At 31.8% G+C, this 144,179-nt stretch overlaps 5 protein-coding genes and 1 long non-coding RNA gene across 9 annotated transcripts; 5 read left to right on the top strand and 1 right to left on the bottom strand.

Annotated features, from left to right (window-relative positions):
- The first annotated feature begins 11,623 nt into the window (after positions 1-11,623).
- On the top strand, positions 11,624-12,317 carry LOC136982325 (uncharacterized). The gene is made up of 3 exons (XM_067278800.1): positions 11,624-11,717; positions 11,883-12,065; positions 12,139-12,317. The coding sequence occupies exons 1-3, from the start codon at positions 11,660-11,662 to the stop codon at positions 12,315-12,317; spliced, it is 420 nt and encodes a 139-aa protein (XP_067134901.1). The 5' UTR covers positions 11,624-11,659.
- Positions 12,318-16,964: 4,647 nt separating this feature from the next.
- LOC136982317 (uncharacterized) lies at positions 16,965-17,453 on the top strand. The gene is made up of 3 exons (XR_010881879.1): positions 16,965-17,034; positions 17,171-17,260; positions 17,342-17,453. It is a non-coding gene; the product is annotated as an uncharacterized lncRNA (long non-coding RNA).
- Positions 17,454-19,607: 2,154 nt separating this feature from the next.
- Positions 19,608-23,021, top strand: LOC136982310 (deoxyribonuclease-1-like). 2 transcript variants are annotated; one of them, XM_067278788.1, is made up of 9 exons: positions 19,608-19,855; positions 19,929-20,020; positions 20,092-20,181; positions 21,699-21,799; positions 21,875-21,990; positions 22,052-22,206; positions 22,277-22,373; positions 22,448-22,499; positions 22,567-23,021. In XM_067278788.1, the coding sequence occupies exons 1-9, from the start codon at positions 19,691-19,693 to the stop codon at positions 22,971-22,973; spliced, it is 1,275 nt and encodes a 424-aa protein (XP_067134889.1). In that variant the 5' UTR covers positions 19,608-19,690; the 3' UTR covers positions 22,974-23,021. The 2 variants fall into 2 exon arrangements, with proteins under 2 accessions (XP_067134889.1, XP_067134890.1); XM_067278789.1 differs by lacking the exon at positions 22,567-23,021 and having other exon boundaries at positions 22,277-22,377.
- A 12,609-nt stretch (positions 23,022-35,630) lies between these two features.
- LOC136982291 (deoxyribonuclease-1-like) lies at positions 35,631-37,891 on the bottom strand. Of its 2 annotated transcripts, none has more exons than XM_067278768.1 (9): positions 37,567-37,891; positions 37,401-37,492; positions 37,240-37,329; positions 37,064-37,164; positions 36,873-36,988; positions 36,483-36,637; positions 36,316-36,412; positions 36,190-36,241; positions 35,631-36,122 (listed from the first exon to the last, which is right to left on the bottom strand). In XM_067278768.1, the coding sequence occupies exons 1-9, from the start codon at positions 37,729-37,731 to the stop codon at positions 35,716-35,718; spliced, it is 1,275 nt and encodes a 424-aa protein (XP_067134869.1). In that variant the 5' UTR covers positions 37,732-37,891; the 3' UTR covers positions 35,631-35,715. The 2 variants fall into 2 exon arrangements, with proteins under 2 accessions (XP_067134869.1, XP_067134870.1); XM_067278769.1 differs by having other exon boundaries at positions 35,953-36,122; positions 36,312-36,412.
- A 5,706-nt stretch (positions 37,892-43,597) lies between these two features.
- LOC136982303 (F-box/LRR-repeat protein 5-like) lies at positions 43,598-86,820 on the top strand. Its single transcript, XM_067278780.1, has 9 exons — positions 43,598-43,725; positions 61,728-61,865; positions 64,581-64,778; positions 71,939-72,077; positions 72,924-73,112; positions 79,212-79,510; positions 80,372-80,454; positions 80,535-81,047; positions 86,401-86,820. Exons 1-9 carry the CDS (start codon positions 43,639-43,641, stop codon positions 86,630-86,632), a joined length of 1,878 nt encoding a protein of 625 aa, XP_067134881.1. The 5' UTR covers positions 43,598-43,638; the 3' UTR covers positions 86,633-86,820.
- Positions 86,821-90,216: 3,396 nt separating this feature from the next.
- On the top strand, positions 90,217-138,814 carry LOC136982302 (mitogen-activated protein kinase 14-like). Of its 2 annotated transcripts, none has more exons than XM_067278779.1 (12): positions 90,217-90,500; positions 109,358-109,487; positions 110,015-110,073; positions 113,489-113,600; positions 118,068-118,097; positions 118,179-118,226; positions 120,420-120,534; positions 121,309-121,380; positions 121,782-121,861; positions 133,873-133,951; positions 134,134-134,307; positions 137,613-138,814. In XM_067278779.1, the coding sequence occupies exons 1-12, from the start codon at positions 90,394-90,396 to the stop codon at positions 137,660-137,662; spliced, it is 1,056 nt and encodes a 351-aa protein (XP_067134880.1). In that variant the 5' UTR covers positions 90,217-90,393; the 3' UTR covers positions 137,663-138,814. The 2 variants fall into 2 exon arrangements, with proteins under 2 accessions (XP_067134880.1, XP_067134879.1); XM_067278778.1 differs by lacking the exon at positions 121,782-121,861 and adding an exon at positions 123,641-123,720 and having other exon boundaries at positions 90,221-90,500.
- The last annotated feature ends 5,365 nt before the right edge of the window (positions 138,815-144,179 follow it).

Genomic DNA, 144,179 nt, shown 5'->3' with positions numbered 1-144,179 from the left:
CTCACAATCTAGATTGAAATGCTCGGTGCGAACGGGGTATAAGGCTCTAGTTTAGTAGTATTACAGAGTATAATACGTATAATTTAATATATTTTTTTTAAAAAAACAAAACCACTGAGAAATGTTCCGTGTGTTTAACAAGGTTCGGAAAACTGAAAATTTTAACAACGGGTTCGGCCGAATCTGTGCGAACCCGCTGAATATCACCACTGCCTGTACGTATCTTCATGTGAGACTTTCCATTACTCATAACATATTAACTGCGTTAATATAAAGATGAATGTAATTTTATATTTAGTCACATTTTAAGTTAAGTTGTATTTATAATTAGTATTAAATTTTTTCTTTTGTCACTATGGTTTTGTGTTGCGCAAGTCTCTATTATTAAGATTAAGTTAATCAGCCTAATAAATATGGCTATAATAAATTGGAGGGCTTATCACATCAGGGACTGACTGAAGCAAAATAGACTAAATTTTTACAAAAATTAGCCTTTAATTAACCACAATCAAATTTTTAGTATAATGCATTTCGGGCACAAAAACTCCTCATCAGCCTACATACACCTATACAGTATAAACACAAATATCTATCAAGACAATCTTAACATAAATAGCAATTCCAGACTAATAAATCCTGGAATCGGCTGATCAGAAGTTTTTGTGTAAAGGAGTTTCCAAATAATTTACTGTGTCTCCATGTTCTATAGTTGGCCACGTGGTTAAATCGTTGGATGAAAAATCCATTTGTTTCATTTCTTATGGATCCAATTTTATAAAAGAAGTTTTCTCTTTATATTTTATCAAATCATTATCTTTTAAATTGGTTGCAAAGCCAGTAAAATTCCTTTCTTTCACGTTGACGTAATAAAGTGATCAAGCAGGGTAACGTGAAATCAGCAACCAATATGGCGGACAATTGTTTTGTTGGGCGGAGCAATGACGTTATATCACGTGACTGCACCCCCTCCCTCTCTCTATATATATATATATATATAGTTAATTGCATATTTTATTTTAAAAGTGAATGAAATAGAACACAATTAAGGGTTTCACTTTTAATCAAGACATTTTCTGTTAAATGAAATACTTAAATTACTTAAAAAGACTTCGAATAATTAGCTTACGAAATCATTTCAAGTTATTGTATTAAATTTCAGGCATCCTTGTGGCAACGATTCATAATTCCTAAATATATTATAGCGTATTTTCATCACGTGTAATAAAAAACGATGTAGAAATTTGAGATTTTATACCGCAATTTATTAACACTTATACACTTATATAAATAAATAAATCATAACCCTCTTAACTTTCAGTTTTCGTTAACAGAGGGCACTCGTTTAGTCCAAATGTGCACCTACCAACACCATGGCAACCGACGTGGGTGGTTGCTTTCAACTAGATTTTCTGTAATAAATTTCGTGTTAGTTTTCTAAAGATTTTTAAAAGTCGTGAATAGGAATACGGAACGATGAAAAGGGGTCTACTTTACCCGGTGAAGTTGACCCCTTCCAAAGTCAAAACGAATTATAATTATTTTCTCCTGGTTATAATAAAGATACTTTCTTTTGACTTTTATCTAAGATCTCCTCTACTTGCAAATCGCAAACTACACCAGTATAATAAATCCTATTAATAAACAAGATTCAGTAGACAAGGATGCAAACAGAAATTTATAATTTTTGTAGGTAGTAAAGTAAACATAACCACAATTTTGCAATTTCTTTTTCCAAATTTCAAGTTTTAACTTAAATGCTTTAATGCAGTCCCACAGAAACGGAACAAAGAACATTTCGTCCCTAAAGTTTTTTATATTAATTTGATTAAATGGCGCAGAATATCCGTGATGAAGCCCAAATCCCGGAGCAGGATTTTACTGTCAAGTTCATTGTCGAATGTCTTTTCCTTTCTAAAATCATTTGGATTTCTAGCAAACGATTTTAGAACCTTCTAACAGAAGAGCCAACGTACTTCTATAAACATTTATCTCTCAGACGTGAACTGGGCAAACTTTTTAAAAACTTGCCAACTGTAAAAACTTAAATAAAGAAATAAAATTTCTGGTCGAGGCCTGAAAATAAATTTGCAATTTATTAAAGATTTATTCCGTATTTTTAAAATTTTATTTTATTATTTCAATGACATCATTTTCATGCTTGGAGTGACGAGCACTTGTTTGTTACCACTAACATACACCACGTAATTGAGATGTTCCATTTATATTTGCGTGATTTCGTCGATCGAGAAAATTATTATAGAAAATAATCTAGGAATAGCTAAATTAAAAATAAATACAACATGCATTGGAATGTTTCTAATATAAACCAGTAATTATTTACTGTCATTGCGACAATGCTGGACTGCAATTTTTTTTTATCGAATTTATAATTTATTTCGTATAAAATATGTGCTCTCCGCTTCAAATTTGTATTATAATGTCTTGTCCCTTTACATCATACTTTTCCTTTAACAATAGAGTCGTGCCGGTCATCTATTTAACACCTTTCGGGAAGAAATGTTTGAATGGAAATAACATAGCTTCCGCTTTGCATTGGAACTGAATCGGAACCTCCTTCCCCTAAGTTTCCATATCTGGTCTCGATTTCATCTATCATGTTCTTTTCTCGTGGTTGAGGAAAGACACACAGACTGACAATAGGACACAGAAGCCATTAATTATTCATAATTTTCGCTTCAGTCTGCAGTTAGCTCCAGATATAATGTGTAGGTGTTAGTGTTATATTAGACAGCTTACATGTCTAGACAACAATAGAATAACACATGTGAATTGCAAATAACAAACAGTTTTAAAGTTATCTAAAGGATGATTTTTCGTAAATATTTTATATTTTAAAGTTTTTATAATTAATTTAACTAACCATTCAACTCCTAGAAATTAAAAAAAAATAATGTGTTTCATTTCTTAATTTGCACATTCACATTTTAAAAACTTCTGAAAGAAAATTATTTCAGTTTTAAAGTTCGTTTTTTCAGAATTAACATTATATGGTAGTATCTTTCACATTACGTTAATTCTAACGCCTTTAGTGACGATTATTCACTAATAACTATAAATGAATAACAATTAAGTAGAAAATTCTACTTATTAAAAGTAAAATATGCTGATTAACCATTAAAAGCATTAAACATACAGCTAACGGGATAGAATCTGCCTTTGTTATTTGCTATTTAAATTTTTTCCTGTCGAAACTGCCACATCTCTTTTATCAGAGCAAAATTTAAAAGTCATTCGTATTATTTTTAAATTTAATCTCTGTGTTATCTGAAAGTAGTGTTTATTTCTCCTAATATACTCGTAATCTTGTTGAAAACTGTTGTATACATTTTCAATTTTAATTTGCCGCTTTTATTTCTTTTGTTTATTCCTTGTAAATATTAACCATGCAGTCCCATTTCCTATGTTAATTACTGCATATTCTCAATCGTTTCATTTGTATATAATTTTAAATACATAATTAAGATAAATGAGAATTATTTTTTATAAATTAGGTAATTTTGAAAATATTTTACTAATAAAACCTATATGTAACATTTATCATTAATCACTTCGGAAACTGCATTTGTTAATTGCTTTTCTCCACTGTCAAATGTCAGCTGCTATTGCGAAAACGTTAATGCTGACGAATAGCTTATGGTAAATGCGGATTAAAGTGAAAATTACAAATAGATAATTTGAATAAATTATAAAATTAAGCGTATTTACTCAAAAATTATGTTTTGCTTATTAAAGTCGATTTTTACCTCTTTCTTTATAAAGAGTTCAAACCTTTACGCTTTTCCCGTGAGAAATCCTTTTAGATAATCTAAAACCGAAGAGGATAAAACGAATGCCTTCTTTTTTGCCTCAGAATCCTTTTTAGTTCTTCCGTTAACAAAGGGTTTAAAATTTAAAAAATCGAATTTATACAAACTTAGGCTTTGTTTTATTCATTTTAATTTTACTACACAAACACCGAGATTTACGATAAAATATCCTTACAGTTTCTACATTATTACTGTTATTAGTTTTTTCGTTGTTTATATTACACATTAAATATTAAAAGACAATACAAGTAAATGGGGTCATTTTACTTGAGTAAAAATATTCATTTATACGAAAATATTGTATTAATTTTTTTTTTTTTTTTTTTACAAATGGGAAGAAAAGTTAGTTACAATTGAGTATTTTAAAAGAAATCGCTCGGTAAAAGTGGATTTGTGTAAATATTTTTATTCGCAAGTTCGAAATTTAAATAAGGATCGAGTCAGTTTGTCTGAATGTCGATTTTTTACACGCGCCATTTTGTTGTGCAAGTTTGATTTTATTTGTTGTAAGTTATCGATGGATAAATAATGATAGCGGTATAAAGAATCGTTTTCCCGAATAATTGGGCTACAATTTGATAAAAATTGTTCACTTATAAATCTCCTGTGACTGTGTCCTTCTTTAATTAATTTAATGTCCAGAACGGAGGAAAGTTGATGAAAATCAAGACGAGACATGCAAAGAGTCGGGACGTAGGCCCCGATTAATCATATAGGAACGTCCCATACAAATCGAAAGTGACGTTATTTCAATTCAAACATTTCCCCCTGTAAGGAAATACATAGAAGACGGCAAGACTCTATTGCTACAGGGAAAGTATGATACATGACTGCCTATTTGAGGATAAATTTCAAATATTTCAAATCTCGTCGAAATTTAATAAAGAATTTACAATTTTATTTTATAACTTTAAAAATATTTTTAAATAACGTATGTAGAATTTACAACTGAAACACGTGCAAATATCGCGTTGTACATCTATGTGACGTCAGATCACTACTTGTACATGGTTAAAATATATAAATTAGTGTCGTAGAAGATAATCCGTCAGTGCTAATTGAAGTTGCAAATTACGCATTTTCGTTTGCTTTTAGTTGCGAGTACAATCATGATGAAGTTTTTGCTGCCGTTTTTCATTTTAAGTATTTATTTCTTTTTTATTACAGAGTAGTAAAATTTGTAGTTTCTGAATATTTTTCTGACAATGAATTTATTCTGAACTTTTATCGCAACATTAACATTTATTCATTTATTGTAATTTATTTTTAAGGTTTAATTCCAAAACAACCCGGAAATTGTGCTTTGAATAGTATTTTAGGTGATATAGGCTCCGTAGTTGAAGGTGTGCAGCGTGTATATGTGAGAGAATTACTTGATGTAAGTAACTCTTAATTAACATATATAATTAATATTATATACTATTTCAGTATACAGTACAGTTAGTTCTTATAAAAACTTGGTTTATTCTTGCTATTTCTAGAGCTAGGGCATTTATGTACTAAATATCATATAAATCTTTGTAAAAAAGGCAATTTATGGATTCATAGTTGTTGTTTAACTAATTTCAGAATATTCGTTATAAAGTTTTGTTTAGGCCTACATACGTTCCGTCAACTCCACCCCTTCCGGAATAGACAAGGTGCGTAAACAATGTAAACACTACAATTTTCTTCTTCATCATCAGTAGTCCGTGCGACCATCGCCATATTAATTTAAGCCCATATACTTGATGAAAATCGTTTTTTAAAGAGAAAAGTATAAGTATTTGATGAAAATAAAAACATATTTTACCATAATTTATGTATATATAGAATTACTAGCTGACCCGGCCACGCGTTGTTGTGGCTCAAAATGTATCTATTATAAATGTATCACACTTCCCCCGTGGGGAGAATTTCAAAAAATCCCTTCTTAGTGTACATTCTCTTGACGTACCCTATTAAAACGCAATCAAAAACGCATCTAAAATAGTATAATAAAAGCCGAGTTCTTCACAGTAAGTCTTAATCCCGTCATTTTTCCCGCTGGGGAATATCGAAAAATCTCTTTTTAGTGTATATTCTGTTGACGTAACCTATTAAAACGCAATTAAAAACGCAAAAAACCGCATGTAAAATAGTATAATAGAAGCCGAGTTCTTCACGGTAAGCCTTAATCCCGTCCATCTCCCCCCACTGGGGGGATTTCGACATGTATATTATATAAAAACACGTGCGTATTCGAATGCAACGTTGTGTCAAAATTTCAAAGGAATCGGTAGGAACAAACGAACGTTATATTTTATTTATATAGATAGATAGAAAATGATCTGCTTCAGTCCATTCTCACAGAAAAGCAAACTTAGGTCGTCGGAAGTTAGCGCCATCTGTTGGACATAAAAGCCTTAATCCATATATAAATATATTTTTGAAAGGGGGAAATGGTGTAGGGGTATGAAAAATAGATAGTAGCCGATTCTCAGACCTACTGAATATGCATATAAAATTTGGTAAAAATCGGTAAAGCCGTTTCGGAGGAGCACGGTAACTAACATTGTGACACGAGAATTTTATATATATATAAGATAATATTGATTTACTTTATATAAACGTTCTGTTTTCTTACGTTCAATTACAGCTGCAAACTTCATCACTTGGAGCGTGTGACAAAATATTGTTATATCAATCATTACTTTTCTACGGATACAGGTGAGACGTGTGACAATATATAACTTCATCTTTAAGTAACATTCCCTCATTTACAAGTCATTTTAAACATTGTTTTTACATAAAATTATGAAATGGAATGTTTCAATTAACCGTAGAGGAAGGGGAAAGAATCTAAGCGTGAAAAAATGTGTTTTTAACTAAATTATAATAAAATTTATTTATACCTACGAAAAATATTGATAATTTTCTTCTGGTGAAATGTATTTCGATAGAATTAATGACTAATACGGTAAATAATACATTGTTGACAATAATGCCGTTCTTTTATTACCCTTTCTGCACTATTTATTATGTATTAAACATAATTTCCTATATTATAGCATCATAATGTGTATAAAAACTGAAAATTCTCATAATTTGTAAACGGAGATACTCTGGCATAAAAAGCATACTGTACACTCTCTTAACTCTCGGGGTGCCTGGTGAAGAAATTTCCGCCGAGCGCCTGGTGGGGTCCCACAGACCCCAAAATAAAACACTACATTATATGGCTTGTAAAGATAATTTCAATGTTATGTTAATATATATATACAATAGGTTTATTAAGACATATTTAGAATAAAACAATCATTGATTTACGTGAAATATTTATTCACACGACTACATAATAAAAAACATCAACTTTTTTTGTTGTAACAAAAATATTAACTTTGTTTCTCTAGAAATCATGATGTAATCTCATTATAATTTAAGTATTTTGGGTTCATTTTAATGGCACTTAATATAATTATCTGTTAAAGCATAAAAATTAAGCTTCTTCAGTTAAAATTTGAAATTGAGAATTCAGGCATTTTTCCCATAGGAATTTCGCATGTCCCATGCAAATAAATCTGGATCATTTTTTACAGACGCTCAGTAGCTGCTTAAACGTTTATCTACTGACAACGTAAACGTGTTATAAATCAAGCAAACACAAAAAATACGAATTTTACACAAAAAATATTACTTACACTTTTGCAACGCGGAGCGCCTGGTGGGGTCTGTGAGGCCCGGCACTTATTCGACCACGTCTTGTTCGCAGGATATCGCGCGATGAACTAAAAATTTTGTGGGGATCGCAAGCGCATGAAGAGAACTGAAGCTACTAATAACCTTAAGTCGCTAACGCAAATATTAAAATAGTTATGAACTTTTGAAAATGAGTCGGGCCTCTGAGACCCCACCAGGCGACCCCGAGGGTTAATTTCAACTTAATTATTCGCGATTATTTTCTGAAATAAACCTATTTAATTCATAATGTTCTAATTTATTTGACAGAAAGAAATGTTTATGGCCGGATTTTATATATCTAATATTTCTGTCATCATATTATTTCAAATAGCTCTGCTCGGGGGATGTCTGCACATTCACTCCATCTTCGATATAATTGGTTTTTTCTGTATTACACTGAATTTATTGTCTTGTTTTGTTTATTATTAATAACGTAACTTTGTTTCTGTTTACTAAATTAAGTTTTACAGCAAATTACTTAGAAACTGTCAATAATAAAAGCCAAACACAAATTGCTTCATTTTTACGATATTATATTAAAATAGTTATAAGCATTATTAAATAATTATTATTTATGCCTGTGTATCGCATTTTGTGAAAGTCCAGTGTTTAGAAGAACTAATCATTTATTGTACAGTACATGTACAGTACACGGAGAAATATTTTCTCGTCTTTCATGAAATTTGTTAATGTTTATTAATATCTACTGTAACATTAATTTTTAAACATATTTTTCATATTACTTAGTGTTAGCTTCCCGTCACTTAATCGTTGTAAATTTATTCTGTAGACGTGATTGGCGGCAGGTTGTGTGCACTGATCCTTTTTCTTTTTTTATATAACTCGTTTCCATAATTGTGAAGGTAAAGCAGTAATTTTCACTAAACATATTTAGGTACTTCGTATTATTTAAATTCATCAGGCTTCGTGGAAGCATTTTTTGAAACTTTGTTTATCGAGCTAAAATTGAACTTCCGGTCATGCTACATTGCCCGGGAGCATTCAATGCTTATGCCATAAGCACCATTTGGCACCAAATTTCGTTAAGTTTAGTGTGATGTTTTCGTTCTCGTTTTCTTTCGAAGTTCACTCGAATAAACGTTTTCTACGTGCATCAACATACTGTGTATTATTTTTAAGACATGGAATATGAAATGTTTACGCTAAATTTAGAATTAGTTTCACAATATGCTTTTTTATGGAAAGAAAAGTTGAAAAATATTTTATTTTCGGAAAATACCAAGAACTGATTATTGTTTGAATGTAATCCTGGTAAGTGAAGGCGTGTATCATGTTTATTCATTTGTGCATATAATTATCTAGTATTTATTTCGAAACATTTTTCCGTAGTGTTTATAAGCGTGTTATTTATACATTTACTACTCTTACGTAGAACGATGTCAAAGAAGAATAGAAAATTCTACTAGCAAGTTAACCTCCTTTATTAGCAAATATATTCGTAGGTAGATATTTTTACATTTTAACTATAATTAGATGAGATTGAACAGAGGTGATAATAGAACGTATAAGTAGAACATGGCAAGACTAATATAAAAAAAATTAATGTTACCCGAAAAATGGATATTAGAAGAATTTACGCTTTATCAATCTGTTTTGATTATTTGAATGTAGTGGCTATATTGGAAAATGTTTCAGCTATAATTTTAATTGAGGTTTTATGCCATTAACGAGAAAAAGCAGAAATTATTGATTTAGTTTTAAAATTTTTACAAGTTTGAGCATTTTATTCAGTAAAATGATTTTCTATTATTAAAACATATATATTATAAAGAAATGAAGATGTAAAAAACAGAGAAGAAACGTCAAACTTTATATCAAGTTTGAAACGAGGAGGAAATGTTACTACTTGAGAAAAGATGGCCTGTGTATTCCTCAGAAATAGTTTATTAAATACACACTTTATCAATTAACCTATAATTTCATTTTTATATATAATACAATATACTTTCTACAAATACTAGTACACAGGATAAGTGAAAGGTAAATAGTAATAATTTTTGTGAGATGAAATTTATTGTTAATCTGATGGATCTAAGATGACTTTATAGATTCTGAATTGGTGCTGTACATGCAGTAACTAAAGTAATAATACTTATGAGTAATGTACGTACAGTACGTGATGAATGTTTTAAAGTTTGGCACACTCCTTCAATTGGGAATGATAAAATGGATTTTATATCGATAGTGGGTGTTAAAATTAGATTTAGACTAAAATGTATTGTCATTATCGGGTGAATTTGTTATACAATTGCTTCAAATGGGGCATAATACCGTGTGACCATGTTAACAGTGAATCATATAGAAGAAATAATTATGGCTCATAGAGGCGCGAGACGATCATAAGGTCATTTTGGTTTTACAGTTTGAAAATGCACTTTCGATTATCAGAGACTGCATCTTGATAATAACTTCGCTTGTGTTACGATTATCCTTGTGTACTCCTTTGGCATTGAAGAATACCTGTAAACTTGTAAGAATTTCTTTAGAAAAGTGTTTTAACTGTCGACGAAAAAAGGGTACAAGAGGCTGCACCACGATTTTAAGTAATTTCTGGTGTATTGGCAACTCGATAGATGAATTTTCTATATGAATGATTTTTGTGTGCCCGCCTCACGAATATCACAAGAAGGAAATTTTTGTTTACCTATGGGACTATTTCTTTTTCCAAAAAGAATTCGTTTAGAGTCTCCGCTGTTTGCTAACTATGCGTATTATCTTTCGATTACCACTGTTATAGCGACTCTTAGAACGATGCAAGCACGTATCGCTAGCTTCGAAAGTTTAAGTTAAAATCTTAAAATCGCCAATTTCTATATATATACTTTGACTGGCAAGACATTGCAGACGACGCAATATTTTGAATCCTGCCCTTGCTGCTAAGATCTTCCGTATGGCAGGACGATTAATTCGAATGTATTTTTCTGTGCTACCCATTTTTAAATGTGTGCATCTGATTCTTTCAGCGGCGCAGTGTTCTGTTGTGTGGCACCTCCGGACACCCCTGGCTTTTCAGAGTTTGCCAATTCCAATTAGGATACCGGTATGCTTTCAGTAAGATGGCTCCTTGCGGTACCAGTAGTTTGCGACTTTTTTGCCGGTGATGAACATTTGGTTATAATCGTCATTGGAAAAAGGGCGGTCTTCTCCTTTCAACTTGACTAAATTATTTAAGTTGTCTACCGAAGAAATAAATTTATTAAATTAATAAAGTGTGCACAGTCTTACCTTTATTTATGATAGAGATGTTTGTCTCAGTAATCGACGTTAATAACATTGTGGAACAATAACACATATCAGGTATTTCCAGTTCGGAGTCTGTTTGAAAGTGAGATGGACGATTTTATGTCCCAAAATTCACAAAGAATCGGTTTGCAAAAGCTGACGGTATACTTCAAAAGCTGATTCTATCAATACTTATTCTGAGAACATGGCATGCTCTTAACAAACTGTCGAACAGGAAAACACGTTTATTTGTAAAAATATTCGTCACTTAGAAAAATAAAAACATTTACAATCGTAACATACCTAAACACTAAAACAGTTATCTGTGATACGATACAAACTAACCAATGGCTGCAGACTACATGGATGGATACCATAATTTCTAAACCCTCGATAACTCGCTCGTTATGGCCGATAGAACAAAACACTTTTGGTGATTATTTTATCGTATCAAACACTACTTTTGCGCCACAATTTACCAAAATTGGTGGAGATATATTGAATGTGTTTTCGGCGTATTAGTGTTTGCAACAACCTCACGCCATATGGATTAGTCTTCTTTCCAGACGAACGTTTACCCCGATTCACCCTAAACTGATCATTTAATACGTTACTGCCAGAAAATTTAAGAAACACTTCGAGAAGTGCTGGCTTTATATCATCAAACTCCACCGCATCTCTAACAATGCGTATTGGGCCTATAAATTATTCAAATTAGAAGTGTAAATATACTTATCTTATTTATAAAAGTACATCCTTGTTTACTAAGTGTCTCAAGATTAATTAATAATTAACTTTGGACTTTACCAAATCTTTGAATCCAATTATCTTGAAGATCAAAATTATACGTAAACAACATTTTACTTTTATACACGAGTACCACCGACGGCATGCTACCTAATTACGGAATTTTAATATTCTCTCTGTTTTTCTCGGTGCACGGTGCAGGTAAGTTTCGTAATTATTATCTTCTATGCATTAAAGAAATCGAGACGAGACACGTAAACACGGTTAGGTCCGTATTTACGTATCGAAGACGGCGAATTCCGAACAAAACTGGTCATGGCTTTCGTATGTTTACTTGTTATTAATTACCGTACACTTGTTTTCTAGCGGTATTTAGAAGCTGCGGAAGAAATGAGGCATTCTTTAAACGAGGTTGCGAATATTTCTGCCACGACGTTCTCAATTTTACCTGTACACGCGAAATGAGACATCCGGGATGCTTCTGTGATTTCTATTACCTTCGAGACAAAGATACAAATGTTTGCATTACAGAAAAAGAGTGCAGCCCTCGTAAGTACACCTTTAATACACTTTTTAGTGTTTCGTGTAAGATTTCGTCTGTAATTACTTCCATTTTAATTAGGTGTGTGTCCTAAACCAAACACCGAGATCAGTTTCTTTCACGAATTTGTGGTTTGTGTTGGTGACGGAGAAGCCCACTTTGGATACGTAACTGATAATTACGCCAGGTGTTGTTGCAAGCGGGGTTACGCGGAAAACAAAGAGAAAGAGTGCATTCCTATATCCGAATGTACAGGTTAATAAATAATTCAAGCTAATACGCGGTACATTGCACACTGATACCATTTGAAATTATAATCCTGTTTTAATAAAGGCGAAAGTATTGTAAGATTCTTTATAATGTTAATTTAGCTTTCTTTCATATTAAACTGTCAACTTGTAGTAAACTTTTTGTGCTCTATTTATGACGTCGTGACTTGTCTTTTATCACACAGGAATTAATGTAAAATATGCTGAGTGTCACCATTTAAAGCTATGATCTCAGCAAATTGTGTAAAATGCCAACCTGACCGAAACATTAACATATTTTTCCGTACGAAAAATTCTATGATAAATAAAAATATTAAATTCTTATATAATAAAGGTCGTATAAAATATGAATGATCTAGTTTGTGATTTCTATAAAAATAACAGACAATATTGAATTATACCTAGCATAATTAATTCCAAGCAGCGACTACTATAACAGATTAAAAGCATGCCAAGGAAAATTATTGACTTCCACTAATTCGAGGAAGTAAGTTATCTACCTCTTGTGGCAGCGGTCGCCAACCGGTGGTTCGTGGACCACTGATAGACTGCGAGAAAATTTGCTGGTCTGTGGAGAAATTTAAATATATGCTCTCCATCTGAAATTAGTTGACTTATAAATTCCCCCCTGTCGTCCGTCTGCTTGTCTGTCGTTCCTTAATCTCGAGAACGAAGTTAAATAAATAAAAGACGAAGCCAAATACGGAAACTATAGGGACAGGAAGCCCCGATTAGCTATATACGAACAATTGATGCGAAACAGAAATTACTTCCCCGAAAACTGTTGCTACAATACTGGCACCACTCTATTGTGAAAGGAAAAGTATGATGTACAGAAGCAAGCCACTACTAATTTCAGGGGAGAGCACATATTTTAAATTAAATAAATTACAAATTGCAGCCCGGCATTATGACGACGTCCCAGTAAATAATTGCTCGTTTACTATAGAACTGATAGTATTTTGACTATATATGATATGGTTCTCCAATAGATATTCCAACAGACCACACGGCTGTCGTGTATTTTTGATAGGCAGGCTTATGCCTCCTACCGAAACAAGATTTGCCACGTCAATATAATATAACTGTATAATTTATAAAGAACTTTCTCGTGATTTACAATAAACATAATTGCTGCTCTTTCCTTCGACAATTTGTTTTTTCCCTCTTAAAACCTCCGATTTTTGTAGCCGGAGAAATAAAATTAAAATCCAGCAGAGTTGATGGTGCCATCTCTTATGATATTTTATTTTTCAAAGTTTTATGTTTTAAATTATTATAAAATGACAAAAAACATTAATTTTGAGGGTCGCGGCGGGTTTAATAAAAAAAATTGTGCTTGCTAGTAACGAGAAAAATCGTCATTAAGTCAGATTCTACTGGAGATATGACACGTTCCCCTTTATCTCTCCATCCCTTCGACCTTTAACTACCAAAATTTAATAGCATCGATCTCCCTAAAATACAAAAAGCCCTGAAAAATTTCAAAAATTTTTGACAAAAAGCACAGTAGTTATTAAGCTTCAAATTGTGCCTCCACACAGCCGCTGACATCCATACCTACAGAAATTACCCCCCGAATTTTTTTTGCATTTCTCGACGTTTCAAGGTTTCTCCGAGTCATGGGGATGGGGTCTTTTCTTGACTGATCACCATATTATCCCTCTGTAATATATAACAACAGGGAAAGTAACAAGATTCAATTCAATGATTCACAGTTTGCGGAGATTCGACCTTTTGCCTCGAGTTTTCATAGCACCAGTGAAATCAATCAAGCAACCAATCAATTATAATTGATTTCCAATTTAAGGATTTCATTGCCAATATCGAGAAAACTAAAATTCATACTCTTCTCTTATTAATCTTCGAGAAGATTAATATGAAAGTAAACAATGTAAATGCCAATTAATATGAAAGTAAACAAAGAACTCGGCGGCCATCTGGCCGTCGAGTTCTTTGTTTACTTTCATAATTAAATGGCAGAATTATGAATTCTTAATTAAATGAAGTGTTTTTCATTTTGAAACTTTTTTACCTTCTAATTGTTTGTATTTGTTAATGGCACATTCAATCAGTATTGTAGAAACATCAATTATGGAATTAAGCATCATTGCTGATGCTTGGTGGCTTATATAAGTAAAAATTTACAGTACGCTCAGTTGCGGTCGGATGGCCGAGCGGTCAAGGTTCGCACCCTGCCGCCCTGGGGGACCCGGGATCGAATCCGGACGGGTCGAAAAATCCCCAGGAATTTTTCGGGGGGGTGGTGCATCCGGATACGTCGGTCCCCGTCCCTCACCACCCGGCCGCCCCATTGTGGGCCTGGCCGAACCCATAATGGGCTTGCTATAAGAGGCCCTCTTAGTGCCCACAGGGCGGAAAGAGTTACAAAAAAAAAAAAAGTGCGCTCAGTTAAGATAAGATTACGCGGATTTTGAAAATTTATATCAGAAGGTGAAGTCAATTATAGAGAAATTTATGTGTGTTTCATAGTACAATTCTAATATAAACAATGAAAAAGTGAGTTTCTCGGAGTGTTTGATAATCGTAAGATCAGTTATCAATAATGGACAGAAAATTATATTTTCGAGGTTTTAAAAGAAGACTCTGAGGAATTTTCACCCATTTTTCAATGGTCTGTAGTGTTATCGTGTTGCTTTCCGTTTGCGTAGAGTGACCCGACCAGAAGTCTCCAGGCATTCTCTGTATGATTAAAATCAGGTGACATAACGAGCCAATACACGACTGGAAACCATTAGCTAGAAACCATTTTTGGGTAATATTAAAGGTATGGATGGAATACCAATAGTACGGACGCCATCGGACCCATCTAAATTGAACTTATTCTTATCTGACTACTTTACCGGTATATTCATCCACTTTTTCTTTCGGGTCGTGTGATTTCTGGCCCGAATCAGTGTGGTATTCTTGTGATTGTCTTCAGGTTTGGTTCCGACTTGTTATTAATGTATTTGAGATAAGTGGCAGCATGAACTATGTTCCAAATTGTTTCCGAGATAAATTTTTGCCATCTGTTTTCTAGCGATAGATCTTATTCACTCGTCAAGCTTCACTTATAACACTTATTTTACACTTTTCAAACGCCGAAAGTATATTGTCCTTACCCATTTTTCTCTTACCCATTAACAATGCCTTGCTATACAAGCAGACGGAAATTTTAGGTTGCCACAGCAACAATAACAAATATGGGTAGTTAGTATACGTGGTTTCATATATGTTAGCGAAACATATTTAAAAATTAAACGTGTAAAAATATACATACGTATGAATTAAAATTTTCAGGGTTATCTTTATTTTAATCAATTAGAGAAAATGAATAAATCCTATGCCATATTGAAGTAGCGTATACGTTCTTACGTAAGATCATCAATATATTAAACGTAATATAATAATCAATACGTTCTTACGTATCCCAATTACGAAAGCCATTTTACTGTGTTATCACAACGAGACGTTTTCTCTTGCCAATTTGTGTGATGTTTTGAATTAAGTGTATAGGAAATCAATGCGATTTTCGGTGTCATTCGAGTGAATAATTCATTTTAATTGCATTTAAATTAAATTAAATAAAAATGTATCCTTCTGAGCACGCTACCAACTGCTATTGTCTTTCGTGTAGAATAGAGACAAATGTGCAAATACTCAAAATTTTCGGATTGCAGACAAGTGTAAATGGCAAGAAAGCGAAGTTTGTACATAACATTTATGGATATTTCGTGCAGTGTATACTGATAGCGAGCAATATTAACATTCTATTATTCATCATTCTCACAGGAGATGCAAGAAGTCGATATACGGGAAATATTTCTGATATTTTTAAAGACGATTTCGTCTTACACTTTTTGGTGATATTCTCTTTCACGTTGTTCGTTTCGCTGACGTATTTCATATGTCGAACAATACTCAACCGTCAACTCATACAACGAGTTATTAGTAATTACTGCGACCATTTCGAACAGACAAGACTGAAACCGATGTTCATACAATACAAAATGTCTAACTGGATACGTGGCTCTTCGTTACTTTTTATGACGTTTATAATGGTTGTTGTTTCCATTGCTTCCTCGTTTGTCGTGAACAAAAACAACGTCTATTTTATTATATTTCATTTCGTTCTAACTAATTGCGAGCTCTTTTACGGCATTCACGTGTTAGGTTATATAATTCTCATTATATTCGATATCGGAATCACACTGGAGCACGAAGTATCATTGTTTTGCACAGTGTTAGAAGAACAGATTTCCGATAAGAAGAGAATATGGCCTAACTTCCAGTGCGTCTTAGAAAGACACGTTCAATTCTGTGACATTATTTCCGATTTTGACGATATGGTCAGCTCTATCGTTGCCATTTATTATTTGTTCCAATTGGCACTGACGTCTCTTTCCGTTTACAATGGAGTGGTGGGAAATGGAAACATCGTAATTAAGTGTGCCGCTCTCGTAGATTTCGTCTTCAGCATGTTGGTCTTTGTTATTCTTACGTGGACTACTGCAAAACTACCAAAAACTGTAAGATTCTGTCGTATACAGAACATCAGACAAACTTTTATTTCTTATATAATAGTATTTTAGCGCATGTACTATACATGTACAGTATATATGTTATTTTCTTACAGATGCACCGGGTACGTCCCATCTTGGAGCTTCTTTTTTTCTACGAAGAAGGACTCGAAGATAAGCTAAAGGTATGGTTTTTCTAATTGACTAATTAGTGGCTGGATAATGGTGTTGGTCTCTTAAACCATTTTATAGAACCAAATTTCCAATCGTCTTTCCAAATATCCACTTATACAATGCGATTTATAACGATTTTTGTTGCAGATAATATCCTATAGGAAAAGACTAGGAAAAGATCCTATAGGGATTACCGTTGCTGGAATATTCACGATTACTAAGAAAAGCATGCCAAAGGTCAGAAATATTTAAAAATTTTAATTCATTTTCCCTGCAATCATTTAACTTATTTATTTATGTTTTGACATTTTTTTTCAGAGTTTACAGACGATGTATTCCTGTTTTACAAGTCTGACGAATGTTTAAAATCAGATAAATGCTTGCGATAAAGCCTATAAATACGTTCGAATCTGAAAAGAATAAAGGGATCTTATCGTAAAATCTTCTCAAAGCTTCACACGCAGATACTTCTATGATGTAACTAAATAACTTTTCGTTTCATGTTAGAATACTTCTTTAATCTTTCGATTTAAACTAAAGGTTTTTGAATATTCATCCATAAACGCCTCTTACTTGACATAAGGAATTTCTATAATGGAGATAACTATAATACTGCGATTTGAAATGCTCCTTCGAAGAATAGTGTTAAACCAGGGCTGGATTTAACAATCAGAGGCCCGTGGGCACAAATACGGTAAGGGGCCCCGTTTAAGAGTAGGCAAATTTGATGATTTAGAAAATTTACACAAAATACTGTACTTTCAACTACATTTCAACCAGGAAGTTGTAAATTTTATTTAAAAATAAGGTTATTGTAAACATACATATATTTTATTGTGTAAAACTAATTGTTTTAATTCAATTGAAAAATACCTATGTAAAATTTTTTCCCGAAATTTTCCGATGTTTTATAGGTTTTTTTCCCGGGTTTGGTTTTCTCTGCCTGTGGCCCTCATGATTAGGCCACACTAGGCTGTCACGGTAATAAAAAAATAAATTATGTTTAAACATAGTTTTGTGGGGGCCCTGGGCACCGGCCCCAAATGCCCCTATGTAAATCTGGCCCTGTGTAAAGCGAAATAGCTCTGTGGTGAACCCCCTTGAACTTTGACCTATCGATCCGGAAATTTTGCCGGCACCTCACCAACAACGAGAATCACTTCAGTTTAAAATTTAAGCTTTATAGACCTAGTAGTTTTGTTTTCCTAAGATTGTCTGCAGTGTCGAGTGAAGAAAACAGCTTTTTGGCGATTTATGAACTTTTTAATTTTTTTATATTTCGGCAACCCCTGTATAGAAAATTCTGAAATTTTGCGCATTATCTAAGAAAACAACTATCTTTCGAACGAGATATTCCAAATTACTATAGGCGTTTAGGGGGGAGAAATCGACCTCTAAATATCGTCAATCCTAATTCCTGTATGTAGAGTCAGTCGGTGACTTTTTCATTTGGCGACAGGTCTCTGCCGTGATTCTCGATTAAATTCTATGCAATATTCAGTACAACAATTGAATTAAGTTTAAAACTTAATATTTTTCTCTAAAATTTAAATATTAAAGTTTAATATCATGTCACAATTTCCTTCCAAAAAGGAATAGTATATTAGTATAGAATGATTTTTGTCGCGATTTTATGGCTTATTTTCGGAAATTTAGGTGTAAAGAACTTTATATTGGTAGATAATTAGTGTAATTTAAATGCATTATCAATTCAGGCGTGACTAATTGGTGATACAGACAAATATCGCATCACATGTGTAATACGTGTTCTTTTGATGTTAGTTCGCATCATGTGGCTACGGGCTATTACGTGTTATACTGAGGAGAAACGTCATTCATAAAACATTATATCATGTATTAACAAACAATGTTCGACTGTTGCATGCTTTTTAACTCGTGCCAAACTTACTTTTTCCAAATTCTTCATTTATGAATCCTGATATTTCTATTTTTCATATAATATTTCTGCAAATTTCATAAACGAATTGACAGTTTAAATTGCTAATTATTCATATTTATAATTAGAAGGGTCAACCTACTAAGTGTTGGCTCGCTGTACGACGCGGTTCCAAGAAACCTCGTAGAAAAGTCGTAAAGCGTGCTAATTACTATCGATTCGGTTTTATAAGTTGATGTTACAGACTTGAAAATCTATGATTTAACTATATATTAGTATGTGTATATATGCATAATAGCAACAAAAGTACAGAATTTCAAGCTATTGTGATAGAAGACCCCGATATAAGTGACTGCTATGGTTTCTACATGTGTGACCATGTAAACAGTGTATATGTATATATAGGTGTGTACTGGATGTATATATACGATTAAAAGCAAGATTCTTTATCGTAAGTTTTCAATGCATTTTAGAAAAATTCAAATTGTAACATTTATATGTCGAAACGAGAATAAAAAAATCAATAAAATTATTTTTAAAAAAATCGCTTATAAACAATGCAATTTGGGAAAAATTCATAAATTAAACATGTGTTTTTCTTATAAATTAAACTTCTGATTAGATAATTTTAATTTATTATATAAAAATATATATTTCAGATAACATCGTTCCTGGTTAACCTCGTTCAGTCGATCACATTGCGGTTTGAGTTGAGAAATTGCGAGTGATTGATAAATTTAAATCGAAATAGATTTAAATTTATTTAAAAAATGATGATTTGGATCTTATTTTTTGCCTCTCTTTTAGTTTTTTTACATGGACACAATTGCCAACGAGAAACCATTCAACCTCATTTACGTGTCGCATCTTTCAACGTCCAAACTTTCGGATACAAGAAATATAACAAAAAAGATGCAGCAGATATTATTAAAAAGGTACAGTTTTATAACATTTTATGCCTTCTAAATTAATTTTCTTATTAATTTCGTTTTTTAAACGTTTTCGTAGATAATCACACGTTACGATTTCATCTGTTTGCAAGAAATCGTCGTGCAGAAAAAACCCTTTCTAGACAGCTTATTAAAGGACATTAACTACGTGTAAGTGTAAAATTAGTAAATAAATACACGAAAAAGTCTGTAATTACAATTTTCCAAATATTTTCGATTAGTTATTCTTCAAAGAAACCTTACGTCATGAATGTCAGTCCTCCCGTAGGTACCAACTCAACTACGAAAGAACAATATCTCTACCTTTACAGGTGGGTAACAATCAGAAGCGGCGTAGGCGCGGGCGACGTGGGCCACCGCCTACGGCCTCGCGGTCCGAGGGGCCTCGCGCCTCGAAGGTTTATACATTACTTAAAAACCGTGAACGCAAAGAAAAAAATTTACTCGTCATAAAACGATAAATATATTGACATACAAAATTTGTTTTTATTTAGTCTAGCAACATTTGCTGGCGTTACATTGCTATTGCGGAGAATCTCCGCCAGCTAGAGCTGGGGATTTCCCATTCTGTTGTTTACGTTACTTTCACGCTGAATTCGAAAAATCCTTGTCTGATGCCTCGTCAATTTACTGAGAATAGCAGTTATGAACTGCCAAAAGACTTTAAAAATAGAAGGATAACCAAAAAGAAAAGGATGTTCGATTATGAAGGCAGCGATCAACCTATACAGTATCCCAAAAGCGGGTATGAAACAGACTTTTTTAACACCATAATTGATTCTATAGTAAACAATATGGATTCGAGATTTATGTCCTTAAATCAACATTTTGAAAATTTGGTTTTCTCTATGATCTAAGCAAGTTAAAAAATATTCCAAAAGAGCAAATATTAAAAAACTGTCAAAATTTACACTCAGCCTTCCGCGTGGGTGAGAGCAGTGACTTCCAACCTTACGAATTATATGAAGAATTACAATGATCCCAAATTTACCCATCTTCATTAAAGATGTGCAGCTTCTCCAACACGTAACAGTTAATAACTTTAAAAAAAATTTAACCAAATATTTACATTGTCGTTCGAATTTTGTTAACAATACCGTTAAGTACTGCCTACGCTAAAAGGAACTTTCCAAAATTAAAACCAATAAAAATTTATTTAAGAATTTCAATGGGCCAGGAAAGACTTTCAGCTTTGGCAGTTTTATCTATTGAAGCATATATGGCATCTGAATGTATGGCAAGCTGAATTACGATACAATTAATAAAGAGTTCAGTAAGACTAAAAGCAGGAAATTTCGGTTTTTTAATTCTTTTCTTTTTAAATTTTCTTTAATGTTAGTCAAAGAATATAGTTTGCATTTTTATTAATAAAAATTTGACAGTTTCAACTGCTTTTTATTTTATAAAATCCGTCTTCTTGCGCCACCAGAGGGCCTCGCGAAATCACTGTACCTTGCTGGAGTACCTAGATATCAGAGTAGCGACATGCAAGTCTTTCGCCGCCATGTTCTGTCAACTGTTATCACGTGGTCTATGGGATTACATTAAGAAATGACGATTTTTTTTTAGTTTAATAATGCATTTTTACGAATAAAATGCTTTATTAAACTAAAAAAATCGTCATTTCTTAATGTAATCCCATAGACCACGTGATGACAGCTGACAGAACATGGCGGCGATGACTCGTATGTCGCTATTCTGATATCTAGGTACTCTATACCTTGCCCACATAAAATTTAGGTCATGCCCCGCCACTGGTAACAATTGACATTTTCGGTATGCAATCTTCTCGTTCTTTCTTTAAATTTTTTGCCTTTTTTCTCAACAGAAAAGATCGACTCGAGTTTTTAGACGCCAGAGTTTACCCGGATCCAAAAAACCGTTTCATTCGTCCTCCTTACATCGCTCACGTCGATTCGTCCACTACAAGTATGCCATGGCCACAGCTAACAGATGGAATTTACGGCTTTACTAACGAGTATTGTTTTTGTATTGTTTTCTAAGGATCTCTGTCGCGGTTCGTCGCAATCTGCGTTCACACCAGGCCTTCCGATGCGGCCAACGAAATAGACGCTTTGGCCGAAGTGTACGACTACGCAAAGAACCTGTACGACAACGAAGTAAGTGTGACGTTTCTTTTCACAATTGGTTATCTGTCTACAAACTTTGTGTTTCACGCAGAATGCCGTAATTATGGGAGATTTGAACGCCGGCTGTAAGTACGTACGTACCAACGACTGGGCCAATATATCTTTACGGACTCGCCCGGAATTCCAATGGCTGATCAATAGCAGCATCGACACGACTTCACACGCCTCTAGTTGCGCCCATGACAGGTAAATACGTCAACAAAGATTACACAAACACTGGACTTTCTGACTGCTAAAGCATAGATTTCTACCGCAGAATTATAATAACCGGAAGTGAGATGAAACGAGACACTATCCACTCTTCTGTTAGACCCTTCTATTACCAAGCGGAATATAACATAACGGAAAAATTGGTTGGTGAGGATTTTTGCAAAACGTTGAAATCATGTTTACGTAATTAATTAAAAAATATGAATAATTGTGGCAGGTTAAAGAGATTTCGGACCACGTTCCCGTAGAATTCAGCTTAAGAGGAAAAGGTAAATACACGTCCGATCATAAGACCTTTAATCGTAATAGAGTTTATGATCTTTTTCTTTCTTGTAGTTTCTCGGAGCTTCGTGGAGAACATTCACGCGGATATTTGCATTCGTGTGTACGATAGGAGGCCGAGTGACACTGAAATTTCGGTGTTAAAGAACAGAAACATTTCGGGCTTTGATGTTGAATTTTATGACGATGTGGAAAGGTGTCGACAGAGACTAATTGTCACTAAGGAAGCGACTAATTCTCGAGATTTAATATCGTCACTTAAGGATTTAAACGTAAAAATGAATAATATTTTAAGTTCCGAAACCATAGAAACCATTAGTTTCAAGTCGGAACATGGCACATTTTTCGATTGTGACAGCTGCAACATGGTTACACACCCAAAATATAAACTAACTATCGACTGTTATTCGGTTACTTACATTTGTACTGTTTATTTATGTAGACAAACGTTTTTCAATTAATACCGTGTGATAACGTTGAAAATGCGGTGAAACCCAGTTTTTCTGTATCAAACGGGCCGGTTCAGACCCAGATAATGCGAAATTAGTAGATTATTGAAATTAAAGTCTAAAATTTCATACTGAAAATACTTTTTAATGGTGAAAATTTAAATTATCCCTTTTTTTTACTTGAAAACAAGAAGATTAAAATTATACAGTGCATGAGAACAGTATGTAGGCCTAATTTTGTCCTTGCGAATTCCAGATTGCTACATAAGTGCATAATGAGGTCGTAAATAATATTTTAATGATCTCACAAACATTACAAAAAGTAATAAGTTTTGCACAAAATGTGTAAAATTTTAAAACCAAACGCCTGTTCACACCCATCCGGGATCCGGATAAACGGGATTTGAGTGTAATTCAGATCAGAAAATAAAAGTTGACTTATGTGATGGAAGAATGCTTACATACACTGAAAAGTTTAGACCCAAATCATTCAAAATTACATGGATTATTTTCTTCCTTATGTAACGTAGTACCGCATCAACCAGTGGCGTGCCGTCATTGGAAGTGGTGGAAGCGCCGCATCCACCTTCCAATGACCTTTCCTTGTAGTTTCTAAAATATAAATTTTCATATTTTAAAGTACTTTGAATTAATTAAAATTAATATTTTAGTATAACTGCATTGTGTATCTTATTACAAATTTCTATACTACATGTGAAAAAAACGATAAGATTGTTATTGTATATTCGAATATCAGTGACGGAATGGAAGCGCTTACGAGACAGCTTTCAAGGCGAGAATAACTGAATGGTGTAAAGCAGCCAGAGGGCATTGGCGCATGCGCTTTACAGCGCACCAACCTCAGCCGGTGTAGCTGGTGGAAGTTACACACGTGTAACACTTCCAACGATTCTATTCCTTAGCCACTGGGCAGGGAGCTATCTGACTAAGTGAATTGTTTAAGATTTAAAAAATAAAGAGTATTCAATGTTATTTTTATGTACGTTTTTTTGCAAAGTTATATTTGATTATAAGTTTCTTTTAATTATACTGTAATTATATTGACAGATTTTCAGACATAAAATCTTTAGAATTTTTATCACTTTTAGATGTTTTTCATAATATTAAAATTACTAACAATTTTTCCAAGCGTGTTTTAATTCTTTAAATAAAGTAAATGTTATGGGAAATTTTTTGATTTATCTAAATTACCTAGCGAATCGCAATATTTATATTCGTGTCCAAATTATATCGACAAGTAACTCTTAGACATAAAACATATAATGATTAATGTCGATTTGAACAAAGACGTACTAAAAGAATTATATGATTTAATATCATTAATATTTACGATACCATCTACCGGTGGGTCTGCTGAGCGCAGTTTTTCGACCACGAAGCAGATTCATGCATTGGCCAGGAACACTCGGTCGGAGGAAAGATTGTCATAGCTAGCGTTGCTTTCGATAGAAAGAGAGCTTTTAAATACGTTGATGGAGTCGACGACCAACGACTTTTATGATAAAGTAATTAACGACTTTGCGGAAAAATCGCCGAATAAAGTTAGTTTATAAAAAATTAAAAAAAACAAGTTTTTCTATCATTGTTTGTATCGTGTCAATTTGTATTTTGTATGTATTACAGTAGAGCGTCGATAAGTGGAACGTCGGTAAGTGGAATGGCCGGAAAGTGGAACGATTTTCAGTCGGACTGTGTCGAGCTGAATCGAATGTTTTTGATACTAAATTTACTTCTAAAGTATAATTTTCATGTTTTTTTATATTTTTTAATATATTTATTTTGTTTGTACAAAATGCAGAAATAATTTTTAACGATGCGATAGCCTCGATGATTATTATAAAAATTTTCGTTAGGCTTAAAATCGACGAAAATTCAACACGAAGCGATACGCAACGGAGAAAAATTTGAACATCGGACAGGTTAATGTATTTTTTCGTACAAAGTCGGAAACTGGAACAAATCATTAACTGGAAGGATCCCAGTCCCCAATTGGTTCCACTTATCGACGCTCTACTGTATTTGTATTTTAGAACTAAAATACATAAATTGTTTATTTTTGTCACTTCCAGTATTTGTTTAAAACTTTTTGGAAATGTCATGTACTGGACGGATCTGACCCGTCACGAAAGACGCGAATAAATGGTTAATTTAGAGAAAAATTTATTAGTTTAAAAAAACATAGGTAAAAGTCGTTTGTAGTCGGACACCAATTGTTTATATCCAACTGCGAGGCAGAAACCATAAATCGCGGAAGGAAGTCGTCCTATGATCGGTGGAAGATCGAATTCGTCTTCGATTTTCACTTTTCTCCCGCTCCAGGTAAGAGTCTCGTTACGTTTAATAACGAAGGACCAACCACTCGGGAAGCGTGATTGAGGGAGAACGACCAATCAAAATGGACGAAAGAAAGAACGAAGATTGATATAATCTCTGACAATCGAGGACACCTCGCACTCGGTTAACGTTTTGAATAACCAAAATGCCGCGTGTCAACGCGCATAAAAAAAAAAGAAAACAGTTTCTCATCTATTGTGCCAACCCGTAACCTGCGCCACTTCGGACTTAGACCGTGTCCCCGACGCCAACAGAGGAAGTCTCCCCGTGCCCTACAGACTTGTCAACGCCACTGTCCCGGGGCCACCTTCGATCGACCATCGAAGAACCACATCGACGCTCAGGATGTCCGAACAGCTGATTGTCCTAAAGCAAACTATTTTGTACATAGTGTATGTTTATTTTATGTTTCTTTTTTGTCGGTTTTTGTCAGATACGTCTCTTCCGCCACCACGCACGTACGAATAGACCCTAGACCATTACTGACGCGCAATTAACTGATTGCCCCTGGAAGTAGTCTTCTTACAGAAACACAGCTTCCCTATCATCAAATGTCACGGCACGCCACTGGCATCAACTAATTTTAATTTAATCAACAACTTGTGTGTTTTGCTTCTTGTAATTTTAATCTAAAAAAGGAATATACTTGTACCACTTAATAAACTTCAGAACCGAGTGGATAAAACCACCGAACACTGGTGGAACAGTCGTTGGTTACACCTCTCCAAAGGGTTGGCCACGTAAAGTTTTCCGGGTTTTCCTTAAATCAGTAACACCTAAATATAAAAGAACACCCGATAGTCATTGTCCACGTGTTACGTTGCTGTATATAAATACAGCGGAACCTCGCTTAACGAGCATAATTCGTTCCAGAGTCTTACTCGTAATGCGAAACAATTTTTTCCGTAGAAATTAATGTAAAATACGATAATGCGTTTCACGTCAAAAAAATGCTCAAATGTCTTATGTATAACGTTTATTCAAAACAAAATTGTACAATATACACTGTTAAAGAGCGTGAATCGTCATCATCTATTCTTCTAGCGCGGAATGAACCATCCTGGAATGAGAATTCGATTTGCAGAAACAAAAAAAAAAAAAAAAAAAAAAATCACAGCTGATATGTTTGATAAACACTCCAAACGATATGCCAAATTCTTGGATTATGTAAATGTTATAACTAAATATTAGAAATTAATTAATTTGACTAGAGGTAGGCAGTTATGTTTCCATCTCGTATTAAATTTAATAATTATAAATAGTTAATTTTTAATTCAGACATTTCTAAAATATAATTTGGTATCGGTCATTAAATTTAATGACCCAAGAATTCGGCATATCGTTTGGCGTGTTTATTATATAACCGGCTATGGTTGTTGATGTTTATAAGAAATACGTGTGAACACAAGTTTGGAAAAATTTGTGATTACAATCGACACTAAGATACTAGCGGAAGGAGTGCTAAACACAGATTGATGGAGCATGCCGCATGAGCACAATTGGGGACCTCCCCTCTCTTCATCACTCGTTATGCGAAATATCGGTCGTTAAGCGAGGCAAATTTTTACAATTTGTTTTGCTCGTTATGCGAAATATCGGTCGTTAAACGAGGCATTTTTTACAATTTGTTTTACTCGTTATGCGAAATACTCGTTGTGCGTGGTGCTCGTTAAACGAGGTTTCACTATACAGTAAACTTCTAGAGCGTAACTTAAATAAATTTCATTATGAGAAACCTCAAACACTTTCTACGTGTATCCAGTGTGCTTAATATTCGTAGATACCTTCATAACATTTACTCTCGTATTTAAAAATCTTTTAGTTAATACCCTGTTATTATTACTACATTATAAGAATCCTTTTGACCTTTGAACCTACACGTAATGATTAATCCAGTTCTTGTATGCACCCGTTAATTCTACTAATTAATATAAATACTTTACTAATCGATTTTAAGAAGTTTTCAAATATATAAACATACATACCTGCGATATTATTGTTCAATATCTTTCAACCGTATGTGCAGATGACGAAGATTTTTAAAATTTTACAAATAACCCGCATCCTGTTCGTACTGATGATTTGCAAAGTATTAAATGTTAACTGATAACATGGATTATCCAGAAAACACCAGTTACAGAATTGTACATTCAAATTGAGTAGTACGCTGAAGCTGCGGATTAGTGTATCTGGGAATTACACGTAAATACTGTACCGTAATTCCTATAGAATGCTCTCTAGGGTGACACCCCCTTGGCAGATTACAATAAAAAGACAAAATTTTATTAATTTAAAAGAAAAAGCGTAAAAATGCCAGTAATATGCAAGTAAATATCAATCAATTCTTTATTGTTTGAACCTTAGTTCGTTACATAAAGGTTACATAAAGCTGAAATTAGTGCAACATAATAAATTAATATAATAGATTAATACAAGATATTACAAAATAAAATACAAATAGTGATACACAAAACTAATATTAGCACAATTTCACGAATAAATGTAATAGCCTAGTACAAGATAATACAAAGTAAATCACACAATAATAATCAGTTTTTGAAAATAAGCTATATATTTTCAGGATTTAAAATCTTATTAAATACTTTTTCCTGCCAATATGTAAGTAAATATATATATATATATATATATATTATATATATATATTTATTTATTTAGTTTAAAAAAATACAACAACGAGTTGCGTAACTTTTCCGGCAAAAACATTTCAAATTGTGTGTTACGCCATCTGTTATAATAATTTATTTTTATTTTTTAAATTTATAGTATATTATTAATTATTATAAAATGGTAAAATTCTTTGGGGATGGAGACTCATTTTATTTAAAAGATTTCTAAATGCTAATAACGAGTATAACCTTCATTAAGTCCCAACCCATTCGAGACACGACACGTGACCCTTCTATGTCTTCACCCCTCAACTTTTAACCAACAAAATTTACTAGCATCAATCCAATTAATACACAAACTCCCTGCAAAATTTCAGAAATTTTTGACAAAAAGAACAGAAATTATTAAGCTTCAAAGAGGGCGAAAAAAATCGTTCCTGCACACACAAATACACTAACATCCATACATACAGAAAAAGATTCACAGATTTTTTTGCATTTTTCGACGTTTGGAGGAAGTCCAAAAATGTAAAAATCTTGGGAATCATTCTTAACCGATTGCCCTACTTTCCCTCTGTTATACATTATTAATAAATACAGTAAATTCTTCTGCCATTTTTTGAAACCGTGTCGTATTTTTTATATTTGTTCTATAAGCGCGATATAGCGCAATAACGATCAACGAAATTGGAATAAAGTGAATCGTGCCAAGTGATTGTTATTACGCTATATCGCGCTTATAGAACAAAAATACAGTAAACTTTTCCAAATTTGACATAACTAAAGTAGGGATGTTCCGATACCACAAAAGTATCGATACCGGTATCAATCTCATACTGTAACAGCCTGGAAAGTATAAGTCATACTTTTATTCAATGTTAAATTTTATCACTGACATAGGCTATTCTTGTACCACTCGAATCCCTCATATAATTTTAAGAAATTTTATTAGGTACCAAAATCCTTTATTCGAACTGCTAATGCTATCTTAATTTTTAACCATGCCCAGTAGCTTCAATAACTGCGTAACGCCAGGTTGTGCAAATTGCGCGAGGATACAAACGAGTACGAAACCTGTAAGTATGAAGTTTTTCTTCATAAACCCGATTATTAAAGCCAAACAAATTGCCGAGTTATCAGGATATAAGCTCGATGTCGCTATTAAAGCAGCCGCCTCCGCTATTAAAGCAGCCGCCCAAGAATACTAGAAAGTAAAAGAAGTATTACAATCTCGAAAACGAATTAGAAATCTTCCAGATTACGGGTGAAAAAACACATAACATGTCTCTTCTCTTAAATGCATTAAAACATGTCCACTCGCATCAATTGAATCGGAAAGGGCATTCTCGATAGCGGACTTTTTATTACTAAAACAAGAATCAGATTTTTTTTAACTCTTTCCGCCCTGTGGGCACTAAGAGGGCCTCTTTTAGTAGGCCCATTATGGGTTCGGCCAGGCCCACAATGGGGCGACCGGGTGGTGAGGGACGGGGCCCGACATATCCGAACGGACCACCCCCCGAAAAATTCCTGGGGATTTCTCGAGCCGTTCGGATTCGATCCCGGGTCCCCAGAGCGGTAGGCTGCCACCTTAACCGCTCGGCCATCCGGCCTAACAAGAATCAGATTAAGTAATATTGACCATCTTATGATAAAAATTTACAATAATATTTTGTATTATATTTTATTTAAATATTGAAAATCACCTTCTAACTTAGAACTTTAATTTTCAACTTAATTCAAAGGCATTTTTGTTGTTGTTGTATGCAGTTTCCAGCATACTTTAATAATTTTTTTCTATTTGTGAAAATTTCTACGTAATTCAAAGGTAATTTTTAATATGTATCTTACACAGCATTATTAATATGATTTTTGAGGTTGCAGAACGTATTAAATTACATAGATAGATCCAAAAAAAAGGTTACAAGCGGCAGCATTTGAAAAGTAATTAATGTGGAGGGAATATTTTTCCCCAGAGTGGAGACAGATGATACTAATTGTCTTATAGCGGTTGTGTGGGTAGCTAGTGTAAGTTCGCTAACGCGTCAGAGTGATTGCAATGGCAAGACGTTTACAAAAGTGGGTTAATGTTACCTTAGGATCCAAAATGGCGGCCAGGGAAAATTTTCCCTACGTAGAAGACTGCGACGGAGAAAAAATTTTTTCCTCCATTCAAGATGGCCGCGGTTCCGGCCGCCATCTTGAATTTCTCTGCAGACTCCACGGATTTTTTCACCGAAATAAACAATAAAAAACAACAAAAAGAAAAGTTTTTTACTCACTTTTCGATTGTTCGATATTCTGAGTATGATCTGTTTGGGGGTCGACGAAATTTTTCGAATCGTTGACAGTTCTATGTTCGACCACTACTCCTTCTATGTCGTCAATGTGCATATATCCTTTCCATTCGTCCGTTATTATCGTACTGCCGGAATTCACGTATTTATAAACGATCCAATTCACAGTGTTTTCTGATCTGTCGTTCACCTGACATATGAAGCAATTCTTATCTTCATCGCAATGAATGCAAACGGACTCGGTCGGCTGTATACCTAATTTTACAGCAAAATTCGATGCGTTATCGATACGGGGAGGCAAACCTAGCTCCGAAAAGTCGTCTTCCATCAACTTGTAGAAATCACGGGAAGTGCATCTCGACCAAAATTCGTCGTTGCAACTCAAATCGGCAAAACTAGTCATTATCGAACAATTGGCAATAAACTAAACGAGGGGAGGTAAGGATAGGGAAAAAACACGCTTTTTCCTTAATTTCTGATTACTTGGTTCTCTAAGTCAGGATACTTGGCAACGTCGAACGCAGGGTAGAAACTGAACAGGGAAAAATTCCCCACGTCGTCGACGTCGTGACTCTAGGGAAAAATTTTTCCCCGTCGCAGTCTCTGAAGTAGGGAAAATTTTCCCTGGCCGCCATTTTGGATCCTAAGGTAACATTAACCCAAAAGTGGTCTCGCTTGGAGATGCGAGCTGTGATTCATTTCTTATGGGCATCTGATGCAAACGCCCTGGCATGTTGAGTGATGGTGTCATCCTCCTGCCTGACAATGCACGCTCTAAACTGCTTGCAAAACTCAACAATTGCTGCAAAAGTTCAAGTGGGAAGCCTGGAGCCATCCTCCATATGGCTCAGATTTCGTACCCAGTGACTATTTCCTTTTTCCGAAAATGAAGAAACACTTATCTTAAACAAGATTCTCTTCCGTAATGAGAAAACAACTGCCGAGAACTGGCTCAAAGGGCAGGGACGTGATTTCTACCAAGTCAGGTTATACAACTTGGTCCAGCGTTCAGATAAATGCCTAAATAGATTTGGTGATTATGAGGAAAAGTGATTGACAAGTATGCCTCTTAATTCCCTTTTGTATTTCCTGTCTGATATTAATAAATAATTTTTTATTATCTTATAACCTTTTTTGGATCCACCCTCGTACTTTTAAAAAACGAAAAATAGTTATATCACTTGATTTCAAGATATTTTGTATATCTTAAGAATAATTAATTCTATCCCGGGAAACAGTTCACTTTTATACCGGAATCCCAGGACAAACAAAAGACCGGGAAATAAGTAACCCTACTCATATTCTTCGTCCATTTATGTTTTAAAAATTCCGAATACAGTGGAACCTCGCTTAACGATCACCTTGCACAACGAGCATTTCGCATAACTAGCAAAACAAATTGTAAAATTTGCCTCGCTTAACGACCGATATATCGAATAACGAGTGATAAGGAGAGGGAAAGTCCCCAATTGTGCACATGAGGCATGCTTCATCAATTTGTGTTTAGCACTTCTTCCGCTAGCATCTTAATGTCGCCTGCGATGACGTATTTTTCCAAACTTGTGTTCACACGTATTACTTATAAACATCAACAACCATAGCCGGTTATATAATAAACACGCCAAACGATATGCCGAATTCTTGGGTCATTAAATTTAATGACAAATTAAATTTTAAATGACCAAATTACCATGACCAAATTAAATTTTAGAAATGTCTGAATTAAAAATTAACTATTTATAATTATTAAATTTAATACGAGATGAAAACATAACTGCCTACCTCTAGTCAAATTAATTAATTTCTACCACTACCACTACCACTACTTTGCTGCCTTTGTCCCTTTGCAGGGGTAGGCCTCCTGGATCTTGCGTTGCCACTTTCCTCTATCCAAAGCGTCCCCTTTCTCCAGTCCCACTATTTTCATATCCTCCTCCACCACATCACCCCATCGCTTTCGCTGTCTTCCTCTACTTCTCTTCCCCTCTACTCTCAGGTCAAAAGCCCTCCTTGCCATATCATCCTCTCCTCTTCTCAGCACATGTCCGACCCACCTCAATCGAGATTTAGTTATCCTGTCCAAAATACATTCAACCCCAAGTTCTCTCCTGATCTCTTCACTTCTCCTTCTCTCCCTGAGCGAAATACCGGACAACCATCTCAGCATTCGCATCTCGGTCCTCGCCAACATCAACTCCTCTGTCTTTCGGAGGGTCCACGTTTCCGATCCATACAAAAGGACCGGTCTTATTATTGCCTCATAAATTTTGATTTTCAATTTCCTCGGCATCTTGGCATCACAAAGTACCCCTGTCAGTTCTCGCCATTTTAACCACCCCTTACTGATTCTACTTTTCACCTCCACGGTGCATCCTCCATTTTCATCTATCATCACTCCCAGGTACTTAACCTTAGCCTTTTGCGTGATGTCAAGTCCGTTTCTATCCGTTACCTTCAGATTTATCTTCTGATTTTTAACACTGGCCAAAACCTCTGTTTTGTTAATGTTTAATTTCATTCCTCCATTCTCCAGACATTTCTGCCAATCCCCCAACCTTTGTTGCAACTCTTCTTCACTGTTCGCTATCAGCATTATGTCGTCAGCATAAAGTAACTCCCACAGCCCCTGTCTGCCAATGGTTTTGCTCAACTCATCCATTACCGTTATAAACAGCAGAGGACTCAAAGCTGATCCTTGGTGTAACCCCACTCCAACTTCAAATTCTTCTGATCTACCATTAGGTGTTCTGATAGCAGTCCGTGCCCCTTTATACATTTCCTCTACCAGCCGAACTAGTTTTTCAGGCACTCCTTTCCTTCTTAAGCACCAGAACACCACCTCTCTAGGTACTCTATCATAGGCCTTTTCTAGATCCAAACAAGCATAGAACACTCCCTGGTTTCCCTCTAGCCTCTTCTCTTGTATCTGCCTTGCTATAAATATTGCATCGATGGCACTCCTTCCCTTCATGAATCCAAACTGTCTTTCATCTATCTCCACCTTTCCTCTCAGTCTACTCTCCACCACCTTCTCCAATACTTTAAAGGCGTGTTCTAACAGCTTAATCCCTCTGTAGTTGTTGCACTGTAGTGGATCTCCCCGTTGCTTATATATCGGCACCATATCACTTCTCTTCCACCCCTCCGGTATCTTCTCGGACACCCATACTCTTTTCATTATGTTAAATAACCATTCTTTCCCCTCCAGCGCCAGAGCCTTAAGCATTTCCACTACCACTCCAGATGGTCCAGCCGCTTTACCATTTTTCATAGATTCCAACGCCCGATTAACTTCTGCCCGTGTAATATCCTCCACCGGACTAAGGTTTTCTTCTACGTTTATCAGGACACCTCTCTCATTTTCCTCATTTAACAGGTTTTGGAAGTATTCTTTCCATCTGTGGAGTATCCTTTCCGCCTGTATTAACAGCTCACCATTCTCACCCTTTAGCGCATTTATTTCTAATATATCCCTTCTAGCACTCGCTCTGTTTCTTGCTATTTTATATATAGTCTTCTCTCCTTCCTTGGTCTCAAGCTTTTCATACCACTTTTCCCACTCTCTTTCTTTAGCAATTCTCACTGCTCTTTTGACTGTTCTGTTACACTCCTTATATTTTTCTCTATCTTCTTGATTGTCTCCTTTCTGCCATACCCTAAATGCTTCCTTTTTCTTTCTTACTGCTTCTTTGACCTCCTCATTCCACCACCATGTCTCTCGCCAGAGCCGTTTCCCTTCTCTTGTTTTTCCACAAATCTGCTCCGCGGCTCCCTTCACAATATTCACGAAATCTTCCCATTCCTCATTCACTCCTGCCTCCCCATTCAGCTTCCTATCTTTCATCCTTTCCAGTACTTCTCGTTGGAACTTATTAACATTCTCCCCTTTCATTTCCCATATCTTCAATCGAGCCCGGCACTTTTTGTTTTCTCTTGGAGGTCTATCTTGTACCATTATGTCCATTACCAAGAGCCTATGCTGTCTCACCGCCGCCTCTCCTACTATGACCTTACAGTCCTGTACTAGCCTGCTATCCTTTTTTGACATTAAGAAGTAATCAATTTGGCTACAATTTCCTCCACTCTTGAAAGTGATCAGGTGTTCTACTTTCTTTAGGAACCAAGTGTTCATAATTTTAAGATCAAACGCTGTTGCTATTTCAATGATCTTTTCCCCTGCTTCATTTCTCTCTCCAAACCCTTTACCACCATGAACCTCTTCTGACCCCTCAGCGGTCTTTCCCACGTGGCCGTTTAAGTCTCCTCCCAAAATCAGCATATCCTCACTTCTCACATTTCGCAGAACCTCTTCGAGACTTTCTTCAAAATCCCTCTTTTCCTCCTCAGAGCATCCCACCTGTGGTGCATATCCCGACACCACATTCACTATCATTTTTCCTATCACCATTTTAATTCTCATTAATCTTTCACTCTTCCTGTCTACCTCTATCACTTTCTTTTTATACTCCTCATCCAATATTATTCCCACACCATTCCTTCCACTCTCTCCAGTGTAGAACAACTTAAATCCTTCTCCCATCTCTCTTGTACCACTGCCCTTCCATCTAGTCTCCTGAACACATAGAACCTTCACCCTTCTCCTCATCATTACATCAACCAATTCTCTTCCTTTCCCCGTCATACTCCCTACGTTCCATGTTCCCACTCTCAATTGAAACCTTCTCTCTTGACCTTCCCTTCTCTTTCGTTTAGTTTTCCGTTGCCGCTGCATATCTTCCGGTCTTTGACCATCATTTATTGGGATAACCCCAAATGCAGAGGAAGCGGGATCTCCATCTTTCTTTTTGTCGTAGGCTGATGGATTCGCCCACGGGATACTTTGGGCTGTATCCTGCCTCATCGCAAGATCCTTATTCATTTTTTCTTGAAGCCGAAAAATTTTCCAGCCGGATGCCCTTCCTGACGCCAACCTCTTTTAATCGCCTTTTACGATACGCAGAGGATACGGTTGCTGTATTCTAATCCCCGAGCAACAGGGGCTAAATTAATTAATTTCTAATATTTAATTATAGTCTTTACATAACCCAAGAATTTGGCATATCGTTTGGAGTGTTTATCAAACATATTAGCTCTGATTTTTTTTTTTTTTTTTGAATAAACGTTATACATAAAACATTTGAGCATTTTTTCGACGTGGAATGCATTAACGTATTTTACATTAATTTCTATGGAAAAAATTGTTTTGCTTAACGAGTGTTTCGCATTACGAGTAAGAGTCTGGAAGGAATTATGCTCGTTAAGCGAGGTTCCACTGTACATTAAATACAGTAATTCAATTCTCCATAAAACTTTATTCGAAACATCTCATTCTTTAAACTTGAAGATCACATTGATATCTTTTAAATTCCAAAATTACAAAATACACATTAAGATCAAAATATCTCTTAAATGCCAATTCTTGTGGCAGGTTCTGCAAAATTGACAATAATAACAATATAATAGGAGTACTAAAAATTAATTTAAAAATGTTTGTCTACATAAATAAACAGTACAAATGTCAGTAACCGAATAACAGTTGATAGTTAGTTTATATTCTGGATGTGTAACCGTGTTGTAGCTGCCACAATCCAGGAGCGCACCATGGTCGGACTTGAAATCAATCGTTTCTACGGTTTCAGAACTCAAAACATTGCTCATTTTTACGTTTAAATCCTTAAGTGACGATATTAAATCTCGAGAATTAGTCGCTTTTTTAGTTATAATTAATCTCTGTCGACACCTTTCCACATCGTCGTAAAATTCAACATCAAAGCCCGAAATGTTTCTGTTCTTTAACACCGAAATTTCAGTGTCACTCGGTCTCCTATCGTACACACGAATGCAAATATCCGCGTGAATGTTCTCCACGAAGCTCCGAGAAACTACAAGAAAGAAAAAGATCTTAAACTCTATTACGATTAAAGGTCTTACGAACAGACGTGTATTTACCTTTTCCTCTTAAGCTGAATTCTACGGGAACGTGGTCCGAAACCTCTTTGACCTGCCACGATTATTCATATTTTTTAATTAATTACGTAAATATGATTTCAACGTTTTGCAAAAATCCTCACCAACCAATTTTTCCGTTATGTTATATTCCGCTTGGTAATAGAAGGGTCTAACAGAAGAGTGGATGGTGTCTCGTTTCATCTCACTTCCGGTTATTATAATTCTGCGGAAAAAATCTATGCTTTAGCGGTCAGAAAGTCCAGTGTTTGTGTAAACTTTATTGACGTATTTACCTGTCATAGGCGCAACTAGAGGCGTGTGAAGTCGTGTCGATGCTGCTATTGATCAGCCATTGGAATTCCGGGCGAGTCCGTAAAGATATATTGGCCCAGTCGTTGGTACGTACGTACTTACAGCCGGCGTTCAAATCTCCCATAATTAAGGCATTCTGCGTGAAACACAAAGTTTGTAGACAGCAGTGGCGTAGCGTGAGTGTCAGGCGCCCGGGTCAGAGGAAAATTTCGCCGCCCCCTTATTTAAGTATTATTATTATTTATTGTGAAATTTTGCCGTCCCCTTAAAAAGCCGCCTGGGGCGGGCCGCCCCTGTCGCCCCCACTACGCTACGATACGCTACGCCACTGGTAGACAATAACCAATTGTGAAAAGAAACGTCACACTTACTTCGTTGTCGTACAGGTTCTTTGCGTAGTCGTACACTTCGGCCAGGGCGTCTATTTCGTTGGCCGCATCGGAAGGCCTGGTGTGAACGCAGATTGAGACGAACCGCGACAGAGATCCTTAGAAAACAATACAAAAACAATACTCGTTAGTAAAGCCGTAAATTCCATCTGTTAGCTGTGACCATGGCTTACTCGTAGTGGACGAATCAACGTAAGCGATGTAAGGAGGACGAATGAAACGGTTTTTTGGATCCGGATAAACTCTGGCGTCTAAAAACTCGAGTCGGTCTTTTCTGTTGAGAAAAAAGGCAAAAAATTTAAAGAAAGAACGAGAAGATTGCATACCGAAAATGTCAATTGTTACCCACCTGTAAAGGTAGAGATATTGTTCTTTCGTAGTTGAGTTGGTACCTACGGGAGGACTGACATTCATGACGTAAGGTTTCTTTGAAGAATAACTAATCGAAAATATTTGGAAAATTGTAATTACAGACTTTTTCGTGTATTTATTTACTAATTTTACACTTACACGTAGTTAATGTCCTTTAATAAGCTGCCTAGAAAGGGTTTTTTCTGCACGACGATTTCTTGCAAACAGATGAAATCGTAACGTGTGATTATCTACGAAAACGTTTTAAAAAACGAAATTAATAAGAAAATTAATTTAGAAGGCATAAAATGTTATAAAACTGTACCTTTTTAATAATATCTGCTGCATCTTTTTTGTTATATTTCTTGTATCCGAAAGTTTGGACGTTGAAAGATGCGACACGTAAATGAGGTTGAATGGTTTCTCGTTGGCAATTGTGTCCATGTAAAAAAACTAAAAAAGAGGCAAAAAATAATATCGATATTATCATTTTTTAAATAAATTGAACCCTTTTAAAAGACAGAAGATTCAAAATTAAATGAAAGGTATCCGAATGGCGACGGTGCTATTAAAAACAAAATTATGACAATTTCCTTTTAATTAATCGAGTTTTGAAGTTATTTTGCTTTTAAATTGGCCAATCGGATGAAATTTCTCAACTCAAACTGTAATATGATCGATTAAACGGTGCGATAATATATCAAGTTGTTATCTCTGCTATTAATAATAGCAGAGATAAATATCGCAAATTTTAATTACCTAATCAGAAGTTAAATGTATACAAAAATGTGCATGATTTATTAAAGGATTTTCCCAAGAATATGTATTTTTTTGTAAAAAAATTAGTTCACTTTATGCCTTATTTTAAAAATAATTTATTATTATTTTTTTAAAATATTCAAACAGTTTATGTCCAACGAGATAGGAACACATATTGTCAGATATGCATTTCTGGTTACGCCCTTTATCAGTCTGGCCCGATTAAACATTCGAATATGTACATCAGTATCATTAAAATTAATTACAAAATAATTTTAAAAAATATATGTTCCTTATAGAGAATGTAGACAAATAAAGTAATCAACAAGGAATTTTACAGTGTGATTTGATGAATTACAATATAACACAAAAATAAAATCTAAAAAACAAAGGTAAGACTTAATTAAAATTAAATACCAGCAATACCTTTAAAAATTTACATGTAAAAATTATGCATTTGGATTCCGAATGTATGAAGATATTGAAAACTAAAATGGAGTTAAAATAAACTAATACGACGGTAATCCCAAAAGTAAGGTCTCCTATTTTTTTAAATACAAAAAACGTTTATAAAATAATAAAGTTTATATCATTTTAAAACTCGAACATTTATCTATTTCTCTACATAATCACCATTTCGATCGATGCATTTTTGTAGGCACTGTAGCAGTTGTTGTATGCCCATGTCATACTTGCTCGCCGCCACGTCGCGGATCTCATCTTGCGCACACCTTCCGATATTGCAACTTTTCCGTTAAAATCCCATGAATTGTGCTTGGGGAAAGCCCAATAACCAAAATGCAGAGATCATCCAGAGTGATTCGCCGATCTTCACGCATGGTTTGCTCAACCTTCGCGACTGTCTCGTCGGAAATTGACGGTCTCCCGCTTTTTTCTTCGTCGTGAATTTCAGTACGATCAGCTGCAAACTCCCTATACCACTTGAAGATGTTTTTGACATCTGTGCACGACTCGCCATACACTTCCGTCAATTGGCAATGAATTTCAATCAGTTTAACATGACATGGCGGAGAGCTGTATGACGTGGGCATACGAAAATTTCCACAGCACATACAAAAATGCATCGACCGAAACGGCGATTATGTAGAAAATAGATAAATGTTCGAGCTTTAAAATGGTATAAACTTTATTTTTGTATAAACGTTTCTTTGTATTTAAAAAATTAGGAGATCTTACTTTTAGGATTACCCTCGTACTTATCAAATAGTAAAAACAAAAAGATATTAGTTAAATAGAAAGGTAAAAAGACCTTGTACAATTATTAAAACGTTCAAACTTCGCACAATCCATGCCAAAAGTAGAATGGGAAGGTAAATATTAACAGAGAGATCAAACGTGGGAAAGTATTGTGTCCCAAACTACTGAAATATCAAGGCTTTGATTAATATTTGTGTTTTGTTTTTTTGGGAATTTTCCTAATTTCTAAATGTTCTTTTAACTTTCTTAAAATGAAATTATTTTCTTTTCTTACGATTTCTGTACTACAGTATTTCTATTAATTTCAATCATACGGAGTTCAGCCAGCTTGGAACCAATACTGTAGCTCATAAATATACCATCAATTTGACGATAAAAATTATTGTTACTAAAAAATAATTGCTATTTAAAAATAAAGATAACCAAATCCAAAACCCAATCATCACAATTTAGATTATGTAAGGTATTTAAGGTACATAAAATATGTACCCATCTATTACAAAGCAGTTCAACAATGAACTGCTTTGTAATAGATGGGTAGATTTTAAACATCAATACTTATCATTCAATAACTTTCTTTGAAACTAATATTTTCAATATTAATTAAAAGTTCTTCAGTATTTTTAATGTTATTAATTGGAATTTTCGTATTGTTTTAAAATTAACTATTTTTACTAAATAATACAGAACATAATTTTTGATATCTACTAACGGTCTATAAGCTTCAAAATTGGTTTTTGTTATATGAACCGCTTCTAATGATTTCCTGGAACTTTTCGACTGTCGGATTCGATCCCGGACTCTACAGCAGTAGCGATATTCTTATTTAATCGTGTTAAAAGGATTGGACAACCCAAAAAATTTTTCGGGAGCGAACCCCCTTAACCACCGAGCATCACCATTGTGAGTCTGGCTGAATCTATAATTGGCTTGCTAAAGAAGGCCCTCAGCGCCCACAAGTGAAAGAAGGTTTACAAAAATGTATGGAGTCTTGTTAGACTCCATACTTTTTTTTTTCAAAACAGAAGATAGTTGAAACTTTTTTACTTGAATACATATGAGGTATTCAAGTAAAGAAGAACATGTTTTTCAAATTAAAATTAATGTATTTTTTTAATATCTAGTTTCTTTATCTCTGACCCCACCGGTTCCCGAGTGGATAGAATCGCAGAATACTGGTAGTTGGTCTCTGGTTCGGGCTGCACCAATAGTAGAGTTTTTGGGGTTTTTTTCACATTTGTAACACCTAAATAGGTACCAGTTTCTCGTTGACAAATCCTCCAGAGAAGAAGATCGCCCATGAGTTCTGTTGCCTACTCCATTCCTTTTCCTCTAGAGTTGAAATAATCAATTTTCAGTTGCTTTAAGTGAAGATTTCTCCCAGCTAAATTAAGAGTTGCTTTCCTCTTTTCGTCGAACCTATTTAAAACAGCATAAACCCTCAAGAAGATGCAGAACTTGTATAAAATGTAAAAAAGAAGAAACTGTGTGGACAAATATGAGATTTTCTTAAGTTCTCAGAAAATGTTCTACCAGTATTATTATGTTTCAGTAAATAGCTAACTGTTTACTGGGCAGAAATAATGGTAGAACATTGTAGTCCTCTGCTACCCCTTTCTCCTTCTTACCCTTACACCCCTATGAATGGTGGGAAAATGGTTTAATCTAATTTGCCAACTTTGTTACGCCTATTATATAATTAACACTGCAATTTTGAAACGTAATCCTGATTTATAACATTAAGCATTTTTTTTTTTTTTTTTTTTTTAACTCTTTCCGCCCTGTGGGCACTAAGAGGGCCTCTTTTTAGTAGGCCCATTATGGGTTCGGCCAGGCCCACAATGGAGCGACCGGGTGGTGAGGGACGGGGCCCGACATATCCGAACGGACCACTCCCCGAAAAATTAACATTAAGCATTAAGAGAAACACTTGTATCGCTTTACGACTGTTTACAAAAGGCAATAAAATTGCAGAAGCTGAATTTGCTACATAATGAATTCTTCTTAAAGAAGTTTTCTAAATTTTATTATTTACACAATTTTTCAGTGTAAAAATAAATAAATGAAATACAGATTTAATATCATGTATACAAATATAGTTCAAAATTCACGCTTTCTTCTAAATTGCTGGAGAATTTGCTTACAAAATATTTGCAGTTTTATTTCTATTTTAGCAAATTTTTGAAGATTAAACAGCTTTCTTCCATTATACTGTACATCGGTAACGTATCATTTGATATACAAGATAATATCGAGTGATTAGTTATAGTTAGTTAATAGATGTTATATATAATTCCCAGGAATTTTTCGGGGGGTGGTTCGTTCGGATATGTCGGGCCCCGTCCCTCACCACCCGGTCGCCCCATTGTGGGCCTGGCCGAACCCATAATGGGCCTTCTAAAAGAGGCCCTCTTAGTGCCCACAGGGCGGAAAGAGTTAAAAAAAAATAGATGTTATATCTCATCGCATATGATATCCAATTTGTTCCGAATGTGTACTGTACCTTTAATGTTGAAATATTTGTTCGTATATCACCATAAGTAAGGCACTCAATGCCTTGAATCTTTACTAAAATTATTTCAGAACAATTTGCAATCCATTTTTTTCGGAGGACATTGTGGTTACGAATTTAATTGTTGTGCCAAATATTACAAATAAATGAATACAAAGATAAACTATATAAGACTGTGATTATTGTTAGAATAAGAAGGTGCAATTCAAATCTTATTTTGACAAAATTAAAGATCAGTTGACCAGCGAAGTAGAATGTTTGATGATTTTTTTTCCACTACTTGACCATTCGTAATAGGTTGTGCTATGTGGAAATATCACAGATATATTCCAAGGATAGAATGCCAATCATCAGATTTATATTTTTGAATACACTGGCTACCGGCAACAGCGAATCCAACTGAAATGGATCAATAATGACGTATTCCTTTCAATTTATTGAATAAATTTTGGCAACAATTATTCCTGTGTCACACTCGTGAGGATCGAAGATCACGCGGGAGAGGACCGAGCGGCGGTGGACGAAGCGTTTAAAAAACCATCGGAAGATTTTACCATTTACCATAGAGGCTGTTAGGTAGCCTCTTTCTTAGTATGACAAACGATTCCCGTCATTTCCAACAAACACCAGCAGAGGGGGGGGCAACGTCTAAAGCTGTTGAGGAAGAAGTTCCAAAGACTTCGTGTACGGCTTTGTGGAGCGATTCCAAAAACGTGATCCAAAATAAAGACGGGAGCCATCCCAAAGACGTCATTTAGGAGAGAGCAGGAAACGGTTCCAGAGATCTCAAAACAGAAAGAGTTTGAATCTACCCCAAAATCACCACCGAAAACAGAATCCGAGGGATCTCGTTCTTTGAGAACACAACGTAAACCAGATGCATCCCGCTTTAGACAAACTCAACAAATTTTAAGATAAATATGGCGAAAACTTCCAGTTAATGGTATGCAAGTTCTAATTCATTTGTTAATTTTGCTTAATTCAAAATTCTAATGTTTAGAGAATAATAAAACCTGTAATAAAATATTCATTATGTTTGATACATTAAAAGCGCATTCAAATTTCGTGACAAGATGAGTTCCCTCAATATTGAGCAACTTCCTGCACAAATAACTTGATATAAAATAAATTAACTCTTATTTTCAGAAAACAAAGTCATGAACACATTTTTATGTGAACGAATGGCACTTAACAATTGTTAAGTGCCATTCGTTAAGCGTCAGACACGAACAATTAGAAACTGCTCTAACGACTAAGAAAAATCCGAAAAGTGTGACTTGTGACTGTCTAAAAATAATTTATTACATTAAATTAACGGAATGTGTATGATTTTTCGAATTTCTTCCGTGTATGCCGATAGAGAACTTGCGGCCAAAGTTTTCAATGCGAAAACGTCTACGTCGAACGTTTTCGCGTTGAAAACTTCGGCTGCAACCTCTCTCTTGTCTAACGAACATAACTTGTAGGATAATGAGTAATGCGTTTTCCTGCTGTAACGAGTCATAAATTTTGTCTGGTCGCAATGCCTTCAATAGAAACATTCTTTGCCAAGGAAGTTTATTGTTAATTGTGAACATATCAAAAATACGAATAAGTAATTTTTGTTTAAATGAAAAAGTAAAAGTAAATTTAAAAATTAATACGTAAAATATCTATGACTACTAATTACGTAATATTTATTTTTAATTAAGAAAATTATTATTATTATTATTATTATTATTATAGGATTTACTTAAAATATTAATCACGACGAATTAAAAATAAATTTAGCACGACAAACATTAACACCATTCCATCCGAACTCTACAACGACATTTAAAAATCAGCGATATTTCTTCCAACGTCATCCGGCATAAATACTGGCAACGTTTTTTATTTGTTATTTTTTGCCAATTTTTGATTTTAAAAATGGCTCCGTATTACCCAGAAGAAGTGGACGTCTTTACAGAACCGCATTCGCGAATGAAACAATTAGTAGAAGATTATTCGGAGAAGGTAAATATTTATTTTATTCCGACGAAACCGACGTAAATTCGCGTGGGGAAGACATGTCACGCAGAGGAAACGTCATTCAAAGGTTAACACTTAAACTACATCTTTACCAAAATATTTACCAGGTGGCCATATTTGCGGCTTATATAACAAAAATAAACCGCGTTAAGTATAAATTACGCGGTAAAACGAAGATTTTCCACCGGTTTCTTCTCCTCCGATCAATTTTCCCTTCCGATTTTAGCTACTTTCCTCCGTTATTTGACATTTAAAGGCCATTTACCGCCTTTATTTTCTTAATTGCAATTAATTTAAATAGTGTTTAAGCTCGTGACGCAGTTTTCGAAATCGATGGGATTCCTGGAAGATTTAATTACTCCATTTTTATGGCCGATAACGCGCATCCCCGTTCTTTTTCAAATCTTTATTTAAAAGGATCGCATGTTTAATTTACATTTAATTTATATCGCCTTTAACGCCGAATCTGATAAAAATAATCAAAAAATACACTTGATAAAAGTTATGATTTATTTTATTTTTACAAAATTTGTTTTAAAGCAGATTTTTTTTTATTATTGCACGTTTGGGAATTTTGTTTCCTTTGTATTTTTCTTAGAATTGTTGAATGTTAATGTGGCAAACTGTCGACTGTCGGCATTTTGATGCCTTTCGGATTACGTAACATGGGTTGTCGATAGCGGTCTGGTTTGGTGGTGAGGCGACGTCCCACTGTTCCCGGAACCCTGGATCCAATCCAGAAGGATCAAAAAACCGGGAAACCCTCAAGACGCCGTCGTGAGCCTGGGCAAACCCTTAGTGAGTTTTCCGGAAGAAGGGTCCGCTTACTGCCTGTAGAGTAGAAAGAGCTAAAAAAATACTATATGGATGCTTCATCTAACTTGATCTAACAGCTTGCTTGATTCTTATTGTTAGCATAGAATAATAAAATTGAAATTTATGTTAATGAACTTTTATAATTTCTCAAAGGAGTCTTGGCATTTTGGCTTTAAATAAACTTATGTTTATCCAAAGCTGAAATACCAAAAGTAGCAAATGAGCATCCTTTGACAGATTAAAGAACTTTGTTGGCAGTATTATTTGCATTATTAAATCAATATTTAATCAAAAATATCTTTTGCATGATCTATAAGAATACCATAAAAACTGTTTAGAAATAAATATTTAAATACACTCGATGACAGGTTACGCATTTACATTCTTTCTAGAAGAATTGCATAATGGATTGAAAGATCTTGTGCAATGATTTTCTTAATTTCATTAGAATTTGTTCTAATAAAACAATTATTATAATGTTTGTAACAATTATTTTTAAATGAGCAGTTCTCTGATTCTTAATTTAGAAGTTAATGTAGATTTTACAACTGTAGATGTGTTGTATGATTAATAAAAAATTGCTCAATTATCTGTCTGATATGCAATAAACAAGAACTATAATTATTTATTCTATATCTTAATAGTCTGTAATAATATAAAAGTTTTTATTTGAGCTTGTTTATACTCAATATGCAAAAAAATCAATTCTTCTGGTGAAAATTTTTAGAAATCTCACATACTTTTAGTCTATATATTATCGGATGTTAACAAGAAAAGTAAGAATAGATGCCAGATTACTATTAATTGGCAGTATCCTGTATTATCATGAGAAATCTGACATCTTTTTATCAATATTTATTTATCTTGTTAATCGTTGATGTCATACAGCCCAAAAGTACTTGAAATTTTCACTCCAATAAAAATAGTTGCATTGGATTTACATGTGATAAACTTACCTAACAAGTATAATAAGCAGAAATAAACAATATTAAATGCATGTATTGGTCATGTGTACATTGAATATAGATTAAAATGTATAAAGCATATTTTATACATTATTATTAAATAATTAAATTCATTTTAGGTGTTTTACAAAATATTTTAAGTTTGAAAATAACATGCCAGTTTCTCAATATTGTTCTGATATTAATGATAATTTGTTGACAGGTCTCTATATTTGTGTGATGAAATATTTTTCACACATACAGAAAATTTCCTGTATTATAAGTTACTCATCTGTGACAGGGTGACATTTTATATATAATACTTGCATATTTCTCTATCTGTATTGTTAATTGTTAAGTCAGCATTCTTGCATTATTATTATAATTTTCTAAAATTAATTCTAGTATATTTAATGAAAAGATTTGCTGAAGTATATAGGAAATACTTGTACCTTAAAATTTTACTCATTATTTTTATATTAAAATAATATTAATTTAGCATTATTAAAAAATAATACACCATATTATCATATTGTAATTATTCATTTTTGTGATTTTTCTGTGATAGAATGTTTTGTTAAAACTATATGATTTTTCTTAACAAAATATTTAAAGTATGGAGTTCAATTTCTAAATTGATTGAATAGTTGGGCTATATGCCATGGAGCTGTGGATTCAATTTCAGTTCATACTTTTATTGTTTATCATACACTGTTCAAATCACTGAGGTGTTCTCCATCTCTTAACTATGGTAATCCAATTCCTTGACCTCAGTTTTGCATATGATAAAAAATAGACCATCTGTTTAGTCATTGATATCCCTATGGCATATATCTGCTAAAAAATGTTAGAACAAAACAGCATTTGTATAACTACCTTACATTTATGGAACAGCCATTGCTCCATAGTTGCAAGTTCATAATTGCAATTTAAAATTGACATATAGCTTGTGTCATTGCATAACCTGCACCCCATTCAAATTGTAATTTAAACATATAATTTCAATTTTATATGCATTTAAATACAGTATTTTCCTTTTAGAACATAGTGATTTTTTTTTATATATTTAGATATTTTTCAGAACTTAAATTTCTGAACAATTTAAATCTAAAAAATGAACCGTTGTTATTAAATGACTCATAAATTTATTACCAAGCATTAAATGGAACATTAATGGTCAAGTATTAAAAGTTTATTTCAAAATAACATTACTGTTTAGTTTGTTTTAAATTTGTTGATTAAAAGTGTTTTCAAACAAAAGGTTATTTTATATCATAAATATAAAACTTTACATCATGCATCATTGATCAAATCTAAATTTCATGCAGTGTGCAGTGAGCTATTATTACTTTGAATGGAAAATTTGCTTGCAGAAGAACAAATGTTATGTATTGTTTTGGCTTATGTAATTTTTATATATATTCTTATTTATTAAAATTATTTTAAAATTTCACTTAATTTGCTATAATTTCTTGTAAATCATAAAAAATTTAACATATAAAACTTCTACATATTTTTTGTTTTTAGTTATATCATTATCACAACATTCAGATTTTTCTAAATTGTTTAATTTATTTCTAATTAAATTTATCATGAGATGGTATTATAACATCTGACCTCTACCCTGCTTTATATCTAATTATTAAATAAGCCTTAATATAACCTAATTAATGATCTAGATCATTTGGAAATACTAAAACTAAGTTTTATTGGTATTTTTAATATTGATTTTTAGAAAAATCAATATTGAAAATTCATTCATCATTTTAAGAAGGTATTATGCAAGAATTAGAATTAATAATAATTCTATATGCAAAATGTTTATTTGCTCTTGAAATTCAAATTTTTATTAAATAAACTGAAAAGCTTTTACACCTAACAATAGCCTTTACTCAAAAAATATAGATAAAAGATTTTTATAAGTTCCATTAGTTAATTATGCAAATATAACTTAGCATACAGCTTATTCAGTTTACCTAGAAAACTAAATTACAATTCTATGTTACTTGTCTCTTCACTCCAAAGCTTCATTAAATGGCGGAGTTAAAAGAGTACTAATACTATAGAGCTAGTGGAAGGAACGGCAAACTAGATTGAGGCGCCTCTAGCGGCGACGCCGGGTAACAGAATCGGGGCTACAAAGGCAGCACCAGTGTTGTTTCACCTAGTTCTTTTGTAGTAATCTAATACCTTTTTACTTGTTCCAGTACCAAGATACCCAACACCATTTTCCTAGTACTATTTATGAAATCCTAATATCTTTCCTTTCAATTTAGTACCTTTCAAAACATTCGTTTTAATTCTATATTTCTATATTTTTCTACTTTACTTTGGCAGTAAATAGATGTTTTTATTGCTTCCTCATTCAAGTGCAGCAGTTGAACGTATTTTTTTTTTTTTTTGCAATTAAATTTAATAAAAATTAAACTACAAAATCGAGTTCTTAAAAGCAACAATGATAAAATGTTACACTTGGAAACCATCATCTGCTTCAACCATACAAAAACATTCTAGTGAGGAAGATTCTGATGATGACGATCTTACCAGTGATTTTTCAATGTGATAATTTTAAAGTTCAGTACTTCATGTTCATTACTTTTGTTTCATCATTTTGTTCATTTGATTGTTGTTGAGGAATAATAGCATTCTCGCAACATATGAATTTATCCTGTATGAATTTTGTATGTTACATGTAAAACTATTTATATTTTAATAAATAGAAATTTGATAAATTCTAAATTTATATATTATTTATAAGTATATATTTAATAATATATAATATATACATACATTCTGCAGTTTAAGGTCAAAGTAATGCCTGCATTAGTCAATACAGTCACTTCTCGACTTACGATGGAGTTCGGTTTTGCAACTTCGGACATAAGTCGAAATGGTCATAAGTCAAGAAGTGACTGTACTTCAACAAAACAGTTAAGCCTGGTATTGACGACGGAAACGGTCGACGGAACAGCAAAATGACGTCACTTTTGCCATCGACGTTGACGGAATACTTAGCCATCTTACACAAGCACAAGCGAAGGGTAACTAACTACACAACAAAACTAAAGATGATGCAATCAATCACCAAAAGCATGCAAGATATATATTCCACAAAACCTATAAAAAATTGATACATTTTAAAAATTTTTTAATAAACTTTTTCGTCATAAGTGCGAATGATCGTAACTCGAGAAGTGACTGTAGATCATTGGGACTGAGCAGTATTAATATTCTGATATTTATTATACTCTTAATTTTGTACAATTTAAAGGGTGGTGTGGAAGAAGTAAAATATATATCTATTTCGTGGTAAATAATGAAATTTGTAACTAACATTATATATAAAGGAACTTCAATAAGGACCATAGCAATAGCTAATAGTATTGTATTAACAGGAAAATTCTTATCTTCATTTCCTCAAAATACTAATTTTGCTTCTTACTTCTTTCTTCCACAGATCTCTTAAATTCAAATATCACATCATATGCCAATTAATATCTGTCAGATTAACAAAATAACATAAAAAAAGAAAATTACTAAACTTTACATTAGAGAACTAAATTTAAAATAGAGCCAACTAAGGTTAACAGGAGATTGGAGATTGGTTAGTTTTATGCTGTTAATTACATCATTATGTAATTAACCTCAGGAATTAAATTGCAGTCAGGCATTTCTCTTTCATCCCGGAGTAGGCTTATTATTCATGCGGGAACGAATAAAACTTTGTACCTGGCGGCGCAGTAATATAGATAACACTACAACCGACCACACAATAGTTAGTTTTTGAAGTTTTGTGTGGTAGAAAGCTGTTTTTCATTATCACAGGCAGAAAACAAGCACCGTGTCTCACTATGTATCTAACCCAAAGACGCTCGTGTTTTCCCGAAAAAGTTTCCTTTGCCTGTGTACAGGTGGCGCTCAACGCAGTTCCACTAGCTCTATAGTTGGACAAATCTTGTTGTGACATGAGCTATATAATTCCTACCAGAAATACACAAGAAAGCTGTATCCTGTATTGGAATATCTATTTATATTAGATGTAGTTTTCACTGTTACTTTACTTCTCTGATAACTGTTTCACTGTTACTTTACTTCACTGACTTTACTTTTTGATTAACTAGGGTAAACAATCAATCAACTCCTTTTTGATTTTATGAATGTATCCTAAATTTTAAGTTGTTCATTCAAGGTTAAATTGTGAATTACACTTACGATCCCTGTGTACATTACACTATGTAATAATCAGAAAAGTTACCACTATTTTTGCATGTACTAAGTTTATAAAAAGAAATTTTATAAGTGCATTGTATGGGAGCTGTAATAAGGGTCTAAAAGAGCAGCAATGGATATTTACACAGTTTGGCTGCAATGGATATTTACCTTAAATAATTAGTGCCAAACAACAGGAAATCTTTTACACAGTAATAACTAAGACATTAAAATACAGAATATGAAATAATGCTATCAATAATAGAAACAAATAATAAAATTAGCTAATCTAATGTTGAATGGAGGTTTCAGTCAGACTGGAATTAATGAAATTTTAACACACATTCATTCATGCAAGAGACTCTAGAAATAAAATTGCAAAAACCTGTTAATTTCAATAAAAATAGCTGATGTGCATATATAACAAAATATTATTTTGTAAAATTTATCTACAATTATGTATTTTATAGGTTTCAAATTTGTAATTTTTTTTCTGATATTTTATTGCTCAAACTATGCTGGATTTTAATTATAAATTAAGATCTGTAGTTATATTCTTCCATTTGAATGCTGTATTCCGAAGTAAACTTGAAACAATTGAAAAATACTTGAAATATTTAATTTTTGATATTAATTCATTTGTATAGGCCTGTATGGGATATAGCATAAACACCTGATGGCTTTTAGAAAATCTTTACACTCGTGCTTTATCATAAACAGATTTTATTGCTGCAGAAAGATGCCAAATGGAATGGAGTTTAAGGTAGTGCTTCAGTTATATCTTTAAAATAATGTCTGCTAGGTGGCCATCCTGATTTTTCAAATACAGTTCCATTCCAATTGGAAGGGTACCCCTCATCCAATGGAGGATGTTCTTTGCAATGTCATGAATCAAGCATTCAATCTTTTTCTCCCCACTTCCTAATCTACAACAAGAACAGTGTTTCTTAAGGGGATATGTTGTGTGTTAAAATGATGCTGAAATTTTCATTGCGTAACTATGATGGTATTAGTTTTTATACATGCTTCTATAGCAACATGCTCCAGTACAGACCAATGCTCCATGATCTCTGAACTCCAAATAGACTAATACCATCTTGCAGCAAAATTTGTAATAAGAAAATAAAAACTGTTAAGTGTATTGCTGTTTTGCTGTATTGTATATCACTGTTATTTCTAATAATCATATTGAATAAACAATATTATCCTAGACCAAAAATACTATTGAGTAAAAAAATACAATTTTATTTATGTTAAACAATATCAATTTTTCTTGTAGTTTCAAAATGATTAGTTTTACTACTACAGTTAGTAAATTAACATATTCCTGCTACTTTATATAATTTATCAATATAATAAATAAGTCATGGGATACAAGTTTTCTGTCAACTTCCTGTTACATAATCCAGTTCTAAAAAACTAGACCTGTTGTGCAATTGGTTACTACTACAACTGCAATAACTATAATTAATTATAATATTGTATATCTGAACAATAATGTATTTTATTTGGGTCATAATTAAAGCTAAGTGCACTTTTTTGTTGTAATAAATTTTACCTCTATTGATGATGAAATATATCAATGAATTTTAAAATCAGTTTGCAAATATAATGATTAAATATAATTGGCTGAGTAGCTGGATGCCAAAGTAATGTTTTTATACATGGAAGTCTTCTTTGGGAATGCATTGTGGCTTAATAAGGATATGCAATATTCCATGGTTTTTCCTCAAAAATATATAGCTGTGGACTATGACCCAAGGCTGACTTCCACATATAAAACATTAGCAAATCATATGAATGCCATAGATATAATCCAACTATATTTAGGCTTCTAGCTATTGGTAAAGATTCTATATATAGAAACTTAACCTCTAGATTTGGTCAAAAGTTAACATACATATATTTAATTTAAAAAATGACAATTACAAAATTTACAAAAAAAACAAATCTACAAAAAAAATATACAATCAGTTTAATTAATCTTTATTAAGAGGAAAATAGATTAGCTGCAATGACCTTCTAACCAATATTCCAATACAACAATTTTAAGATCTTTAAAATTCAATTGACCAGGTCAATTAAAACATAATTTAATCATTTTACAATCACTTTTTGTGTACTCTTAACTTACCTAAAAAATACAGAATTTAGCACTTTGTTAAAATAAAAAATAAACAAATCTCTTAGTTAGAATACTTAAATGTATTTAATAGGAAATATTTGATGTTATTTTGCTTGTCTTTGGCTCTCGAGTGTGTTTAAGTCAGAACAGGAATTTAAAACAAAGAACAGTAACTGAATTATTGATTACATAATCTGGCTTGTTCTAAAATTAACAGCTCTGTAATTATTTTGCTTTCTTTAAATAATTTTTTTCAACTGTTTAATATATTAAGCTGAAAATGGCCAAAATAATCTATAAATTTTTTTTTCAGTTAAGCAGTTCATTTATTTACTTAAGTTTTTCATTTACATAACAATTTCACTAACTTTGTAAAATTTTAAGTTTGTATCATTATTGGAGTAATGAATAATTATTCATGTATTAAAACATGAATTATAATTTTGGCATTTTGTAAAATTCAGTTTTTGTTATCAACTTGATTAAGCAAATTAATAAGACAAAAAGAATCAAGATAACCATTTAGATTTAACAAAATTGACTTCTCCAAACCTCATAACAACAGAAGTAAAAGGCAAGTAATGTGAAGAATAAACTCATTTATAAATGGAATTTTTATTTTTCGTCATAGTATTTAAACTGAAACTAGCTGTAGCTGGATGACTGTGTCCTTGGACATTTGCCCTTTGTTATTCTTTCCAAGGGTGGAGTGGAATACATTTCTATTACTTATACTAATATATGAATCATTTATTAAAAAAAATAATTAAAAATTACATTAATAGGTTTAACTTTAATAACCTAGCATTAAATATAAATACAATAAAGACTTTAAATTTTGTAACTTCATAATAATTTTCAATAGTAACTTATACATTATTCCAGCAGCCACTCAATGTTGCAAAATTGAAAGTGCAAACATTTTTTGTCCCATTCAGTGGCCAGCTTTGGACACTTTTATCAAAAATTTGCATTGGCAGTCAAATGCAGTTGCACTTTGTTTTGCAATGTCAAGTGGCTGCTGGAAACGTATGAAAGGTACTGTTGATTATTACTATAATAATTCCTGTATGTATAGTCTGTGTTTGTAACTTCATATATTAAAATTATTGTTTTTTTTTATCTGCAACCAGATAGTTTTGAACACTTACATGATTACCCATATACAAGGTGGCAGAGTTGTGCCAATAGATGAGGTGGAGAGGCAACTGGCCTGCCTTGGGTGCCAAATTTTGACATGTTTTTAGTATCCCTTCCAATTTGGAAGGGATACTAAAAAGATGTCATAATGTTTATAAAAATATAAATATGTTGGCACTTTTCTTACATTTGCCTTGGGTGCCAAAACTATTCAGGATGGTCATAGTATACAGTACTGGGACCATTTCATTGGGTGACATTCCTAAGTCATCCAAATAACTTTTTGAATGAAGATAGCTAGAATTATGGAAGTGATGGTATAGTAAAGTGACAATGTACTACCAGATGAGACCAACAGCAGCATCTTTACTGATAAAATTTGGTAATCACTGGTAGTGTTCCTCTCTTAAACTATGATAGATACAGAAAAAATAAGTGAGAAAGTTGCAGTTTGTCACCAAGTTAATAGGGAATGACTTTTTACAGTAACAGGTTATGCAAATAGAGAGCTGGAAAATTTACACACACAGCCAATATTTGTCTATGAGCAGTACACTCTTTTATGTGCAAAAGATGGCTGTAACCTGATATCATTCAGGCAGATAAAAATGTAAGTATGGCAATTGCAAACCATTGTCAATCATCAGCTTTGGAAGAGTATTGTGAGATATAACATATAACAAATATAACAAATGCCATATAACAAATGCAGACAAACTGCTAGGGAAGCTTCATGGCAGTTTACCTTATCTTTTACCCCACATCTGATCAGATCATTGAGCTATTCAATGGCTAAGTATGAAAGATACTATTGCAGCTCATCCTGAAAGAGGCCATAGATATGCAGCCCAACCTTTTATTTACACCATCTGTTTCTGTGTAATATCATTTTCTACTGTTTTGGTGATGCTCCACAAATTTCTCATTTGCTTTTTTTTCTGTATCTTTTAGTTTTCATGATAGGAACACTAACTTTCAAATTTTATCATTAGGGATGCTACTGTTAGCGCAATGTCACTTTACCATATTACCACACTTCTGTAGCACTAGATATCTTCATTAAAAATTATTTGGATGACTTAGGACATTACTGTGCACCCTATATACTGTATATCATTTATGAATATGCAATCTGTGTTACTGTTTAATGTATTACACTGATTCATACATTAGATAGATATTATCTAAAATAACTAACTATGGACATTAGCAACAATAATTATTACAACAATATTAATACAATTATTAATGCAATAATATTTCTATTCCAAATTATTAAAAATATTATTTTAGTGACCTTTGAAACCATTATGATGGTATCATCATAATGTAATTATGACAACACATCACAATAATGTAACTTGATTAGCATATTTTTTTAATTCTTTAGTAGTTTATATGATCATCATATCTAATATTCTTCTATTTATATTTTCAAAATTGTTATCCAAATGGCATTTTACCTAATCTTCTATATCTGGATATACTATTAACAGTACTCAAACCTCGACACCAAAAACCTTTAAGATGCAGCCTTTTATTCAAATTTTTGAACGTTTTTGGCCAGTTTGAATGGCCATCAGAAATAGAAGAATTGAATGATTCTGAGTTTTATAATGATATTGTTCTGGAACTTATAGATTGTAATTATTTTTGCATGAGCCTGTGCACTAAACATGTAAGAAAATTTAAAAAGTTTCAGAACAAATATCATTATAAAACTCAGAATCATTCGATTCTTCTGTTTCTGACAAAGGCCATTCAAACTGGCCAAAAACGTTCAAAAATTTGAATAAAAGGCTGCAACTTAAAGGTTTATGGTATTGAGGTTTGAGTATTAGTTAAGTGCAGTTAACACTTAACTAATACTCAACTGTTAATAGAAGAATTATTAACAGTATTGGTAGTTTTATTCTAATATTTAACATTATTAACAATGAAATTGTTAATGATATGACAGCAAAAGCTGTTATTTTTCAGCAGGAAGCAACTAATGTAATAAGCTTAGTTTTTTGTTGAGTCGAATTTCAGCTATGTGCTAATTTGAAAATGAAATTGGTTTTAAAATAGACATTTACTTTCTATCTTCATTCTTTCTTTTGGCCTTGAAAGTGTTGGTTTAATAATCAGTTGTTTTTTGTTTTCAGTATAAGTGATAATTTTGTTAATATTTAGAGATAAAATAGTTTATAGAATGTTTGTTTTTAAATCAAAACTGTGAATTTAATTAATTATTATTATTTCCTTTTTGTATGATTAGATCATATTTGGATCAGTTTTGATTATAAAAAATGGATTTGTACTAAATATTTCATTTAAAAAATTGATAGATTAACTATAGAAATTATAATTTTATGCTTCTTATTAAAAAACCAAATAAAATATAAATTATTTTTCAATAAAAAAAAATTTTGACAAAACAGGAGAAGTATCCGAAGTGAAGCAGTACACCTTGTATAACTCCAGCCATATATTTAATCACCCAAAAATGTTTTTGACATACTTACATAGGTGGAACATCAAACTTAAATGAAAAGAAAAACAAAAAAACATTCAAAAACATATTAAATGCAACAGAAATAATTCAAGTTAAAAAGAATCGAAAGGACATTTTAAATCAATGGAACATTCATACAATTCAAATACAAGGGATCTAAAAATAAATAAATAAATATTATAATCACAGCTTAAAGCATAAACACAAGCAAACAGAAATGATACAAAAATAAAATAACAAGAAAAATAAACAATTATTGGATGAAGAAGCCAATGTTAAAGTATGTATATAGATTTCCACACTGTTGATAATGTGTCAGTTGTGTTTCTGGAGTTATACAAGATGTACTGCTTTTTTCCTTTTTTACTGTATTTAGAATAATTGTAGATTGTATTACACTTAAATTCTTATAATAAGTCAATTTTGTTATATTCTAACACAGAAAACATTAGTGTTTTATATTACTAAGTAAGAGTGGTCATTAATTGATTACTGCAAAACTTGCTCCAAAATTTCACCAATTTCATTTATGATTTGAAATTTATGACTTTTCTTCAGTTTTATTCAAACAATACACAGTTAAGCAATGTTTATACAGACATTTTTTACATTATATAACATTACATCTGGCCTATCAAAGATGATGTTATTTATGGTATAACAAATGCCTTCTTTGATTGGCCAGTCATAATGTAAAATAAGAAAGGCTTGTCTGAACAGTCATATAAATATATTGATATAATTACTGGGGAGGATGGGACAATTATTGAGTTAGTCAATTTACAATGAATGATTAATTGGGATTATATAATCACTTAATTGTACAATTAATCATTAACTAATTGTTTTCAAGTATTTTTAAAAAAACACCTTTATAAAGTTAAAACAAAAATTAAAAAAGAATATTAACTTTTTATAACAATAGTTCTGTTTAGTATATGCCAGTTATATATTTAAATATTTATTTTATTATTTATTTATGGTGTAAAATTGTATGAAAATATTGAAAAATAAATTACATAAACCATCTTCAGTCAAGTTGAATTACTACTAAAACTTTTAGCAGTTAGGATTCCATTTGTGTACAAAGAAAAGAAAGGTTTTATTTTATTGCTTTTTTTCTTTCTTACCATTGCTTAGTAAAGCCTGGACTCCACATTACCGGAATCAGCGATGTAATCGTAAAACTGAAAGCCAAACTGACGAAACTTTCAGTTTTGGAAGGTTCAGTTAGGCAGAGACAAGACTGAAAGCAGAGTTAAAAATTATTTAACTTTTTTGTTTTCTTTCCGCACTCTGTCATACTGCAACCAATAAAAAGGCAAGGATTCATGACGTGTAGTCACGAGTAGTTTGTTGTCGTAATGGAGAAAGTGTAGTGAAAAGGACGAAGAAACAAATATATTTGGAATTATTCATTGAAGAAGTTAGAAAATACAGATGTCTGTACAACAAAAAATGTAAATAATTCAATGATTATTAACAATTTCGTTGTTGATAAATGCAGAGAAAGCATGGCAAAATCTGTAGCGTCATCCATGTTTGACTCTTTACGACAATTACAGAACTGATCAACAGATGGCACATTTCAACATAATGTTCATTTCGATGCTAGTAGCGTCACGGTAAAACGAAAACAGTTTCAGTTCTGTTTCTGTTTTCAGGTAATGTGGGGTCCAGGCTTAAGAAACATCACAACCCTATTGGTTTACTCAGTATTCTAGCAAGTGCAAATCATGATTGCATCCACTGTAATAAAAAAGAAATTAGTATGATTTTATATTCACATAATAAAAGAAATCAGTGTCTTTTGCTTAGCCTTCTGTCCACATTGCATTGTACTGGAAAGGCAAGCTTGCTCTATATGCCAGATTCTAAGGAAAACTGCTTGGTTCAATATGTAATTGACTTAAAACTGATGCAGTTGGCACATAAATAACAACTATGTTCATTGCCTAACAGGATTCTTAAATTAAAAATGCTTCGGTGTTTTGTGCACACTTCTGCTCCCTTAATGTCTCCTGCAGGTTGCTTCCTATCCTTGTTGCCTTCCTCTTCTCCAATATAACTAACCAAACCTATTTGTAATAGCTAAAGTTGCCAATCATTTGGTTCTGAACAAAACTGTTTGGTTCTATTGTTCCTCTCTAGTGTCCAATTGAGAGATTAAACCAAACAGATACAGTTTTATCTGAATACTGTGATAATTTTCTAATAACTGAGTATAATTAAAATTATCACATTAAACTGTTTCTAAGTTTCTTTATATTGATTCAAGATAAGGTTTCATTATTTTTTTTAAATGTGATTTTAATTTTTTTGGTTATTTTATACTGATGCCATTCTGAGTAGACATGTGTGATGACTTCATCTCTTCTGACAGTTGCATTTTTCCATTAGTAATTGATAAATTAGTTGACTTACATTAAATTACTTTCACGCATCATTCTTTCAAATACAATTTAGTTAATAAAACAATATGAAATAATTGGCAAAGTAATGACAATCTACTTGTTCAAAAATGAAAACTTTTTCAAAAACAGGCAGATAAAAAGGCTTGCTGTTTAAAATAAAAAAGGATTTTTTGTCATGATTATACTGAATTATCATTAATAATAAAGCTATCATTTAAACATCTTTCTGTTTGTTTATTATTTTTTAAATTAAAAATTATTAAATTATCTTTTTTCAATGGAATAATTATTTATTGATTTAATTGGTGGAGGAGCCAATTAGCATGATTAACAATTAGCAAACAATTAGTCGGTACATTTCAAATTACTGTGTAGTGTATGGAATTAGTTATGAAATAATTAAAAATTAATGCAATAGATAGAAACAGGTTTACAGATGAATCCTGTTCTTACGACTTAATAGATTCCTAGAAAATTGTCATTAAGTGAGTCGTTCTATTTTGTATAACCTCACTGTTGCAAATTGAGGTTACATTTCTGGAAATGGTTTTAACTATATAATACCATGCACAGATAAACAACAAAAAAATATGTATTCTGGCTTTCCTGGCTCTTGCTTTTATTCATGTATGAAATACATGAATAAAAGCAAGAGTCAGGAAAGCCAGGATCATTTGAGTGAGTCCATTAACATAAGGAATTATACACATGCCGTCTAATATTAGTCACATGCTAAATGACCTATTTTTCAGTCTTGAATTAGAAATAAGACAATGGAACAAGTTTAATGTCAAAGTTTTCTAACTCCAATAAAACCTTTAAATTATACCTGCAAAAATAATTTAATTTTAGATACTTTTAGACAAATGTTTTCAATCCCCTTAGGATCTGAGTCAGGTCGTTATAATTAGAATGCAAAATAGAAATCCTAAGGGGGATCAAAAATGCTTGTTGGAAAGTATCTAAAATTAAATTGTTTTTGCTGGTATAATTTAAAGGTTTTATTGGAGTTAGTTAATAGTCTTTTACCAGCTTAGGAAAATTCAGTAGTCAAATTTTTCATTGAATTTACATAATTCTGAAGATATTGACATTAAAATCAAACACATAAATAACCACTCTTGAAACCTTTTAACCACAGCCATTTTTTACTAATTTTCTAATGTTTTTGGTTATTTTTAATAACCTTTATAATAATTAATTATAACCACACAGTAATAATTTGTGTTTACATAACGCAGTCATAGAAGAATTTAAAAATTAAAATCAAACGGATAAGCATTTTTTCTTTCTGAACAATGTGCCTCTACATATTCAGATTTATTGATATCATCATTTAAAATCAATACTAGTTTCCATTTTCTATACTCAATTCAGTCTTACTTTATTGGAGATCCAATGTAAAATAAAGATCAAATTAAAATATACAACAATCCTTTTGAACCTCCCAACCTGTCATTGCAGCATTAATGCAAAAATATTGAAATTTAGAATAGACCAAAAAAGTTTTAAAATTAAATTTACCAAAACAAATTTAAATTTATAACTTTTAGTGTTCTCAATTTTTGAATATGAGTATTCTTCCACAAATGCCTCTGGCAATGAGCCAGAAGGTTCAAAAGTACTTTAGACATTTTTATATACTAGTTTTTAATTTACTTCATGTTTGCTCCCATATAAAGCAAAATGGAAGTAAGATACCACCCTTCAAATTTATCAGAAATATGGAATAATTATATTACAAAACTTTCTGCTGAAGGCAGGTAGTTGAAATTTAAACTGCATTCTATTGTTTTGTTCTGTATTCAGCTTTTTGTATTGGATATAATCTGACAATACTTTGAATAATAATAGTGAAAGCACTTATTAATTTTTGTTTTATTTGTGTAGTTTAAGAAATAACAATGTTGATAAATCTGTAAACATATTGTATGTTAATATCAAAGAAAATGCTTGAATTGTTTTAAGTTCAGAAACAATGCTTGTTTCCAAGCAATAAGTTTACCTTATTTCTAATTTAACTCTAAACTTTTTTAGAGTTAAATTAAGCAAGAAGGAAACTTGAAAGGGTTAAAGGAGTCAAACATTTATTCATATTAAGTGTTTTTGTGATTTTCAATCCATCTTCAGATCAACAACTTTTAATTTGAATAGAACAACTGAGAAAGAAATCCTTTTATAGTTACAGAAGAGAAATTATTTCCCCTATTATAGTCATCTCTTCCTCTGCCTTCTCAGTAGCCACTATTTTCATCCCAGTTACCCTATTATATTCACTGATTAGTCATTTCCAGTTTTGAGTTTTTCTTTAAAAAATGTTATAAATGCATGATCTATGGAAATTATAAATAGTAAATACAAATGGAAAGTAAGCAAAACTATTATACTATTTATTAATAAGTACCTTAAGCACAAATGTTATTATTTCACCATCAACTGGGTTCTTATATACTTCTACAATTAATCTTGTAGATAATGAATGACCCATATCAATATCTTTCATACTAAAGTAAATTACAAAATTATTAAAATTGATTTCTTTTTCATTATCCTTATTGTAAGAAAGCACTATGTTGAGCTAGATGCTGGCTGGTCAAACTGAGAAACTTTTTTTTTTACTGTTTACAAAACAGATCATGTTAATGAATTACTTTCTATAACTTTGTTTTAATTGCCATTTAATGTGCATAGATTTGAATCATACTTAGATATGAATTGTTAATTATAATTAACAATTCATATTCACATCATCACAATTATTATTATTCACAATTCATATCTAAGTATGATCCAATTCATAAATCCAATTAAGTTAAGCAGAGATAATTTTAACTTTTGCCAAGACTATTAGCACTGGCTGATAGTTTTATTTTTGATTTAATTCTTCATATATGGAATAGATATAAATACTGCTGTTTTTATTTGTGAGAGCTTTGTTTCATCATTAATGATATATTTTTGTTGGTATGTGGTCGTTAGTCTTTGTCTGTCTTTCTGATCTGTCTTATGTTACAAATGATTATAATTATTGTTTCCATCAAATTTTATGTTACTAATTTAATATTAATAAAATAGCAACCTTTGCCATTTTCTTATCATTTATTATTTAAATTATACAGGTCATTCAAAAAGTTACTGTGTGATGAAAAAGGTTTAAAAATTGAAATTGTATGAAGTATGTATTATATTGCAGTTTCTGTTATGGCAAATACCAAAAATGACCTCAGAGGTCCCAAAATCTGGTAGAGTGAGGTCTGGAGATCTGGCAAGTCTAATTCAATGGGAGATCATGCAGTCGGCAAAGAATTCTTCCAAAAACTGTAGTCCAAAAGCTGGAATGTTTGTGAGGAAATTGTGACGGCATCTATGACAAAGGAAAAGGGAAATGTGGGACATACGACTTAAGAGTCTTGTATGCAATGCCATACATACAACTTTAATGCCATACAAATGACTCACTTTACAGTAACTTTTTGGATACTCTGTAAACATGGCAGTTTCTTCTGTTTGTTGCCATTCATATTTTATCAGATTATACTTCAATGTTAATAATTCCAGCTGTACATATAGTCTTTGTTTATACTTCAATGGTTTTTTAGCAGGTATACTAGTTGAATATTTGGATCTCAAATTATTTTATTGAGTATTGGTATTTTTTTATATTAATATATCAAATTGTTAGAAATTTGAGGAAACATGCAGTTTCTTGAACTATATATGATGTATCTGTTTTCATATTAAATTAGATCCATTGTTATTCACAGTGAATTTAAGTTTGGTATTGTTACTTTCACCTAAAAGTTTTCATTATAATTGGATATTAATGAAATTTTTTATTTTAGTTGTCATGTACGGATTTTTCTGATGGAAAAGCTTTGGAATCTCTTCTGCATAGCCTGCATCATGCATTTCGTGAATTCAAATGTCACGAATACATTGAAAATAAGCTTATAATGAGAAAGTTGAAGGGAAGATTGATGGTACGTGCATTTATTTTGTCTTTAATTAAATGTTACTTAACAATATAATTTTAATAACATTTCTTTTTTTTTGATGAATTGCAATAGAAATCAATGAACAGATGCTCCTACAGATTAAAAATTTCTATTTGCACTTTACATAAGCAGCCTATTAATTATCATAACACATCGGTTAAAATTTCTCACTATAACTCTTCTGAAAATTAGGATAATATCATGTGAAAATATTAAATCACTTTTTATATGATAAAATTGTAAAAATTTAGATACTTACCATTAAAGCCTGCATGGCATGATGAATGTCACTTTTTAAGATCTTGCCACATTACTTAGAGAAATAACATAGGCGAGTTTGAACGGGTATGCAAAAAGGATTAATTACATCTTATACAAATTAAAGATTGAATTAAGATTACTTTGATTCAATGATAGTATAGAATAATTTAAATATTTGAATAATTGTTTAAGAAATCAAACATACCATGTAGTGTTTAATATTATATGGAAATATACAAATATGTCTTCAATTTGTGCATTTGCATCAATGGAACAGCTTGTGGAGAATGGATTAATCAATCAATTTTTGGAATTTTTTAACATTTGAAGTTGACATTTTTCATATACTACACAAATTTCAAGATTTATATTTCAAATGTTTAAGCAAAAAGTATTATAATGGATTTAAATTTGAAATGAAAAAAATTCAAAGTGTGAGTGTAAGAAAACAAATGAAGGTATCGCCCTTAGTATTTGGACAAATAGTTGGAAAATGCATTCATTCAGCTTTGATAAAGTACAAAAAATCTAGCAATGAGTTGTGAAACTTTCCATCTTTTATGAGATTTTATTTTAAAAATGACATTTGTATTACTAATCAAAATATATAACTAAATTGTATGTGGTACCATCTATTATGAGATTTTGCTATAAAATGTTTATACATTTTTAATTATTATAAAATAGCAAAAGACTTAATTTGGAGAGGAGAGACGAGTTTTATAAAACACTATAAATGCCAACAAGTAAAACCTTCATTAAGTCTACCCCTCATGAGATATATCATGTGACCACCTTCTATCTCTCCTTCCCCAACCACAACCACCTTCCTCCCCCCTTTCACAACCAAAATTTAATATCATTAGTGTCCCTTATATCAAGCTACCGTGCCAAATTTTGTTTCTTTATCTTCATTCCATCCTGTTTGAGATATTAAATAAAATAAATGCCAATATACACACACACACAGAATTTTTTTGCTGTTTTTTTACTTTTTTTGGGTTCAGATCTCAAAACATGGAGATTTGAAAAAATTTGACGCGATTCCAATACTTTCCCTTGTTATGTATACATAATAGCTGGGAAAGTAAAAGACATATTTTTTCAATGTGGAACATCAAGAAACAACTGGATTGGTATATTACCAAATCAGAATCAAGAGGATTATTTTTAGTGGAAACTAAGTTTTATGATAACTTACAATCATTATTAATAAGTAATGGCAGCCATTAAAACAGTTTCCAACTGAAAGTAAGTTTCCAAAATAAGTTATATTCCTATAAATTTTAATTCAAAGATTGTAATTAACAGATGTGATGATAATAATCAAAGTAACTCTTTGATAAACATTTGTTTAAATAGTACAAATAGTATTTAATGCTTAGTTTTTGAATTAATGTATTATTTCAAATCTGACACTTTTTTTTTTTTTATTTTATGTTTTATCTGTATTATTCTAGAGAAATCAATACGTTTGAATTTTTGAATAGCATTGTATATTACTATTTCCAAAATATTTTGTTATATTTTTGTTTTTGATGAAATTGAAATAAATCCAAATTTTGATTCCTTGAAACACACAGTATTTGATCTACTATATGAATTGCCATGGTGAAATGAGCATTGTCAGGAGGGACACACCACATAATACAATGCATCATGCAGAACTTTAACAGATCATTATCAAAATTTATATTATTGAATTATGTAAGACTAAAGATATCTTCTTACTCAATTACTGGAACTAATGACTAATGAATTAATGAACATTTTAAAACCAGCAACAAAAGGAAAACACTTAATAAAAACTTCAAACACAAATGCTTTCGACCTTAACCAAGATCTGCTTCAGGTTTTTAAACCAGTGAAACTTCCAAAATTGGAATGCATAGAACTGAGTGTTTTTGAAATATTATTGTTAAGCATTTGGAACACATAACATGTACAAAAATTTAAAAGATGGAAAATACACAAATACAAAATAGACATACAGCAAACACATATGCATAAATTATTTTAGGATAAAGCCTAATGGCAAATGATATAAGTCAATTTGTGTCCACACTGCAATGTTTTTCATACAAGTATCACCAGGCATATGATACAGTACTGTCATCTTTAAAGTCAATATACTTGCCTGTCAGGACAGCCTGACGTATATCGCTAAGTCTTCTAGGGCCCTAATATGGTCGATTTGGAAGGATTGTATTTGTGTTTGAAGTTTTTATTCCCCCTTTAATTCCCCCAATATATTTTATCTCTAAATTCTTTCCCTGTAAATGAGTAAATTTCAACAAAATAAAGTAAGTTTGTTATTATTTTATTTGATTGAATATAATCAAAAATTAGCTAATTAATTTTTTTTTAAATATTACATTATTTTAAAAAATATTTTTCAAATGCTTTATGTAATAATAATTAATAAAAAACAATTTTTAGTCTCTCTCCGTTCAAGATGCGACGGTGTGTAATTGTCATTCAGACAATCGCCTGTCGGACATATTGGATCTTGTTCAAGATGGTTATTCGTGTAGTGTCAAGACCGTCGCCGAATGTATTAATTATGGAATAAAACTTCAGCATGCTGTGGAAGAATTTACCGATTTATTTTTGCCTCACATGAGAGAAGAGGAAGAGGTAAATTTTTAAGCAATTTATATATATATTAGGAATGTTCATATTTGTGAACAGTTATACTTTAACTATATACATTTATAAATATATTATTATGGTATACTCTTGATTATCCACATGCAGATTATTTGTGCATGCTTGCTATATCTCAATAAAAATGTGTCATGAATATTAGCATTAAAAAAAAACTCTACATTGTTAACTCTTGCTATTTAAAATGGTGTATTGAGAATTAGAACTACTACTAGAAAGTCAGGTCATAAATCAACTGGCCTAACAAGTAAGTAAGTGCAGTTGATTCTTGAACCATGTGGCTTTACTTGTGTGTATACTACAGGGTGTCTCAAAAAGATGTACTCACTCTTTAATAGACTATTAATAATATGTTTTTTTTAATTTAGTAATAGGTTTTAAATTAATGTATTTATTTATTTGTTTATTGATTTAACTTCTTAGGACTGTGTGTTTGTCAAGACATGTCTATTTACAAAACAATATTTATATATTCAACAATTAAAGAGTGAGTACATCTTTTTGGGACACCGCGTGTATATATTTTATTAACTAAGTTGTAAAATTGTTAGAAGAAAATATGTTGAATCATTTCCTTATTAATAAATCATTAATATCATAAAATTAATTGTTTTATGATGATATCTAGCTGCAAACCTGTCATTCCTGATAAAACTACAAGAAATTGATAAATTAACAATAAGGTGCTAGTCCAATAAATTACTCTGAATTTTCTGTTTATGTTGAAAGTTTTATTCAACTCTGATCCTAATCTAATGCTTATTAATTAATTAAATATTACTCTGAAAACATATTATATTTATTACATATAAAATATTATGTTAAACTTAATATGAAATTAAAAAGTAAATAATAAAAAAAATTGATTACCTTTCATTAAAACAGACTTGCAGATTATCCATGCTTCTGTTACCGGTGATTAACCCAGATAATCGGGAGTATACTGTATTAAATTAATTCAAGTTAATGCAACACAGATGCAATTATCATATCATTATAAATCAATAACAAAAAGAGATGTTCCTGAATTTTTGCCTTTAAAACAAAGTTATTATAATTCGGTTAAAAATACTTTGTTAGTAGTGATTGGCTTAGTTTAAAATATGAAAATTTTATTATTTATAAATAGTTCACTGTAAGCAGAACAGATTATAAATACTTTACTTTTTTGTTTCATGCACGAAACAAAGGAGTAAAGTGGCGACCTCATCACTGTATGCTACAAAACATACCCCTCTGCATTACCTTTATCATTGTAAAGGCAATGGCATCATCTTATAAAAATTGTGAACATCTGTTAATAATTATATATTTAGTTCCAAAGATGATAGTTCATAAAAACAATATTCTATTAACAATTTCTTTTAGTAGCTACCAAAATAACTGATTATATCAGGCAAATATTGCTACTTTTAGCCTTATATTGAACTATTTCTTGCACAGAGTTGTTGCAAATGCACTGAAGGATGGGAATTTATAGTGTTAAAATAAAGTCATATTGCTCATTATCTCATGCTTGAAAATTCTGCTAGGTTTTAGATTTTTTCATATTCAGCTGCTGCCCAATTATAGTGAATGTTGCAGTTGTCAATTGGCAAAAAAATTTTTTTGATCCATAACTATAAATGATAGATGATAGTAATATTTTTAATTATGTAATTGCAGCAAATTGATTTAAATGTGTTTTTTCTTGATATGATGCATTGAAATGTTTTCTTGAACAAATTATGCTTGTTACAAATATGTCCAATCCTGTAATTTACAGTTTCTGTCAAACCAACAGGGGCTGTCCTTAAATGACATCTGCACTGGAGTGGCAGGATGGGATTAAGACAAGTCAGATAAAGTTGGACATGAGGGGGGTTGAGCTTCAGTGGATGTTTACATATTTCATTAAATTTTATACAGTTTATGCATTTTATTATATTTATTTCAAAATATTTTGTATGTATCGTTTCTACTTAAGATACCTATCATTCGTAAAATGATAAAGGTTTTAAGGGTGGTTGAGTTTTGTTTGATGTTTGAAGAGGAGAACTATGGAAACTTACAAGGGGGGGGCACAACCTGGGAAATTCACTTTGGGATGAGACTTCGTATATAGGTAGTACTCCTTTAGGATGTTCAATCCTCAAAACAAGAAAGTGCAATGGCCAGCCAATTTTAAGAAAAAGGCCTTTAAAAATTAGAGCTCAGCTTATGTACTAATAAGTTTTGCTAGGTCGGCAGCTGCTGAGCAGCTCAGTTGACATCGTTCTTGGCTACCGCCAAATTGTTCAGGGTTCAAATCTCAGTCTCAATTAGTATTTTTTTTTCTTTTTCTCCTTTCTAAAAATTTTTTAAAATAAGTATTTTGAATATATATAAATATTAAAATTTTATTATAATAAATAATTTCATTTAAAAAAATGTTTAACACATATTACATGTCATTTTAATTATAATAATACAAAATAATTAATAATAATAGTTATAAATAATTAGTTATGGAACAACAGTTTTCATTTATTATTCTATTGTATCAAATTTTTCGAAGGTTACTACTCTTATTAATTCTCACCACTTAAAAATAAAAAGTATAAAACATGTCTTTTATATTCATCCTTTACTTCCATTTTAACAAGAATAAACAACTAAAATGTTTTCTATTCCAACAGCATTATATAAATGAGATCCAATTTAATACTTCAGTGTGAAAAGTATCACATTAGACTGACATTTTCAACAGCAAAACAAGATTTTTCTCAAGGTCATAAAAATGGGCATGGACTTATGGACTGACCTGATATTTGGAGTGTCAGTTTACTTTTGGATTTCGAAGAGATCATAGTCTTCCGTAATATATCACACCATAATACAAATAGTTTCAATATTTTACAGTAAAATGTCTGTGAATGAAGATACTATCAGTTTACCAACAGTTGATGATGATGATTATTAATACACTTATTAATTATTTTGTATTATTATAATTAAAATGACATGTAATATGTGTTAAACATTTTTTAAAATGAAATTATTTATTATAATAAAATTTTAATATTTATATATATTCAAAATGCTTATTTTAAAAAATTTTTAGAAAGGAAAAAAAGAAAAAAAAATACTAATTGAGACCGAGATTTGAACCCTGAACAATTTGGCGGTAGCCAAGAACAATGTCAACTGAGCTGCTCAGCAGCTGCCAACCTAGCGAAACTTATTAGTACATAAGCTGAGCTCTAATTTTTAAAGGTTTTTTTCTTAAAATTGGCTGGCCATTATGCTTTTTTGTTTTGAGGATTGAACGTCCTAAAGGAGTACTACCTATATACGAAGTCTCATCCCAAAGTGAATTTCCCAGGTCGTGCCCTCCCCTTGTTAGACAAACTAAGACAAAAGAGGGAGATTAAAAATTTCAATAAAAATACAGATGTAATCTATTGACAGCCCCAAATCACCTGGTTTGCAAAAATTCTAATTTGCACAAATAGAGGAAGACAAATAGCCTTGTAAGATGTGAAACGCAATAAGAATACACAAACACGTGAATTCGATTAAAACAAATTTAATCACGCGATAAACAATTATATATAGAAAGTTCTTTTCGATTCTCTCGGTCTCTCATAATGCAAAGTTCTCTCACTGCCTATGGCAACGATAGACCAAGTAGCCTGCTTCCGTAGTAACTACTTGCCCGACAATAATAATCCAAATACGTGCAATCCTTAACTAAATTAATCCTAAAGATAGAAAATATAGAGAGAGGGAAGTGAGAAGAATGAATAGGATAGTGGGAACTCAATTTCTCGATGAAACTCCGATGCTGGCTTGTACTTTTTTCTGAGTAGCTCTGGGTTCTTCTTTCATGTGTTGAATATCTTCTACAATAGCTTTATCGTTCTCTCCGATTCTATCGTCCGGATCTTCACTTCACAGCTCCCTATTCAGCTCTTGTTGAATTCCGTCTCACGAGCTTACTGATCTGCATCCATGCCTCTTTGTGTGCGACAAAAGAATAACTGTTTGAGACTCCCTTTTCTACTCATTATCTTCCTCAAAGTGCACTGTCCCACCCAACCCCCTAGTGGGTGGAAAGGGGAAAGCCCCTGTTTCCAGAAGTCAGAACAATAAACAAAGGAAGTTAGAAAAAAGAATTAGGAAGGAGAGAGAATTATTAAAACTATTAAATCTAGAATACATATATACAAAATTATATGGTGTATAGCCACAGCCTACCCCAGGGCATGTCCCTGTTCTAGCGCCAAACCTGCAATTGGCTTAATGCCCATGGGTCAGAAAGAGTCTAAAAACAAATTATTGCAGCATATGGCCTAAATTGTGATAGGTTATTTTTAGATTGCAAGTTCAAAAATGCACGTTGCTGGATCAAGTGTTGGTTTGCATGGGCCATTCCAAATCTCCATGATTCATGTCCAAATCTGAACCAGTCATTTTAAAATTTTGAGTAAAAGATTACATTTTCCATGAGCTTGCAGGCCAGTCCATCACTGTTGGAATTATCTAACTTCAGCAAGAATTAACAAAAATTTATGGTACAAGGGTTATTTTTCTTAAATCTCCACCAACCCAGAATAAAAAAACAAGAATGAAAAACAAAACCACTTTATTTGTACAAGGTAGTTACAGTCTTCACCTATTTTTCCACATAATTGCCTTCTCGATTCAGGCAGACATCATACCATGACACCAGCTTTTGTATATTCATGTCAACGAACATTGCCACCAAGCCATTCATCCAACCTTTAACACTCAGTCACTGGTGTACAATGTGGACCTTGAAATTTGAGGAAACTCTTCACTGAGCTCAGAAATCATGAACTGATGCCTTTCTCGCATCAATTGATCCACTTTGTCCACCAAATCATCAGTCATAATGTGGCTGTACGCCTTTATTTATATATAGTTTTGTGGCTGTATGCCTTATTTTATGTATAGTTTTGTGGCTGTACGCCTTTATTTATGTATAGTTTTTAGTTTAATTTATATTCTATTTCTATAAATCTATCCTTCTTTCCAATTTTCTTTGTCTCATTGTCTCGAACTTCCAAGAACAAGCTCCTACCTGTAGCCCACCAGGAGGTAGGGAAAAACAATAGACGGCGACAAGCCTGGAGGGAAAGGGAACGTTCCACCTGACATTCTTTGGCCAGACAGGAACGAGGAAAGACGTGTGGCTGCGAACCTCGAGGGTGAGAATTTGGCGAGCTCTGCAGAACAGGGCCAAAAGGAACAGATCGAGAAGAGAATCCGATCACTGGAAGAAACCGTCATTGTACGAGAGAAACCGGAGAATGGAAGAAACCGTCATTGTACGAGCATACAAGCATTATAGATCGAGACAAGGATCTGCATCCAACAAAAGCCAAGGAATTGGGTACCCATCTATCCTATAATCCTTCTTACTTCCCTTTTTTTTCTTCTATCCCTTCCTATTAGTTTAAGTTTGGTTAAAATTCGCGTGCGTTAGTTAAGTAAGATTGTCGGGTGGCATTTGTAACGCGACTGTACTCGCGGATTTACGGTTACGATACGAACACCGAAGAACAGCGGGAATCCATAAAGAATTTGTACTATTTATTCCAACATGAAATTAAATTTATTTTAATTGATCAACACGTGTACGTGTTTTTCTTTCGCGTCATACTTCTAACAATAACACACTTCCTCCCTTGATTGCCCTCATCATGAACATTGTCACATCCTTGTTTGAATTTCCTGCACCATTCACACACACATTTGTAGCTCAGAGGTTATCACCATACACATTATACATCCTTCAATGAATTTCACCTCCAATCAACCCTTCGACCTGCAGAAATCGAATTACTGCTCGTACTTCACAGTTAACAGGAGATTGGATTGGCAGCATCATGTTTGTGTGTTTACTGCAGAGTAGCAAATGTCTAAAATAGCTTGGCACAATGCTAAGTGGTGAGGGAATATACTTGGTGTGCACTCTGTCCCTGTCTCACATGCTTCCAATATTTTTCATTCGTTAGTGGAGGTTGGAAAAAAAAAACCCCTGTACATAAAATAAAATTACCTAACTGATAATACAGTTTTAATTATTCAGCTACAAGTACAATAAAAAGAAAGCATTTATTTAATATTATATTTACTAATAATACAGTAAGACCCCGCTTAACGCAGAGGATGTGTTCCTAGACAACAAAGCGTTAAATGAAGTCATTTTAAAATAGAGTAAATAGGAATAGGTGAACATGCAACCAAAAATAGATAGATTTTACTTTAATTTTAAGTTATTTTTATATTAATTGGCATAATAATATATGTTTAATAACACACAAACATATGCACACAGAAATGTAACGTTCATTTTTTTTTTTGTGATGAAGGTCCTGACTTTTCTGAAATTCATTTTTTTTTCTTTGTTTTTGCAATAAAGTCGTGAAGTTTCATTTGTCGCTTTTTTCTTTCTTTAAGCAAAAGTCGGTAGAAGAAGATCGCATCCAAAAACTCATTTTGTTTTTGCATTCTTTTCAAACTCTGAATCATTCCCTACAATTTGATCAACAATTTCAGTTATTGTTACCAAACTTTTATTAAGGAAATCTGTAGAGAAATTTTTGGGGCTCTTTTGTTTTCAGAATCTCTATTTTTCAGTTTTACATGAATTCCTTGTTCTGCCAGTTTTTGAATATCATCATTGATAAGGCTCTCACCAGAAATCTGCAGTAACTCCTCAATATCCTGCTCTTTTACATCTCCTAGTCCTACTGTATCAATTAGGTTGACAATTTGTTCAACCTAACGATACAGTGATGGGCTCTTCTCATTGAAAATTCTTGGATACATTTGGCCATAACTTCTTCCACACTCTGTTCATGCATTTATTTCTTGCCAAGCAAAGTTGATATTTCCTATTGCATCCATTATGTTATATTTTTGTACCAACAAACATAGATTTAAAGAAAATATACCTTTTTGCCACCTTTTGCTGATTGGTTCGTGTTCATAAATAATCGTATTATGTACGAATCAATGAAATGCCATGATACTTAAAATCAGCGTAAATTTTGAGCCTTTTTTAGGCTTCAAGCATACTGCGTTATATCAAATCAGCATTAAGTGGGGTCTTACTGTACTTTATTTTCATATTTAAATAGGTATTTCAGCCCATGTTAATAAAATATTTTGAATATGAAGAGCTGAAAATATTAAAAGAACAAGTTATTAAAGAACATGTTAAATGGCAACTATCTAACGAACAAGAAAAATGTTCCGAGGAAAAGGAAACTGATTCAAGTATGTTTTATCAGTTTTAAAATTTTATTTATAAATGATTTTTGGTATTTTATTTAACTTTTGTTGTGATGATTCTGTTTACAAGAAACTTTTCATAAAATAGTGTAATACAGAATATTCCAAAATGAATGCTACCATTTTAAATTACTGTAATTATGTTAATTACATTGCATACCTCTTAGCTAATAACCATTATTAGAGTAACTCCCCAGGTTTCATCTCCCATTTCTTTTGAATGTCTTGTTGTCTATTACTTTTGAAAGTGCCATAAATGAAAATGGTAGCTCCACACCAGAGAAGACAGTCTGCATTTGGCAGAATCAAAACCACTAGGAATTGTGTAACTCCTCACATGCAGAAGTCACAGAATTGTGGCTGTCATGGGAGGAGTGATAATGGATATGCTGTAGCAAGCATAGGAAGAATTTAAGTATTGTGCCATGTGACACAAGTGTATTCATAGATAGATAGTAATGGGCTAATGTGAAAGTTGGATGGTTAGTCAATGTTTAAATATACATTGCAAAGTCCTCTGATAATAATTAACATAATTACAATAGTTTAAGATAGTAGCATTCTTATTGGAAGATTTTGTATTTACACTACTGTTTAGATTACTGCTTTTTGAAATGAATTTCAATGGTAGAAATAATTATTGAATTATAAAAATTATAATTATATGTTAGTACGGATACAAAAATTTGGGTTATATTTTGACTTAATTATTATTGTTATTTAGACATCTTTTACTATAAATTTAATTAATTCTTAATTTTATTTATAAATTTAATGTATTTTGCTCTCATACAAATTACATATTTGAATAAATTTTTATCACTAATTCAGAAAATGAACCTGCCGAGGAACTGGATCAAAACATATTTTTAAGGTTGCCACCAGAAGTCATAGTAAACATCTTTTCATTCTTACCAATTCCTGATCTTTTACGATGTTCAGAAGTCTGCCAGAAGTGGAGTCAGTTTGTGTATGATCCTTCATTATGGAGAAATATTTATCCCATTCATTGGGCTCGAGGTAGATTCGTAAATATTTTTTTGAAGGCTTTCATTAATTTCATTTAATAATATCAGGGTAAGAAATTTTGGAAAATTAAACAAACATTCACTCTCTTCATCAAATATTTTTAACATTTAAAATGTATTTTTTTTTTTTTTTAATATTTATTATTAATATTTTATTTTAAATAAAAGTAACAAAAGATATTTGAGTAAGGAAGGAGAATGTTGTTACATATTTTTCAGGAGAAATTAGTTGAAAAGTTAATTTGTATATTTGGGGATTGATTAAAATATATTTTAAAAAGGTATATTTATATATGTAATTTTTAAAAAATTTTCAAAAAAAAAAGTCACCTTAAAATAATGAATATAATAACAAATTACTGATGTTTTTAACAGTCCTTTTTTATTGTTGAAGAGATGTACTTACATCATATTTTTTTAATATAAAATAATTAGTTCTGCATTAATTTAATAATATATATACAAAAACATTCTTATTAAAACTAAAGTCACGAACTAAAAACTAACTAAGCAGATAATTTATGTATTACACATATTCATTTGTAGTTAATTATTTTTAATTATTTTGAACATGCTTTAACTTTAAGATTACAGTTAAACTTAAAGCATGTGTCATTATAATAAGAGATAAAATGTATTAAACATCTAATATTAGTTTAGAATCAAATTTACTTTTCATTGTTTTCACAACTTTATAAATATAAGAATATAAACACAACATAATTGACTACATAAAATAATTAATTAATTAAAATGGCTTAGTTGTCAAATTATTGTACATAAAGTTCTATGCAAACACAATGCAATTTTTTTATTATAAATTTTTTGATTAGTTATAATTATATTAATAGTAATAAGTTGTTACATTTTCTTCATAAAAATCCTACTGAGAAATGGAATTTTTTATGATATAGGCACAGATAACTTTATTTATTAAATATGACTTATAGCTTATTCATATATTTTCTTTAAGATACTCTTCATAAGGCCAGGAACACACGTGTAAAATGTGGCATAAAATCTAGCATAAAACAGAAAGCATAAAAATTTTTCTGAAATTTTGGCTGAAACAGAACTGAAAAAAGAGTAGAGTATGTCTCTACTTTTTACGACGTAAAATTTTTACACTGTAAAAAGTAAAAGTTCCTCCAATAAAGAGAAGTCTTTTCTGTGACGTCAAAGTACACACATGGTTTTTATTCTAACAATGGGGGCAATAACGGTTAACCCTATAATTGTGACAGTCTCGAAAAAATGAAAAATAAATGAAATAGAGGAGTTTATTGAATCCATTCGACCATATCAGTGTCACGTATAAAGACACTGTATTTAAACAATGTTTAAGGATGGCTGTAGGTGCAAAATTTCAAACAACAGGTAGGTCTAGTAGAATTGATGTATAGGCTTAGTATTTAGATCACACGTTCTTTATTTGAATTCAGAATACAAGTGTATTAATTTAAATTTTCAATATTATAGCAGAGGAAGTGGAGAAAAAATGGAAGGTACAAAGGGATAGATATACGAGGAAAAAAAATTAATAAAATTAGCACTGTTAGTGGCAGTGCTGTTTCCTGTTCGGCCAGAATTTTTATGTATGTGTGTTCTGGCATAAAAGTGTAAAACAGAAACTGAACTGAAAGCTGATTTCTGATTCAGTTTTCTGCCACACAATTTTACGCATGTGTTTCTGGCCTAAGATTATGTAATTGCTGAAATATATGTGTATTTATTGGCTAGTTATTTATACAATAAATAACTAGCCAATAAATATATTTTATGCTGTCACTTTTAGCTAGTTATTTATTGACCCACTGTTTTATATATAATGTCTATGTGTGGTGAATTTTATTCATGTATGCACAGGTACAAAATATCTTTGAATTAATTAAAGTATTAAATTTTTTTATTGTAATTATATTTGAATATAATATTGCAATTATATTTGCTATACAAAATCTTTATTCAATTGTTTTGTTTTGAGTGTATTTAAAATTAGTATCAGAAATCTCTAGATATATTCTATCTGAGAATATATCTGAAGATTTGGAACTTGAGAATGTTTTGAAAACATTTATTTATCAATTTCAAAGATGAATAACAATTATCTTATGCCTGGCAACTTTTATACCAATAGGAAGAGTTGAAATAAAAAAAAATTTTTTAAATGTATAAACGAGAATTTAACAAATTATTAAAAAATTAAATGAGAATTATTTGAAAAAATGTAAAAATGAGAATTTTTCTTAAACTAGAATTTATTTAAAAAATATTATTAGTTTTTTCAAATAATTTTAAGAATGTTCCATTTTCACATTCCATTTGAGAACTCTGTAACCTTATAACCTAAAGATCTCTTATGTAGATTGAAAATGTTTGTGTTTTATCTGCATTAAACTATTCTGGAATTGTACTTTTAAGGTTCAGAGATGTGCTGTGTTTTATTTATTAACTATGACTTTTTCTTTACATTGCCAATTTCTTTTTAATTGGATTTTCTTCAAGTCTCACATCATTGCTCAATGGACTTAGCCTATACAGAAAATTAGTGAGCATGAAACAAAAACACTTCCTTCATTTTAACAGAAAGACAACTGCACATTTTTAATTTAAATTATTGGGTTAAAGATTAGAATTAAAAATTTTTTAGCAAATGTTTCTATTTATCTAGTTTCTACATTTATTGCTTTGTGACAGCATTTGATTACTGCCCCTATAACAAACCCAAAAGATTTAAAAGTAAATTTATCTTACAGCTTTCAAAATTATTTTAAATTGAAATAGCAAATTTAATAAGTCTTACAGAAAGTTATACTTAAGAGAATTTATTTTAAGCTCTGTTTATTAGTAAATATTTTTTTGTAAGGATTAAGCTGATAGTTCTTGAATATCATAAAGCAAATAACTTTTTTTGAGATAGTCAATATTGAGATTTAAGTAAATATTTTAATGCTATTATTAATGTAAAATTTGATATTTTTATATAAAAACTACAGATAATTAGTTAATCTTACTGTTATCAAATTTTTTGATGATAAAATGTTTTGTAAGTGAATTTTTTAAGTACATGTTATCTATGAATTATGAACTATAGTTCTGATTTTAACAATGTTAAAAATATATAACACATTTTGAGTGTCATTTTATTATGATAATACAAATATCGTAGAATTTCTCAAATGAAAAGAATTCTTTAATGCTTTTAGTGTTTCTTCTAAAAATGAGAGAGTTTATTTTAACTATTAATCTTTTCTTCCTTGTAAAAATGAAATACATAATTTGTTTATTGTTTTTATTGTTTGAGGAAAAACTTTTTTAATTTATTTAAATTTCAGGAATTAAATTTAAACTTTAATATTATATGAAGTCCAAAGTGTCTGTAGCATAGACAAATGGCTCATCATATTACACAGTCACAAAATATGCTTTGTGCTGTTCCATTTAACTGAATACATATGAATTTGTTCTTCCTACTCATAATGAATATTTAACATATTCTAAAATTCTGTTTTCCTCTTATAAAAAAAATTGTTAGATAAATTGAAACATATATTTGACAAAAATACAACATGAAGGATGTTTGGAATGAAAGGATTACGTAAGAAAACCAGTATATTAACATAGTTGTCTGATGCAAATTGTTATAGAACTTGTAAGTCTTCTTATCTGTTATATGCATGCATCTACAGACAATATTATTTTAGTTGGGAAAGGAGAAGCATAATTTTAGCAGTTCCTGCACTTGTGGGCCGATCGGTAGACTTTTGATACTTTGCAGTTCCAAGTTCCTTGAACTTTAATTATGGTACGTTTCTTGAGTAGAATTATTTTCATTTTATTCAAAGAATGACTTAAAAATTTATTTAAAAGAGTATACTTTGCTTATGTATGTTGTATTATAGCCTGTGCAATAAGATTGCACTTGGTCAATATAATATGTGCCTACTTTAGGGGAGATTAGGTGACAGGATGTGGTAGTACTCTTCATGTCAAAACTTTCCTCTACTAAGTTTCTTGGAACTTTTTAGCATCATTTATATCTAATAGCAAGTTTAATGGAACCCTGTAAACTTGCTATTAGATATAAATGTGCTTAGAAAAATGTGTATGACTATTAAATTCATAATCACCTTTCTGGCTCTCCCCTATTTTCCCATTTACCACCCAGCCTACAGAAGGTTTATTTTCATTTACACAAATGCTCTTTTTGAGAAGAAATGACATAACTGATAAAACTCATACAGCATAAGTACTCACAAGTGTACCAAAATTATCACCAAACTACTCCCTATTTTCCTAAAACAGGCACACTTACAAGGGGATGGCACAATGTAGGGATAACCAAGTTTGATCAAACTCGGTCAGGTTATAGCACATCCCCAAAAATTGGCACGTGCAATTGGTACATCCCCAACAATTGGCACAATAAGACACAATACTCAAAATTAAATGAGAAAATTGAGGTTTAAAATTGCAAATCACTTAAAATCTTTACAATTCCCATCATTTATAGTGATGGGTGGCTCAGTTGGGAGCATGCCAGTTTCATAATCATCAAGTTGATGTTTCAAATCCTGGTGGTATCAATGTTTTTTTTTTTCCTAAAACTATAATTTTCATTTTATTCTTGGTATTTTTTTACATTATTCAAAAATAATTTTTAAATAAGTATATTCATGTACAGTACCTGTGGGGTTTGTGCTAACATTTATTTATAATTTATTTGGGAAGAAGTTATAAACAAAATTATCATTATTCAAGGTCAATTTTGTTAATAAAAATGTCTTTTTTATTAACATCATTAAATCTATTTGCTTTCCAGGAACACAATTTTGTGGATGATAATTGTTGTAGAAGCATGTGAAACAACAAAGATTTCTGCAGTATGCACATTGAATAAATGCAGATTTTTAAAATAAGATTTATATGTATCACTGGGAAAGCAGACTTGGAGAAGTGTTTTTAAACATTAAATCATCATCAACTAATTTGTAGGAGAATCATTTGTACTGTATCATATTGGAAAATATCTGAGTGTTTAATGGTTTTTTTCTACTGCCTTTGCAGCTTCCGAAATTGATGAAGAACCCTCGACTGCAATTAGGTCTTGATCTTAAAGGATGCTTTCTTAATATGTAAATTTTGTAATGTTTTCATGCAGTGATTCTTCTGCAGAACACATAACTTCTATGCTATTGATGTTAGCATGAGATATCAGAACCATTTTTTCATTCTTCTGAACGAAGATGCAATTATAGACACATTTAGGTTAAACAATGACTTTGTTATCAAAGTATGAACTGTACATGAAAATACAGAAAATGTTTTGTTTTTGAATAAACATTATTAGGTAGCATTTGTTAACTGCTTTTAACATTGACTTGTCACTTGAAACAGATGGACTTTATGCTTTATTACCCTGTTTATTGTGCATTTGTAGTTTTCTAAAAATTAATCAGTTTTTCTCTATAACAGTATAATAAATTTAAAGGTAACAAAAATAAAGTGAAAATTATAGTTTTAGGGGAGGAAAATACCATTACTACCACCGAGATTTGAAACACCAACCTCACAATTATGAAACTGGTGCACCCCACCAAGCCACTGGCCAATCTAAATGATAGGAAGTCTGAAGGTTTTAAGTGATTTGCAATTTTTTACCACAATTTTCTCACTTAATTTTGAGTATTGCACCTTATTGCTTATCAATTGTTGGGGATGCACTATAACCTCACTGAGTTTGATCATAATCAGTGACCCCCAATGTCCTGCCATCCACTCATTAGCATTGACCAAGTGCAATATCTTGTGCCAACTACACCTTAATATTTATTTCAATTAATTTATCAAGCACATTAACATACCATATTATGCATGCATGTGCATCACAAATGTCTCTCTTCAGCTAATACAAGTCCAAGAACCTGAGGAAATTTCAGAAAGTTCATCATGAATTTTAAATTGAACAATAAGCTTTTTTCAATGAATTAGAGAATTTCTACATTAAAACTTTTTGTTGTGCTAATTAATTTTTAAATGTATTAATTTCACTGTGCCTTTTCTAAATAACTTACAAGAAATTTTGTTTTAGGAAAATGGAACATTACAGAATTCGACCTAATCGAACCATATCTTCCGCTGACAAATGATTATCATTTAAAGAATTATAAGTTTCTTGACGAAGATGCAGACTACGACGAATCTGGCGATAATGACTTAGACTGTAATGTTGATTGCGGAAGTGACGACTGCTCATGTGCTGATGAAATTAAATCCATCAAACAAGAAAATAAGGTCCTGAATTCACTCATTAAATACCTTCTACCAAAAGTTGGCATTGGCGTTCATAAAATTGTTTTGACGTCATCCAGAGGACTTACAAGTAGTTTAGTAAGCAATTTTTTATTCATATTTTCTTGTTAACTTTATTTTAGTTTTGCTAATAATACCTACAATGTAAGAATATTTAAAAATCTTAAAAATACTGTAAAACTGTTTTATCTCATTCTGTACTAAGAACCTATATTTCTTAAACTTTCAATTAATAATTAACTACTATATTTGTATCTTGGTTTTCATACTTCTCAATAAATTAAATAATTTGCCATACACTTCATCTCCAGAAGTAATTAGATTTGGGTTTGACTTACCCAACTTCAATAAAAGAATTATACTTCAACTGGCTCTTGTTTTACAAATACTGCATTGGTTTAATTTCCCTCCTTTTGTACACTAAGAGTACCAAATTTTCTAACTTGAAACAAATCATGTCTTAGTCACTGAAGGAACACTGGGAAAGATTCATAAATTGAATGTTTTCCAGTGTTCCTTCTTAGAGTTGCTACTTCTGTTTACCTTGTCAAAGAATATCTACAGTAAGCTATAAATAAATTTAAAATTATATGTAAAAAGAATGCTATATAACTAATAGCAAATTTATAAAATATACTCACAAACAATGTCAAGCTTAGAATAGGAATAAACTACACTGTCTTTCAATTGTTTACTTGAAAATATTTAACTACAAGTAAGTACTTTTGACATTTGCCTGATGATAACATTTTGAAATGTCAAAAGTATTTGTTTATAATTAAATATTTTCAGATAAACAACCTTAATGCCGAAAGACAGGCATAGTTTATTCTCAAAATAGTAAATTCTATCATTATCTCTTATCCAAAATTATTTTTATAAAAAATATTAATTTTTATATTTTAATACTATTTCTGCATTACTGAAATTTTCTTTCAGTTACATTCATTTCTTCTGCTTTGTCCCAATCTCTCTTTTCTTGACGTATCATATACAAATATTACTGATTCTGCATTCAAAGGGTAAGTTTCTAATGTTAACTTCAGATTTGTTTTTTTTAACAAATTCTATAGTTTCTCTAGTTACTCTGTTCTATTTACAGACTAATCAAGACAAATGCTTGCTTAAATCTAAAGCATCTCGATTTATCCGGATGCTGTGAATTCGGCGACTTGGGTTTATATCGTCTGAGTGAATGCTTCTATTCAGCAGAAATATACTCATCAGAAAATGCCATTGGCGACATTTGTGTCAAAGGATCATCGAGTGTTCAGAAAGGCGATAAAAAGAATGTAAAGATATCAAAGACTGCTTGCATTCAACAAAAATGTTTACAGACAGATATATTAGAAGACATTGTTTTGTGTGAATTAGAAATGTTATCAAGACAGTGCCCCTTTTTTTCAGCCGGTTTGTGTTGTCAGAGCATTGCTTGTGATTCTTTCAATACATATAAACAAAGATCAGTTTATTCAAGGACAAAAAATTTGGAAGAAGTATACAGGAAAAGGACGTTTCCCACGAAATCAAATTCCTGTGAAAGTGTACAGATTGCTGCTGGATTAAGGTTTCTTAGTTTATCTGGATGTTATCAGATAACTGATAATGGTTTGAGGTGAGTAGTAATAAATTTGAATAATAAAAAGTATATACTGTTTGTTAAGAACGGTATATACTTACAATCATTGTTTTCAGAAAAAAAGAAAGTTTTGTTTATTATATACATGATTACAAACAGGAACAGAAAACATGTTTTTATCTCCTAAGATTATCATCCAAATGGCTGTATATTCTATTTTAATTTTTACAAAACATGAATAACTGATTTTATTGCTTTTACTCTTTTAACAATTGCCTAATGATGTACTTTATAAACAATTTTAAGGATATAATTATTTATGGCTGAAAAATTAATTTAAATGACCTATGTAATGGGTCATTTAAAATAAAATAAAATAGAATATAAGAGTGAAAAACAGATTTAATTATACTTTGAATACATTGTTGTGAATAAAAGTGAAAATAGTACAATATGAAAATTGTACTAATTGCATTATTTTTTGATAATTTTCACAAGAGAAGAATATACTGAATATATGACCAATGTGAAAATTATTAAATGAGGCTTACTTTTTGAACTGACATAAAGATTGATACATTTGTCCAGTAATAAAAGTTAGGCCCTATTTAATAATTTTTACTTGATATTTGCAAAACTTATAAATTATCAATGAGAAAATTTTAAACATGTTTCTATTTATAAGCTTTCAGTTTATATTTCAATAAATTTGAAATATCATGGCTTCTTAACCTAGCCAATATTGAAATTTGCTGGCCCAAGCTGCAAATTGTAAAATAAAAATTGAAAATAAATGTTTTTTTCAGATTTTATACCATTTTGCAAGCTAAAACATTCTAATTTATAGGGCCAATTGACAAACTTGCCCTATAAATTAATAAGCAAACAGTTTGACGAGGCAACTGCCTCAACCTGTAAAATGAGCAGTCAAAACTTAAAAATAGTGAAAAAAAAAAAAAGCCAAAACACAATGAAGTTTTGTAACTGTACTGTACAGTTTATAGACTGTTCATATAAGAGCACTGGTATTAGAAGTGATCTGTTGACACTATTCTGGAAGTGGGGGTGGAAAAAATCTGTTTTGTCTTGAGTACAAATTACCATGAAGTCAACACTATTAATATATATATTAGTGTGTGTAATTATGATTGGACAATAGTTATCAACAGTTCGTGAATATTAGGCAATCCCATTTGGTAGTGGTAATCAATCAGTGTGGTTATGAAGCCTAATGTAATATATATATCTGAAAACACTGATCGCAATAGAAGTTTGTATAGAGAAACTAGTAACACGCCCATCTGATATGTAGAAGTTGCAGATTTGTCCTGTTTCAGATCAATATTTTTTCCAGTTTTCTAAATTATTTAATTAAATTTAAAATTGATTTTTAAAATTTAGAACAGTGTCTAGGCCAAATTTTAAAATTATCCATAATGTAGCCTGAAATAATCTAGTATTTAGGATTAACATACAGTTTTTAATATATTTGTCTAAAGATATGATACATTACTGCTTACTAATCAAGTAAAAGGATGTTTGATTTGGAAAATCTTATATTTTTTCTTATTCTCGATAAAACAAATAGTATTTGCTCAAGACCCTCGTATCTGTCCAATATGTAGTATCCAGAGCTTTGGCAATATAATTTTATTTTCCCATTTTCTGCCTTGCTCATTATTCAATCTAAGCTGATATTTGTAATGAACTAAAATTCTACCACTGAAAAGATGAGAGTAAACTATATATTATTAGTTTGCATATCATTAGCATGTATTATTTTAGTAGCCAGTGTACTTGAAGTTACATAGTATGTCTATACTTGGAAAGCTTAAAGTTTGCAAGTTTGTAAGAAAAATTGCACAAGGTTCGTCAGAAATCTACAAAGTTTACTTTTGACCTGCAAGCCAGAAAAGGTTATCATTACTGCTCTAGAATATCTATGTTGACTATTTCAGAAATATGATTTTGATATTATGTGCTGGATGAGACATTCATTTCTGTGCCTTCATAAAAAGCTATACCAATAAGAATAACAGAAGAGTTATTGTACAAAATTTTTGAACTACTTGTTTCCAATAACAAAGAGCATAATTTGTCTAGAGATTCATGGATCTGAACATTAAATCACTCGCTTTTCAAACAATAATATTTACATCAACAGCATAGCCTACAAGGTAGAAACAGTCTGAGAATGAAAGAGACAACAACAGAAATTCAATTTACCATCACAAGAATTGCTTTTTGATATAATTCTTTATAATTAGATCAGTCTTTATCCTTCTTCAATATTTAGTTATTATTAATATTTTTTTAACATAAAAATATAAACAAATAAATAATTGAGTTTTTTATTACTGATCCATGTGCTATAATTTCTAAAGTTAAAAACTTTAGAAATTATAGCACAGAAAACACAAAACTTGAATTAATAATTGTTGCTATTAATCAAATAAATTTTATATTTATGTAACTAAAATTAAAACTCCTTTGAGACTGCATTATATGATTATATTATAGGTAACAATGATGTAGTGGTGTATATAATCTAGAAAAGACTGTTGTTACAATATAGTTCTGTAATAAACCTTGGTCTATTAATAAGAGAATGCAAAAATTTTAAAATAACATGTTTATATTCAGTTCATTTTTAATATTTTTTTTTTGTTAGAATTTTATTTAGTTTTGTAATCTTTCATAACTAATTGTTCTATTTTAAACATTTGTTACAAATTGCAGATTATTTTATGAAGTCCAAACAGACCTTGTCTTCTAGCCTTGTTAAGAAATTGCCAAATTACTTAATGTACTGTACCTTTAACAGTGGAATTTTTTAGACAGGGACTAACGTCTTTGATCTGATTAATGGACCATTTTCAACCAAACCATCTCTCGCCCCTCCCACACCAGCATTGTAGATAGGTTTGAAATTTATAGCCCCTTCCTAGCATGTACATAAATAGTGGAAATAAGGACTCCCTTCTCCCCATTTGGTAATTTATTCTCACTCTTACACATCGATTTCTTTCATCATAGCCCAACTTTCTCACTTGTGTACTTTTTATTGGAGACTATTCTTTCTTCCGACACTAGCACTTATCTTTTGACCTTCCATGCAGGAGGATGGTCATTAACAGCATTAATGCCTTTTTTAAAAAATTTTACCATTAATTGATTTACTTAATGCACCTTTCAAGTTACCACAGTTGCTAGTTTATCATCCTCATTGAGCAATTGCTAAAATCTATTTTCTTTTAAGCTGTTTGTTGGAAACTTATGAAATGCTGTACTTTTTAGCTTTTGTTAGACTATGTTCACAATATGGCATACACAATAAGGCAGAATTAAACCATTTTTTCCACAATATTAAGAATGCAAATTAAAAAATTCTTTTAATTAGGGTGAAATATATGAAATGGTTTTTGTTAGCCCACTAATGCAAACACTCAACAAACCAAACACACAGTAGATGTGAGAAAATTAATTTATTTAAGCATGATATAATTATTCACAGGTTCAATCAAGGATGTCAGGTCTAGGACTTTCTCCAGCAGAAATCTTAAACTTGATTGTCTATGGAAATTACAAAATTAATAAATGACCAGAACCCATTGAATCATGATAATACTAATTCAATATAATAAACAAGAATAATTCTTACAATGATAATTTTTATAACCTAATCCTTAATACTAAACTTACACTACTAAGGAAATTGAAGATGAGGCAAGAAGTACTAAAGATGGCAGATAGGACAGAACAAAGGTAGTCAGGTCTTGCAAACATCTTTCAGTTCTCATTGTCGTGTGGAGCCACATGGAACTCCTTGCATAAAATTCATACTTTGATCTTTTTATCTTTGGTTCCCAAAGGTTTTTATTTATATTCAAATTGTTGGTCATTTGTTTAAAATTTTAACTGATCAAGTTGAATGCCAACTCCAACTTACTAACTCTGGCCCAGGAATTTCAAACATTCTGATGGATTTAAAGATTTCAAAGTTATGACTTCAGCTGTCTACTTGAGTACCAGACAATATCATGTCTCTGCCTTTTCATCGTCCTCTCTCTTTGAACACCAGCTCAAAAGTGAACCTTCTTCCCCATGTGTATGCCCCGGTAACCTCATACCTATTGTACTGGTTATTCCAGGAATTGGTCCTTGCCTCTAAGAAGGAAGAATTAAGCAGATTAGAAAGTTCTACAAGGGAGAAAGAACAAAGAGCAGGGAAAAATGTACAGTACAAAGAACAAAATGATGAAAGCACAGTATGGTGTACTTCCATGTTAGTGTTTATCTACTCTCTCTCAAAATGGGAAGTTAAAAGTAAATCTAGTTGCATTTTTAAGAAATTTGGAAATTCACATTTACTTGCAGAATTATTTTCTATTTCCTAGCTTGTCTCTAACCTGTAGACCACAGTATATAATCATTTTAATACAGTAGAGCATTGTTTATCTGAAAGCTGATCAACCAAAGCGTCGGTTAACCGAAACCTTTCCAGTCGGACCATGTCGAGCTGAATCAAACGTGTTTGATACTATATTAACTTCTAAAGTATATATTTTTTTTGTTTTCATATTTTTCAATATATTTATTTTGTTTGTACAAAATAAAGAAATAATTTTTAATGATATAATAGGCACGATTATTATTATAAAAATTTTTGTTAGGCTTAAAATCGACAAAAATTTAATGCAAAGCGACACAAAACGGAGAAAAATTTCAACGTGTTATAGGTTAATGTATTTTTTCATACATAATCGGTTATCCGAACAACCCCAGTCACCAATTGATTCGAATAAACGACGCTCTATTGTACTTACATATTTAATATTAAACTATTTTTTTTAATTAAACAAATGATTTGTTGTTTCAAAAAATACAATTTTTCTACTCAAATATCAATTTGCAAGTTCAGTTCATTAATATGAAACTATCCAAAATCTGTTGAAAATAAATAAATTGAGAAATAAGTTAGAATAGAGACACTTGCACTATTTTTAGTCTTGCCTTCACTTTAGAACTGCTTCAATATTCCTACCTCCTCCCTGACTCTTGAAATTAGTAGTGAAATGATAAATTTGTTATAAATAAACAGTAACGTTTAAAAATATATATTTAAAATAAATAAATGCCTGTATTTTTATTGAAATTGAGAAAACTTCCAAAGTTTATCCCTTTTTTGGGCATGCTCCATTATTTTTGCAAATTGCTGAATGCTCTCTAATTTATTTTGAATTTTAATAATTTGAAGATGTTTAATTTAAAAATTAATTTGTCAATAAGTTTCATTAATTAGTGTTAAGTTTAATAGTTACGATAATAAGTAATATAAAACAAATATTATATACATTATTAAAACATATATATTTATACGTTATTATAGATACTTTGCTGAAAGTGGAATCCTAACACACTTGCAACACCTGGACGTGTCTGGCTGTTGGAACCTGAGCGGACCGGGTCTGAAAGCCGTCGTCTCGCTGTCTTCGAATCTTCGACCCGAAAACCTCTACTATTGTGATCACATTCAAAACGGACCTTATGCAGAATCTGCCAATGGCTGTCAGAATCTGGAGAGCGAAGTCAGGGTCTGTTGTTGTGGACAGCAAAGATAGAAGGAAATATATTGCTTCGTTGCAACAAAAACAGATTATTTTACAGTTACATAAAGCTTTGCGTTCAAAATAGTTACACATCAGTTCTTATAATCGAATCTTATCTTGTATTCACTCTTAAATACAGTCTGGAAAATACACAATAGTTTTTAATAATATAGCACAATAAAATAGATCTGTGAAAATTTCTTAAGTAGTATCGTTTTATTTAAATATACAATGTCTTGCAAAAACAATGCTACCATTTTAAATTATTGTAATTATGTTAATAACTATCCAAGAAGTCATAATGTACAGTACATTGACTCTAAGCTCTGAAAATTTCTTATTTCTATGTATTTAAAGACAAAATTGTTTTATCTCTCAGGGTGCGAGGGATATTTGTATGGCAAAAACCAGTCAAACAAATTTCCCTTTGGCCAATTTTGTCTTGAATGGATGAAGGTAATTTTGGCCAATTTTGTATTTAAAGAGTTAAACCATTGAAAACTGTCCAAGTTTCACATTTGCTCCTTTCAATTTTTTGGTGCATGCACCTCAAATCCCACATCCCACTGATACTGAAATTCTTCCTATGCTCACTGCAGCATATCCATCATCACTCCTTTCACGTCAGTCACGATCTTGTGGTTCCCACAGATTACTTGCATTGCACGATGACAAGTGATTCAGACTGCAAAACGCCTTCTCTATATAGTGTTGCCACTTTCTTTCACAGTGCTTCCTAGAGACAGGAGACGAAACTCTGATAGCTACTGTATCGATCGGTATACTTTTTATGTAATAATTGACATATAATTACAGTGATTTAAAATGACAGCATTATTTTTTGGAAGACTTCATATTTTATTATTATTTCATTTCTATCATACAGAGAATTGTTAATAATTTTTGATATTTTCCCAACTCATTCTTCCTTCCTTTTTTTCTACAAATAGTAAAAATATACAAAGGTACATTTTGGATAAATTTATATTTAAGCCAAATAATAGCCAATTTCTTATTCAAGAAATTTTCCTTATTTGACTAACATGTAATAATTTTCTTATAATTTAAATGATATTGTTGCATGCGATATCCTTATATGGCGCATAATTATGTAATTTTATACATATGAAGTGAAATAAAAAACAAACAACACTAAAATTGTAAGTAATACATATATCTAAAGAGCAGAAACATAGAAAATTATACAAAACTTGATCCCCAAATTTCAGCAATATCGTGGAGGGATGACTGAAAAATTAGCAGTGTTCTATGGTGGCTAATAAATTATAATTTCAAAATTCATCGCAAGAGATTCAAATATAATGTGAACATTTTCTTCATCAATTTTCTTATATAATTTTTCTGAAAATAGAATCTGTATATAAAGATGATCTTCATAAATTTATTTAGGTAAACATACATAGGTGATTGTATACTGTTAACTTCATTACAATTTACTTATACATCTGTCCTTCTGCAGCTAAGCTATCCATAAAAATTAATCTCTCAAAATGAAGAAATAATGATCTGTTGTTTATTTATTTTAATTCTTTTTGCACACGAGCACTAAGATGGCCCTATTATAGCAAACAATCACTGCAGTGATTGGTAGTCTGACCAGCGTGACCAAACCAGTGCACTGGTTTGGTCGCGCTGGTGACTCAGTCCGACAGATGGTCCCTCAAAAAAATCCTGTAGTTTTTTTACTTGTCTCAACCTAATCCCGGTGAATGGTAGATTGCCACCTTGACCTCTCGGCCATCCAATAGTGATGACTTATTAGAAGTGTCAAGGTCTCGTTATAAGCTTGGCAGTTAAAAGTGGAACCCCTTAGTAATGATAAAGCAAGAGGTAGACTTTTTTTCAAGTACAGGAACAAGTAGATGATGATTGTATACACAGATCAGCAATAAATGATTTTTATTAGCTAAAGTGATACGATACGGGAAAATATACTACTATATTAATTAACAATAGAGATTATGTAAGTCTAAGATGGATGGCTGAATGATGGAAACAGTTAAGGCATTGGCCTACCTCTCTGAAGGACCCGGGATCAAACCCGGTGGCCAACGGGAATTTTTCGTGGACATTACGTATGGGGTATGTTTGTTCCGTCCCTCCACATAAGTACGGAGGAAAAAGCACAGTGACCACGGATGACCAAATGGCGGCAGCCTACACCCTGGACCAAATCTGGATGGGTCGAAAAACCCGAGAATTTTTTCAGAGTGGTTCATCTGGATACGTTAGGCCCTATCCTCGCCATGCGACGATTCCATTGTGACAATAGCGAAGTTGAGGCCGAAGTTTTCAACGCGAAAACGTGTACGTCGGACGTTCAGCGCCGTCTTCCTGTAAACGTAGAAGTTTGACAATGGCGTTTGGAAAGTCAGTGGAATCATGCTCTACGTTCCAAATGCCATTGTCAAACTTCTACGTTTACAGGAAGACGGCGCTGAACGTCCGACGTACACGTTTTCGCGTTGAAAACTTCGGCCTCAACCTCACTATTATCTGTACATATATGTATTGGTTATCCGAAGATCCACACGTGGATTTAAATTACAGTTAAAGGTTTGTACGAATGTAAGAGCCAACAATGAAAAGTACACACTTGAAATACACTTGAATATTTACTTTAAATAAAGGGAACTGATTGACAAAAGGAGAACAAACATTTCATCAGAGGTTCTGCAATGACAATATATAACGTATTATTCAGCGCAAAATTTTTATTTGAAATCCAATTAATATAGCAAAAGTATTTTCTAAATTTGATTAAAACATGTTAATTAACTGAATTCACTAAGTTTTAGGCTTTTTGTATTTTAAAATAGAGTTATGAGAACGGAGGGATTGGATTCTTGATCTCACAAAGGATCGGCCACAGCAATATTTTAAAGTAAAACAGACGTGTTAAAGTGATAATTTAACCAGAAATTGTTATAAAAATCATTATCTATGGAAGGTGAAGGAACTTAGAAAAAATTGCTCCGGATATGTTTAAACATTTGATAAAATTAATCGTTTTCATGGAGTATTGTTCGAACCTTGCGCTAATCTATGGTAAAGAACCCTCGTTTAATGCTTAAACCAGAGAAAAGTTAAATAAATTTGTTTGTTTGTATTATTTACTTTACTTCATCCGCAATACAATCACACAATTTTAATTATTAAAGGTTTATTAAGATTTTATTTTACTTTCGTTCTCTACATACGTGTGGTGTCGGCGATTAATGTACCGTGCATAGACATCGTTAGTGACAACGATTAATTTTTTAAAAAATATTCTAAAATTTTTCTATACGTTCTTACTTTAACGTGTATAAAAATAACAGAGGCATTCAAATTTGAAATTTTTATTCCCGAACTTTTCGATTCTGGCGTCGTTTCTATAACCTTTGCCAAGTAAAATATACGTAATGGAGAATGACGTCGAACGGAAATTACGTAATAAGTTTCCGGGAAGTATTCGTACCGAAATAAAACGTAGACGAAAAAAATTTAGTATAAATATTTTAATCTCGTTAAGCTCGGAACGTATTAATTCGTTTAAAAACGTCTTCGAGAGTGTAAAAAAAATAAATTCTTTTTGGCGATATTTAGTCGGAATTTTTCAAACTACCGTCGACGTCTCGTACGTCGCGATACAAAATGGAAGAGGAGAGTGCGGAGAGGTAGTTTTTTCAATCGGTCGGCCAGACGTGGATAAAATAAAGCGTGTCGGCAATTATCTGTGCCATTTATAAAAGAACATTTGACTGGTAAAGATGAAAACGGGCTTCGTTCGCGTGGAGCTGAACAGAACAATTTGGGAGGTGCCCGAAAGATATCAAAACTTATCACCAGTCGGCTCCGGTGCCTACGGACAAGTTTGGTAAAGTTTTTCCTCTTATTTTTTCGATGTAACCCTTTCCGTCATTGGCCCGTTACTTAATATCGCGGAATTCCATTGGTCCGTTTGAATTCTGTTCCTGTTTAATTGATAAGTGTCGAGTCGTTTGGCGAAGGTCGATGACGTTCTTCTCCTCCTCGACCCTTTTCACCTTAACTCGTTCGTGTTTTCGTGGAAATCAATGGAGAATTTTTTATCCCGAGTTTCTCTTCTGCTTCCGATTATAATTAAATAAATTTTTACACGCTCAAATTGCCTGGATGTCGAGAAAAAAAGATATAATGGCGCATTCGCTCTTACCTTTAAAATGTTTTGTTTTTATCCGTCTATCTCGTCGTTTTAACAAATTTCTGCAGTTTAAAACTGGATTTTTATGCCTTTAAGGCTTTAAAATCTGGTAAAGGCAATATATAATACAGATTTGTTTATAAGTTAGTTATTTGGATTGCCACATAAATAAATGATTATATGGAATTTTTTTTCTTCTGGCCTTGACCGGAACGATACTTCAAAGATAATTTACCTTGTAAATTTGTGTCTTCGAACCGTGGTGTCAGACTTGAAACCCGCTTCAGGGAGATGGCTGTGCGTTCGATAAAAAATTTGTTAAACTATTCATCGAAATATCTTGGATGTTGGACTGTCTATTATTGAAAACCAGTTGTTCGTCTTTACTTTTTTTCGAAGAGTTTCTTTCCTTGGAAGGTTCTGATTTTTCGAATTGTGGGTTTTTTCTACCGGAGTGGTGCGTGGCGTTCTTCTTGGAAAGTCTCCTTTAGATTCTGAACTCCAAATCCTACGGAGCCAGTTGTGTCCAGGAGGATAATTTTGCCCCTTAATTTCTCTGTAGTGTTTCTAAGGAAGGGATTGTTGTTTGTGCCAGTAAGTTCCGAATTCGGTATAGTATGCTCCTCGTTTTCCATTGTGTAATGTTTTCGTGTAGACTTGACCAAGAACTTATTATATATGGCTTTTTATGTATCTTTGGAAGGTGATAAAGTTAACACTTTTTTATTTTTGTATGGGAATTCTAAAGTTTGATCGCACCATGCCTTGCAAACTCGGCCATTTCTAGAAGTCCCAAGAAAGACTTTAGAGAGCCGGAGTGCTTTAAAAATGGCTGAGTTGCCTGCCGGGAAAAATTTGACACAGTTAGGTTTTCTGGATCCTGTTATAAGAAATTTTAATGACGTTTCTTTATTCTTAATTTTTTAAATCTGTTTTTATTTTTCATTATCAAAACCACAAAAGGAAAGAAAAAAATAACTTAATTATTTGAATTTATATGTATTAAAATTAACAAATCAACAAGTATCTTGAATTGATACTGCCATTTGCCAAGACAAAACAAATTTCATTTACATAAATTTATTATTTAGAAGGAAGAAAGTATGTAAATAAATATCTAAATTATCTATGTAAATAGAATAATGTTTTTGTAGATAATTTTTCTGTTTTAGAAATTGCTTTCAGGTTGAAAATTTGAGAATATTAAATGAAAACTATATTAAATAGTGTAAACAAGACACTGTTATATGCATGTTTACAGTTGCATCACATTATTTTTGCTTGTTAAGTATTTGTCTCCCCTAGACCTACAACAATTAATTTTCAAAATTTCTTTTGTCATTTCCAGTAGAAAAAATTCTTCAATTATATTATTAATCACACTAATGCTAATTGCTTAGAAATTACCAACATTGCATTAATTAAAATCCATTACAATATATTTTAAGCAGGATGTTTGCAGGAAAAATTCAATTAGTAGTAATAATTTGTAATTAATTGCAATTCATTTTTTTACAATTGTATTTTTATATTTAGAATTTTGTTCTTGGCATTCAAACGTAAACAATATTATTAAAATAAATAATTTTGCAGAATTGTATTGAAAACCAGATTATAAGTTAAGTACTTTTAAAATAATAAACAAATATGCTTGGGTGTAGTGTGATGTAAACTTTTAATAGTGTTTTCAGAATTGCCTCATCTCTTCTGAATCTATAATTAATAAAATGATTTCAAAAACTAAAGAATGATTCATAAATGAAATGCTATTGAATTTTTATCTTTTTAACAAGAGTTTACAGAGAAGTATTTTTAAAATATTAAATATCTACTGTTTACTTAAAGAAAATAATTATAGTGATTTTTATAGAAAATAAAAATATTTTTGAGAAGCGATTGACATTAAAACAATATATTCTTTGAATACTCCTGTCCACTATTAGTAGTATTTAAAGTTAAGATTATTATATAACAAACAATGTACTGTACATTGTATATTTGTAAACATATTTAAGAATTACTTTTTATTCTATTGGAATGAAAATGAATTGTTATGGAATTAGCTAGATCAGTTAGACGATAGGTTGGATTATGACCATTACCACTCAATCTAAATGCAGTTCTTAAATGTAGCCATTCTTTGAATGGAAGGTTGCAGATTTTAATTATAATTCACTTAAATATCAGTTTGTTGATTTATTTTTACCTTTTTCTAATCTTCCATTCAGAAGAATCATTTTGTTCTTGCAATTCTCAATGAATTTTAATTTTCCACGTTAAAATCTTGTAAATTGAGTTTTTGTTGACTTGAAGATGATCCTGGTGTCGCAATCACTTTTCCACCTTACTGACAGATATTGCTTTGCCATTTTGTCTAACATAAGGGTTTTCTTCTGACAAATAGTCATCTCAAAAGAACTGTGGAAAACTACAGTATTATTCAGCTCGTGTCAGAACTCTATTGTTGTTCTTTTGTCTTTGTCCTTCGATGGCTGATTGGCTACAGGACTGTTTTCCTTATTGGAATTTCATTGCCAGAAGTCAAAAATTTTTCTTGGAACTGGATTTGGTAAGAATAAATGTGCTTTCATTTTTCTGCATTATTGGCAAGTTGTAAATCCTTATAAATGTAGTCTTTTTAAAACACCAATCTGAAACGGCTTTCAGAGCTAGTAATCTGTCATTGTATGAATGACGTTGGTCTGCTAAAACTTCCTTTGCTAAGCACAGTGTTGTATGCGGAATAGTCCTGTTGTTATAATTAACATCTGTTTGTCATGTAACCAGTGGTGATATTCGAAATAGTTAACAAAGGGTTCGCTAGCAGAAAATTTTTCCCTGACAATCACTGACAAACGAAATGGAAGTTTTGGCTAGAAATAAATACAATACCTTTTCTTGCGATATATCTAATAATCAGCGGTGTATTTGGAACGTAACGAGCCCTGGGCGAAGACCAGGTAACAATAGTATATTACTGCCGTCAAACTTTTTTTTTAGGCAGAGAAATTTTTTACCCTAAATGGCACTGCTGATAATAGACAGATGTCATCATCTCTCAAAATACAATATCCTTTTTATTTCGCTGTCCATAGCCATCTTGTATTATCTCATGTTCCACAGCCATCTTGTATTATCTCACGTGTGTGAGATTGTGGGATCTCTCTTATGACTGGATCTAGTTTCAAGAACTCTCTTGAATCAATCGCGATTAAACCTCGTTTCGGTCGAGATTGAAACGGTCGAGAGAGATCGCACCAAGGCATAGTCCCGACCTTGCTCACAATCTAGATTGAAATGCTCAGTGTGAACGGGGTATAAGGCTCTAGTTCAGTAGTATTACAGAGTATAATATGTATATTTTAATATATTTTTTAAAAGAAACTAAACCACTGAGAAATGTTCCGTGTGTTTAACAAGGTTTGGAAAACTGAAAATTTTAACAACGGGTTTGGCTGAACCTGTGCGAACCTGCTGAATATCACCACTGCATGTAACCATGCCATCTGTGTATTAAATATATAAGAATTGTTAGTACTGCAAAATTTTCTGCTGTAAGCAATGTTTCTTCTCCTGAAGGTTGCATCTTAGTCAGGTTTTACTATATTAAAAATATGAGCTGTGTAAAAGTAAAAACTCTGATAAATTGCAAAAATTCATACTTTTTTTCTTATTTTGGCTATTATTATTACTACTCTGTGCTCTGTTACATTGAACAAATCAGTTTTTTTTCTTAGAAGTGTTGTTTGTAGGAAATTGTTAATGCATTTTCAACAGCATAAACAGGTATATTGTAGATGATCCAAATGATAATCAAACTATAAATTTTAATGAGTTGTTTTTCCTCCTTGTTTCATATTGAACAAATTTATCATAAAAATTGGTAGAATTGCCATATTTTAAATAACTTTTAAAAAGTTAATACCATAGTAAATAAAATGAATACACAAAACATATTTCTGTCTCTTATTCCAATTGTGCATTACTCTAAAAGCTTGTATCATGCTGTTCTTCTAAGTTTGTATTTCTTGATGAAAAGAGTAATAATATAAATAAACATCACTAAGCCTGATGAGTATATAATAAAATACCAACGATTGCTTTAAAAATCGGGCTATAAATTGGCTAATTAAATGATTGATATAAAGTAGTTTGTTACTGGAGGTAGACGTTAGGTGCCATCTCTTATCTCTAAGTTAATAATTATAATTTAAGTAAATATTAAATAAATTTAGAACCTTCTGAATAAAAGAACTGACCCGGGACGGGGCTTGAACCTGCAACCTCCGCTTACCATGCAGTGCGCTTGCCTTGGGGTCCGGGTGGCGTTGTGCCACCCAGACCCCAAGGCAAGCGCAAGGATAAATTAATATACTTATGAAGGATAAATTAATATACTTCTACCTCTAGTAACAAATTACTTTATATCAATCATTTAATTAGCCAATTTGTAGCCCAATTTTTAAGACGATCGTTGGTATTTTATAAAAAGATTAATATTGCATCCCAAATATAAATGTTTTTTTTATAGGGATTCAAGAAGAGAGCAAAGAGAGAGATTTAAATATTCTGGAGTATTTTGAAATATAAAATATTTTATAATTAGTGCACATCTTTTTGAGTATTTTGTTTCAAATTCTAGTTTCTCCACAAGTCTTGTATGAAATTCTGTAACTTTAATTTCTATGATTGCATGTAGTATTTTTTTGTAACATGGTATATAGTTTAACACTCATTTTAAACTGTAAGAATTATCAAATTCACAATCTGAGGGGTTGACTGTGCTGCTAAAAAATGTATTTCATCTGTAAAAATTTCATTGTGTGTGGATCTGAGCATATATAGATTGGAAGTTAAGACACCATAGTCACCTGCTATTTCTAAGAATGGATCAATAAATAACCAGTCAGTAAGCATTGTGCAAAGCAGAAAATTTGTCTGGTTATTTATTGATCCGTTCTTACACGATGACACTGTAATTGTTTATTTTTTTGCCTTTTGTTATTGACCTATTAACAAAGTAAACTAAAGCATTAAGTAGGCATAAAGTAGTGTGTATATATATAAGCAAGGATCAAAATTGAAATTTTCTGAATTCTATACTGTAAACTTTTGTTATTTAGACCTCAAAGTTGTTCCATCCTTAGAAATAGCTGATGACTATGGTGTCTTAACTTCCAATCTATATATGCTCAGATCCACATACAATGAAATTTTTACAGATGAATTACATTTTTTTAGAAGCCCTGTCAACCTCCTCAGATTGTGAATTTGATAATTCTTATAGTTTAAAATGAGTGTCAAACTATATACCATGTTGCAAAAGATACTAAATGCAATCATAGAAATTAAAGTTACAGAATTTTGGACAGACTGTGCGAGATTCATCAAATCTAGCAGTTGCTATTTGGTTGTTAAAAATCAGTTTATTTTATCACCACCTATTTTCGTAATAATGATAGCCTAAAAATAGAAGATGCCACCAGTTGCTGAGCTGATAAAACTACCGAACACTGGTGGTCTGTTATGGGTTTGCACCTGACTGATGGGCTGGCTGGCTGGCTGGCTGGAGTTTTCTGGATTTTCTTCACCTGTCTAAGTAATAAACTAGGAACCAGTTCTTCATAGGCAGTGTGTTTCTGGGAGACATCTTGCCCATATTGCGTCATCGTATCTTGTCAAACAAAATCAAACCTAAAGATGAAATAGTGGTTATATTAGGTTCATTTAATTAAGATCCTTATAATTCAAGTTCCATAGTCAAGTTGCTTGTTAATAGTTTGAGAATTGTGCATGAATCTGGATTGCTTTTGTTACACGTTCTGGATCTGGGAGGGCAATCCAGATTGCCAAGATCCTTATCGACTGCTTTGTTTAGTTGTTTCAGTTACATTTCGTACAGAAATATTTTATTCATATTTTGATTATGTAAATCTGTTGTATCTGAACTACATTTATGATCTTGATAGTTGTCATAATGTATTATTATCCACACAGGATAAATGTTCAAATTCATCAAAAAAAAAAATGCAAGTAGAATTTTCAAAAATAATTGACAGATGATAATTGTGATTGGAAAAAATAATGACATATAATGCATTATGCACAAATATCCAGGTTATATTGGGTGGTTGAAACCCCGAGCACATTTGAAACAATATAATAGAAAAGGTAATTGACCTAAAATAAGTTTGAGGCAATAGAACAACAACCCAGTTTTTATTCAGTAGGCTACATTAATTAATATCTGAATATGTACGAACAAATATATTTAATTTAATTTTTCTAATTTTAAATTGTTTCTTTTATCTCTATTTGTTCATATTGCACAATGAAGTGCCTTCGATAGACACCAGGCTTTACTTTAAATCCATCTTTATTCTGCTGTTTAGGTGCCAATATGCATTTTGGGTTATTGCCCCTCTTTTGTTGGCTCTTTAAATAAGAAATAACAAAGATCTGCAGAAGAGGGACGAGAGCCCAAAACATGTATCGGCATCTAAACAGCAGAATAAAGGTGGATGTAAAGTAAAGCCTGGTGTCTATCAAAGGCACTTCATTGTGCAATATGGATAAATATTTAATTTAAATTAAAATTACTAATAATTTAACATATGAATTAAGCACAAAAATTGCCAGATTAACTTAAATAGAAACAAAATTTTTCTAATATCAGACTGAAGAGTTGTCATTATCAATACTTTCTCTAGTTTAAATTATTGAAAGTCCAATGATAATAGTTGTAAGTAAGCAGTATATGGCTTAACTTATTCGATTTTGTACATTCAAAATTGCTACATATGAATGACTTAATATAAACTATTGTAATGTCAGTTAAAATAATGAGATATGAAAACATAAAGCGAACATCATCAGACAACATTAAAATCCCTTTAATGATGCAAATAGTTTCAGTGGTACAGAATCATCTTCATCAAGCTAACAAACATGTGGAATTTGGAACAAAATTCTTCCACATGCACTATAAAATTTTAACATTTAAACATTTTAACAGAATTTGAGGCTCATGAGTACAAGAAAAAGAACAAAAGTGCAATTTGAAACAATAAGCACAACAGAACTGTTGACAAATATTAAATTAAATTCATTTGTTTAGTTTAACTTAATACAGGTATACCTCAACTTACATTGGTAATTGGTTCCAGGAGAGGCGACGTAAGTCGAATTTACTTGTGTAGTTACGACTTACGTCGTAACTAAACACCAATAATGGAGGAAACGCTAATAATGAGCACTTAAAGACCACTAAATAAGACGACAACACAGAAACACGGATGTTTTCATAGTTCGTTCCCTAGGATTTATGATGATTATATTAACATTTACTGTAAATGTACATATTTTAATATGATTTTATGTGCTTTCAATGCTTTTCTAGTGATATTACAACTTCAATGTTTGTGGCGAACAGATTTAAAGTCGAATAAAATGACTTAAACTTGATTTTTATTTTTCCATATACTTTTTTGACAAACAACGTAAAATTGGGAACGACGTAACTCGAGAGGGACGTAAGTCGAGGTATACCTGTACTCCTAATATTTTGACAAATAGTAACAAATACTTTATTATGATTTACTTTCAGATAATGAGTACTGATAATGATTAATTTATATGTATCAATGTATGCATTTCAGATAGTTTTATTTGTCACTTTTACAATTTTTATATATTGCATTAAGAATGTAGTAGTTCTGACCTGTTGCATTTTTATAAGAATTCACTAACGACACACAATTATTGGTATAAAATTTCTATGTCGGGGTAATTGCCAATTAATGTGATAACCATTAAAGTGCTAATTCAATATGTCTGTAAATCAAGTGATATTGCTGTCTTTATTTGGTAATTCTCTGATTGTTAGTCCCATGTCAGAAATAAAAAATTGTAATGTTTGTCAGTTTTTTGGTGACTGCATAGCATTTTTGCTGTTCTTGTGTTAATTGGCAATTAGCATAAAAACATAGCTTCATCTAAAGTTAAGCTGTGATTTAAATTTATAAATGAATACTAAGTGAGTTTTTGGATTATGAACAAAAATTGAAAAGTACTTTAATTTCCTCGATTCAGAGGTGCACTTTTTAAATTGTTTTTTACATAAAAAATTGCCACTTTAAACTGGTTAAATTAGAATTAAAAACGCTAAATTTATAAACCAGCAAGTTTTATAAAAAATGCAAATCGCCCATGTTGAACTGGTATCATCAGGCAAACTAATCTCCAAATGCTGAAACAAATGGGGGATTGCCAAACATGTGTGTAGAGGGGAGGTGATGTAAGATGAAATAAAGGGGGGATAGTAAGATTTATAGTTCAAAGAAAGACTTCCACACTGTGAAAGAGTCAACATTATGAAAATTAACAGTGGTGTTATTGCGGGTTGCCTTATATATTTCCATCTGCTTAAAATGTTTGACAAATGGTTGCCTGCAAGAGTTATGTAAGAGGCGTGCTTTGCCTAATTTAACATAGATGTTAGGGTCGGAGGCGTAGATAGCCAATGCCGTGTTGGCCAATCTTTTTGTGATGGACATCTGATGTCCCTTGGGGCAGGTGTTTAAAGGGTAAGTTGTAGCACATATGTATTCTAGGTGGCAGCTGGATCTATGATTGATGACAGGGATGGTGTAGATGCCTGATTGAAGGTGATTCTGGATTGTCTTTAGCATTGTGAAGGAGAAAGGAAATTGAGGGACTTCTACGGAATGCTAAACAAAGATTATTTCTCCTGGATATTTCCTTGTAATGATGGCTAGCTTTCTGTCATAAGTGACAGTCCTATAACCTATGTCCTAGATACAATTTATCTGTGAGGCAGAAGTGGTGGAGAAAAGACAATTTATAAGGCCTTTAATAGTATTCCTGGTGGTAGAGCAATGCACAGTCGGGTGGGAGAATACTATTACTTTATCAGAAAAGTTACTACAGGTAGAAAACTGCTGCCCCAAAGCAAGGTAGAGTTATTTACTCAAGATTGATTACTTGCTTTCTCTGCTTTGTAATCCAGCATGGTATCACCAGATCACCATAGGACTGTAACATTCAGTAATGTAATCAAATTCTGAACATTTAGCAGCTGACTTTTCTCTTTCTAAATGATGATTATGTAACTTCAGTTTTAAACAATTTAGAATTTGATTCTTGCATTTTCGAATTCAAGGTGTATTAAAAAACTGTAAATTTTGCATTAAAAAATATTTCCAATTATACAAACTAATGGAAATTTGTATTATTGTGCATAACTTCAGATTTGGCTATAATCATTCATTCATTTGAGATACTGAGTATATATCATAGACTAATAATTATTTTTTGAATTCTAAATTTTGTAATTCCTTTAAATTGTAATCACAAATTACTATTTAAAAATGAAAAAAACTGGAGAAAAAATTATTAAGATCAATTTAGTATATATTTTATATAGAAATATCTTTATAACTGTACAAGTAAGGAAAAGGAAGCAATTGATGGAAACAAAATTGGACTTATCTTCCCTTCATCTAATTTGAAATTTCTAATTAATTTTAAATCATTATGACAATGATGATGTAACTTAATATTGAAAGAAGTTTACAGGAAAGTTTGGGAAAGTTCCAGGATTAATGATTAATACAAAACAGTTTTTACTTTCAAAATGTTTTGTTCAAGTTGTAATTTTAAAACAAATTTTTCCTCAATTAGTATGTAGGGAAATTTTTCAGTTAAATAAATGACTAGTTTGAAACTGAAAAATGTGCAATTTGCAAAAATAAAATAGTTATATGTATTTTTTTTACAATTCTTGTCGATAATTGCTATTTATCTTTTGTTAAAAATTCTAAAGTGTGTCCTTAACACAAGAAAATTTATGCAAAAAGTTGTTTGACATAACAGTGAAAGGCAAATAAATTTTTGTAAGTGGACGAAACAATTTTGCAGACATTTTATTTGTCCTCCTGAAACCTGCATATTATTTGTTAGATTTAAAATTTGTTTTAGTCTACAGGAATATTATTTATAGTGAATTAGATTGTAATGATGACTTGTGGGTGCGTAGATGGTACATGATGGTTAATTATTATATTCTTTAAATTTTACTTGTCATGGCCACCCATGGCTCATGCTAAAAGTGATGGTTTTTGCACTTAATTTGTGTGTTCAAGATGTTTAATCCATGAAATTTCATATTCTAATAGGAAACAAATAAATGTGTTTCCCTTTTGAGAGGGAATAAAAAGTAATTTGAATTTTATTGGGAAATGTTCAGTTTTACAGAATTGGAGGCAACTAAGCTTCAAAGTTGAAAGGGTCAAGATTTTGACAAACTGGCCACCCGTTATATATGTTGTTAAGAATGATAGAGCTTTTTTATAAAGAACATCAAATTAGCTTTATAAGATTCAGTCAGATAGAGGACCACATTGTCCATTATCTAGGAAGCACTTGCTGCATCCTGGAAACTAGATTGTAAAAATGCAAAATTTGAGGAGGAAATTAATGTCTACATTCCTGATCAAAGATCTTTTTGATTGATGTGCATAACTCTATTGAGAGGAAGCTGAGATTGTTTTACTACAAGAAAGATTTTTACCTTAAGAACTAACTATAGTAACATACAACCTTCTGCTGAATAAACAAAGAGAAAGCAATGAATTTGATTCCTGGACATTATTGGTTTTCTCTCTTTATCCTAAGTCTCAGATGTGACTGCTTTCCTGTAACAAACTTAGCTTGTTACCGGCTCTTCAGGGATCTTAGCTTTCATCATTGCCTCTCAGGACTTTGATCAGATTCCACAAAGACCAATAAGGATGTTGTGCAATAGTATTGATGTGTTTTGTTTTAATCTATTTATATCTTATTTTATAGTTACTTTTGCTATTACTGTTTTATATTTTTTTTTCCCCTGTTGTTATTACTGTTAAAATCCTTCAGTTCACAAACTTATGTTTACAGTTTAAAAATTGTTTAACTTTACACTTAGCTATTTGATTCAAAAAGCTCTGTTCTATTTTTTTTTTTTAAATGTTTATTTGAATTTTCTAAACCACTCAATAGAAAATAGATAGATTAATTATATCAACACACCTAAATTTTTTGCCAAGCATGAATTATTTTATTTCTCAAATGTTTTCAACCTACTTATTCCTACTTATTATAGGCCATCTTCAGGCTTATGATTATTGTTAAATAAACATAGTAAACAATGCTAATTATAACTACTAAAGCTTTAAGGGTTTTTAATCTCCATGCTTTTTTCTATCATGTACTTCCATGCTGTTGGAAGTGCATTAGCATCTTTGGCATTTAGGCAATGGTTTTCTATTTTACTTTTATATATGTTACCGGCCAAACTAAAGTTTGTCCTACACGTGTCAGGATATACTAGTTTAGCCTAGGACAATGTAGTTTGGCCTAAATACTTTAGGCTTAACTAGTTTGGCCTAGGCTGAACTGATTTAGAATTATTAGTTCAAGTATATTAATGGTTAAAATAAAATTAAAAAGCAATCAATTAGATGAACAATATTTATTCAAATATAGTCTACTTAATTATAAAAAAAAGGTAGGGCCTATTGATTAGAAGTGACACAACACTTGTACAAAACTATAAAATAAAAATAAGCTAATCAGTACTTATCAGTTTGTATTTTTTTAATTAAGCTATGCACTTTTAAAGGTTTATAAATATAAAGGTACGAAAATATTTTCAAAAATTCAAATGAAGTAATAAAAATAATGGTTAAAGTATACCTAGGTAACCCCAATGGCGATGCTTTGGTTAGGTTAACTACATTTTTAGTAGACGTTTCCTTTTTTTCCTTTTGTTCAAGAACTACCGTGAATCAATAACTAGTGATGTTAAACACTGGGCGGCTTGCTGGCAGATCCCCTCCAGGAGGAGTCTGTCAGGAGAACGAACATTCGGAAGCGCTGCCATTGGGGTTACCTAGGTACATTTTAACCAAAATAACTTTTAGAGTCAAACTAAAATTAAAAACGAACTTACTTGTGCTTCTTAGTGTAACACATAAAATATTTAATCTTTTATTTATTTTTACAGGGTGTACTGTGGTGGCATTTCGAATTGCACAAAATCATTTTTTTTTACACTGGCACCTATATGTAGTACACAAATCAGTTTGCCCTAGGCCAAACTAGTTAAGCCTAAAGTATTTAGGCCAAACTAGTATATCCACATGTAGGACAAACTAGTTTGGCCTGAAATCGGGTTTGGCTGGTAACATATACAGTAAGACCCCGCTTAACGCAGGGGATGCATTCCTAGACAACAAAGTACTAAGCGAAGCAGCGTTAAACAAGGCCATTATATCATAGAGTAAATAGGGATAGGGTAGATGTACCAGTTTTGGCCAGTGTAGTACCAGTTCTGGCCAGAAAACAAATTTAACTTAAAAATATAATCACAAATGAAACAAACTTTTATTGTTAACTGTGTGAACAATTAACAATAAAAGTTTGTTTCATTGGACAGATTTGAATATGTGGTAATTATATTTTTAAGTTAAATTTGTTTTCTGGCCAGAACCGGTACACTGGCCAAAACTGGTACATCTACCCTAGGGGAACACACAACCAAAAAATAAGCAAATTTTACTATGAGTTATTTTTATATAATCTTTTGCATAATAATATATTTAAATAACACACAAACATATGCGCACAGAAATGTAAAGTTAATTTTTTGTGAAGAAGGTCCTGGCTCTTCTGAAATTCTTGTTTTTTGCGATGAAGTTGTGAAGTTTTATTGGTTGCTTTCATTTCCTTTCCTTAAGCATATGTCGGTCACAGGAGATCGCATCCAAAGTGCCTTGTTTTGCCCTGGCATCCTATCAAAATCTGGATAATTCGGTACAATTTGATCAATGATTTCGGTTATCGTTACCAAGCTTTAACTAAGGAAATCTGTAGAGAAACTTTTTGGGTTCTTTGTCTTCAGAATCTCTATTTTCCAGTTTTACACAAATTCCTTGTTCTGCCAGTTCTTGAAGGTCATAGTTGGTAAGGCTCTTACCAGAAACCTGCAGTAACTCCCCAATATTCTGCTTATCTACATCTCCTGTATCGATTAAGTTCACAATTTTATCAACCTAACAATGCAGCGATAGGCTCTTCTTGATGAGAATTCTTGGATACCTTTAGCCATAACTTCTTCCACACTCCATTCATGCATTTATCAGTTAATGGGAATAATTGTATTATATATGAATCAATGAAATACCGTGTTAATTTGAATCACCATAAATTTTGAGCATCTTTTAGGTATCAAGCAGACTGTGTTATATTGAATCAGCATTAAGCGAGGCAGCATTAAGTGGGGTCTTACTGTATTTCCATCCTTTCCATTTCTAATGCAATGGATGGCGAGTGGACTGTTTTAATGATTTTTGCCACATCCCATTTTACATTCACTGCTTTCGTTTGCGCCATGACTGCTAAAATGTTGTTGTGCCCTTTATTAACGTTGTATTTGTGTTCTCGTAGACGTATTACTAAGTTTCTTCTGGTTACATCCACATAATCCTTTGCTACTCCTAATTGTTGATTTTCAAATGGTATTTTATAAACTCCAACCTTCTCTTGCATTTTTACACTGTCTTATCATTCCTTAATAAGCTATAGATGGTATATAAAAGAGCACTCAACATTTTTCATAAGTACTCAATTCATTCATCACTGTTCCTATATGCTTATTGTATGTGAATTTGTTAATTGCATCTACTGTAGTATCTTTTTTGCCTTTATGTTGTCTGTAACTTTTGACCAGGCCTTCAATTGTGGCAGTTTTGTAGCCTAAATTTGTTACAATTCTTTTAATTCTACTAATCTCCTTAAGATGGTTTTGAACGTGATGCAATATAAAAACGCTCTTCTAATAAGTGTCTTAAATGCTGATAACTTGTATTTATATGGATCGTTGAACCAAGATGGGGAGCATGCGTGGGTTTTAAATACATCTCTGTTTGTACATTTCCTTGTTTAAATTTTATATCAATGTCCAAAAAATGGAGATAAGTATAGTTTTCTTGTTCTAGTTTTAGTTTTAACCAAAAAAAAAAAACCCTATACTCATCTCCATTTTTTGGACATTAATATAAAATTTAAACAAGGAAATGTACAAACAGAGATGTATTTAAAACCCACGCATGCTCCCCATCTTGGTTCAACGATCCATATAAATACAAGTTATCAGCATTTAAGACACTTATTAGAAGAGCGTTTTTATATTGCATCACGTTCAAAACCATCTTAAGGAGATTAGTAGAATTAAAAGAATTGTAACAAATTTAGGCTACAAAACTGCCACAATTGAAGGCCTGGTCAAAAGTTACAGACAACATAAAGGCAAAAAAGATACTACAGTAGATGCAATTAACAAATTCACATACAATAAGCATATAGGAACAGTGATGAATGAATTGAGTACTTATGAAAAATGTTGAGTGCTCTTTTATATACCATCTATAGCTTATTAAGGAATGATAAGACAGTGTAAAAATGCAAGAGAAGGTTGGAGTTTATAAAATACCATTTGAAAATCAACAATTAGGAGTAGCAAAGGATTATGTGGATGTAACCAGAAGAAACTTAGTAATACGTCTACAAGAACACAAATACAACGTTAATAAAGGGCACAACAACATTTTAGCAGTCATGGTGCAAATGGAAGGAGTCAATGTAAAATGGGATGCGGCAAAAATCATTAAAACAGTCTACTCGCCATCCATTGCATTAAAAATGGAAAAGATGGAAGTATCTAAAAGTAAAATGTAAAACCATTGCTTAAATGCCAAAGATGCTAATGTGCTTCCAACAGCATGGAAGTACATGATAGAAAAAAGCATGGAGATTAAAAACCCTTAAAGCTTTAGTAGTTATAATCAGCATTGTTTACTATGTTTATTTGACAGTAATTGTAAGCCTGAAGATGGCCTATAATAAGTAGGTTGAAAATGTTTGAGAAATAATTTTATTTATGCTCAGCAAAAAATTCAGGTGTGTTGATGTAATTGGTTGCAGTTGTTGAGTAAGAAGTGATAGGAAAATAGATACTTTCTCATTCAAGTTTTCATTTTTTTACATATTTGAATCTAAGGATGGGATATTCGATAAAGCAGCTTTCACTCTTAAATTCTGTAGCACCGCATTTATTTTTGAAGTTGCATGGAGTTTATACTTGGAACTAATTTGGTAAAAGTTTGCTAAGTCAAACTGTGCTAACTTGAGGCTGGTCATGTCATTGGTGACCATTATTGATGTAGACTATCCCCGATTGTGAGAAACTCCAGATGGAAAACAGCAGATCACATCACAGCAGACTTCAATCTGGGTGCCTATTGCCTTGTTCACAGGCAAACAATGCGGCACTTGTTGCATAAACTTAATTACAGGAGTCGTCACTCTACTCAGGTGCCACTGTTGATTGCACGACATCATCACTCGCACCTAGCATGAAACCAGGAACATTGTGACTGAACTATTGCAGTGTGTCATAGTTGTATGGTCCAACTTATCATGTTTCCAGATTCACAATGCAGGTGGACTGCTATACATACGGCATCAACAGCATTAAGTTTTGGTCCCATCCTGTCAGGTTGGAATCGTTCAGTGAGATGGTATCTTTGTAATGATGTGCAGAGCCCTCTTTTTGGGAAGTTTTAGGTTTCTTAGTGCATGTAAAGAGGTCAATAATCAGTGCACACTACCAGTATTCACTGCTGACCATCTGTAACCGTTCATCACTTTCATGTGTCCTGTAGACAGCATGTTTCAGCACAATAATGCTTTTTCACGTCAAGTTACCAGTACCCAGCAATGGCTGGAGAAGCATTCTTCTGACTTCCAGGCCATTCAGTGACAATAATTCCCATTTACAGGATATTTGGTTTGTAAGTTTCCACCATCATTAAAGTTTTTTTAAGAGTGTAATCAATAAAAAAAATATATTAAATATTAAATTTGAAAAATATAATTTTGATTTTTAAGAAATTATTTTCTGAAATATTAATAGAAAATGGATTAATTTTACTAGTAATATTCTCTCTATTTCAAGATATATTTAAAAGAATTTTCTGCTTGAAGAGACTTGATGGTTTTTCTTTTCTTTATGTAATTCCAATTTAGATCTATAAAGTAATTTTTAGAAGCTTTAAATGAATGATTTTTTTCCTCAATAAAACAAGAGCTTTATATTATACTTTATTTACAGGCTTACGTTGTAAAGTTTCTGACTTTTGTTTGATTTAAGCAGAAATTTCCTAGGATTTATTGTCTCTGAATTCAACTGAAATTCTGTCTCATTCATTTAAGTCAATTGTTTTATCATAGTGATGTTTGTTACTCGCACTCAAATTTTTACACTCCAATTTTATTAATTTTCTTTCCTTATAGATCTTTTATTATTCAAGTAAACTTTTTTCAAACAATAAGGAAAGTTTTTTCTTTCTAATTTATTTCTTTTTGTGATTTTGTCTAGTAGACTCTGCTTTTAAATAGCACTTTTGGTTACCATCCAAGTTCTGCAGCTGTTTTTAAAATAGCTAGATTTTTATATATACATATATATATTTACATATCCATAAAAAATAATGTACAAAATAAAAAAAAAAATAGATAGATATTTGTGCAAGTAAAATAAACTGCAGCAGTCTGTGTTAAAGTTATGCAAATTTTGTTCTGGCCATAATATTCTAATTTAGTTAATTCAGAAAGTTTTTAATTGCAGTTTATCATTAAAAAATTGATATATTTAACAATTAATATTTTGAATATTCTAAAGAATAAAGGTTTTTAAATCTTATCCTTCTGTTTTGTCTTTATCTATGAACATAACATAAGCAAATGTCATATTGCGAGCACACGAACTAGGATTTAATCTTGACAACGGTAGGATTGTCTGTTATGGTTCTCGGAGATTTTAAAATCCATTTAGTTTCCTTTCTGATGAATAGAGGATGGAGAAGCCACTTGCTTCTCTGATCTAGGCTACAAATAGGGACTTCCTTACACCCTTCCAACGTGCATTTGGAAAGGGTTATAAGGGTTTTTAATTATATCAAATTTGGAAATAAAACAAACAAAACTAGAAAAATTGAAAAGAAATTACCTGCAGACTAGCCTCAAAAATGATGACTAGAAGCTAAAATGGCAAAACTTATACAAATTAACTCTTCATTCTGTATGGTTTTGATTCAGTTTGATTTAATAATGAAAAGAAAATCTTGGTAAATGGCAGTTAATGTTCCTCATTAAAAATTAATTTTAAAGCTTTAAAATTATTGTTTTGAAAACAAACATACAAACTAAAATATATTTATTTTAGTTTTATTTAGATTGTAAATTGCAAACAAAATTAGAGTATGTTTTGTGAATCTCGGCCAGACTACTTCGATGTATGGAATGACGACAAATCTGTGCACGAAGCATGCGGCTTGTGCAAACTTAATGGGTTTGCAGGTTGCTGTCGGACTTCCACAAATGCTAGTCTTTTTAGGGTTAAGGCAGCTCTTGGCCAAGATTCCGAAATGCCCTCTATCATTACTCTTCTATACTCAGATATCATATGCAAATTTCATGTGCTACAGTTTTGTTTTACATTCCAGTCATTTGGCAATTCAACATTTTCTTTTCTTTATTTAATAATAATCGTGTTTGTATTTTGGTGTTTAAGTAAATTTATTTATAAATAAGTGTTGAAATAAATTTAAGTTGAAGAACTGAAGAAATTAATAACAAAACAAAGTTTTATTACTAAATATTTTCCAATATTTTGTCCATCTTTGGAGATAAAAATATTCTAAACAGTGAATATATTCACAAAAACTGAACATTGCACCATAAACAATTTATATAATGATCCATAAACATTTTGCCATCTTACTTAATTGATTATCATGTTTATTATTTTTAGTTATGTTATTTATTAATTGAAATGTCATAATAATTTTTGCCAATTATATTTACCATTAAAGTTTTTATTCAACCATATTTAATACAAATTTATATTTACCAAATAATGTAATTGTCACTCCGAATATTTATTTTCATTTCTAAATACTCTTCATTTATTAAATGTTTTTTTTTTTAATTGTATCTATCTGGTTTTGATAAATAAATACAAATTTTATTAATTCCAAAGTAATGTTTAAACTCTGAAGTTCTTTATCGCACCTTGTTGTCATGGTTATCAATATTCTCTTCTTTATCTGTTTACAAAGGATTTTATTAAAGATAATTGTTACATTATCAAACAGATATAAATTATTCAGGATTTTTAATGTTTTAAATGTTATATTTGTTTATTTTGGTCCAAATCCAACGACTTTATTGACGGCACAAATGTGTTTGTGGTTTTTCTAATATAACAGTTTTGTTTTTATAAATAATTTGAAGGTAATCTAAATCTTAAAAACACACACTAAATTTTACAATGCTTCAATAATTAATTAATTTCTAACAATATGATATTAGTAGTATTATTCAGCTAAATTTAAATATGTAAATTTTAATATTTACGTGCCTATTTACAGTTCTGCAATCGATACTGTCACAAGTCAGAAGGTCGCAATCAAAAAGCTCGCCAGACCGTTCCAGTCGGCAATTCACGCAAAGAGAACTTACAGAGAACTGAGGTTATTGAAACACATGAATCATGAAAATGTAAGTAAATTTGCTGGTAATGAAAGTTAGTTTTTAAATAATATATAATAATATGATGATGAATCATTATATTATTTAAACGTGGCAGTTAAAATCACATATGAAACATTTAGTTTAGTTCATCAGTAATGTTTATTTCTTACTTTTTCTGACTTACTAAATTATCTAATTTATTTTCTTAAAGATTAAATTTTAAAGTTTTTAGATTATAACAACTTTAGATCAGACACTTTCTACATACATAAAGATTATATTTATCAATTTAAGCTGTTGTTCACATATAATACTTAAAAATAAAATTATTACCATAACTGATTTAAGTTTAAATAGTAAGGAAACAAGCTACATGATTGCAAATTCTGTTGCAAGCTAAAAGTACTAATTACTATGCAAGTCTAAATCCTGTGTTGATTTTTTTCTTACAATATTCAAAATTTTGAATGCAGTTTTTATTTTTATCATTTAAATTCTTCATAAGACACTATAATCTTCATCTTGGATTATTTTAAATCTTTATTATTTGACAGGTTATTGGATTATTGAATGTATTCACTCCTTCAACAAATATTGAAGATTTCCAAGATGTGTATGTATTTATTTAAGAAATTAATCATATTTATAAGTATTACTCATCAGTTTCTCCAATAATATTAGTAAATATATATAAAAGAATACTTCAATAATTTTTTATTTGAGACGCAATATATTTTGTTATGTAAAATAAAAAATCAAATAAAGAAAATAGTTTTTCATTTCTAACATTAGTCATATTATTTGAGAATATGCTGATAAGATAACTATAATTTAAAGTAAATAGATATTAATTTATTAATCAGACATGCATACTTTATGAATCTAGAGAGACATTTCTTGTGCATGTGAATGTGATTGGTAAAGTTAATACAGTGTAATTTATTAATTTATAATGTATGTTATGAAATTTGATGATTGTTCTTTTACATTTAGAAACTGCATCACAAATACTTTTATGAAAATTTCTTAATGCTAGGGATTATTTAATTTTTAAAATGTGTGTAAACACAGTAATAGCACAAAGAAATGTTTTTTTCTTTCTAATGAATTATTTAATATTTTCAGCTTTTGTAAAATTCTTTTATTGTCTCTTCTAATAAAGTTTGACTTCTAATTATTTTTAAGTTTTCCTATTGTATAATTTAAAGTATTAAAGTGCACTAAATTGAAGACTATAAATGATATTGTGAATTAACTGAAATTTATGAGGGAGAGTGAAAAGAAATCCTTAAAAGTGCACTAAAAGTTTGAAACATTGTACAATTATCCTATAAGTTGGCAACAGTAATACTCGGTTTGAAGAGTGGCCAACGGGTTGCACTGCAAAGCCCAAATGCTAGATGATGATTTGGCTGTGGTAATGATTTCAGGTCTGCTTGCAACATGCTCCAAAGAAGAACAGCATTTTGTTGTTTGTTTTTGAGCATTGAAGGGATCAAGCCCATTGAAATCCCTCAAAGAATGAAAATTCAGTATGGATTCATGGATTGCTGCACATGTATCACTGTGGCAAGTGTACAAATGGAAGTTTCTAAATGGCATTAATTCTGTCACAGATTTTCCTTGGCCAGGTCAGGCATAGTGAGTAGTGACAAGAGGCCATTATAGAAGTTAAATCCACAGTGAAGGAAAGTCAGAACATAATGGCAAACGAAATAGCTGTCCATATGGATAGGAGTCATGGATTGGCACATCATATATCCACGATGTTCTGCAGTACAGAAAAGTTTCTGCAAAGTGGGTGCCCTGCTAACTGACTGCAGAACTGAAAGATCAACATGTTGATTCCCATGAGGAACTTTTATGGCACTTTGAATCCAAAGGCAACATCTTTGGACTACTTGGAAGCAAGTCTTTTGAGCTTGACAGAGATGAGTGGGTGGTGAATAAGTGGCTATGCTTACAACAAAAAGAATTTTTTTCTAAAGATATCCATGCACTTCCGACATGCTAGAATGCTTGTATTGCATACCATGGAGACTATATACAAAAATGATATTGAAGAAAAAAGTATACTTATAAGTTACAAGATAGAAAATATTTAAGGTTTCCATTTGATGCTCCCTCATATTTTCATAATGAAAACAATGCTAATAATGTCAAATACATAAAATCACTATTTATTACTTATAATCTAATGCTTTTCGAGACATTTATATAGTGTTTACGTTTCTAAACATATAATTTGTACTTAGTTATATTTAATTGATTTCTTTAAAAGAAAAAATGAATGTCAATATTCTGCACATTTGAACTTCTAACCTTACAGTTTAAAGTACATAGAATGTTCATATTCTCAGTTTAAAATTTGTACTTTTTCATATTTATTTAATAAATTTTGAATATAACCAGTCATTATCTAGAAAGATTGTGTTGGTATGACTTGCATAATATTGCATACATTTACCTTTCTATTTCAAAGATTTGTTTTTAGTAAGGTTAAATAAAATATATATGCACACCTGTGTGTAACTTCACTATTTTTTATTTGTTACACTAAATTACAGAAAAAATTTTTAATGTGGTGATTGCAGTTTTAAACATTTTATTTTTCACAATTGTTAAACTGTAAAATTTGTATTATTTCAAATTTAATACAAATTCTGCTTTAACTATTAAGTAAATGATCTTATCATAAATGGGGAGATTTTATTTAACCTATCCGATGTCGAAATTTTTTTCCGTTATGCCGCTCCATGTTGAATTTTTGTCGATGTTAAGCCTAATGAAAATTCCACGTTTTAGAAAAAATAATCATGGCTATTGTATCAGCCAAATTATTTTATTATTTTGCACAAACAAAATAGACATATTAATAAATGTAAAAACAAAAAAAAAAAGAATTATATTTTGGCAGTTAGTTTTAATATAAAAATTATGTTGATGAGTGTCAAAAATGTCCTGATGCAGAAACAAGATTCCTCTGATCCATCGGTCGAGGTCATTATGTTTCAACCCAAGATATGTTGGGAATACCAGGGAATAGGTTAAAAAAAATCAAATGTTTTCAGTCTATTTGATACACCATTATTGGAATATAGAACAGTTCAAAATAGAGCATGGAAACATTCTTGCTCTGGCTTCCATTTTGAAGTGTTTACAGTGTGATTACTTTTGAAATTACATCAAGAAAACAATTGAAACATTATTGCATAAATGTTTTATTATAGCTCCAACACACATCATCCACAGCAGTTCTATTTAACTGACAATGAAAATAATTATCAAAAGCAAATTTCATTACATTGTAATCAAAACTGATATATCATGTCTCTAATGGAGACTTACAGAAGTGATATTATGGTATTTATTATATACATTATTATTATTAAAAATGAGTAGGTATTGATTTTCACGTTCTTATTGTATGTTGTCATAATTTTAAAAGTATAAAGCAGTGATTTAGCCAAAGGATGCCTATATTTGTTTCTCAGTTATGTATGAGCATATGTTTGTTTTTACCTCAAATAATATAATATTGTAAAAAATTATTGGAATTAAGTTATGAACAGTGAATACTAGAAAATTAGATTTCTACAGAATAATTTAATTAGATTAAACACTTAGATAATATTTTCACTTTGCATATCTTCAAATCCTGCTTTATTAGATATAACTTTTAAACTTTCCCTGGTACTTCTGAGTCTTTTAATCCATCTTTAGTGTTCCTTTTAGATGATTCTACCCTCTAATTCTCAATGTGGATTGTTTTGATTTAAGAATTCTAATTTTCAAACTAGTTTGGTCAAATTTTAATCTAAAGTGTTGTTCTTGGATGTACCCTCTGACATAATCATTTCATATTAAATCAAAAATTCTCTGATAGAGCAGGATTTTGAAGGATTTAGAGATTGGAAATTTCTTTATGATAAATTTTTATGTATCACACTTAATTTTTTGTATTTACCAGTGAATTTTCTTTAAAAGTAATAGTTTTGCTTACAAATAATTAAAATTTATTTTTCCAGTTATTTAGTTACTCATTTAATGGGAGCAGACTTAAACAACATTATCAGAACTCAGAGATTAAGTGACGATCATGTTCAGTTTTTAGTTTATCAAATTTTACGTGGTCTTAAGGTAATATACTTCTTAAAAATTTGTTTTAAAAAGCGCATGAATAAAAAAAGTTTATATAGTTTTATTATGTCAAAATGTAACAGTAGGTGTAAGTTTTATCTTTATTTTAGAAATAATTGTTAAAAACTGCTTCATTGGAGTAGTATAAAATTCCCTAATATTTCAGTTTATAAAACAGGTTTGGAGAACTTACCACCTGATATATATTACTAACATGCCTCAGTACAAAACAGTCAAAGAATGCTACCTTTGACCGCAAATATTTTTAGACAACCAAGAACGGACAAATTCAATCTACAGTGTCATATCTAAAGGCAATGAACTTGTATACAGAACTCTAGGACATAAAACAGAACAACTATGACACAGTAAAAGACTCAACAGGGCATACAGCAACATAACTGGCTAGACCTGGCACTTTTTGGCTTACCTAGGCTCTTGTCCCACAAAACCTCAAATCTAACCAACCATCAGGTTTGGAGAACATGTAGAAAAACAAAATTTAGTTGATCTAATGGAGTTATGTGTAGAGAGCTTGATCGTTATTGTTACAATTGCTTATTTAACAAGGGTGGAGAACATTAAAATATGCAAATCAATAGAATGAAAAACCCATATACTAATTTACATAATTTTTCAGCATTTTAAATACTAATCTGGTAGGAGGTACAGTTAGGCTATCATCCCTTGTTAAATTTACTTTTACTTTCCTGGCTGTTATAAAACAGAGGGAAAGTATGGTGATCAGTCAAAGAATGAACCCTGAAATTTTTACATTTTTAGACTCAGGACCTTGAAATGTCGAGAAATGTAGAAAAAATTCAGGGCTATTTCTATATATATATGGATGTTAAGTGTGTGTTTGGGGAACGTGATTTTGTTCATTCCTGTGCTTTTTGTCAAAAATTTCTGAAATTTTGCAGGGAGGTTTGTTTATTAGGGGGATTGATGCTATTAAATTTTGGTGATTAAAGGCCGAGGTGGTGGTGAGAAATGGGGGTTGTGTGTATCTCCAGTATGGTGAGTCTTAATAACAATTTTATTTGTTACTAGCATTTACAATTTTTTATAAAACCCATCCCTATTGTCAAAGCTTTTTAATAAAATATGATAGCAGATAGTGCCACCTGAAAGTTGAGCAGCTCATTGCTGGTTTATTTATTTAGCTACAAAGTTCTTATGAAGTGTTAGTTATTAATAGATAAATTTCTGAATACATAAGGATTGAGTGTATTATTGCTATTTTTTAACTCTGCTTAATAGAATGACAATGGAATTTGCATAATGCAGAAATAATTGTAAATATTAATGATAGCAGAGGTAAACAATAAAACCAAGTGAAAAATCAACATGACAGAGTAACAACATAACTTAATACTTTCCTTAGTACACTTGTACTTTGAAATTAATTTATTCCAGGAGGTCATTTGGAGACTGAATTAAATTATTTTTTTATTAGAAATAATGGAAAGCAAATTATTTTCAGACTCTAAATAATATTCATTTTGATAAACTTGAAACAACAAATATGCATAATTTAAGGTAAAAATAACACAATTAAATGCCTTAATAATAAATTAAAACAATAAATAAATAAATAAAATACATAAATACTATATAATAAAATAAAAATTGCATTATTGGTTACAGACCATCAACTTTGGCATCATAAATATGGAAGCTAGATATGCCACATGCATACCTCTTTCATGCTTTGCAATAAGTTACCTTTTCATCTCAATTATCTTTATTACAAACATTCTCTTAGAATTCATTGCTTCCACACATTTTTATTGAATGGCATGGTTAATAAGTAAAGATTTAATTGTGTAGAACTGAAAGTTTTTGCATATTTTTAATAGCTGTCATTAGTCAACATAGATGCATTATTAAATTATAGTTTTAATGAAATTTAACACATTATTAATATGAGATTGTATTCTTTATTTAGAAGCTTAATTTAAACCTTTAACTTCAACTTGATTTTATTCAAATAAAATGTGAAGTGTGTTCAGGAAAAAATATATTGAGCTTATTATGCTTTGAGTTTTGGAAAGGATGTAACACCATCCAAACAGGAAAAGGTTTGTAATATGTTAGGAGAAGGTGCTTCTAAACTTTGAACGTACTAAATTTGGTTTAAAAAGTTTTGTTCAGGATATTTTGAACTAAAGGATACAAAACATAGATGATCAAAAGCTGCTGATGAAGAAAAATTACAGGAAGAAATTGCTAAAAATTAATTAATAACATAGTATCTATAACTAAACTCACCAAAAAGAAAGCAAAAAAAAGAAATAAAAACACAAATATAATGCAAGAGCAAGAGACAGATTGGGTGCACAACAGATCACATTTTACATTTTGAGTGCATTTTTTTGCTGTGCACATAGTTTGAACTCTGAAGCATTCAAAGTTAAAGCTGTTGCTCAAAAGTATGAGCTACCACTGTATTTAATATAATAAGAATGACTTGTTGAAGCAGTAAATTATGCTCCATTTAACTTGAGAGAGCCATGGGTAATAACAAACTTTAATTAGTTGTAAGAAACTACATTTTATAATGTATGAACGTTACAAGGCAGAGTAATTGCAAATTAAACTTACAAAAGATCAAATAACACTTGATGATGATCAAGCAGTAAATGTACTTTCTTTCTTTCACAGAACTAGAGCAGTTCCATCTCTCTAGAATTAGCAATTATCTAATCCTTTTCTATAAATTTACAATTTTTCTGTCAAAGAAAACATTTACAGATATTACATAATTATTCCCAAATATCAATTATAAATATTAATTGAAATATTTTAATAGATCAATGTTTGAATCACTCAGACAAAAATATGTAGGGTCAATGTGGGTAAATATGAGACACTTTTCAAAACTTTTGTAACAGCATTTGTTAGGATCAGTATTTTACAAAGAGAAATACATGACAAGGTCTACAGATGGTGTTAAAATCTAATGGAGTATTCATTTTTTCTGTATGTATGAGAAACATTGAGCAAAAAATTTTCTTTCCTGTCTCATATTTTTACCTTCAAAAGTTAAAATATGAGAGACTGGGAGGTGAAAAAAGAGACACCCATTATATCACCATAAGGAATTACCTATGCCAACAGAGAGATTAATAATCAGGTACTACAGGTTAAATGCTAGACATTTTTTTTATAAAACATTGCTCCATGATATTTAGTTCCCAAGATATATAACTTTTAAAAATGATTTTTTGTACAGCTTATTTTCTTGACATTTTCACATGAAATTTTTTAATTGAAGTAAGTAGATAAGATTAAATATTCATCATTGAAAATTACTCTGTACTTGTGTACAATATAAAAAGTGTAAAATAAAACAAAATTTTGAAGACAGACCTAAGTGATTTTATTAACCTTTTTGAACAAGGTATATTATGATACCAACTATTTTATATTACTAATAGTGAATACATATGATATAAGCCTAAATTAAATGTTTAAAGAATAAAAAGATAACTAAACTGGGTTAATAATTTAATAGACTATAGGAAAGGAAGGAAAAGAAAAAATACAGTATAATGCAAATTAGTAAATACACTTCACAAATATTTCGGATGCACTGAGTCCTCCTTTAGCAGAAGACAAACTACTTTCCTTTCTCTTCTCCTATAATGAATTATTAATAGTAAACACACAAAGCTTTATTCAATGGTCTGTTAAAAATAATTGCCTATTAAAAGAGATGTTAACATAGATAAAGTAATAAGCCTATCTGTAATTAAAGAAAATTTTCATAATTAGCCTAGTCTAAATAAAATAGGCCTACACCAAAATAAAACGTTTTAGGAACAACTGATTATTTAATTAGCATGGAATAAAAATAATGAAGAAAATAAAACTATAGCCCTGCTGTTTTCTGTGTTAAGGTTAAATTAGGTGTAGACCTATTACATTTCAAAAATATTAACAGGCTGAACTGAAATAAAAAAGTTTTATGGAAATTAATGATTGGTATTTAAAATCTGGTGTGTCATTTTTTGCCTAATGTGTGTGTCATTGTGAAATGCACAAAACTCGGACAAAAGATGATATATGCAATAAAAACAACTAGTAGCTGAAAGCTGCATTTATATACTACATACAAATTTCTAATTAAATATCCAGACATATACAGAGCAAAAGTTAGTTGAACTGACAGAAAAGTTTTTGCATCTATTTTTGTAGTGTTTCTTAAAAGATAAAATGACTCAATGAAACCATAGTCATTTTTATCCAGAAAAGTTATATGTTAAAATGCACTAAATAAACTTAATATTGTATTAGTACAGGACAAATTAGACATATATTAAGTCAAATTTCACAATTGTCTCATATTTTCCAAGTTTTCAGAATGCCTCATACTTACATTGACCCTAGAAGCAGTTTTTAAAAATATGTTTTATTGTTCTAATTTCATTTTATAATTAGTTATTTTATTCATTCTTCTAGTACATTCATTCAGCTGCAATAATACATAGGGTAAGTAGTTTAGAATATTTTATTAAAACATATCTCAAGAAAACTTTGCATAAATTTTTAATAATTTAAAAATTTTTTAAGGATTTAAAGCCAAGTAATATAGCTGTAAATGAAGACTGTGAATTGAAGGTAACAAATTATTTCATACTTTTAAAATTATATAAACATTTTTTAAGCTGTCATGTCATGTTATTTTAGAATACTGTATTTATAACTGAAAGCTAAAGTGTTTTTAATGAAAATGAAATGTTAGTAATGCAATATATGGTGTGTTCCTCTTCAATGTTTCTAGTTTTGTGGATTAATTTCATTAAGAGAAACATGAGTATAATACTGTAGACATTGATAATAGAAAGTGCATATGAAAAAGTTAGTTACTGCATTAAATCATTAATTTCCACATACACTACAGACATGACAAGTATGTTAGGATGCATCACATATCCATATGTAGCCAGCATGTTAGGAGTTACTGTTAATGGCATTTACGATTTTTGTATATGGGCTCTTGTGTCTAGCATTTTGTTGGCTTGCAAAGATCATGTATAAGCTACAAAAATAAAAAAAATTCAGAGACATGCTGTTGGATGATTGGTCAGACCAAGAAATGGGACTCTAACAAAGTAGAATGTGTGACAGTGGAGATCCTGATCACCTTTGGCGGCAGTGGCCCTTTCGAGTGTGTTTGCATAAAACTTGGAATATTGACTGACATTTTCTGAAACATTTTATTCGTGTATCTGAAGAAATGGATTTTACAGAACAGTTCAAAACTATGGATGTTGAAGAGAACACACTGTATTTATATCAGAAAAATGTATAGTTAGTATGACAAGTACATAGACATTGCTTAATATTTTTGAAATCATGAATATATTAATGATAAAGCTAATAGTATTAATAAATTCCAAGAGCTTTTTGCAGACTATAGTTGGACAATATTGGTCCGAAATAATTAAACTATGAGCGAACTAATTTAAGATGAGAAATATACTCTTTGGAATTTGAATAGATTGTTTAATAAACAGCTAGGTTGATTACAGAAATGGGACCAACTAGCCAGGGGCCTAAGACTAATATTGTGGTTTCCCAATTTGTGGCTTAAATCTCTTTTGACAAGCAAATAGCATCCATGGCTTGAAAGACTCTATTCAATTTAAAGTTGCTCTTCTTCACTACTATGAAATTTTTAACCAATTGGCACTTTTGTGATGTTGATAGAAAAATTGGCAAAAATACAAACATAAATTTAGTAAAATTAGTAGAAATATGTTAAAAAAGAGAAAACAGTTTTAATAGATTTAATTAAGACTCACCCAGCAATAGAGGGAAAAGGGATGATAACTAATTTGATAAATAGGAAAAAATATGTGGCAGAAAACTATTAAAAAATCTTTTTTCCCAAGAACAGCTGGAAGTCTAGAGCAATCAAAAGTTTGTGATTAATTGATATTTCATAAAAAATTAAATATTTCTATATAAAAAATATGTTTTATATATATAATTTATTTTTCACATCCTTTTATTATCTATGATGATAGTTACCAATTGGATATTAGAAGTGAACCTAGCTTACTAAAATGCCAGAATGCATGTTGTGTATTATGCAAAATATATGTAAATTTACATTTTTAAATTAGCTGCTATGAAATTCAATGCCAGAATAAATTTCATGCAGATTTATCCAATTCCTTAATACTCTTTTTTTTGAATTCTTATGTTGTTTTTTGCTCTTGTCAATTTAATTTCTCACCAATAACCAAAGCATGCAAAACATTCACATTTAAATTAAATTGAATAAAAAGAAACTTTAGAAAGTAAAATTATTGTTTTGGTCTGCTGTCTAAATTGCACATTAGACTATTTGCACCTCCATTTACATTCGCATCTTGCAGAGTCTAACCCCTAGTCTTTTATTAATGGTTTTTGACCCATGATTTGACTGCTTCTAGTCAAAAACTCATTACTGAAATAAATTGTTTAAGCCTTTTAAGTGCAAATTTAATAAAATAGAATATTTTAAACCTAAAACAAACCAAAAAAAGAAAAAACTTGATGTTAAAGTTAGTTTACAGCTTTCTTTCTAGGAAGATATATTTAAAAATTGCATACATTTTCATTGTTTTTCTTATCCTTTTCATTAAGAAATTCTCTGTTTAAAAATTGAAAATTATTTCATTAGAAGAAATGAAAATGATAAATTAATTTTATTTAAATGAATGACTTGCAGAAAATGTTTGTTTGTTTTACAAAGTGTTTATAATTTGTTATATTTGTATTATCAGTAGCTTTATGATGTTGCTTTGTATATTTTGTATACAGATATTAGATTTTGGTTTAGCAAGACATGCAGAGATTGAAATGACTGGTTATGTAGCAACAAGGTGGTACAGAGCTCCGGAAATTATGTTAAATTGGCAACACTATAATCATACAGGTAGATATTTTTTTCTGTTGTACTTAAGAAATAACATCTTTTAATTAAAATTAATTTTGGTTTAGAAATTTCTAAATAGTAATAAATAATTACTATTATTGAAGCCATTATTTTTGTTATTTTAAACTTACTTTTTGAATAATAATCTGAATGTTGTTGTTTCAGAGGAGATGCTAATGACATTATTTTAATATCCTTGATTAATTGTGGCTTAGTGACTTGTAAGAAAGCATTCTTTTCTTAATGTCTGAAATATTGTGAGATATTCGAGTCTTAATTTTACATGGATAATTTGTCAATCTAAAAAAGTAGATGGCAAGGTGGTCGAGCGGTTATGATGGCAGCCCACCTTCCAAGGGATCCAGGATCAAATCCAGTTGGGTCAAAAAAAATTCCAGGAATTTTACAGTGTGTTGTCTGTCCGGATACATTTGGCCCATCCCTCACTGCCCAGTCATTTTATTGTGGGCCTGGACTTGCTATAAAATGCTCTTAGTGCCCACAGGGTGAAAAGATTTAAGAGAAATCCAAATCAGCAATCCTGTTTCTATTTCATATTGACTAAATCCCATTGCAAATATATTTATATAATAAATTATATACAGTATTTAATTATTAATCAAAACATATTTGATTATTTCTATAAACAATTGCATGATTACAATGCAAATTGATATTTTTTTTTATTTGATTGACATTATCTTGATTCCACTTAAAAAAAATATAAAGTCACATTGAAACAGCTTCTAATAAATATGTTTCTATATTGTTTAGTGGACATTTGGTCTGTAGGATGTATAATGGCAGAGCTTCTAACTTCTAGAACACTATTTCCTGGAACTGATCGTATCCTTTATTCATTTTCTGTTGTTTAAATCTAGAATATTTTGCTAGAATTTAACTACATGGAATCTGTTGTCAAAGGAACAAATATCTGATTTCTTATCCCAATTTTTATGTAAATTTTTCCTTCTAACTCAGATTTATTTATATTTATTATATGGCTTTAATGTTTTTCTTCCCAAGATCTTTGTTTCTTTTTTCAGTGGATACATTATGTATATAGTTCATATGATTGGATATTTTTTTTCACTCATTTTTCTTTAATTATTATGAATTTATTTATAATTTTAGAAATATAGAATTTGTAAATTAATTACTAAAATTTTCGAATTTTTCCTTACCAATATTACACAATAAGACTATATTAATCTTGCATTTTGTGGCATTAGCCTTAATTTTTGCAGACATTGATCAGTTATTGCAGATAATGTCACTTGTTGGGACACCAGATGATTCTTTACTGGAAAAAATTATGAGTGAAGAGGTATAGATTTTATAAATGAAATTTTATATTTGAAATTAAAACCTTAATACTAACTTAATTAATCAGTGTATCCTAACATGCAAATGTTTTTGAATTTGAGTTGTTTATAATTGAAATTGAACAGATGATAATTTATTAATCATTTTCTCACAGATGCCATCCCAGGCTTATTCACAAACACATGAATTCATAAAAATGTTTATCATAAGATGTGTGTGGATGATTGTGATTGTGCGTCCTTTTTTTTTTTTATTTGGACAGTTGAGAGAAATATAAACTATTTAAAGTTTGTATCCAGATTGTCATGGTTAGTTACACATTAGAAAAGATGTACAAATATGTTTGTCAGCCAAACTGTATATAGTAATGTAAGTTGCTGTAATTGCTGAATATTTGTTCATATTTATAAAGTGGTATTCACTTTTTGTGTAATAAAACAAATGTACTTCAGTATTATAAATTTTTTCCATTACTTTACACAAAATGGTAAGCTATTATTTACAAGATATTGCTTCTAAAGTTTCTTGATAACTTTTCAGTAGTCAATTTAAAGTTTTTTGTATTTTAACTGCTGATTTAATATGTAGAGATATTACTTCTGTAAAAGTTCCAGTTACCAGATTGTCACAATGTAAATTGTCAGATAGCTCTACAAATACATCTGCAAATCTGATATTAGCTAGGAAAATTCATTTACGTTTACAATTCACTACATTAAGAAAATCTAAATGGGTGCTTCTATCAGCAGAAAATAAATTTTAACAATATGGCTTTGCCCATATAACAGGAAAAAATTAGGATGATGTATTAATAAAAATATTTTGTGCTAAACTCTTCCAAATATCTGAATTAAACCAAGTTAGTAACAATTATTACCACAATGTCAGCTGCAATATATTGGGTGTTTGAAAAGTTAATGTTCAGTGGAAGAGGTTTAAGTGAAGTTTCACATGTAATAATTCTGTTTCTCATATAACTCCCAAAGCCTGTGGGAATGAAATCTGGAGATAGTGGGTCAGATTTCATGGGATATTGTCCAGAAACCAGAACATCTATGAACAAAGAGTAATGTTGTCTGCCGTAAAGTGGAAATGAGGGAAGTATGACTTTTGGGATTCATATCCAATGCCATAGGTATTAATATAACTTTAATGTCATTACAAATTTCTCATTGCATGGTAACTTTTCAGACACCCTGTAGATTGATGTGAATGGAGTTCAACTATTTACTCATATTAATGTATACTTGAACGATGAAAAATTATTTACTCTATTAAAAATCTCTATTTACTTATTAAATATCTAGTTCATTATTGAAACAGATACAAATAAAATAAATTAAGACTGTTATATTATAAAAATTAATAATCTTAATATTTACTCAAACTTTAATTTGTGTGTGACATATAAAACTGACATTTTAAAGTGAGTGGTTCTTTTGCTGGTTTATTGGTTCTCTGATATAATAGAACTTTTATTATTACATTTTGAATTTATTTTTTTAGTATTTAAGTAAGAAAATTACATTTTATTGTAAAATTCTCACTTGGTATTGTTAAACTTCAGTCATAAAGTTACCTTTCAGATGTAAAATTAAAAACACACAGCTCGCGTGTTTTAGTAGAATTTACCAATGTAAAAAAGCATAGAATTTCTAGCTATTAATATTTTGGTAGTTCCTAGTTTTTTTTTTATTGCTAATAATGCTTTAAGTTTTCTCCAAGTAGCCAATTAACATTATAGAAGAAAGTAATGCATATTAACCTTAACAAAAATTAGATATTGATCAACTAATGAGAATCATGATATTATGTGGAACGCCAGATGACGAATTTTTAAATAAAATTACCAGCGAAGAGGTAGGTAAAAATATATAATAAACCCAGTTATTGTTTTGAAATGCTTTAGAGCAATATTAATTTAACATTTAATCTATTGTATTGGTAATAAGTTTACTTAATATTGCATTTCTAATACTTAAGTATGTTTTGGCTTATTAACACTTTTAAGAAATTATCAATGCTCATGCTTTTAAAACTTAATTTCATTTTGTTTTATGTTTAAAATAGTTTATTAAAATCACTACTAAATTATTAATACTTACTCCCTATTATAGATTTATTTATCCCTGAATATCAATGTGTATTTGTGTGTAACCATCTTTATTTCATTGTTTTCCTTGTACATAATCTGTTATTGAAACCTTGTAATTCCTCCAGCCCTATTTTACAAGAAATATTATATTTTTAATTGTGAAAGGATTGTCACCTGTGGACGTTTTAGACTGTTTTACATAATTTGGCACAGGCGTAGCCTTGAAAGAAAGGTGTCGTCTCTGCTGTGGAGAATAGTTGTTCCTGGTGATTGGACATGGCGAGTGGTGAAGATGATATTTTTAGTATCTGTTTGTGTGTTTTAATGTTGTTGAAACCATTAATTTAATCTTGAAGATATTCTATCAAAGCTTTTGAGACATGATACTACTTCAAGGAATGTGGGTTTATATACATACATACATGCTTCTTGTGGTGGTATCCTGCGGTATGCTACATACACTTAAGCTTAATTCATTTTACATTGCTTCATTGTAATGTAAAATTGAATTAATATAGATTATGTTATCAGTGGTGTGATTGTTCCACACACCTACTAGTCAACACTGTATCTCATAAGCACATTACTCTGCATGTAATATAGATCACAAGACAATCCTTTTTGTTTTTTAATATTAGACTAATTTCAATCAATTAATAAATATATAGGACTATCTAAAACTCTACCTGCTAAACTTAATACTTAATTACAACTGAATGGGAAGATTCACAAATTAGACATTGTTTAAATGAGTATTTGAATCTATTTTCAGTACAGTTTGTTGAAATATGTTTACTCTAGACAGGCTGATGATCCTTTATCCAAAATGCTCAGACCAGAAGTATTTTGGATTTTGGAATACAGTGGGTGATTGGTTAACGAACATAATCCTTTCCAAGACTTTGTTTGCTATCCGAATTGTTTGTTAACCGATTATCAATTTACCATAGGTTTTTATGGGAATTTGATTAATTCGTTCTGGAGACCCCCCCAAAAATAAAAAAATATATACTTTCTTACTACATTTATTTATATGTAATAATAAAAATACATATATACACAGTCTTGCATTTTTATTAGTCATGTTTTTTTGTTTGTGGGGTTAAAGAATCTGTCTAATGTCGATTGCTTTTCTCTCTTCTTCGGGATTTTCAGAAGTAATTAATAGCATTGTAATTGTAGAGATCCCCAAGCCTATTAACCTCAACCTGGTTTGTATGCCATTTTAAGACTGTTGATCTGACATCCCTCACTTCTTCAAAAGATCTTTAATTAATAGCAGATATCAGCATTAATCCTCTTTTTCAGAAGAAACATATTTCACCGAGTTTCTTGGTGTTCTTCATTCAAGAGTTCTTGGCATTCTTCTGTTGTCAGATCCGTTTAAGGTTCCATTATGAGCCCTTCAATGTTCTTTATTTCTCAGATGTGATTTTTGTTACTCCTTTAGCTGCTTGAGTCTTCTTGATTATACTGTATCTTTCTTAGATAAGATTGAACTGTGCCCTATTGTAGATTTGTTCAAGCCATACTGCCCAGCAACATCAGACATCTTCTGCCCACTCTCTACCTTTGCTATTATACTATCACCTTTTGAAAATAAAAAACTGATGCAAAACTTAACGAGTGCCTGCTCGACAGTCTCACAAATACTATAAAAGAATTGTTTGTCAGAAAAATAAAAGGCTGGAATTACAAGGGAGTATTTCAAAGTTTGAGGAATACTATCTCATCAATGTATATTGGATTGAGTGTCGATGTTGATGTCTCCCGCACTCTGAAAAGTTTCGAATTGTTACCTGAAAACAAGGGAAAATTAATTGGTATTTGCTATTTCCGTTGCTTCTTTTTATGTTTGTTTAGTGATGTGTTCGTTGTCTGATCATAAAAATCTTTCGTGAAAGTGATCGTTAACTGATCACCCACTGTATTTGTATATTTGCATCTATGTAATGGAACAATTCTAGGATGACTGATATTATTTCCTTATTCTTTTTATTGTGTTCCTTATTTAAGAATTTTTACTAAGTCTTGATGAAAAACACAATTTTTTCACCTCTGTTTGAGTACATTTTTTAGAACCTACTTACTGTGGGGAGTGAAAATGTCTAGGCAAATATCTTTTAAAAGTATGTTAAAATAATTTTAGATATATTTACATAGCAGTGTTAATTGATCTGTTGGAAAGAGTACTTAAATTTTGAATGTATTTTGGTAAATATAGGTTAAAAATTGGGATCTAACTACACCACAACTACAAGAATAAGAAAAATTCACATTTTTTTTTTGTATAAGCTTCATTGCAAAAATATAAGGCCACCCTCATTCTTTTTGGAATAATATTTTATTACACTTAAATAAAAAAATTAGTGACAGGAATAAATGTAGATATAAAAGAATTACTTATTTTACTTACAATCAAAAATAAAAAATTAAAATATAATTTTTTTATTCAAAAGATCAAAAGTATAGATATAGATAGAGATAAGGCCTGACTCAGAGGTATAGCCTTATAGGAAGAAAGGGGGAAGAGGTAGTGAGGGAAAGGAGAAGGTTTGAGATGAGAGGGAAGGAGAAAGATAAGAGAAGAGAGAGGGTCATGGGTGTCTGCCGGAGACCAATAATGATATAATAGTGATACAGAGAATCCTGCAAGGAATGGATATACATTTATATGGTAGAGAGGCGACTAATGTTAACATCAGGAGTGAAACAGAGAGATATGCCAAAAAGAGACCTTACAAAATGAGACAGCATCTAGAAGAGAATTAATATACAATAGGTGTGGCAGGATAATGCAAATAATAAGTGCTACAGACACAAGGAAAAAAAAAACCAGCATTGGGTAGCTGACAGAGGATTCTTGCATTGAAGAGAAACTGGATGGAGACATAGACCAGTCCTATAAGGCCGACCAACTGATGGTACAAGTGAGTATAACCATAGAACCTAGGTGGGGGTTGTAGGCAGGTAGTTTGCCAGATTTAGTTTGTTGATGTAGTTTTTAAAAGTATGAAAGATTTTACTGCCCTCCTTAAAAACAATTAGTTGACATGGCCAGTTGTGTCCTTTTTCTTCCACAATTTTTCGAAGAATGGCGATGTTGAATGTGTTTAGTGCATGTGAAAATAAGGTGGAAAGGGTCGTCTTCTTTCCTAATTGCATACTTTCACATAGTCTTCCACTTTTTTTCAGGAAGCGATGAAGGTAGCATTTGAAGTTACCGTGAGCTGTTAAAATCTGAGTGAGGGTGTGTATTGTATCCAGGTAATAATAGTGGCACCTTAGAGTGACATTGGGGAGGAACTTGTGGGTGATACGGCCAGTGCTGCTACCATCTCACTCTCTTTGCCACCAATCTGTAATAATAGTGAAGACTTCCTTGCTGATGAAGGAGATAGAAACAGGAGTGTAAGAACAACGATTGGCAACAATATTGGCTTTTTTAGCTATATTATCTGCCCTTTCATTATCAGGATTGTCGGAGTGTCCTTTGACCCAATGGAAGTTGATATGAACAGTGCCCTCCAGTGCATAAATTAATTCTAGGCTGTTATGAATGATGGGAAGTTTGTGATTACCTTTAGCGAGTTGGTGAAGGAAAATCCAGCTATCACAGAGGATATTCAAGTTTTTTCCCTTGAACAGATTGATATTGTTATGGATGTAAGAAAGTGCCTTCCAGATCACTAGGGATTCAGCCTGGTTGATTGAGCAATTTTTATTGAGTTTGTAGGCAGCCTCCCAGAATAGTTTTTTCGGGGGGTCCTCTAGGTGGATAGCTGCACCTATGCTACCCTAGTGATTGGAGCCATCTGTGTAGAAGCAAATCCCATTTGGTAATTCAGTGGGGTATAAGTTGAAGTTTGAACTGATGTTGCTGGCAGGGTGAGTAGTGAGTTGGCTGATGTTTAAGTCTATACCAAGCTTCATAACTTCATCTGCTAGGGGGAATCCGGCAGTTTGTGGTTGCTGATAGTCTTATGAATCAGGTCCGGGTTGGTGTTGGCCACAGTCATATTCCTGATGAGGTTTTTTTTATGTATTTGTACATTATCACAAGGTGAATAGGAGTGAGGCCTGCAATTACCAGTAGGGTGTCTGTTGGGGCAGTTTTATAGGATTGTGTGATAGCAATTGCTGCAGTCTGCTGTGCAGAGAGAAGTTTCTTGCAAATGTAGGCTTTATTCATGGCATATCCCCAAACCTCATAGCCATAGGTAAGGATGGGCTCTACGGCACTTTTTTGTAAATTATCTTGCTGTTCTTACTGTCAAGACCCCAGTAATTCCTGGCAATGCACCCAAGGCCTTGATTGGCTCTAACTGCCTTGCTGTAAGAATAGTAGATGTGGTCTTTTCAGGTAAGTTTTGGATCAAGTATCACTCCAAGGTACTTAGTATTGTTAACACTTTGAATCTTTTGCCCATTGATCTTGATGGAGGACTTTTTCCAAAGAGGGTTTGCCTTTGGGAATACCATGCTAGAGCATTTGTTGCAATTGATGATTAGGTAATTTTCTTCATTCCATTTGTGCACCTTATTGAGGTTATTCATATAGCACTGGAGAGTTTCATGATTTGTGTGAGACAGGAGGATGACTGTGTCATCAGCATACCCCTGTATATAGGGTTGCCACCGAGATTAGTGTAGTTGTTTAGATTTAGGATCCTGTTATAAAGGATATTCCAGAGGAGAGGTCCCAACTTAGAGCCCTGGGGACACCCTCTGGAAATGGTGGTCCTGTGAAGAATCTTTCCAGCTTCAATAGCAAGGGGCAGTCCTTTCTGTGAGGTAGCTTTTTGATAAGTTAAAGATGTTGATGGAGCAGTGGGCAGCTGCTAGAGTGGCCAGAATGGTCGGCCATCATGCGTGGTTGAATGCCTTTTTAAAATCGATGCTGACCATCATTGTGTGCTTGCGCATCATCTTTGCATTTTGGACGTAACTGACAACACACTCCAAGGCATGATGTGCACCTTTTCCTCTCATAAAACCAAATTGGTTGGCATTAAGAATGTTGTTTTTATTCAGGTGATGGAGAATCCTGTCTGCCATGAGGGCATCTAAGATTTTTCCGATCACTGAGAGGAGAGAAATGGGGCGGTAGTCAGATGGCTTTGTATGGGGGGAGTCCTTGTCTATTCGGATGAGCTTAACTGAGGTTTCTTTCCAGTTCTTAGGGAAGTATCCCTGGTCTAGGCATTTGTTGAACAGAACAAAGAAAGTTGTTGGAATGGCTGAGTAAGCCTGTTGAGCCATCCTCTAGTCCAGTGATTCTCAAAGTGGGGGTCGTGAAAAATATTTGGGGGGTCGCTGAAAAATTGATGCCAGATCAATTTTTTCAAATATTTTATAAATTTACTATGGATTCATGTTTAGAAATAATAGAAATAAAAAATATATAAAATAATTTTTACTTAAATAAATTGCACATATAAATAATAAAAATAATATAAATATTTAAATACGAGCCTAACCCCCTCCCTCTGGGATGTTTTTTGACACATACTTATTCTTCGAGGGTCCTTTGAAATTTTTAAGTGCAGGAGGAGGGTCGTGGTCCAAAAAGTTTGAGAAACACTGCTCTAGTCAATAAGGTCAGGACCAGAAGCCTTGCATTTTTTGATCTTGTTGAATTTTTGAGTGATTTTCTAGGGCCGTGAATGGCCTATTGTATTCCTTAGAGAGGGTGATCATATTCTGCTCTCTTGTGTTCCTTTGATGGTTTGTATCGTGACTGGGGTCATCAGTGGGAAAGAGTTCTGAAAATATGAGCTTGTAGGTGTCTTCAGGAGTGATGGTATGATGATGGGAGTTTTGGATGGTGGTAGGAGTGGTTAGAGGCTTCCTTATCTTAAATATTGTGTAGAAGGGGGTTGTCCAAGGGCCTTTTGAGTTAGAGGCAGTGCAAAATTCCTGCCAAGACCTATTTATAGTGCGGTTGATAAGGGTTTTGTATTCCCTGAATTGATTTAGATACATCTGTTTGAGGAGCGGTCAGTATCCCGTTTGTACTGCCTCTTTGGTTCAGTGCAAACCTTTTTCCTTTTAGTGTCAAGATCCCTGTTCCACCATGCAGTGGATGGTTTACTTATTTTGATTGTAGTGGCATGATGGTATGCAGCATTGGAGGACTTCCTGGAGCTGTTTGACAGCAAAGTCGACATCCTGGTGGGAGTCAATAGAGATGAGGCCAGTGGGGTCCCAGTACATTTTTATGAATTCTTGGTAGAGGTCCAGTTCGTAGAGTTGCAAATTTTTAGGTCGACTGGGGGATTGGTGCCTGAAATACTTGTCAAAATATAGGCGTGTTCACTGGCTGATAGGTGTTCGAGGGTTCGACAGTTGATGTTTAGATCTGTCATTTTCTGATTGCCAAGACACAGATCAATCCAGCTTTCTCTGTTGCTGTTTGAGAAAGTGGGTAGCTGTCTGTTGTTTAGAAAGTGGCGATCTAATTCAGCATCACTTCACTCACTGCATAGCCCCTTGGGTCCTGCATTGGGCTATTCCAGATAGGAGATTTAGAATTGAAGTCCCCACAGATTAACAAGGGGTAAGAAGAAAGGGTATTGTTGAAACCTCTTAACTCCTGTAGGGGGTGTTGATGTCACAAGAGGGCAGGGCATAAACATTGAGGATGAATAAGTAATGGGAGTTGTAGCTGACCTGATAGTGGTGATCAAAAATATAAGGACAGTTACTTTTAATAGCCAATGAAACTAACATTTTTAAAATTAATCTTGCAAACCCTATCTTTGATAGTTAACAAGATTTTGCAGTACATTTAAATCGATTTTTTCCATATAATTACAATTACAGCTTTGAGTTATTCAATACTGTAGTATTGTTTTTCCTCCTGCATACAAACCTAAGAACACTTCAAAACCATAATCCAGTTAAAAGAACAAAAACATTTATTAAAAAACAAACATTTTCAACCTTTGTAAATGCCATCCTCGGGTTCTACTGGTAGAATGGAAAATCAAACAAGATCTATTTAAAAATAAGAAGATTTGTTTCATAAGAAGTTTGCATGTGCAGGAATGTAGTAATATATTGTAAATTAAAACAAAAACAGAAGGAAAAAAAACATATACATATACAAAAAGAAAAAATTTAAATAACTATAGATAACAAAAAAATCTTAAACAATAAATATACCAAGACCGAAGTGCTTACAAAATTCAACACTGTTGCTAATTGCATTCAAATACTGCCCTCCAGGCATGCAACATAGGAGCCATGTCCTTGCTATCGATAGTTGTCCCTCTAGGGATAGCACTATATATTGATATCTCAATAATCTTAAGATATTTTAGATGTTATGGTAATGTGTTTTGTTGTAGAAGGTGAATGCTATTAAAATGGACATCTAATGAAAGCATCCCCATCTTCATTTGATACATAGGCAGCCGAGGCCATAGCTCCTGTTCTTTTAGTAATTGAGTTCTGTTCCCTGAGCCTTGTTTTGGATCTAAAGGTAGTGCTTATGTACTCATATTCTTGATCAAACCTATGATCATATAAAGGAATTGTGTATACTCCTGGCAGAGCCTTTTCATTAGGAGGGTCCTTGTCATTCCTAAGTAATGAAAAGACAGAGACCTCATATACAGAATTTGCATATCAGATTGCTGTCTGATTTCCTTGAAGATCCCATTTAATCACTGGTTGTATATGATAGATCAAAAGGGCTTGGTGTCCTTGTTGCTTGTTGCTGCTGTTTTTTTATGTCATGTTACTGTTCTTCTGTTTTCATTTTTAATTTACAATATATTATGATGATCCTGCGCATGCAAACTTCTTATGCAACAAACATTTTTAAATAGATCTTGTTCGATTTTCCATTCTACCAGTAGAACTTGAGGATTGCCTTTACAAAGGTTGAAAAAGTTTGATTTTTAATGAGTGTTTTTGTTCTTTTAACTGGGTTATGGTTTTGAAGTGTTCTTATATTGCATACATCCAGTTTAAGATAGTGTTTATGCATACAAATCCCAAGCTATTAGACTCCATAGATTTTTTTTATGGGGTTCAAATCATGGGAATAGGGAAGCCAATCCATGATATCAATACCATTATCCAGTAACCACTGATAATTCATTGATCTACAATTCAAACTTCACTTATCTTGTTGCAGTTGCCTGAATGGACCACCAGTTTTTTTTCCAAATGACAGAAGATATACATCCAAGAGGTTTGATACCCAACTTCCTTCAATTAGCAATTTATGAATAATAATTAGATTTTTTCCAGACCATCAAAAACTTGCCCAGATCATGACTGATCCCCTCCTTGCCAACACTTCGGAAACAAAAACCTCCTCTCCCCTAAGATCCTACCAATAAAATTGCAACTATCGGGACCACCCAAATTGAACTTTTTCTTATCGGCACAAACAAATTCACAGTATTTTGAAGTCTGTGACATTTTATCTTTGGTCCATATCAGTCTTTTTTGTTGATGGTGGTGTTTTAGATATGATGCTGCTTTTCTATTTTTATACACTAGATGTTTTGTTACCATCCAGAAAAGTGTGGATTTGTGAATGTTAAGTCCTTTGTGCTGTTTCACACAATGACATACCTGTTGTTGATATTTCTCAGATAACTGCTGATTTATGCTTCCTTGTCAACTTGGAAGGCCATTCTGTTTGTTTCTTGTTTTCATATTGCACACTAACTCTAATATAATTGGCTATGCTACAACAAGATCTTTTCAGCTACTTTGCAGTAGCTCTAGAGAACTTCCAACCTGATGGGGTGCCTTGATTTAAACACACTCAAAGACAGTTTAGTACTTAGCGCTACCAATTGTTAAACTTGATTATCAGAACAATTAATGTTGTTATAAATTCAGTTATGCCTGTATTTGCAATTACAAAGTGCTACCAACTCTCTATAAATATTAAAGTATAGATATAAATTTTTTTTGATAAATCACTGAAAAATGTAACTGGCCTTATATTTTTGCAACATCATTATTTTTCATTTTTTGAATAAATTTTCAGTTTTAATTTGAAACAGTATAAGTAATTCTTTTATATTTTACATTTATTCCCATCACTATTTTTTTGTTTAAGTGTGATAAAACTTTATTTTGAAAAATTAGGGTCACCTTATATTTTTGCATTTCACTTTATATACTTCTTGTAAGGATTATTGGCTGGACAGCCATAAAAATCATCTTGGCAGGACCTGAGACTCTGAGGGAAAAAGGCCCCAGGAATGCATGGATGCATGTCCAGTGCTTTATGGAATTTTTCATTTGTGCCTTATCACATTAGTATTCAAAAAATCTGGTTTTTGGAATTTTGGATAGTTTTTGACCTATACTTCAATCCTGTCCCAAAATTTGACTTCACACTTTGTATGTATGTACAGTGGTCAGTAGGCTCAACCTAAAAACTTCACACTTTGAAGAAAAGCTGTCAGAATAACAAAGATCTCACACTCGATATATGACTTAGGTGCCTTCAAAGACTTCGGATCAGACCGATATCTCCAGGATAAAATACAACTCTGAAAAGAAGTCTGGGGGGATTCAGATCCAGACAACAGGAAGGCCACTCGGTTTCCTTCATGGAATTTTCACCTTGTAACATATAGATCATTGAAATCAAAAGAAATTTTATCAAACGTAATATAAATGGCTTTCAAATGTTTCTTTGAATATTTTAATAATAATCATTTGGCCGTAATAAAGTATTAGTGGCCAAAATCTACAGAGATGTTAACAGTTAAGTTTTGTTATACTAAACAAACCAAAATTTAAAAACTCTGGTTTAGCATAAATTTTTTGTGTGTTTCTTTTTAATATTTGTGGATGTAAATAACCACACCTTTTATTTAACAATACGTCATCATTATTACAATTTTTTTTAAAATTTTAAATGAAACTATTTCTTTCAGGCAAGAAATTACATAAGGTCTTTACCAGTAATTCAAAAGAAGGATTTTAAGGAAGTTTTTAAAGGTGCAAATGCAGATGGTATGTTTAACATTTGATAAATTTGTTACAATGACAATTAACATTATGCGAAGTAAATTTATTTATAATAAATATGTGAAGGAGTTATACGGCAAATCTTTTCACCCAAATGAATGCTTTTGGGTGCATTACATATCACCAAGTGTACATATAAAACAATTTTTATTATGTTTTTTATTCAGCAATTGATCTCTTGGAAAAGATGCTGGAGTTGGATGCTGACAGAAGGCCGACGGCAACGGAAGCTCTGGCGCATGCATACTTGGTACAGTATGCTGACCCCAATGACGAACCAGTGGCGGAACCTTACGACCAGTCGTTCGAAGACCGAGATCTTTCGGTTGCTGAATGGAAACGTGAGTGGAAATTAAAACTTGCTCATACTTGGAGTATTTCAATTTTATTGTTGTCTTTCATGTACTGTACAATATAATACAAATAAAGAGTTAGATGTAACAACAAATCACATTATTGTTACATATAACTCTCATGTAAACCAAGATTTTATATTTTCCATGTAATAATTAATTTCAGTTTATAGTTTCAATTGGTCTTACAAATGCATTGTGTAAATTGAGGTTAGGTATATTTATGCTTCTATGAAAATATGAGGGTAATCCCAAAAGTAATGTCTCCTAATTTTTTAAATACAAAGAAATATTTATACAAAAATAAAGTTCATATCATTTTAAAGCTTCAACCTTTATCTATTTTCTACATATTGGGTTGTTCGGAAAGTTCGTAGCGATTTTTGATAGCCGACAGTTGAGACACCGATTGACGCAAAAATGATTAGAATTGTACAAACCAATGAATATTACGATAAATGACCTTGAGACGCGTCCGTTGCAAAAAAACCGTTAAGGTTATTCAAATAGCGTTTAATTTGGCTCATTGCAAAAATGGATGCGAACAACGTGCATTATCGACACTTGTTTCTTTTCTTTTTTCGTAAAGGTAAAAATGCTGTACAAACAGCAAAAAAGATATGTGATGTTTATGGTGGGAGTGCTGTATCAGAATCAACTGTTTGAAAGTGATTTGCAAAATTTAAAACGGGTAATTTCAGCCTTGAAGATGCTCCTCGCTCAGGAAGACCTCCTGTTATTGAAGAGGACCAAATCAAAGCATTATTGGATGAAAATCCTCATTACACAACTCGAGAGATTGCAGACATAGTGAAGTCATCAAACAGTACTGTATTTCAACATCTAAAGAAGCTCGGATACGTGAATCGTTATGACATTTGGATACCTCACGACTTAACGGAAAAAAACTTACTGGATCGCATCTCCATTTGTGATTCTCTTGAAAAACGAAATGAAAATGACCCTTTTCTGAAGCGTTTAGTGACAGGTGATGAAAAGTGGATCATTTATAACAACATCAGCCGAAAACGATCGTGGGGTAAGAAAAATGAATCACCATTAAAAACTCCAAAGGCCGGTCTTCATCCAAAGAAGGTCATGCTCACTGTCTGGTGGGATTGGAAAGGAATCCTGTACTACGAGCTGCTTCCACAGAATCAAACAATTGATTCTGATCAGCTTATCCAATTGGGAACAATACTTAACACGGCAATTAAAGAAAAACGTCCGGAACTGGCCAATAGAAAAGGCATTGTGTTTCACCAAGATAATGCCAGACCTCACACGTCTTTACGAACACGCCAAAAATTATTGGAACTAGGCTGGGATGTTTTACCCCACCCCCTTACTCACCCGACCTTGCCCCGTCGGACTACCATTTGTTCCGTTCTCTACAAAATTCCCTTCATGATAAAAACTTTGATACTTTGGAAGCTTGCAAAAACCACGTGGATCAGTTTTTCGCGGAAAAAACTGGAAAGTTCTACGAAGAGGGAGTATCATGAAGCTGCCCCATAGATGGCAACACGTCATTAAAAACAATGGCGCATACATAATGGAATAAAAGTATATTTTTAGTATTAAAACAATTTCTTTTATTTCTCTTAAAAATCGCTACGAACTTTCCGAACAACCCAATAATTGCCATTTCGGTCGATGCATTTTTGTATGTGCTGTAGCAATTTTTGTATGCCCACGTCATACAGCTCTTCGCCATGTCGTGTTAAACTGATTGAAATTCATTGCCAATTGACGGAAGTGTGTGGTGAGTCGTGCACAAATGTCAAAAACATCTTCAAGTGGTATAGGGAGTTTGCAGCTGATCATACTGAAATTCACGACGAAGAAAGAAGCAGGAGACTGTCAATTTCCGACGAGACAGTCGCGAAGTTTGAGCAAACCATGCGTGAAGATCGGCAAATCACTCTGGATGATCTCTGCATTTTGGTTATTGGGTTTTCCCCAAGCACAATTCATGGGATTTTAACGGAAAAGTTGCAATATCAGAAGGTGTGCGCAAGATGGGATCCGCAACATGGCAGGAGCAGGTATGACATGGGCATACAAAAACTGCTACAGGCCTACAAAAATGCATTGATCGAAATGGTGATTATGTAGAAAAATAGATAAATGTTCAAGCTTTAAAATGATATGAATTTTATTTTTGTATAAATGTTTTTGTATTTAAAAAAAAAAATAGAAGACATTACTTTTGGGATTACTCTCGTATATTTAATTAACCAGCACTTGTTTATTATTATTATTATTATTATTATTATTAGTACTACTACTACAGTGAATCTCATGGGAAAAAACATTTTAGATCTAAATTTTTATTTTAACAATTGATTTATGGTATTTGTGAATTTGTTAAGCTATAATTCACATGCCTAGTTAGCCAAATGGTTACAAAATAAGCTTATCACCTTGAATATTTAGATTTTGTATTTAGTTTGGGCTTCTATGATTTATTGCAAGTTGAACTGATTGAAACATTGTTCTTTGTTCTTTCACTGGTGTTAGTTGAAGTGGTGAATGTAGAGTGCAGCTATGACGGGTGGAATTATGCCAGTCATACAGATTTAATATATCTGTTCTTGAATTTTAAAAAATCATTCAGCTGAATTAAGGTTGTGAACTTGTTTAACTAGAAGAAAGTCATATTTTTTTATTCTTAATTCTGTTCATATCTGTCAGTATCTTGAATGATGGGATAAACATTTATATAAGGAGAAAAATTAATGTTTTTGGTGTAAACTTGAAAACAGTTGAATGTATTTTTCATTTTACTATTGTAGAAAAGTGGTGTTTGTGTGGAAGATACTGACATTTTAAGATGTAATTGCATTTTGGCTAGTTTTTAAGATATTCTTCTTGTTTGTGATCAGCTCTAATCACAAACACTGGCTGCTGATTTTTCATTACATTGAAAATTTAAATGCATATTTTAGAATATAAGCATTATTGATATTTGACAATATTTTGTTTGTCATTCATTAGTATTTTTTTTATTTTTGTTTTGTTATGATCTACAAAAGATTTCTTGTCCATTTTATTTTTTTCAGAGCTGTACAATTTGACAGTTTTAATCATTTCCCTTCCTTCTGCATTTGTCTGGATATTTTTTTCTACAAATTCTTAAATCGAAGAGTTAATTTATTAGCTTTTCTTTCATTCCCATAAATACATAGAATATAAATATGAAAAATAAATTAGTAATTAGTTATTTGTGTATTTACTGTATTTTTGTTGCTAACTCAAACTGACCTGAAATTTTTTACTTTTTTTTCAAGAACTTGTGTACGAAGAAGTCATGACATTTCGTCCACGGGATGAAGCGTAGTTCACTCTGCTGGACATCGAAAGAATCGGACTTTGCAGTCATCTATTCCGTCTCATTGTTATATATTGCAACATTACATTTAGAATCTGTGACTATCGGTTTGTCAGCATTTCGCCAATTTATAATTTCAGCATTTTGACAATTAAGGTACATTTTTGTTCCGGCCAAGAAGGAAATTTGCGATTTTAATTGTTGCAATATTTAATTCGTGAGAAAAAATTTCATCCTTTGTAAATGCATGTAGAAATGTTATAATTAGGAATCATCGTTTATTATCCGTTGTCCAAAAATTAATAGTTTTTAGCACAAAGTTAATTTGCACAAACCAATGATTTGTATATATATTCATATACTCTTCAATTTTTATGCAATAATGATTAGAAATGCCAAATCCAATACGAAAGCCTAAACAGTTGTTGTTAAATTGTTACCTTTTGGAAGTAAATTGTGGTAAATACATTTGCATAAATACAGAAATAGATAAAATTGACTCACTGGTAACATTAGTTTTATTATTTGGGACTAATTTTTTGATTTAGAATTTTCCGATACTCTTGTAGATTAGATATGAAAATATTTTAATGGAAAACAAAGGTGCACAAATTTATTTTGCCGTGTTTCTTACAGTAAATGAATATTTGTAAAGCATAGCATTTTCAAACGAACAGCATAATGTTGATTTTGAAGAACTCTTTAATTGATTCTATTGTTATGAGAAAAGAAGAGACTATTTTTCTACAAGCTTTGTTTCTCCCTCTCTTCTAAATGAGACTAAATTGTCGTTGGTCTCCACAACACAATTTTATTATTTTTGTTATGTCTCGTTTAGCATATTTTGCCATTTTAAAAATGTTTACAAAATTATAAAAACTTGATGAGGACATTTTTATCGTAGAAGTCCAACGTAAAGCCAATGACCGGGAGTTTTTAGCCAATTTGCCATTGCAAAAAAATTGTTTAATAAGAAATTCAAATTTTCTAGATTCGTCGGATGCAATTTGTTAAGTTTGTAACCAAAGTGTGGACCTTCCGTAAGAGATTGTTAATGTAATTTTTGAAGATTCTCTAAGAGCAAACTTTTTGATCTCATTTGCTTAAAGCAACTCTGTAGTTGTTGAATGAAAAAATAGTATTAAACTTGATCATTTTCAATTCTTTGTTTTGGTTTTCTTTATTAACATTAATAATTTAAACAAAGGTAGACCAACAAATGATATGTCCAGTTTCCTAAGTATTTTAATAAATAAAAAAAACATGATCACTTCATGCAGAAATTATATTCCCATTCACTTCTAAATACATTGTTTTCCAATGTATTAGGCAATTGGTAGGACTTTCACTTTGGAAAGCACATCTCAAATTCTTCTCTTTGAATAGTGCATAACTCCATTAGTGATTTTTCTTTCAATATCCACAGTTAAGTCTAAAATACTTCTAAATAGTTGATATTTTGTCTTGTGAGATAGGACAGTCTAACATACTGGTCTCAAACTTGCATACTTGCTAGTGCAAGATCTGGTGAGTATGCAGATGGGATGAGTGTCCAATGAAACACAAAACATCTATTTCTTCCTCCATGTGCTTTTAGAAACTTTATTACCTAGTTACTACTTATTAATACTGCAGAAACCAAAAAATTCTCAAATGGTTTAGAGCAGTGATTCCCAAACTTTTTTGATTCCCCACCCCCTTTGATCCATAAAGTTATACCCAACGCCCCTAACCCTAACGTGTGAGAAAAGATTGGAAATATTCTTAGTGTGCGATTCGTAGAAAAGTTTTCCTTTGTGCCCTTACTGTACATTGTTCTCAACATCTGGAAACCATTAAACTCAATGTTTCCTCTTACCTGTTTAACAGAGGAAAGGGAATGGCTGTCAGTGACCCCAACTTTTGCCTTTGGTCACCGTTCAGTACCCTGCCTCCAGCGCCCCCTAGAGTTACTCACTGCCCACAAGAGGGTGTTATTGTCCACTTTGAGAAATGCTGGTTTAGAGTATTCAGTTTTGTTTCCTGTTTGGAACTGGGTTTTGATTTTTTGTTCTTCAAACCAGTTTACCAAAAACTGGTTTGAAGGCATTGCTTACTGACAACTTGTACATTTGGTAGCAATTGCTGGAATCATAATTGCACTTCTGTTAACTTTTACAAAATGTGCAAGATATTTTCTCTAATGCAAAACTACCAACTTCCACACTCTTTGTGGAAATTGAAAAGTTTGAAACTGCAGAAGCAGCTAGTGTTATTTGATTAACAGAGATCATTGGTGCCATCTAATATCCCTGTACTACCTCATCTCGACACTGTTTCCACTATCCAATTCAGAATAACAAACAGTTTTTAATACTGTAATATGTACTGTACATTTACAGAAATTTTTTGATAAAATAGTTGTGTGGGAAGAAAATGATAATTCTCGTTATAGGTCTACCTCAAATTTAAAATGTCACATGCATTCTAGACACATTAAAAGTAAACATCCTACAGGTTCACAGACACAAAAGTATCATGTCTGGTAACCAACAAATGTAGTCCTAGTAGTGACGTCCATCTTTTTTTTTACATACATTCACTAGTAGTAAATCAACTGCTGCTACTCTTACACATTTGTGCCACATATCCCTGGCTCGAGTCCTGTCACCATTTGGCTACGTGCAAAGTTATTTCAAAGAATCGTCATTTAAGAGCTGCTGTCCCAACAGTAATAAATATTTAGTCAACAATTGAGTAGTCTAGTTGCAAAATGTACCAAGAGACTTTTGACCCCATCTGAGTTAAGTGTTTTGGAATCTGTCACGATCTGTACAGTGTGCCACTGATCCAGTTTCCAAACCACCACCACCACTTTCTAATGTAATTTAGAGGAAACTGAAAAACCGGTCTTAATTATTACCACACAATTTAATATACATTTTTAACTAAGATCTTTTTATAGTTGCAAAACATACTACATAGAAAAGTAATCATAAATACTATTACAGTATTCTGTACTTAAAATTGAAGTACATTATTCTGCAGATGCAATCACAAAGTCCAAAGAGTGCCCAAGGTAGCGTAAATCTTGCTACCAAACAGCAGAGGATAAGTGTCACACTGAAGAATGTATGGGATTAATATATCAGTTGTACCATAGTATAATGTCTGTACTGGTATTGGTATCAATTCAAACAAACTTCAACTTGCAGGGTTTTTGTGCTCTTAAAAATGTTAGAGGAGAAAACCATGCACGTTCTGCAACTAGACTACTCACTTACCCGATAAATACTGTATAAGTGGACGAAACTGACTTATTTTCCGTTACTACATGGTCACGGATCCGTGTCCAGTTGCATTTGTAAAGTCCAATGGATTACTAAGTCAATCATGAAGGGTGCATACACTTTGAATCAAACTGATCCAAGATTACTCTGCTTGATCAAATTATATATACAAACGAACTACAGAGATCTGATCAATCTATCCGCATACACAAACACTATTTAGGTTCAATCCGAGCAGAGGCTGTGATCGTTCGGATCAAACAGAAAAAGAACTAAAGATGGTGATCTCCACAGTTAAAGTCAAGTTATTGTTGACAGCAAAGAAATATGTTTCACTGTCGACAATGAAAAGTATTTAAAACTTAATGGTGTTTTTACTTAGCATTTATAAAACATTTGATAGAGACGAAAGAATAAATATTAAGCTGTGGAAGCGCCACTTCCCTTGTATTTTCTAAAATATAAACACACATTCTGCGATTGTTTTTATATTTTAATTATACATACTTTGAATTAATTAAAATTAATATTTTATTATAACCGCATTATTTATTTTATTACAAATTTATATACACGTAAAAAACAGTGATAAGATTGCCCCTGGAAGTTGGCTTCTTACAGAAGCACAGCTTCACTATCATCAAATGTCACAGCATGTCACTGGTATTAAGACAGAATTTTGAGAGATTGTACAGTGTGCACTCTTCCATTTTGTGAGCAATTTTATTCACTGAGTAAATGCAATTCGATCATACTAGTATACTTTCCGCCAACCAAAACACGTGACAGAAGGAATCTATAACGTGATAACGACTGATCCGATCTTGAAGATCGTTCATCTGAACCAACCAATTCCACTGGATGCACATGCTCGATGTCGATGACATTTCAAGAGTTTACGTTGTGAAGAAAATGGCGCCTTTCTGCGTTGAGTCATTCAAGAAAAATATTTGGGGTAAGAATGTGCTAGCTTCGATTTTAGAAATGCAATTTTGTTGTAAATGAATTCATCATAATCTCCGGCAGAAGACAGACTAACGATGACGTAATTCTCATTCGATTTTATGAATGTACCATTAATTTATATACGATGTCGTCCACCTCGGAAATTACCTTTGCGGCTTTTCTATTTTTAATACCTAAACTCCATATAAATACTGTGAAACTTCATTTAAGGTGCTAATCCTGAGTTTGAGTTTGAGTTAACAAATTTATGGCCACAAAAACTTGATATTAAATTTCCCGCTATCAAGCAGTGTTTTGAGAACCTGTTCATAGCGATTACAAGCGGAGTGCTTTTGGTGTTAACTGATTGCTTTGGTATCAATGGGGTTTGTTACTTTAAACATACAGGGTGGTTTCAAAATGTGGGGATGAACTTTGGGTGGTGATTCCTGCCAAGACAAGAACGTATGTGTGGAAATACATAGCTAACACACGATAAAGGATTTATTACACTGCAGAAAATTACAGAAAAATATGGCATGCTGTCTGGCCAGTCGCAGCAGATGTTCAAAGTATCTTCAGTGAGTTTCTACACAAACTTGCACATGTTGCATCGTAGACTGAAGCACTTTCAATTAAATGTTTGGCTTGTATCCGAACAGTGGTACAGGCAATTACAGGCAACATTTGCACGTTGTGTCCACAACTGTGTGAATGCTACCTGTACCACTGTTTATCGTGTGTTAACTAAGCATTCGTTTCTTGTTTTGGCAGGAATTACTGCCCAAAATTTATTCCCGTATATTGACACTAACTACCACACATGTCTAGGATATCTCCAGATACGCCACTGATATTGTCAAGGATACGAGAAGTCATTTGAATGGGGGTTTTAGTACTGGCAATTGTAAGCAAAGACTACATAACTGAAGGATCCATAAGACACATTCTGTTATATGAAGTGTTGGAGGTAAGTGCTCAGTTAAAATATGTATAAGTTTTTGAACTCACTCAATGGCAACATATCCGTTTCCTAACTAATTTATACAATACGGGTGTTCAGGATAATACAATGTAGTAGACTAAATAGGAATTGAATGGTACAGAAATAAATACAATAGGTTATATACAATATACCGATCAAACTCTCATTTAATCAAATTCTTCCCATTTAGGGAAAAATTAAAGTTTAACCTCAGTTTCACTCTTATTTCGAAACAAGCGCTAGTTCTGTACCATTTCTGGTGAACTTCCGACAATGTTCTTTGCAATTCCACTACAGGTTTAATTCAGGGGATGTCCATAAATTACCTAACAGGGTTATGGACGGGTGAGTACGGGAAAAATCGTTACATGGAGATGAAGATTTACTAACGTTACTTAATGTGCTTTTTATTTCCCTTTAAATTATTGTATTAATTTGCTGTAAGGCCCCAATATGTATTTCGCCTGTGTCCTCGCGGTCTGTTGATATGTTCCAAATACAGAGGCGGATTTAACAGCGCGCGCCCTGGGCCCCCGCAAAACCCCAACATTACACTTTTTTCTAATGACACCAAGTTTGGTTTCATATGTGCAATTTTAATTACATACAAGTTTACAATCAGCAGTAAAATTTGAATATGTTATGTTCAAATTTTATTGAAAATAAAGTAGATAAAAATATTATGTATTAGTAATTTTAAAATATGGTTAATGTGTATTTTTATTTTCCCTGTCTCTCTCTTTTTTTTAAGGGGCCCAATAATTTCTTCTGCATCGGGGGACCTCAACTGACTTTAATCTGCCTCTGTCAAATATTCGAATTTTTCTTTAAGAAGTTTTCCATTGAAGGGAATATTCTGATAAAACTAATAAAATATTTAAAATATTCAATGGATATTCTGGTCTTTGTTGTACAGTACATTGTACACACTCCAGCAGGCACTTTTCAGTATCTGGATATTCACATTTACTCTTTGTTTTCTATTCTCGCTAATTCTGCTTTTCATCAAAACTTTTTCCAAAATCCTCTCCTTGTTTTCCAGATGCGTGAAGAGACTATTCAATGAAACAAGTTCATGGTAATTTTATTCATTTGTCATTTTTCTCTGTTTCCTGTCGAGGTGAAAGTTTCAAGGTGCTTCTGTGTAGAATAGATGCATAAAATATAACGCCGCTGTAATTAGGAGTCCATTTACGCGCCGTGTTCCCTATCCAAGACACTCGAAAAGAGCTAGAAAGATGTGGATTTATTAATGAATTCCTGGATTCTTTTTACAGAGGGATTCAAATGGCAGATGTATTTGTTACATTTTGAAATTTCAAAATAA

Source organism: Centruroides vittatus, unplaced genomic scaffold (genome assembly GCF_030686945.1).
Source record: "Centruroides vittatus isolate TY-2023 unplaced genomic scaffold, ASM3068694v2 contig_82, whole genome shotgun sequence".
Lineage (NCBI taxonomy): Eukaryota > Metazoa > Arthropoda > Arachnida > Scorpiones > Buthidae > Centruroides > Centruroides vittatus.
The sequence above is the reverse complement of the archived record's forward strand: the minus strand, read 5'-3'. Positions and strand labels throughout refer to the sequence as shown.

What these genes read in the sequence shown, in the direction of transcription:
- LOC136982310 (XM_067278788.1), top strand. Translation starts at nt 19,691, where the DNA reads ATGATGATTTGGATCTTATTTTTTGCCTCTCTTTTAGTTTTTTTACAT. An exon ending in TTAAAGGACATTAACTACGT is followed by an intron (nt 20,021 to 20,091) that starts GTAAGTGTAAAA and finishes ATTTTCGATTAG; the next exon opens with TTATTCTTCAAAGAAACCTT. An exon ending in CGTCGATTCGTCCACTACAA is followed by an intron (nt 21,800 to 21,874) that starts GTATGCCATGGC and finishes TTGTTTTCTAAG; the next exon opens with GATCTCTGTCGCGGTTCGTC.
- LOC136982303 (XM_067278780.1), top strand. Translation starts at nt 43,639, where the DNA reads ATGGCTCCGTATTACCCAGAAGAAGTGGACGTCTTTACAGAACCGCAT. An exon ending in TCCCATTCATTGGGCTCGAG is followed by an intron (nt 73,113 to 79,211) that starts GTAGATTCGTAA and finishes ATTTTGTTTTAG; the next exon opens with GAAAATGGAACATTACAGAA. An exon ending in GAGGACTTACAAGTAGTTTA is followed by an intron (nt 79,511 to 80,371) that starts GTAAGCAATTTT and finishes ATTTTCTTTCAG; the next exon opens with TTACATTCATTTCTTCTGCT.
- LOC136982302 (XM_067278779.1), top strand. Translation starts at nt 90,394, where the DNA reads ATGAAAACGGGCTTCGTTCGCGTGGAGCTGAACAGAACAATTTGGGAG. An exon ending in ATGAAGACTGTGAATTGAAG is followed by an intron (nt 118,227 to 120,419) that starts GTAACAAATTAT and finishes TTTTGTATACAG; the next exon opens with ATATTAGATTTTGGTTTAGC. An exon ending in AAAAAATTATGAGTGAAGAG is followed by an intron (nt 121,862 to 133,872) that starts GTATAGATTTTA and finishes TATTTCTTTCAG; the next exon opens with GCAAGAAATTACATAAGGTC.
- LOC136982291 (XM_067278768.1), bottom strand. Translation starts at nt 37,731, where the DNA reads ATGATAATATCGATATTATTTTTTGCCTCTTTTTTAGTTTTTTTACAT. An exon ending in CAGCAGATATTATTAAAAAG is followed by an intron (nt 37,493 to 37,566) that starts GTACAGTTTTAT and finishes ACGTTTTCGTAG; the next exon opens with ATAATCACACGTTACGATTT. An exon ending in ATTCAGCTTAAGAGGAAAAG is followed by an intron (nt 36,123 to 36,189) that starts GTAAATACACGT and finishes TCTTTCTTGTAG; the next exon opens with TTTCTCGGAGCTTCGTGGAG.
- LOC136982325 (XM_067278800.1), top strand. Translation starts at nt 11,660, where the DNA reads ATGCTACCTAATTACGGAATTTTAATATTCTCTCTGTTTTTCTCGGTG. An exon ending in TTTCTCGGTGCACGGTGCAG is followed by an intron (nt 11,718 to 11,882) that starts GTAAGTTTCGTA and finishes CTTGTTTTCTAG; the next exon opens with CGGTATTTAGAAGCTGCGGA. An exon ending in AGAAAAAGAGTGCAGCCCTC is followed by an intron (nt 12,066 to 12,138) that starts GTAAGTACACCT and finishes CATTTTAATTAG; the next exon opens with GTGTGTGTCCTAAACCAAAC.